We start from the raw sequence: 122,544 nt of genomic DNA on the forward strand, positions 1-122,544 counted from the left end.
AACAGACATTAACTCATCTGCTGAAAATTCCCAGCTGATTTTTTTTTATGTGATTTTTTAAGAGGCAGCTTTGAAAAGGTGAAAAGTTAATCTACAGGACATAAATAAATAATAATATAATCAAAATCATAATGTGTCAGATCTAGCCCTGATGGAAGCAGGTGCAACTCCAGTGACTTCAATGGTTATACCCGGGATAAATTTGACCCATCCTCAGAAACCATTTCTTAAAATACCCTGCGCTTTTTTTTTTCTCCAAGTATGAGATCCAGCTGAAGAGTTTAATTTAATTTGCATATTGGATAATTTCTCACCGCTATCTACACATTCTGGGAAAAAAATAACTCCCTGACGTCCTCAGCATTCCCTTTTTTTCCCCCCACTTACTTAAACATCAGTCTCTTACTGTTAACTGGCAGATGACATACGTAATGTAAGGTAAATTGCACGGAGATCCCCCAGAGCAAGATGCCACCCCTCCAAAGCCATATAAGCTCACCTGAAGTATATTTATAGCCATGATCTGCATCTCTGCTTTAGCATGCTAATGATTTGTCTTATTTGCCTCAATATACAAAAAAGAAGAAAAGGCACCATAAGTTTGTATTACTTTAAGTTATTAAAAGAAATACACAGCAACCTAAGATTTCATTTTTATAGATAAAACATCTGGCTCATTTAGTTATTTATTCTTCCAGCGCTTTAACGTGGCTGTGTAGTCGCGGCACCAGCACTGGGAGAGAGCTCTCCCAGCGCTATTAAAAAACCACCCCTACGGGAGTAGATACCAGTGCTGGTGCACTGTCTACATGGTCACTTTACAGCACTGAAACTTGCAGCGCTTGAGGGGGGTGTTTTTTCACACCCCTGAGCGAGAAAGTTGCAGCGCTGTAAAGTGGCCATGTAGACAAGGCCTCAGTCTCTACAGGCTTTTGGTCCCTATCTGTTAAAGGGGGATAACACCACCTGCCTAGGCTCAGGTGTGTTGTCAGAATACTTTCATTAGTGACTGAGAGGTGCTCAGACACTACAGAGATGAGGGCCTAAGTTGACAGAAATCGCAGGAGTGGATGCAAGGGGAAAGCAAATTCCAGAGCTGAGGAAGCAGCAACCACAGCCTTGTTCAAACTGACTTCAACACTTAACTTCCTTGTTTATTTTAAAACTCATTACCGATGCCAGACTGGCTGAGGTGGAGATTCATTTTCTGCTTATCCTCAACCATGTCAAGCGAGGGCAGCTGCAGTGTAAGCTTCTCCACGCTGCTGCACCAATGTGCCACAGCCCTTTTCTACAGGGATCATCTCCTTACCTAGGGTAATAGGGGCAGGCCACTTTTCCTTCTCATTCAATCTTTGGCCTCGCAACAAGGGTGACAATTGTGATAATCATTCTGTGATGTGGAAACCTATCCAAGAGGAACTAGACAGAGCAGCAATTCATTTCACATAAACCACTGTACGCCCATCACATGGTGATTTTTACTCATTACTGACCTGGGCTAGATACTGTCTGAACCAGTGGTCATGTAGTGAAGTGCTCTATGGCCTATTAACAGCCCCTTCAGCCATCCAGCTCCTTTATCTCTGATAATGATATAATGAATACTAAATGAAACTTAAACCTATGTTGCCAGAGGCTTTGATCTTATCAAGATCTCTCATAAGCTAAGCAGCATCAGACCAAGTCAGTTCTTGCATACTAGACCTCAGCCAATATGCCGTGGGTAATTCAATAGGTGAAACCGTTCTCCTTAATCAGTATTGAGCCCCTGACCCAGAGAAGTGGAGAGCCCTCTGTAGTATGTCCTAGCTGAATTTCAACTGTGAATTTACATTCAGGCTACCCAAAATTCCACAGTAGTTTCAACTGCATAAAATATCCTTCTCCTTCTGTCCTGAAATGTTGTTGTGCACTGTTTACACACATGCACATACACACACCCCCCCCTTAACAATAGGGAAAGTAATCATTTTACTGGAGCTTGTAAAATTACTAATTGCAAATAAACTATCAAAATAATATAGCCCTTTTAATCCCCCTCAATTCACAGACTCATCCTATTTTCTGAACAGGGATCCAGTGTTCTTAAGGACTTGCCGATTAGTTCATGCCAACAAATTTCAGCCTATGGGCTATTCGCAAACCATTCACTTCTACTATTTTCTATTCATGGTGTGCGATTGGTTACTTGAGTCACACGCTAGTGTTTCTGCTTCCTGATTAGATATTTGAAAATTTTTACACTCAGAGAAAAATGAACAGCAAATGACCTCTTGTTTGCATGCAAAAACCAGGTGTTTGTTCAAACAGCTACTCCCCAAACACAGGTATTAACATCTTATCCCTGTAGGTATTTGCAAAAATAACTGGAGCTGAGTCAGCCATTCAAAATTCAAATCAGTGTTCCCAAACACATTTATTTACAGTATTCAACCAGCTTTACCCTGTACAAAAAATATGCTGAATGAGTTTAGTCTTCATATGAAAGGTGAAAAATAAACAATAAGTCTACATTAGTAATAATATTTGTGATAAAATCATTATTCTAAGGGCTAGCTTGTAAGTTGGATACACACTCATGCAGGGGAGTAAAAACTCACCGTATAGTCTTAGATTTACGACGTAGAACTTGTATCTGACTATGCAAGAGTATGGTGAGATACACACCACTTATTCTGGCCCCAGAGCAGCTAAGCAAGATGTGGGCAGGAATGGGTGGGTAATCGATAGACTCCACCCCCCAACATTCATTGGCCTACACAGATGAACTACTGTGAGGTAGAAGAGGGTAGTAATTTATTGGTAATATAGGCTAGCAATAAGTTACTACTGCCAGAAGCAAGGGGGAAGCAGGGAAGAATTGTAACTCACTGAACTACAATTTCCTCCCTGGGAGGCTGCTGGAGTGTGACAGCTATATGCTGCCACTTACTATGGGCTCACTGGAATGAGTCCTTGTGTCAAAACTGAGCCCTAAAGCATTACCACATTTTTAAACTAAAGGATTTACAGTAGCTACATTGATATCAGGGTGGAAAGATTCTCTCTGAAGTCATTGCTGACATCTGACAAGCTTCTGCTTAAATATCAGCTCAAATGGTTCTAGAATTACACAGGTTTCCACAAGACATGAAACAATTACCAACTGCAGCAGAGCCATGAGCCACTTTCATATCATATGCAAGCTAAAAAAAGGAAATAGAATAATTTCCAGTGCATGCTGCAAAGTGGAAATTTGAAGCCTAATTCTCTGCCCATCTTTACTGATTATACAGATAACACTAAAATGATACGCAAAACAATCTTCTCTGGATGGAAAAATCATCAAACCTGCAGTGTACACAAGTACTTGCAGATAAATGCTGGTTTGGATAAACACTCAGTTGCCAGAATCCAGTGCTGCCATTAAACAATTACAGAATATGTTTTACATCAATTCAAATTTGATGTGAACCTCAGATTTTAGAATATTTTAAGTAACACACTGATTTGGTATTATGATTAAATTTCTCCCGGCTGTGACTCCACAGAACTCAATGGCATTACACCCCGGATGAATTTAGAACCAAAAACATATCCCATGCATCCTCCGCCAAACAAATCCTGAAAACCTCTAAGTGACAGATCAATGCAAAACCATTTAAATAAATACTGCCTGGCAGATTTGATACAACATTTGAAATGTGTTCATTAAAATAGAAAGAATAAATAGAACCTTTAAAAATCAGGGGGGGGTTAATTTAAGTGAAATGGTTTTTTACGTTGCATTGCACTAGTACCTAGGAGCCCAAGCAATGGACCAGGACCCCATCTTGCTAGGTGTTAAACAAACACCTCCTTGTGGGGTGTGCAACCCCAATTTTGCAACCCAGCATGTTGCAGGGGTGTGGGGGAGGTGAAACCAATTAATCTCTTTTAGTTGTGCAAAATGTCAAACCAAAAGCAAGAAAATTAGATTTGCAAAGTTTTCACTTTAATTTATCTAAAATTATTGGTAAGAAAATGTTTGCTTTCTTTTTAATGTGTCCCTTTAAGCAGATTGTATGGTCCATGAAATCCAAAGCAGATTGCTGTAAGAGCATTGGGAGTAGACTTGCATTAATAATTCCTTTAAGGGCATTATCCATAGCTACACAATTAGACAGAAGTGAGATAGTTCCTATAAGCTTCAAAAGTTGTGATGTTTATAGAAATCCTCCTTGTGGTCTGATACCTAAACTGAAAAGGAGTACTTGTGGCATCTTAGAGACTAACCAATTTATTTGAGCATAAGCTTTCGTGAGCTACAGCTCACTTCATAGGATGCATCAATTTATGCTCAAATAAATTGGTTAGTCTCTAAGATGCCACAAGTCCTCCTTTTCTTTTTGCGAATACAGACTAACACAGCTGTTACTCTGATACTTAAACTGTTAATTCTCAAATCAAATAAACATAAATGAACAAATTCTTCCCTCAGTTACACCATTGCAGTTCTAACTGAAGTCAGTGGGAGCTGAATACATATATCCAATGGTAGGATTTGGTCCACGTTTCACTTGATTAAAAAGTCTTCATTTGAAGGAGACGATTTGACATGTGTATATGTGACCGTTTTGACAGGTCATGTTTTTCTGCTACCATGAACAGAAACAATGAACCAATACATTAATATCAAACCATTTACTGAAGAAAACTGATATGCAACAAATAGACTCCTGCATTTTTTAAAGCTGTTTTTGTGCCTAAGGAAAAAGAAGGTATCTGATCTTTTAAATTACACTCTGCAGCATCATAACATTGACTCATTTAATCCCCCCCTAATTCTTGCTCTCTCTAAGCAGCCACTATATCCTAGCTTCCTCAAAACATTTATCCGCATCCCTGCTGCACTCTGAGTCTGAATACATGTGGGAGAGTCAAGCTGGAAAATATGATGCTTTTTTTATATAACTACCAGGCTGCACCAGCTCCTTCCCGAGACTACCCAGCCCTACAGATTCTGGTGATAAGTGAGATCACGTCCCCCCCTCATATCCACCTCATCCACATCACATGATGCAGACATTCAGGTTCATATTGCACTGGCCATTATCTGAACTTGCCCTTAGCTTAACTCAGATGTTTATATGGTGCAGGAAGAGCAGTACTGAAGGTGACTGCTATCTTACTCCAGGGCCACCACTCATTTAAACACACATCACCAGCCCCCCTCCAGATATGAAAGAGGCCAAAATAAATACTATAAATGGACCTGAACTGTACATTTGGATCTGAAGCTGAAGTTCAGGCATGTTTGGATGAAGAATCCCTTCTCCAAGTAATGTGATATGGTAGCCTCAACACAGGAGTGGAGTCAGGGGATCTGGGGTAAAACCCTGGCCCCAATGAAGTCAATGGTAAAATTCCCACTGAAATCAATGGGGCCAGGGATTCACCTGGTTTCTATTAATAGCTCTGTCTCTTAGCCTCTCTTTCTCTGTCAGTAAAATGGGGGTGACAATGCTGACCCACATTTGTAAGGCACTTTGAGATCTCCAGATGCACAGTGCTGTATAACACTGTGCTAAATATTATTAACATAGGGAAAGCCATTTAACAGACGACACTTAACACAGTGCTAACCAACTGCAGCCTCCGATAAGAACATAAAACAGCTCATTTTAAACTACCCTGTACTCAGCCTACAAATCTAGAGAGGAGCCCAGCTGCTGTAACACTGAATGTAGCATTCTCCCTTTCCTCTTACAGAATACAGTAGTACATCACTTCATCCGGGTGTGGCAGACAGGCTGTGTCACCGCAAGTCTCCTCAGTCTCCGTGGTCCTATGAATACTAGCGTCTGTCACACAAAGGGCATCTGGTCATGATTTCTGAGTCATCTTTTAAGACAGGGTTGATCCTAACCTTTTCTCTGCATAGGTCTGATCTCCATTTCCTCTATGCAGCTGAGCCTCTTGCTATTGCAGGTTTAAAATGCACATAAAAAAAAGCAAACAGTCTGTCAAAGATTCTGCTCACCGAGGATGGATCAACCCTTTCCATTGCCTTGAGTCAAGACTAAACATGTTGTCCAACATCCACCCCAGCTAGGGGCAAGTAGTTAAAAAATTAACAAAAAAAAAAAAACCCACAAGCCTGTAGCTGAGTAGTTTTTTGCTGCCAAATATAGCAGACAGATCTAATATCCCTGTGCATCACATAAAGCCACAGAACACAGCATCCAAGTGACCAGAGAGTCATAACAAAATTAATGGCAGAGTCAAAAGGAAGCAAAAACCATCTATGTATTTCATGTGTTTCCTATATCACTCTTTCTCTGATTCCTGGGAGTTGCCCCTTCCTCCATTGTTGGCCTTGACCCTGGCCGTCCCCAGAATGGGCCTTCGAGCCACACTCCCCCAGACATGCCCGTAATTAAGCTTCAAAGAATTAGATTCTTCTTGGTAAAAGTGGGTAAACATTGATTTCACTGCACACACACACACACACAAACTGTTGAAAATATTTTGATAATAATCAAAATTTACATACATGCGAAGAAAGAAAAATGTTGCTTGAAAATGCATTAGAGTTTGATTTAAGGATGTTTACCTTGTATATTTTGACATGTGATGTTGACAGTTTATGTTTTAATTAACATTTATGAAGCTTTAACTTTTTGAATCTCAACATCTGCTGTTATTCAATAATTATTGTCTGACCCCATGATAATTTTCCAAACCTGTGAAAATTCAAAATAGATAAAAAATAGGGAAAATGCTTAAAATGAATGTCATTATTATTCATCAAAATTATATTTTAAAAAAATCCAATTTTGCCAAGCCTGCCCATAACACAGCTACATACAGCATACAGCGAAAAGAAAAGGAGTACTTGTGGCACCTTAGAGACTAACAAATTTATTTGAGCATAAGCTTTCGTGAGCTACAGCTCACTTCATCGGATGCATTCAGTGGAAAAATACATTCAGTGGAAAATACAGTGAGGAGATTTATATACATAGAGAAGATGAAACAATGGGTGTTACCATACACACTGTAACAAGAGTGATCACTTAAGGTGAGCTATTACCAGCAGGAGAATGGGGGAGGGGAGGAGGAGGGAACTTTTTGTAGTGATAATCAAGGTGGGCCATTTCCAGCCGTTGACAAGAACATCTGAGGAACAGTGGGGGGTGGGGGAAATAAACATGGGGAAATAGTTTTACTTTGTGTAATGACCCATCCACTCCCAGTCTTTATTCAAGCCTAAGTTAACTGTATCCAGTTTGCAAATTAATTCCAATTCATTATACCAAAAGGACTGAAGGTAAAAAATCCATTACAATCTACATACCACACAGACTATGCTGACAGCTTGTGCCACACGCTCTCAAAGAAACTGCAGAACCACCTGATCAACATCCTCTACAGCACACGGAAAGATTAAGAATGAGCTCTCAAAACTGGATACTCTTCCAACGAGAGACTGCTATATTGGAATTAATTTGCAAACTGGATACAATTAACTTAGGCTTGAATAAAGACTGGGAGTGGATGGGTCATTACACGAAGTAAAACTATTTCCCCATGTTTATTTCCCCCACCCCGCACTGTTCCTCAGATGTTCTTGTCAACGGCTGGAAATGGCCCACCTTGATTATCATTACAAAAGGTCCCCACCCCCCGCTCTCCTGCTGGTAATAGCTCACCTTAAGTGATCCCTCTTGTTACAGTGTGTATGGTAACACCCATTGTTTCATGTTCTCTATGTATATAAATCTCCTCGCTGTATTTTCCACTTTATGCATCCGATGAAGTGAGCTGTAGCTCACGAAAGCTTATGCTCAAATAAATTTGTTAGTCTCGAAGGTGCCACAAGTACTCCTTTTCTTTTTGTTACTATGAAGGCAGCCATCTGGTCTCTATTCAAAGGCATAGCTATCTGGACTTTGCAACAGATGTCCAGAAGCTACTGCTATTCATTGAATTATCCTGCTGAGTAATTTTTGGGCCAAATTAGTGTAAGAACATTTGTCAAACTAGTGGCCTGACTCATCAAACATAAAGAATCAGTCACTGGCATTCTAATTGCTTCTGATCATTTCTTCACAGTGATTGCATAATAAATGATTTCTGCATAAACAGATCGGTGCTCATGGAGTGAATGCACTGCACTAATAGACAGTTCTCTCTAAAAATGTCAATCTTTCCTCAGAGCAAATCAACACTAGCCAAGTGTAAGCGGGGGAATAGTTCCGCTATTGTGGGGAACTTTCCTGGCTTCTGCACTACCCCGGTGAAGTGGGCTAGCGAAAGGATCTGAGTCCTCGCTCCCACTTCCTTTACCCAATGGCCTCCCTGCCCTTGAGGGCTCCCCTTCCACTCTCCTGTCTGGCAGAGTCCTTGTAGCGCCAACAAGGCTGGGCCCAGGATTCCTGGGCGGCTCGACCCCCAACCCTGCTGTGGTCACCTAGGACAGGGGCAAGGGTGTCCCCACTCCGGGGTACTCTCTCTGCACTCGGCACTTCTCTGACCCCCGGACCATTACATACAATTTAAAGCAAATGCAAGTTATTTAATCAACAATTAATTTTAAAAAGAATAAGGAAAAATGGGAAAGGTTAAAGGAAACACATCAACCCACTCTGTGGCAGGGAACATCACAAACAGTGTCTTCGGAATGTCAGGGCAGTTCCCAGTCTCTTCCTTGTAAGTCCCAGGCCTTCTTCTCAGGCCCTGGCTGTGCTGCAGGGATGCTGTGGGTTGGACACTCGCTCTGGTGGTGGCCACATGCTCTCAGGCTCTAAGTGGTAGGAGTCGGACCCTTCTTCTCAGTGTTGCCCCCCTATTGCTTGTGTAAGGGGACTGTTGCCCCTGAATATTAGTAAGGGGGCAACAGTCCCCTTACACAAGCAATAGGGGGCAGGTCCTGTATGTTTTAAATGAAATGCAAATTAAGAATGTGATTGAGTTTGTACTTTCAAACCTGCTTTTTCTAGTGGTAATTACTTGCAGGAAGCAAGTAGTGGATACTTGCAACGAGGTAGCGTGATAGATAGCAATTATAAATAATAAGGCATTAGCATCATTATTAACAAAAAGTCCATGGCTTTCTCATGTTTGTGGCCAAAGGAGCTCAGAGGTGAAATCCTGACCCCACTGAAGCCAATGGCAAAACTCCCATTGACTTCCAGGAGGGCAGGATGCCACCCCAGATGACTGGACACTACGTAATATGATCACATATATGCTATCTTGGGCTGCTGAAGTTTCTCCCTTAGCTCACTAAGAATAGACCCAATAGCATTGTAAGACAGCCGGTAACCTGGTATTCAGTCTCACTAATAACTCTTCCCATAATATTATTATTAGGTTTTATATTCAGTTTAATTGTAGACCCTTTCAAAGCACTTGAATAGATGAGAAAATATTTAAGATGCCTCTTCTGCTTTTCAGATAAATATCAACTGGCTTATTAAGGCTGGCAATAAAAAAGAAAATACCAGACCTGTACTATTCACCCATTTAGACAATAAAATGCCCAGAGCAATCTCCCTCAGATGCTGTTGACTTACATATTTATACTACTTTGCATTTATATGGCACTTTATCCATTCATAGCTTGGAACAGTCACTCTCTCACTAATCCTCATAAGATAATAAAGGAAGTATTATTATTCTTCCCATTTTACAGATGAGGAAATGAGGTGGAGAATGTAATGGCTTGTCTACACAGGGACATCTTGGAAAATTAATCCAAATTGACTAAAAGTTTGAATTTCAGAATTAAAGTGGCCTTAATTTGTTTTAGTTTAATTTATCTCATTACCACCAATCCACTTACATAGAAGGCCACTTTAATTCTGGATAAATGTGCTAACACTGGGTTTTAATACATTTTAACTAATCCACTTCAAATTCACACCTTCAGTTATTTTGGATTAATTTTCCTGGATGTCCCCATGTAGACAAGCCGTAAGAAACTTGCCCATGGTCATACAGAGATTCAGTGGCAGAGTCAGAACTTGCTAACTCCCAACCCTCTGCTCAGTCCTCCCAACCATGCTCCCTGAATCGTCTCCCAAAAAAAACACACGCATACACACACACCTGTAATGATCTGTTTACATTTCTGCCTGTTGTTTTGTCATCTTGCCTTCCTCAGTGCTGCAGTCCTGATCCCAAATCGCCCTTTCCCGCGCTATTTCTGCCTTGTCCTCTGCTGTATATTTGCACAGACGCTATTACATAGCATGGATGATTCCTTGTGGCTAAGTGTGCAGGCTTCATTCAAACAGAGTGGATAAATATTTACTATGGCAGCCCTGATATCATTTATATTGAGGACAAAAAGGTTGCAATCAAGTATGGAATAAGTGGCAACCTCTGCAGTGATGTTTTCACCACCCTATCAAAATCAGTGGGGTTAGATGGGGTGTAAATTGTCACAAGGCCTGGCCCCATGGTTGAACTATTTCTCTGTGCTCATTTAAAATGTCTCATGAGAGTATGTTCAAGCGGTGCAAATGTGTCTGTGCTGAAACAGATATTATGGGGGTGGGTGGCAGTATAAAAACCAACAGTCAGAGAGGGTTCTTCATGGAGCACCTTTCCCCAACCTACTTTCAAAGCACACGGGGTGATTGCAATTCTGTGGGAACAGAGCACTTAACTCATTTAGGCTTCTTTGAAACTCCCAGCCAAAATATGCTTTGAGATCTGGGAATGTAAAGAAATCTACATGTGCTGAATATTGGTATTTTAGAAGACACTGCCACCATGAGTGGGCACCCACAGGAGCAGGTCTCAAATCCCAATGCAAAACTCCCCCAACCTCCAGTTTATTTATAATAAGGTAGAAGAGCATTTCATTCAACCTGGAACTGGGAGTAGATCAGAGTTAATGTTATTAGGCCATTCCTTGCATCAGGCTTCGCCAGAAAGAAGCAGGAGGTGAGGCAGGCCAGGACAGTAGCAAAGGGATTATCAGGGCATCAAGTTCTGAGACTGGTCTGGATTATGAATGGTTGAAGAAAACAACTCTAAGGCACATGGAATTGAGAGGAGCTGTCACCAAAAGAGAAAAAATATCAGTGGAGTTCAACAGAGAGAGCTCAATGAACAGAGAGGTGAGCCAATATGGAGCGGCCGGTCAGCTTTGATGCTGACAGGTAAATCAAAGCAACCACTCCAAGGTAGAGAGAGCAGGATGAAGTAATCAGGGCTAGGCCTTGGATTGAGGAATTTCCTTCAGGGAAAGAGGCTCTGGGAAGCGAGGATATCGAAAGGCCTTGAGGAGGTAGAAGGTAAACATACTAAGATAATTTGTGTGGCCCTAAATTAATAAAACAAGTAAATAATCCAGAGAGTTGATGGTACTGAGAGATGTAAAAATATTAGAATTGTTCAATTATGGAGCAGATGAAAAGGGACATGATAGAGGTAAACAAAATAATGAATGAAGGAGAGAACATTAACTGGATGTTCAGGTTTATCCTTATTCAATGTCACAATATAAGAACAAGGGGGCCCCCACCCCCATGAAATTAAAAAGGCAATATGGTTAAACCTGATAAACAAAAAGAAAAAATGTGTGGTTAGCCTTTGGAACTCACTGCCACAAGGTGTTATTGAGGCCAAAGAGTTTAGTAGAATTCAAAACAAGAATTAGACATTTTCAGTGAATGGGAAAAATATTATCCACTGTTACAATAGGTATGATAAAAATGTATAAGAGAAATCATACTGCAGGACATAAACTGCTGACTACCTGGGGTTAAGAGTAAACTTCTGCCATAGGCATATTATTGCATAATTGGCCATTATGGGAATTCTTGTATCTTCCGCTGAAGGATCTTTTACTGACCACTCTCTGAGCCAGAAAGTTGGACTAGAGGGACCATTGGTCTGAGCTAGCATGGACATTCTTATCTGCCTGACGGAGCCAAATGTAGTTTATGGACCACTGCAGCCTTGAGAGGCAGCCAGAGAAATTCTAGCTTCCAAAGAAATTTGAAGTGAAAAAACTAGAGGAATTCAAAATTTGAATCAGGAAGATCTTAACTGGGCCTCAGATCTCAGACAAAGCCCTCACCCCTTCAACAGCATACGGTGGTGGTGTGGATAGCTAGTCACAGCTAGTGTGGGTTGAAACACTGGCAAAGATACAGGAAACAGACAAGGAACTGAGTGGCAATAGAGAGACTGGAGAACTGCTATGCAACAGAGTGAAAGCAATGGGAGAGAGCAGGCACAGAAGGACTAGGATTAAAAATGATCAGATATTGGACAATGATCCGTAACTCACATGTTATATGGTTTTGGCCCTAAAATGTATAGAATGGTCTCTCTTTTTAGACTTCAACCAAACTGTAACATACCAAGCTGAAATGTACCAAAGGTGAAAAAAGTATACTGTTACCAAGAGGCCTTCTGAGGCCATAATTCTGCTCTCTGTTACATGAGCCTAAATCTAGAGAAATTTAGTTAAACTCAGTGGAATTACTCTGGCTTTATACTCAGGGAAACTCAGAGCAGAATGTGGCCTGAATTGGTGACAATAACATAATCTTTGAAGAAATACATACCCTAGTAGCACTTAGTCACACACTGAGCAGCCACAAAGGAATCGGACATGAGCATAAAAGGCACACCATGAGCTATAATCCACAACACCACTAGAAGTGCTGCATATTGATACAGAGTACCAAGAGAAGGAGTAAAATTCATTCACTTGGATTTGCTCCTCTCCTGCTTTACCCTAGTCTGAGCAGAAGCAGCGAAGTGTAACTGACAAGATCAGGGATCAGCAATTGTATACAGTCTATTTTCTCTTTCTTGTCCACACACTGAGCAAAACAGCTGGGGCAGGAGGGATGCATTAAAAGGAGGTGTAAGTATGAACAATAAACAAACAGGAAGGGACGCAACATAGAATGGGAGAGCAAGGGAAACAACAGAGACGCAGAAAGAGCGGCAACTCCAGCTCTGAAGTTTGCTCTAGTGCAACCAAAGAATAAGGGAGAGAACAAAATCCACCAGTGTTTGCAAAATTGCCAGTTGTGAGTGGGCTAATTTGTGTTCCACACTTCTCTGCATCTTGATCTCACAGGTTTTGGTAGTGCTGCAGGAAAGGAATGATTCGTGTCACTCAGTGATGACGTCTCCAGCTGACCAAGTGGCCTGAAAGGGAATCCTGCCTAGTGTTCCGTAGTTGGGTGGCTGAAATATGAATCTTTGAGGGTTTGGGGAATGGGAGATAAAGCCAGGAAGAAGAGGGGGAATTTCAGGACTGATGAAGGGAGACATGAGCTGTGGGATTGGTGGGGGGTTGTGAAATAATGGCCTTCACTTGAACAGCCCAGGGAATACTGCTCAGTTGATGGTGTTACAACCTGTAAAACCACGAGAAAGCTGTATCTATAGCCAGTGGATCATGTAGCATAATTGCTGAGAGCCACTGGCACTAAGTCAGCCTCCAGCAGGTCTTATTCAGCCAGGGAAGGGCCTGGCTTCCCAAAGGGAGGTGAGGCAGAAAGGCCACATTCTTGGGTTTACTGATGAATTATTTTTCTTTCAGAGTTTGGAGGAAGAAGAGCAAGTCCTCTCCACTTCCTTATCTCTGGCACCACTCCAACATATGTGGCTGGGAATGGACGACATTACACTTCAGAGCATTTTGATGCAAACTGAAATTTGTAAACATTCCCAAAGTACAAAGGGGATTGAATAGAGTGTGAGATCTATAAAATTATGCAGGGTGTGGGGAAAGTGAATAAGGAATTGTTATTTACCCCTTCATATAACACAAGAACAAGGGGTCACCCAATGAATAGGCAGCAGGTTTAAAGCAAGCATAAGGACGTGCTTCTTCTCACTATGCACAATTAACTTGTGGAACTCATTGCCGGGGATGTTGTGAAGGCCAACACTATTACTGGGTTCAAAAAAGAATTAGATAAGTTCATGGAGGATAGGGTCCATCAGTGGCTCTTAGCCAAAATGGTCAGAGATACAACCCCAAGCTCTAGGTGTCCCTAAGCCTCTGACTGCCTGATGATGGGACCCGACAACAGGGGATGGATCACTTGATAATTGACCTGTTCTGTTCATTCCCTTTGAAGTCTCTGGCATTGGCCACTGTTGTAAGACAGGATACTGGGCTAGATGGACCATTGGGCTGACCCAGTATGGCCGTTCTTATGTTCTGCTCCTCTTCCCAGCATCAGCACTGATCCTCATCTTAGATTTTAGGTCAAAATGGCAAGGCTATGAATAATGGAAAGTAGAAGTTTATGGAGAGACCCGAGGAGAGTGGAGACAACTCAGTTCAAAAATTAGATCAAGAAAAGTGCAAAAGGAAATATTAGAGAGAAGCTTGAGCCATAACCCTAAATACCCCCATCATAAAAATAAAGGGAAGGGTAACTATCTTTCTGTATACAGTGCTATAAAATCCCTCCTGGCCAGAGGCAAAACCCTTTCACCTGTAAAGGGTTAAGAAGCCAAGATAACCTCGCTGGTACCAGACCAAAATGACCAATGAGGAGACAAGATACTTTCAAATCGAGGGGCGGGGGGGGGAGGGGGAACAAAGGGTCTGTCTGTCTGTGTGATGCTTTTGCTGGGAACAGATCAGGAATGCAGACTCAGAACTTCTGTAAAGTTAATAAGTAATCTAGCTAGAAATGCGTTAGATTTCCTTTTGTTTAATGGCTGGTAAAATAGTTGTGCAGAATGGAATGTATATTCCTGTTTTTGTGTCTTTTTGTAACTTAAGGTTTTGCCTGGAGGGATTCTCTGTGTTTTGAATCTGATTACCCTGTAAGGTATTTACCATCCTGATTTTACAGAGGTGATGCTCTTACCTTTTCTTTCATTAAAATTCTTCTTTTAAGAACCTGATTGATTTTTCATTGTTCTTAAGATCCAAAGGTTTGGGTCTGTGTTCAACTGTACAAATTGGTGAGGATTTTTATCAAGCCTTCTCCAGGAAAGGGGGTGTAGGGCTTGGGGGGATATTTGGGGGAAGACGTCTCCAAATGTGCTTGTTCCCTGTTCTTTGTTTAACACGCTTGGTGGTGGCAGCATACGGTTCAAGGACAAGGCAAAGTTTGTACCTTGGGGAAGTTTTTAAACTAAGCTGGTAAGAAAAAGCTTAGGGGGTCTTTCATGCAGGTCCCCACACCTGTACCCTAGAGTTCAGAGTGACGAAGGAATCTTGACACCTCCAAATGTGGAAGTGTTCAAAATATAATTTTGCATATGGCCCTTTCATCACCATACAGCTAAGGGTAGTCTAGAATTCCTCCTCACCTATAAGGGGTTAAGAAGCTCAAATAACCTGGTTGGCACCTGACCAAAAGGACCAATGGGGAAAGAAGATACTTTCAAACCTTGGGGGTGGGGGGAAGGTTTTGTTTTGGTGTGTTCTCTTGGGAAGCAGAGAAGCATCAGGCCAGAAAACTCCTTTTCCTATAAACCATCCTAAAAGTCGCTCATATTACAAATTGTAAGTAAAAGACAGGCAAAGCATGTTAGATTATCTTTTGTTCTGCTTGTGAATTTTTCCTTTGCTGGAGGGAGGTTTATTGCTGTTTTTTGTAACTTTGAAACTAAGCCGAGAGGAAGCTCTGCTGTGTTTTTGAATCTTTTGTTACCCTGTAAAGTTATTTTTCGTCCTCATTTTACAGAGGTGATTTTTACGTTTTTAAAAAATAAAATGCTTCTTTTAAGAACCTGACTGATTTCTCTATTGTCCTAAGACCCAGGGGTTTGGGTCTGTGATCACTTTGTAACAAATTGGTTAGGATGTTATTCTCAAGCCTCCCCAGGAAAGGGGGTGTAAGGGCTTGGGGGGATATTTTGGGGGAATAGGAACTCCACGTGGTCCTTTCCCTGATTCTTTGTTAAATCACTTGGTGGTGGCAGCGTACCGTCCAAGGGCAAAAAATTGTGCCTTGGGGAAGTTTTAACCTGGGCTGGTAGAAATAAGCTTACGGGGTCTTTCATGCAGGTCCCCACATCTGTACCCTAGAGTTCAGAGTGGGAAGGGAACCCTGACAGGCCCCTAACTTTAAAATAGATAGATAATAAAGTAGCAGCAGACTTGCTAAACCTCTTCATGTACTACAGGCACCAGAGGTGACAAAGACACATTTGGCCAGTTGCTACACAAACAGCAGAAGCAGGGAATGGGCGACAGGGGATGGATCACTTGATGATCATCTGTTCTTTTCAGTCCCTCTGAAGCACTTGGCATTGGCCACTGTGGGAAGACAGGATACTGCGCTCGATGGTCCTCTGGTCTAACCCAGTTTGGCCATACTTATGTTCTTATGTTCACCAAACACTTCCCCAGGTTTGAGGTGTTCAAAATCTTGATCTGAGTTGTCTACTTTTAGCCAATCTCTAGGAAGTACATTTTATAGCCCATTTTTCAATTGCAAGCTAATTTGGAAAAGGCTCTTTCTGCAGCAGGCTATGGGATTTCCTCTACCATAGTTGTCATGCCAGACCCATCACACCTTGGCAGCTATGGAAAACTGCAGTCCTTACCCAGGAGATCCTCCATTGATTTCAGTGGGAGTTTACACTACATACCTGCAGGATTTAGCCCTAAATATCTACGTGTGTGGGGAAATGTATCAGGCATTAGTTCTCACTGGCATTTTCAGCGGAATCGGATGCTGCCCAGACACTTGTGATTGGAGTGGGGGAAATGATGAATGGCCATTTTCGTGGGAAGAGATGATACAGGGCGTAGCGCTGGCTTGGTAGGGGCACTCTACAACCCTGAGTGATGACACGGCTCACTCCTGGGCTAGGAGGTTGGCCCACAAGAGGGGGTGAGCGGAGAAATCGGAGATCGGAGCGTGACTCAGAGACAAGTAAAACTCCTGGACCTGTTCCCTTCTGCCCTCCTCCCAGCCCTATCGCCAGGCTTCACCCAGGCGGATGGGGTGGGGACAGAGGCAGGAGTACGCCCCCTTGCAGACTCCCACTAGATGGGAATCAACTGGGATTCCCAGCCCCCACCGCGCGGGTGGCTCAGGCAGGGACTCCCACCCCCACGCCCCTGGAGATGGGGGGCTAAGCAGGGGGACCCCAGGGGAGGCTCCGGGCTGCGGGGCCGCCCACGAGGGCAGCAGGCTGGTCCCCCGGGCCCAGAGCCCCCAGGAACCCTTCACCCAGGGCTGCAGCTGCGGCTCCGCGGGGGCGCCGGCTGCATCACGCCTGGGGCGGCGGGCGGCTCCGCCGGCGCTCCCCGGATCACGTGGCGGCGGCGGCGGGGCGGGGCGGGGCAGGGCAGGGGCTGGGGAGCGCTGAATAATTGAGGCGCTGCAGCGCCCGGCCTCCCGCTCCCTGCTGGCCGGCGAGAGGCGGACTGGAGCTGCCGGTGCGGTAGGTGGCCCCCCGCCCGCGGGAGTGAGGAGCGGCTAACGCCCCTCTCCAGCCGCCTGCAGCCTCCTCCAGCCCGGGCGGCGCTGTGCAAGCCCGGCCCCCTCCCCGCCTCTCCCCTGGATCCCCCCCGCCCCGCCGGTTGCGAGGGCAGCAGGAGCTCGGAGCTGCAAACCTGCCGTTCCTAGCCGCCCCCCCGCGCCCCCTGCTCCAGCCGAGCTCATCCTCGGGCTCCTTGAGCTGCGGGTGCTGCAACCCCCCCCCCCCCCCGCAGCCCCAGCCGGGCTCAGCTCCCGCATCCTCCTCCGGAGACAGCCCGGAGCTGCCAGCCCGCCCCGCGCCAGCTGGGCTGAGTCGAGCTCCTGCGTCCTCCTCCAGTGGGTGAGTGCTGCTGAGCCCCCTGGGCACCCACCGCTCGGCTCCTGGCCTGCTCTCCTCGGGGTCCCACCTCGCCTCCCCTCGGCCCGGCTGCCCGTCAGCGTTGCCTGGGATTCGGATTATGCTGGCAGGGAGAGGTGGGGGGAACAGGGGATGGAAGGAGCCGGACTGACCTGCCCGTTCTCCTGGGTGGAGGGGGAAGTACGGGGGATGGGGCGTCACTCCTGATGCTTTGGTGGGTAGGGGTTGTCCCTTTCACCCTCCATAAGAGGCTCAGAGGTTGCCCATGTCCCTGGAGGGGAGGGGGCGCCCATTAGTGCTGTGGTGTTTGGGGGTCCCCTCTCTTTATGCTGGTTCCTCCCCGCCCATGGGAAGTTGAGGGACAGCCTGATCCTAGGAGGAGGAGCCATTCACAAATGGAGGTTTTTTGTGGGGGGGGGGTGTTTTTGTGTGTGTCTAGGTGTGTATGGGGGGTGCAGGGTGATGTCTGGGCTCTTTCCCCCTCCTCTTCTGCCCCCACCTGGGTGCTCATTGGCCTGGGAGGGAACAGGGTCAGTGTGTTTGGAAGTCAAGGTACCCCCCTCGCCTCTCCTGCCCCTGGTAAGCGCTGCCCTAGATACTGCCAATTACTAAAGGGATGCCGAGGCCTTGCACCCCTGGCTCAGAGCAGCATCACTGTTGGATAAGAAACAGACAGCCAGGGCTTTGGATATAGGCTTCCCTACTGCTGGGAAATGAGAATCCAGCACAAGCTGAGAAGTAATTCACCTGGGATAGTGTTTTCCTGGCCTCCCATTCACCGGCGTAGCTTTTCCTAGCCTTGGCCAGAACACTAAAGAAGGGAAGGTGCTGCCTTGGTACCTACTCCTGCTACAAGCTAGGAGGAAACAAAAATGATGAAAACCAAACTGACTTCTTAATGACCTAGCCAGACTGATTGATTAAAGAGGAGAAATGTGTATTTTTAAAAGTGCTAGTAGCCTGTACTGTAAAGGGGAGTAGAGGACATGATGGGTTTAAGGCTGATGAGCTCAGGATTAATAGGAAACAGAGAGTAAGAGAGCACAAAGTGAAAGGATAAACACAGACTGATCTGAATTAAATAATATGTACCCAGGAAAAAGCGCGCGCGCGCTCTCTCTCTCTCTCAGAACTTGTAAGAAGAGAGAGAGCGCACGCTCACAGGGGACTAGTGGGACCAAAGGGAGTGGGGGATATAAAAGATGCAAATCAGGTGAGCGGAAGAGAAAATGTAAGGAAGGAAATTAAGTGAGTGAGTAGCTGGTTGCAGATATCTGGCAGGATCAATGTGATCTCCTTTGCCATCAGACAGGTCTCTACTGGAGAAAGGAACTGGACGTCATCATCACATTAGGTGTTGTTGACGAAACACAGAACCTTAGCCAAAGGGGCTAATTTTTCTTGTTGTGAAAGTGATTCATCCATTTTTTAAGAGATGTTTTTTGTTGATGGATTTGACTCTATTCACATCCTAGCTGTGAGTTCTCTCTCTGTCTATTTATGGGTATGTAAAATGGGAATATAATATTTATTTACCTACATTGGAGCAGTGTTATGAAGATTAGTTGATGTCTGCACAGCACTTTGAAGAGGGAAAAGGGCTATCGAAGGGCTAAGTATTATTAACAAACGCCAATGACTGGAAAAACCCAGGAGTTCTATATAGTAATACAGGAGGCAGCATGGGTGCTGTTCAAGGTGCTGAAATCTCCATTCCTGGATCAGCAAAAGGATCAACTAGATAGCGACAATGCAAGTATTAAAAAACACCTTGCATTAAACAACATTATGACTGAAGCTGGAAAAAAAATCAAGGCATTAAACATTATGACTATCACATACTACCCTTGACCTATGATTGCAAAACCCATTGACATCACTCAGAGAAGGATATTTTCCCAAATTTAGGGCTTGACACCCTCCCATCAATTTTCATAACTCCCATTGACTTTAAGAGTTATAAGAGGGTCACATTCAAGCCTGGGGTAATTCCATGATTCCATATTATTTAGTACTTATTACCACTTTTCAGATGGAATTTTCAAAAGCACTTAAGCCACTGCTCATAAGTCACTTAGGGCTTGTCTGTATGGTGGAGTAATATGCTCTACGGGGGTGTCATTTCTAAAGCACACTAACATGTTGCACATTAATTGGTACATAAAGACCCTTGTTGCACTTTAAAGTAGTACTGCTTGAAACAGCACTATGGTAAAGTGCACTAGGGAACCTTTAGCACACCCTAGCAGGGTCTACATAGCCCAATTAATGTGCAACGCATTAGTGCCCTTTAGAAATCACACCCCTGTAGACCACATTACATCACTGTGTAGACAAGCGCTTAGGCACTTTTGAATATCCAACCATCTTTAGGCCGCTTTACAAGCAGTGGGCCACATTCCCCTGCGACTTACATTGCCTGCTAAATGTCAGTTTACATACCATGACTTAGTGCATCCCCATTGAGGCTGTGTCAGCAGGACTCCTGCAGTAAGAATTAAAGTTGCTCCCCCAGTAGGATTAAAAGTTGCTCCCCAAATCCTGCAGAAACTCTAAGAAGGGCAAATGGGAATAGCCCCAGCTGTCTTCCCTAGGGATGCATCCCTCCCTCTGACACATATTAACTGCATTAATCTGGCCCATTAATGAATTAATCCTCTCAATATCCCTCAACAGTACACAAGTACATTTTACCATGGCAGGATATTTGTTCAGTGGGCCAAAATTTGTCATTTGACACTATAAGTTGGGTTGATAAAGATGTGATAAATGCCTTACAAAAGTCTAAATATGACTTAGTACTGCAGGAATGCCTGATTAAAAAATTAGCATTATCAATATCAGCAAAGCATACCTTAAATGGACAAAGATCTGGCTGACAGGTTTCAAAAAGTAGATGTAAATTTGGAATCACTGAATGTTGGTGTTTCTAGTGTGATTCCACAGGGATCAATATTAGACCCAACACTACTCAACATTTCATCAATAATGTGGAAAACAATGTAAAAATCACACTTATAAAGTATGTGGATGACACAAAGATTGTCAGAGCAGTAAATAATAATGAGACTGATACAGGAATAGTGTATCCACCTCTGGTGCCCACATTTTCAAAAGGATGTTGAAAAATTGGAGAGGGTGCAGAAAAGAATTTTAAAAAATGATTCAAGGGCTGGAGAAAATGCCTTGCAGTGAGAGAGAAACTTAAAGAGCTCAATCTGTTTAGTTTATCAAAAAGAAGATGGAGAGGTGACTTTGTTACAATGTATAAATATCTTCACTGAGAGAAAATACTGTAGAAAATAATCTAGCAGAGAATGGCAGAACAAGAACCAATGGCTGGAAGCTGCAGCCAGACAAAGTCAAATTAGAAATAAGGCATAAATTTTTATCAGTGAGGGTGATTAACCAGTGGAACAAACTACAAAGGAAAGAGGTCGATTATCCATCTTTGATGTCGTCCTATCATGACGTCTTGATGTCTTTCTGGGAGTTATGCTTTAGTCAAACGTGTGTTATTGGGGTCAATACACAGGTAAGTGGGTGAAATGTAAAGGCCTATGATATACAGGCAGCCAGATGATCTAATGGTCCTTTCTGGGCTTAAACTTGATGAATCAGGCCCCAAGGTAAAAATCCCCACTGCACGCTCACACACCGTTCCTAGTGGGAGCTTCAGCACATACTCTGAGGGGAGAATGAATGAGAAGCCACCTCAACTTTGAATACCTTACTTTTCCCCTCAGACTGCCTCAAAACTTTAACTTTGCCTAAAAGGAACTTTTCTTTGTATGCATCAAAAACAAAAACTTGTATGCCTCTTGGGCGAACACACATTTTAAACTGATCTAAATAACTTTAGGCTCATCTGACCAATGTGCAAATTCATCCCTTGTGCAGCTTCATTGATTTCAGGGCAGCAGGGAAGAAGTTGTTGTAAAGGTATATACACAAGCTTGTCTTCCTTTTTTAGAAGCAGAGTTTATTTTGGACACTGTAGATCATAGTGGCTCATATTCTAGTGTGTAAATCCTGCTCACATTTCAGACTACTGACCCAAGAAACTTCTTCCTTCTTTGGATACAAAACAGTGCATTTTCTTAATCCAGAGGTTGCACATGCCAGATAAGGGCATGATCCTGCTCCCTTTGAGGACAATGGGAGTTTGGTAGTGATTTCAGTGAGAGCAGGACCAGGCCTCAATGGCCAAATTCATTGCTCCTTGTAAACTGGTGCAGCTCCTCGGAAGTTAGTGGGTTGGCAAAGGGTCACATAGCGTTGAATATAACCCTTGGGCTCCAGGCTAAAAATCCTTATGACATTTTAATGAAAATAGTTGAATGAACTAACTCGGACCCTCCCAGCTCCAGCCCTGAAATACCTGAACACATCTGTCCATTGTAAAACTAAAACTACCTGGAAATTTTCTGTTTAAATTATTAAATATTTTCTTTAGTAATAAGAATGCTAACAAGAATCAAGCATTTCTCATTTGGGCGAGGTGGTAGGATTCCTCCAGCTAAAAGAGTAATTTTTGTGTTTTTTCAGACTTGGTTAAAGAAATTAACTCCCACACTGGATCCATCACTGTAAAGTTTAAGGCTCTACGTAGGCCTGAACGTACAATCCTTTTGTGAGTAAAGCTCTCTTTATGGTAGCTAAGGACATGCAAAGGTGCAAAATCAAAATTATGGCAATTTTTTGGCTAATTTCTGAAAATAAGATTTATAATGGAAAGCCTCACAGAATCCAAATGGGTAGTAGACCAGATACTCATCTTAATTACCACAATGTAAACTCTGAGCAACTCCCATGAAATAATTGGAGCTACTCCTAGTATAAATGAGAGCAGATTCTGACCTAGTGACACAAACAGAAGAGATTCATAAAATATTATTCACTCAAGCCATGAGATACTGCGGAGTTATGAACGTTAATTGAGAACAATGTTGCTAGCATTCAGTAAATGTTTTCATGACGTGTGGTTCCTACATCTCACCATTAACCATATTGCCCAGAGTTGAGGTTATTGAGCGAGATCTCAACACAGGCTGTGGGCCCTACTAATGCTGACACTTCTTCTTTCTTCTGTATTGGCTAGACTGGAATGTTGTTATGAGACCATTGTTCTTCCCTGCAATAAAACCATCAAAGTGAAGCCCAGGCATTTGTAGAAAATAAAAACAGTGAGATGGAGCCATGTAGGAGACCTACATTCAGCCACGTGATTCTATTGTTTTATTGTCATTCTGCATTACTTTTATATCAATAATTTACTGAAAGACATAATACCATAAATTAACTCTACCTGGCAGGTGAACAAAAGAACAGCTTTTACAGTACTGTTTTTCAAACACTGCATTCTAATTCATGAGCCTTTCTAAAATTACAGGGCAAGTTAGTTTGTTCCTAGCAGGGAAGTAGCTTATTGCTGAATAAAATAGTTATTGGTATTATGTTACAGGCATGTAGGGGGGATTTAGTTGCTGAATCTTTTAGGCAGGTGTTTTTCAAAATGAGTAACTGACCCACAAATAAGCTCAGTAGAGCAGAGCAGGTATATGGAGCTCCAAGACTGAATCTTTAAGGAGACATCACTGATATTAAAATGCAAAGATAGCTCTGTGGCATTCTGAATTTGAATAAAATATTAAATTGAAAGCAAGGCTAAATCCTCCTGGCCTTAATGGAGGCAAAACTTCCACTAGATTCAAAAGGACTGTTGCCAGAGTAAAGACTGCAAAATGATCCCTATGTCTATGTCAGACTTCAATGGTACTTTTGCATATGTTTAAATTTAAGTATATGCTTAAGTGCTTTGTTGAACTGGACCATAATAGTATGGAGAACAGCCAGCCATCTCATGTCTAGAAGACGTCCCTCCAAATCAGAGATGGAGCTCGCTATTCTGGCAGGAAAGCAAGCCTGCACTGTTGCTGTCTGTCCTCAACCTCTTTACATGGATAAAGAGGGCTTTAGTGTTAGGCTGTCCACACTATTTAAACAGAGCAGTGAGGCTCTGTAATGGAAGCTGTGTGCTGTGTGTGTATCTGAATCCCAGAGTAGCTAGTTCAGAGTGCAACACTGGCCATGGAATTTGCAGAGCCAGTGACCCTAACACCCAGCACAAGTGCTGCAGAGAGGTTCCAGCTATGACTCCAACCCACTGGCTGTAGTAGCTGCTGTGTGAAGGTTGAGACTATGCTACAGTGCCAGGTTGGGGGGAGGGGATTTTACCTCCACCACCCCCAAACTCACATGCAAGGAGCTCAGCTATTCTTGCTTTATGCGAGTGAAGTGAATTCCACCCTGCATGAACGGCACAAACTCCCTAACAGGGCAACAGTTTCCTGGAAACTGAGCAAAGCTTTCAAAAAGCAGCCTCCGTTTGTGCAAAAGAATAACACAAGCAAAGAAAAACCCCAAACAATAATATTTGCAAAGTCCAAAAAGAGAAGCAATAAAGTCTCCTAGCAAGCCAGAGCCAAGTACACAAGTTCCCACAAGGACTGCGTCTTAGGGCTTGTCTACAAGGGGAAGTTATTCCAAAATAAGCTAGGGTGTGAATTTAAAGCACAATTCTGGAATGGCTCCCCATGTGGACACATCTACTGTTATTTTGTAATGACTGCGATAGCTATTATGGGCAACTTCCCCATGTGGACAAGCCCTTATATTTGACCCTCTGCCTCTGGTCCAGAGTCAGCTCATTACTATGTGATGGGATTGAGATACTGGAGATAATTCAGCTGTCATACGATACTATGGACTTCAGCTCCCTCAAAACTTCACTGAGATGCCAATACCCTTATGACAGATTAAAAGTACCTGCTGCACACAAGGCTGACGATGGTTCCAATAGGTGCAAATAAGCAATGTATACTTCCTATAAGAAGATCTGCGTGCCTCCAGAAGAAAACAACTACTCCTACAGTTCCTGCTGACTTGCCATGACTAGTGTTGTGACATCCTTTTGCAGTGGCCGTTCATATACTCATGTCCAGTGCTGCCAGCCCAGTGCCAATCTCAGATGAAAAATGGCATATCAGGGCCAACAGCCATGACCTTACAGAATGGCAGAAATAGAGACAGGGATAGAGACAGGCTTGCTTTTTCTTGTATGAAATGCATAACCATCGGCAATATAGCATGTATTATATGATTGCATTGGAGAAATGAATAGGCTATACATGAAAAAGTGCATTTTCATATTATGTTTTCAGGAATTTCCTTTTTTCAGCCATCTCTTGCATTAATTAGTTGATTGGCAAAAGCATGGAAATAGGGCAGCAAGGCATAATCAATTACAGTGGTATAACCCATGATAGAACACGATAACCAATGAATCAGCCCCCACCCCTGCATAAAAAAAGACTAATGCATTTGAAAACTGAAAGAACAGAATCAATGATAAAGAGTCAGAGGGAAGCAAAAGGCCCACTCAGGACACTGACAGTTTGTGTGGCAGACAGGCCTTCTGAAGCACAAAAGTTGCCCTAGGTAAACGCTGCTAAGATAAAGGAAAATGGCATTTTCCCCTTTCACTAATTGCAGATAACTCCTGAATACAGGGAGCAGGTTTGCATGTGCTTTTTCCATATATCACCATTGTGGGGTTATTCAGGATTGAATAATGCACAACAGATCAGCCTTTCCTTTGAATAATTCTGCCCGTCTCCAGCATTCTTGATCTTCTAGAGCTTGTATTCCCCAGAAGGCCACAGATACACAATATTGCCAACCCCAGTTGTTCAAAAATTATGAGTCAGGACCCCCAAATCATGAGATTGGCTTTAAAATAAAGGAGCTTTTTAAAGATAATATATATGGGGTTCTTTTTATTTGCCTTCTGGGTTGAGCCTTTTGGATGCAGGTGAGTCACATTTTCAAGCTTCTCCTCACAACCACAAGAACTAAACATTCACTTTTTAAAAAACAGAAAGCTGAGATTTTTCACATACTCACATGACTCCAGGAGCTGGGGCTTTAAGAAATAGACCAAATATTTCAAGGCTCCAATCACAAGAGTTGGCAACACTGGGTATTTTGTATTAATATCAGGCCATAACTGCGGGCTTTAATTTCAATAAAGCTACTCAAAGAGTGAGGTCAGCATGAGAAAGGGGTGGGAGGAGAAATAAGACTGGTCGTATTGATCAGATTCTAAGAGGTGCTGTGCACTTGCAAATCTCATTCATTTCAATGGGAATTGTAGGTATTTGATCCCTCTTGATATCGGGCCTGTGTTTTAAATGCTGATGGTTACTTTTCTTGTTTGGAAGGTGGAATGTCAGTGTCATGCCAGTTCGTTCCCGAACAAGATAAACTGTGTTGTTGCCACTGAAATTCACGACATCCAGGAAAGAAATAAGCTGTCATTATGATGTATCAGCCAGCACTGCCAATACAGACTTTGTAAAAGTAAAAATCCATCCCGTTTAATTAGAATGCTTCACACATTAATAAATAAACTTTTGTGAATTATGTCAAATGAAACAGCTCTCATGATTAGCCTCAAGTAAATTTTAATGGTTTTCATTTGAAGATGAGGAGAAAAAATGGATCTGCAAAGAAAAAGAGCAGCAAAGTAATTATAAAGCCTTCATGCTGCATATTGAAGGAAATGCAATTATTTAAAAAATGAACATTTATAAGTAATTATTTCTTACTATTAAAATGATTGGATCCGTGCTACTAAATGGCAGCCTGACCACCATGGTATAGTGAGATGTGTTATATAAAATTGGCTCTCACCAAGACAATAATTACTAAAAGTATAACCTGACAAATAGCTAAAGGCCCACAGTTCCAAACACACAAATCTCTAGCTACTCATCTCTAAGTAATACTAATGGCAATTGTGCCACTAAAATCACACACACGTTTAATTGAAAACAGACTGCTTACTATGAAGATACTTCAAATGAGAAAATATTACACATTGATTTTTTTCAGATGTCTCTGCATTACCGGGTACAGAATCTCTAATACCCCAAATAGAGCTGGTGGGTTCAAAGTGTAAACCTGTCATTTGAATCTAGTGCCTCAGAATTTGGGTGACCCATATGTGATAATTTAGAGAGATGGGATTTTCGGAGTTTAGCTGTTAGAGCCAGATTTTTAAAGGAAATCAATGGGAATTAGGTGTCTAAATACCTTTAAAAATCTTACCCTTAACACTTTCTGGAAATCTCACATTTAAGGATCTCACATTAGACACCAAACTTGAGGTACTCAGAATCACTCGTTCTTTTGAAAATCTTGACCCGTTTGTTTAAATATCATTCTCTTTATAACCCCTAACCACAGAGAAGTATAGGGCTGCAGTATTTGACAGTTGTAAATTATAATAGTGTTTACATGTGGAATACAAATTCGCTCAAGTGCAGCAAATGAAAATTGGAAAGTATAAAGTTAATTATTTCCTAAATAGAATGTAGTATAAGTGGTAAAGCCTTACTGTCTTTGATACAGTATTCAGAGGTGCTTCAACCTCCTCTGCAAACACTAGCTAATTAATCTTAACTGCACCCCTGCAAGATAACAATTGTCTCCACTGTACAGACGGCAAAAGTGAGACTGAAAGGTTAAAAGTGAAAGTGACTTGCCTATGATCAAAGAGGGAGTCTGTATCCGAAGTAGCACTGAGAAGTTTCTTGTTCCCAATCCTAAACTCAAACCACTATTCTAGTGCTATTTATGTACGTTCATTAGCAGTACTATTATTCTTTTAAGATTTTTATTTTGCAATCTCAGACAGCAATGACATATTAGACCTTTTTAACAAATGTGTAAATTGACTATATCACTTTTTCTGCCATTCTGATTCCTTTTTTGTCACTAAATATGCCATTGCAAATTCAAATGGAATGTTTTAAGCATAGTGCATTTCTTAGAACATATTCAGTCTTAAGACAATCTTTTAAGTCTATCTTAAGTATACTATATGTGGTTCTTCATGGCTCTACACTTTGTTTAATCATTTATACCTGTGCAAAGTGGGTGTGAACCCTGGTGTAAAATGCAATCAAATCAGAATTTTAAACAAGCTTTCCACAGGTGTAAATGACTATACTATGTGCAGGGTAATAGAGAATCTGGTGCCTAGAGTTATATGGGATGTGGTTTACTGGGAGGTAAAGATACTGTCTGAGTGAGCATCAAAGAAATGCCTCTAAATAAATGTCAATTTATATTATTGGGCAGGTGTTGTAAGAGTTATTAGTTACTGATACTTCAGAACACATCAAGCATGTTAGGATAGAATAAAGTAGCAAATTGTCAAAGAGCCAATGGCACATTCTCCAGCTCATATATGTTAACCACAGCTGACACTTAAGAGAAAGCAGCTCAAAGAATTGGGCTTGCAGACAGAGTTGTCTGTGCAGATACCACTTTATACTAATATTCATGCCTATGATGTTCTACTCAGGACATCCAGAACTGTGAGCCACTGTGCTGCTACTCTGCCAAACTCTCCTATTGAGGCAGGAGATTTGACTGTCAGTCAGCTCTCTGCCACCCCAGTCTGACTACCTCACCCACAAACTCCTTGAGATTCTGACAGTCTTTACCTTGCCTTCAAGGCAACAGTTAGTGAACCCTAGTTCCCGAGTTCCCCAGAGATATCTCTCTGTAGTGTCCCTCACAGAAATTGTTACATTTGCTGCCTCCAAAGAGACAATGTACATGTTAGGTTAGCTGCAGATTCATAGTTCACTTCAACAAAGCAGCACTCACACCGTTTATAATAAAACTAAGAATAAGTTTATTTATTAAGAACAGAGATTTAAGTGATACTAAGCAAGAGCGGGAAAAAGACAGGTATGGTTACAAACAAATACAAAATAAAACGTCTTTTCTGGTGTCTAAAGTTTAACAGATTACAATCCTGGCCTCAAGCAATTTCTCACCTATAATCAGTTCCCAGAGACTTCAGCCCACATGGTTGAATGATCCAGCTTTCACTGACTCCAACAGCTCTGGCCTCTTCTGTCAGAATGTCACAATGCCTACACTCTTTCTCACATGGTATTTTTGTTACAGCAATAATGCAGACTATTGTAAGGGACCAGTGTAGTCTGGACAAATTGCTTGTGATGTGGGCAGCATCTAATTGCATGGAAGCTTAAACCAGCAATCGATGTAGGTACCTAATGACCTTCACCACTGAGCTCTTTAAGGAGAATGCCATTTTTAACCTCGGACATTGTAATTAGTTGCCCAAATTCCCCATCCTAGTGCTCATTTTAGTACTGAGGTATCAAACTGCTTTCTTATTTAAATCTGCCTTAGTTAACCCAGCTTCCTTCAAACAGAGTGATGATTAGCCCAAGCAACTCATTGGTGGGGTGTGGAGAGAAAAGTCAGTGACAGAGACAGAGCGAGAAAAGAATCTGCTAAAGTTAGCAATTCATGCATGTTATTTTGATTACTCATGAAATACAGAACAGGTTCTGGTTCTATTTCTGGTTCTGTTGCTGACTTGCCTTGTGACTCTGGTCATGTCACTGAAATCTTCAGTGCCTCAGTTTCACCATCTGTAAATGGGGATAATACTCATCCTCTTACAGCAGCATTAACATTGGTAAATCACATAAAGGTACTGAAATGAAAGGTGCTATAGAAGCACAAAGTGTTGTTAAATCCCCCAAAATTTCATTTTACTATAAACAAAAATAAAAAGGTTTAGTTGATGGAGGAGAAAACTTGACTAAGCTTAAAATAAATCACTAGCTCGATTTCAACCAAAATTTGTATTTTAAAACAAACAACTCCACTCAGGCTGAGAGTTTATATGTCAAAATTCAGCCCCACATCAATGTTAAGCATTCAGGGTCAGATCCTGAAACAGGAACTATATGGGTGAAACCCCACACCTGCATGGAGCCCTGTTGATTTCAAGGATGTGTCTTTGGGTTATAAATCCCTAATTCAGTGGTTTTCAACCTTTTTTCATTTGTGGACCCCTAAAATATTTCAAATGGAGGTGTGGGCCCCTTTGGAAATCTTTGACATAGTCTGCAGACCCCCAAGGGACCGTGGACCACAGGTTGAAAACCTTAATTTAACAGAGGTTTATAATGGAAACAATGACACAACTTTTATTGTGGTATCACAGCGAGGCACTGACATGGTAAAAAACAAACCAGAGTACACTGAAAAGGTACGTAAGAAGGGAAAATACTAACTTGACGAGATCCTTCAACAGGAGCATTCCACCTTATCTACAGTGGCTCATAACTGCTGTCTGACTCACTTAATTCTATTGTAGGCAAACTGAATTGCATTACTGACGTCATTACTTTCCCTGCTTTAGGAGATGTATTAAAATCAATAGCTTCTATTCATTCAAACCAGCCTGCATCACAATCACCAGGCTAATAATTAATAAAGAGAGGAGAGCAGCCAAGCTGGTGCATTTCTTCATGTCTGTTTCTCTTGTCTTTCATCTCAGGTCCTAGCTGTGCTAACTCAGCAAGCAGTGTGTAGTCCATTTGTAGTCTGGTTTAACATGTCAAGCTCGCATTCCTTGTGAAGTCAATGGTTCAAACAAACAAAAAAAACCCCACCAGATAAGGCTATAAGGGACATCCATGAGAGCAAATCATTCTTCTCAAGGGAAAAATAAAGCCCTTATTAATATTTATATTCTAGTAGCACCCAAAATGTGCTAGGCACCTAGACAAGCAGACAGGCACTACAATGCTAAAGGAGAGGTCTAGTCCCAAAGAGCTTACAATCTAAAGAGACAAAGGGTGGTGTAGTGTTGCAACATACGAGCAAAGTGATCAGGGTAATACTACCCCTCAGCAGTTTCATTTTTGCAATCCTGTCAGATGCTAAGGGGCTGTCCATAAATTACGTAATGCATTAGGGGTGAGGGGCTTCCTCCATTTCTTACATTTGACAAGGGGGTGGGTCTTGAAAATCCCCAAAAAATGTGTTCTGTAATTTATGGATAGTCCGTAGCTAGTGTCAACTCCCAGCTAAGCCCAGGGAGAAGGTTTGAGGTGAACTTTGTTATTTTAGTGTTAATCTCTGTTAATAAAACTAGGATCCAGGAAAAGGGCAAGGTTGAATTCAACAGACTGTGTAGGCTGTGTCTGAGAGCAGGCTGGGAAAAGCATCTGCCTTCCTCCTGTAGTCCTAAGGCAGGCAAAACGCCCATTGGCAGGAGGGAGAGTTTTTCCTATGTCAGGGGCACGCCCAGAGTCTATGATTATCGACTCCGGCTAATTCCATTTCCTGTGTTCTGATGCGCCTCATGTCAGGGCTAGTGCTTTCGTAGCAACTGGGGTCCATTGTGTCTTAATGCTGGACCATCTGTTTCATCCAAATGCGGTCAGCTGCTGCTAGCACCAGAGGTCAAAATAGCCCTAAGATACGGACATGGTGTTTTGTGCAAATTCTTCAGAGCTGTCTTTCTGAGTTTTTAGATGAGTTTTGCAAACCCCCGCACATGACAAAATGGCAACATACCATGGTGCAGAGCACATCTCTCTCTGATACTAGGTAGTCTGAAGACTACAGGTAATATTTGTGGCATAGCTGTCTCTCTTTAAAAAGCACTCAGTGTTTGTGGTGGTGATCTCGCTACAGTGTAGTGCAATTGGGATTTTTATAATTACTTTTGTAATAACACGATTGATTGTGCAAACCCAGGGGAAATCCAACCCATTTTATCTTAAAGCGAGCCCCTGGTTGGCTCTCTGCTAGGATTAGTGGGGAAATTGCAGTGAGAGTTGTCATGTTTAGTTTACCGTCAGTGGGTTTCTTTTTGGTGCTTTGTTTTTGCATCCCTGATACTTTTCACTTAAAAAACAACAAAAAACGTCCTCTTAAAGCCCCTCTACTTCAGTGCCTGTTGTGACAGGAACTAACAACCTTGTCTGCACTATTCTTTCCCCCCTTAAAATCTCCCATTGCTGCAGCTCCACTGATGTTAATAACGAAGGAAGCGCTCGGATGGACGGGCTGCTAGTAGTTTAACCGTTGTGGCGTTTAAACCTGCTGTGGGGAGGCCTAGATGACCTGGTGCTAAAAATGCCAGTGCCTGGTCTATACTAGTGCTCCCACCAATGCTACCACTGGTGGTGTGGCACTAATTCTAGTGCAACAGTGGGAGAGTTCAAGTAAAATACCAGCAGAGACCCAGCCTTAAAGAGCTCTCATCGGGCTATTGCTATTAGCCAGCCGCAAGGCACTGAAGACTCTCACTTGCCTCATATTTACATGTCGTCTTGAGGCTCAAAGTCACACAAGAACTTCCTTTTTTTTTGGCACTTCTCCCTGAGAAGCCACTGTTCGAGCCACTACTGTAATGGCAGCCGATGTGGCAGGGTTAATAGGGCCAGAGATAGACTAGCAGGTAGTTTTGCAAAACCAGAACCAGGCAGTTTGGATCCACGTTCTACTTTCCTTGAATCACCAGCATTAAGGGAGAGGTGGGGAATTTAGATTTGAAAAACAATATAAATACGGTCCGCCTCTTGTCTTAGTAATTTAAAGACCCTGGTCCTGCAATGAGTAAGGTCCCTGCCCCATGTGGAACCAATGGCAGTCTGCCTGTCTGGAGCTCATTGTAGGATTGGGGCCTGAATAGTGATCCAACCCCTGCCCCAGCCACGCTGGGGGAACATATTTATTGCCCTGCTATGGTCTAAGTCCCTACGTTGCTGTTTCCCTACCTCTTGAATCACAAACAACTGGAGGATACTAATAATGAAGCTGCGCACTTACAATATATCGAGCTTTACATTAGCAGACATTCCCCCAGCAAGGGAAGCAAGTTGATTTTATTGTGACTATTCACAGATGGAGTAGCTGACATAAAGCATGGCAGAAAGCAAGGGCTTTTCCTGGCTGAGCAGCTTGGCCTGCTCTTGCGCAGGGAAGTGGACAGGTTTTCTTTTCCGGAACAGTGTCTGTCTGCACCAGCTAGCTCAGGGCTGGAAGCCCAAGCCTCCTTCAGTGCCGGAGACAACGGTTTCCTAATTCGCTCCACGGTCCGCAGGCCAGCGCTCAGCACTGGGCGGGGCTATGGAAGCCAGCTCTCACAAGTGCGGAGTATAGTCGGTTTTTTGACAGCCCCACTGGGACGAGGGAAACATAGGAAGCGTGGCATTGAAACCCCAGTCATTCCCAACTGAGAGCAGGAGACAGAGAATCAAAGGTAAAAGGGGCTAGAATTCATTAGTGAACTATATCCTTCTAGTCAACTACTGAACCATCCTAAAGAATTCTATAGCAGGGATTAGAAAAAAGTCTTATTAAATGCAGTAGGTGATTCAAAAAATTCTACAGGACGGTTATCATTTTCTACTACATTCTATAGAACTCCACCAGAAGAGTTATTTGAGGGTCCATTTGAACTCTCTGGGGGATATTAACACTCAGCGTTCTCCCAGAATCCGTGGGATGCCAGGGCTAACATAGCACTTGGCCTCATCTATCCGCACTGGCTGTAGCCCCTTGTGGTTCCCCTTCTGGCCCCGCACAATGGGATTCAAATGGAGCCAGGCTACCATGTGCTCTCCCTGGCCACTACTGTTTATAAGGCCACTTGAGCCTTGTCTTCACTAGGAAGAAGGCTGGATTTTTACCACATATTAGCTGACACATGGTAACTCCTAGTATGAACAAGGCAGTTGTAGTTTTCACATGTGTTAGCTGGTTGAGGCAAACTCCAGGCTCCCCTTGCCCTGCCCCAGTCTTTACATCAACCTATTAATACATGTTAAAACTGCAAGCTGTCTAGGATTTTACCTCGTGTTAGTTATCAGGGTGGTAAAAACCACCCTTTTTCCTAGTGTGGACATACCTTGGGAAGAAGCCCAGAAGAAAAGAAATAGAGCCCCAGGCTTTGTTATCTTTCCTGGCAATCTCCACAGGGCCAGATGGAGAATATGCATCCCTGCCCCCAACCCTTTCATCTCTGCCTCCAACCCATCCCCTCCTCATCCCACAGGGCAGATCCCAGAGCACCCTCTATGGAGTTTGCAGGGGGAGAGAGTGGTAGAGGGGAAGGTGTCTTGGAGGTAACTGAGCCCCACTTCTGCACAGGATGGGGAGGAGAGATGTGCAGAGGGTCCCTTCCATTCATGGAAGCGACAGGGAGGAAAATAAACCCACCTTCCAACATTACTCAGGCAAACTCAAAATTGGCTTCAGTGTAAAAAAAATTTGAGTAAGGCCCCGATGATTTTGCCTTTTGATGCTTTTATTGCTGTTGAGTTTCTCTTTTTTAGATTCATTCTGTACCAGTTCCTTTGAACCTGTTTGTCACACGCGCTCAGACTGCCTCTCCTCCCGCCAAGCAAAATACATGGGGCCGGGAACATGGGAAGACTCCAAGTTTCAGCTCCTGGCATGGTCCTTAAAGCATCCTCTCTGGTGGGAGAGGTTTGAGGCTGCAGGTTTTGGTGGCTTCTCCACATCCCAACCCCGTGAATGTAGGGGATTTATGAGGAAGGGGTTTCCCTTCCATGTTGTAACAAGAGGCCCTCATCAGAGGTGGCTGCTGCCTCCTCTGCTCTTTGGCATTACAGTCCCTTTCAGCGGACTGCTACCATGGGGTGGGTCCCCTTGATGCTGAGCAATACAGCTCCAGAAGGAACCCAGGGGGAGATTCTACACTACCACCCGATTTTCATGCACAAATACTGGGGCCCTCAAAAAGAGCAGCTTCCCCTGAAATACCCCATCCCCTGAACTGTGAACTCAGTCTGCACAGAGCTCCCATAGAGGGGTGTTGGCATGGGGCAAAGGTAAGGGTGGTGCTGTGAAACCAGCAACCCCTTTCTGCCAGAGAGGGGCAGACCCATATGTAGAAGGGGCCCATAGGGGCACAATCCACCCCTTTTGATAAGATCAAAAGCGTTTAAAGGACAGACAAGACAGTTAATGAGGGTGTCAATGAGGTTTGCATTATGAATAATTCAGCAAATGTATCCATAAGGTAAAGAAGATTTGTGCCTGTAAATACCTAGACCGATAGTGCTGATTTGATTGCTGTTTTAGTCAATTTACCCTAATGAAGAAGAGTGTTGCAGTACAAACACCACTTGCTAATAAGCATGTGGTTGCAGCAGTAAATGTTAGCTCATAAGAATGCAGGCTGGAAGAATTGACTCAGACTGGTTGGCAATGCAGACATTCTGCTTAATGGCGTATGGCTTGGCAATCCAGTTAGAACTCACTGAATGAGAGTTTGCTTTCTGCTGCAAGTTATTGGTGTTGACACTGAAAGAGGCTCTCCTGAGCTTTCAGGTTTTATAATGAAAAGATGCTCAGATGGCAGGATTTTACTCCTGGCTGTTATCTTTCCTATTGGCTCTGGATGAAGAGAAGTCTCTTAAGGCCTACAGCTTTATATACCCAATATATACAGTATGCTGATCTGCCTTATTTGGAGGTAGGGGATTCTGCCAGTCAGAAATGATCAAAGCACAACACAGAGCAAAGCAAACCTTCCCAGACTGTTACTTTAACGTGTAATAGCAGGCTATAAGAAATTAGCAGAGCAGACCAGAAATGAGCTATTTGTCGCTGCTTCGTATAGTGTTTTACGTCCAAGAGATTTTTTTTCCCTAGGCTTTCAAGTAGGACAAAAGGGAAGCTTTTAAATCTGCAAAGAAACAGTGTACTGATATAGTTTAATTCAAGTGCTTATCTGAAACGCTTCCAGATATTTCAATATCGTAACTGCAGTTATCAAAAGTTAGTGCATTTCAGTACTTTGAGACTTCCTTCCTTAATGATTCTTAAAAGGATTATAAAAAATCTGATGCTGTGTAGAACTTCATGGCTGAGACTTAGTTTCTCCTAAATTCTATCATTGCTATTACTATTAGCTGAAATCACTATGGGGCCTATGAAACACAGTGGAGAAGTTCTGATTCCATCCAGGAAAAGCCAGGTGTAGACCTACAAACACAACATAGATATACTAGACAGCTAATTAGTGTCTGTATATATATCACTTGAATATAATTTCATCGGGACTTTCATTATAGTAACAACATAAAACACTTTGTGGACAAGGCCACTGTCTCCACCTAGGAGATCATTGCAACATTAGTATGTAACAAATTTGTATGTAATTCTCTTGAGTATGAAAGGGACTACATAAAGCCATATTCAGTCATAGCCCCCTTAAAATTCTCAGCCACAGAAGGACCTGCTCCTAACATTAGGAGCATGCTCACTGTGTCCCCATGGACATTCCCAAAAACCCATTTGCAATATACTGTGTTTGGGCTGGACAGAATCACAGACCCCATCCCAGACAAGGAGGTAGATCCAGGCGGCCAGGAGATACCAAAGCCGGCATTTTGTTTTGGTTAGAAAGGGGATACTTGCACCTTGGAATGAAGAGCAGCCTATGCAGCTACAACTCACAGCTTAGGGGCTTTGGCCAGCCCAAAACAAATACACTCTAACATTCAGAAATGTTAAGGCCAGAAGGGAACATTAGATCTGACCTCCTGTATAACACAGGCCACACAATTTCACCCAGTTATCTCTGTATAAACCCTATAACTTGACTAAAGTATTTCTTCCAGAAAAGACATCCAGTCTTTGTCTGAAAACATGAAGGGATGAAGAAACCACCACTTCGCTTGGTACTTTGTTCCAATGGTTAATCACCCTCACGGTTAAAAATGTGCTCCTTGTTTCCAGTCTGAATTTGTCTGGCTTTAACTTCCAGCCACTGGTTCTTGTTTATGCCTTTCTCTGCTGATATCAGAAAAAACAATAAGGAGTCCTTGTGGCACTCTTCTCCTGGTGAAGGTGCTTTATACTGTGGTCAAGTCACCCCTCCATCCTCTTTTTGATGAGCTCCCCAGATTGAACTCTCACTGGGCGGCATTTTTTCCAGCCCTCAGATCTTTTTTGTGGCTCTTCTCTTCACCCTCTCCAACTTCTGTTCAAGTCATTGTGCAATCCTTTGCTCATAGGGTATCCCAGTAAGTTCTGTGACCTTGAATCAGTCTCGTGTATTTTACCTTCAGGTAATGATGGGCCTGTCTGCAAGTTGGGATCAAGATCCAAACATTGCTACAAATTGAAGATATTGTCTCAGGGGTTTCATTCAGCCCGAGAGAGAAAGTCAGCCAGTGAGGGCAAGATTCTGCCATCCTTACTCATGCTGAATAGCACCTTCCTCTGTAGTCAATAGGACTCTTCCTGGAGCAAGGTGCCACTCATGAATAAGAGTTGCACAGTCTGACTCTCAGGTTGAATCCAAACTTCCTCAGAGTCTTACAGGGTGGCTCAGATCCAAACTTTAGGCCCAACTGTACTTTCCCAGTCTATAACTGAATATCCCTATAGCCTCTTTGGCTTCAGCATAGGCTATAGCATGAAAGCAGCAAGGCATTCGGAAAAGAGAAAACAAAACTTAACTAGAGCTGGAGGCAGTGCTTGTTGACTTTAAAAATTACTTAGCTAATTATTCCTCCCCCCCCAGAAGTCTGCCAAAGCATATGGTTTGGAAATCCAAACTGTGCATGGGGCGGGGGGGGGGGAGAAAAAAAAATCAATATTTATCCAGCAGAAAGTTAACTAATAGGGCACAGAAAAAGTTGCTCCTTCATGGAGAACCAAATTTTTGTCCTGTAAAGGAACTAAGCTCTCTTGGGCAACAGGAAGTCAAAATTAGTCTCTGTGAAGATTTATAAACCATTGAAAAGGAAGACTTTTGCAGAAATATTAAACACAGCCACTTCGGCAACTAAATCCAACTATAGTGTTATAAAAAGGAAATGAAATCAGTTACTATTATTCACCGATTTTCTTACTAAACCTTTGTGTTTCCAAAAAACCAACCCAATCCTTTGAAAGATAGTCTTAAAACGATTCACATGCAGAATCTATGTATTTTGAGCAATTAATTGTTTTTCTACTGTTAACAGCACTTTTGATTATTAAGGCAGGGGAAAATTGAAGCCTACCTCCTGGATTCTACTCCCTCCTCTGCCACTGGTATGAAGTACAATCTTGAGCCAAGTCACTTTGGCCAAGCAGTTCAAAAGTGGCCTTTGATTTTGAATGGCTTCATTTTCGAGTACCCAACTTGGGAACCTTCTAGTTTGATGCCCAAAACTGAGGAACAGAGCATGAGTGGTCACTTTTGAAAATATAACCATTCTGTGTTTCAATCTGCCTCTCTGTAAAATGGGCATAGCAGTATTTACTTACCCAGAGGGGATTTTTTGAGGCTGAGGGCTTGTTTACATGAGAACTGCATCTGGTTTAAATCTGTCCTTTAGATTAAACTATCTAAAACCCTGTGTGGACACCCTTATTTCAGTTTAAGAGTCTCTTTTTCAGTATAGGTTAAGTTAATTAGGAACAAGCATAAACTAAACCAAAATAAGCCACTCTTAAGCTAAAATACAGTTGTCCACAGGAGAGATTGCACCAGTTTGAAAACCGATTCAGTTAAAACGGTGCAACTTACCTGTGCAGAGCAGGCTTTAGTTACTATTTCAATATGAATAAAAGGCGTGGAGAGCTGTGGACTGAGTGAGTTGTACAAAGACCACCAGAAGATTCATTTGAAGAGCGAGAGAGACAAACACCCAGTTCAGATTTTAAAAGTTATCTGAAGACTAGGAGCCCACTTCAGCACTCACAGCAGTGCAAATAAACAAAGAGACTATGCTTCACAGCGCAGAGGGCACGGACTCTCCCAACTGCAATACAGGCAACCCTGGCATTGTGGATTACAAAATAGGACCTCATCAAGTGAAGTGATGAGCTCCTGTGAGGTGCTGAGTCACCTCAACCCCTCTTGCTTCAATAGATACCAAGGGTGCTCAGCACTCTGCATGGCTGGGCCTCAAGTCAGGCAGGAGGTGGCGGTGGCTGGGGATATAAAACAGCCTCTATTTATACAAAAATAGTTTGATAAACAGCAACAATGGGCGAAGAGAAGTGCAGAAAAAAATACCTGAAGGTATAACTGGATTTAAGAGCCAGCTGTGTATACATTTATAATAGCAATACTTTTCCACCCTGGGGATACCAAAGCACTTCAACTAGGCATCACCTCCCCCACACCATACAAGTGTGGCAATTTCTGGGGTGGAACATGGCATCTATTCTGAGCCAAGAACAGCGTTCAAAAGTCTGTGACAAGGAAAAATTACATAAACAACATAACTTAGATGTACACAGTGTTCTTACACAAATTACTGGGCTCAGTACAGGGGTAACTGGATGAAATTCTATGGCCTGTGTTATACAGGAAGTCAGACTAAATGAGCTAATGGTCTCTTCTGGCCTTAAAACCAAGGAGTCTATAAGCCCAAAGGAGCCCAGATGGCTCTAAAGACGGGGCTAACAACAGGGTGGGACATTACAGGACATTGTTCCTGAGCCTGATGGGAAAACTTGGAGGCAATGGCCTCTATGGTGGGTCTGAGTTGCAGCATGCCTGGGCTGTGTTTGCCTATGTGCAGAAGCAACAATCACTACGTGTACCAGCTTCAGCAGCAGGTCCAGCTAATGTCTCAGAGAGAAACCAGTGAGTGGAAGTACTATGTAAGGCAGTGCAAGGAGCCCTGAGCAGCCTCCATGCTCCTGAGAAACAATGACCTGGTAAGGGAGCAGCGGGGAGAAGAAAGCAGGATATGGGACAAAGTGAATGGAGGGCAGCCAAAAAATGGAGGGTCCACTGTGGTTGAATACAAATGGGAAGTAGACAGCAAAACCACGGCATAGGGAGGCAGTGGGAGACAGAGAACCATAGGAAGAAGGAGCATGAGAAAAATTGGCTCTGGGCAGAGGGCATGGGGACAAGAAGGACACACAGGGCAGGCCTACAGGACTTGCTTCTGCAGCTTGTGCCAGGCAGACATGGTAAATCCTGGCAGAAGCACCGTACAAGCTACAGACCGTAGCTGTAATAAGTCAGTGTGTTTCCTACCACGTTAGTATCCGAGAGGGTGCTATATATTGCTGAACTTATAGGCCATTATGGCTGTCTCTCTGAGAAAGCAGAGTGGTGATTTTTGGTAAATGACTTTCTAACAGCAGTTACTATATTTACAGGAATAATTTCACCCATCACCGAAATGCAGGCCTGGTGGAACACAGTAGCTGTTCCATGTCACACAGCAACATTTTAGTTCAGGAGCCCATTCCTGAGAGAAGACCTGGAGGTTCTCAGCAGTTTGAGGATCAAACCCTGGGACAACAAGGAAAGAAGAAGATTATGTCTGATCCTCAGCTGGTGGATTCAGTCTAGCTTCAGTGAAGTCAATGGAGCCATGCTGACTTACACCAGTTGAGGCACTGTCCCGTCATTTCCAACAGAAACTGAAGGGGGAATTCAGATAGAATGTAATTACCTAGCCTGGAATCTGGCCCACACAGAGTAGCGACAACTTCTTTAATGACCAGGGCCAGAACCTCAATTTTAACTCCCATCCCAAAAGACAAAATTTCTTCAAGTGTGGGAGGGGTGATTTTTTAAATCTAATTTACTTAGATTGTGTAGAGAGTTCTTTTCAGGTCACTATTGCTAGAGGGAAAATTTGAGGAAATTCTGAATTTAGATCAACCAAAAAATAAAATGAATGCTGGGTTATGTTTATTAAATAAGCCATGTGGTGTTATTAAATAGGCTGTCTAAAGAAAAAGTTTATTTTGGATATGTAGAAGAAAACACAATTGCCTTGTCTCCTGAGCACATTTAAGGACACTATCATGTTAAAATTCATATTTATAAAAAGATTTCCAACAACACCTTAGATCACTAAACCTAGTTGCCAACACTCACAATTTTATCATAAGCCTCGTGACTTGTGGTGTTTTTCTGGAAGTCTGAGCTTTTAGAATTGAGATTGCATGAGAATCTCAGCTTTTACACACACAGTTGTGGGAAAGAGCTTTAAATTACAACCTGAGGCTCAGAAACTAGAAGCCTGACTCATGAGTTTTGAGCACCTGGGGTTGGCAACACTGCGCAGTTTTAAAAATGTCATTAGCCATCATTGGTGCTCTTTGCTTACTCTCAGGCTGGACATCAGAACTAGTATAGTTAATTTCACTTTTGTTTATACTCAGTTTCATTTGCAGAGTCCCATATGCAGGATGCTGCAATCTTTGGGTTTGCAAGAGAACACTATCCCTTTTAAAAAATAAACTGTTTCAGGAAGAGGTTTTTAAGTGACGGGTTTTGTAAAAACTTGTTTTTACAAAACTTAAATTTTGGGCCTAAGCTGATCCAGCAGTGTCCACTTAAAATATTTTCTTCTTAGGCTCAGTAAGGATGCCGCAGCAGGCAAATCTGAGTGAAGCTGACCAAGCAAGAATGCTCATGCCTGGATAGCGGTCCAATTTCTAGGAGCAGTTCTTTATTTTATGGAAAACAAACTCATGTTCTGTCCATTTAAGGCTCAGACACATTACTAAGCTTCAGCCAGTCACATATATCAGTATAAAATATGGCATACGTGGAGCAAAGACACCTCCTGGCCATCTCCAGTCTTACAGGGTCATGAGCACACGATATTGAATCGCACCCCATGAGATGATCAAAGACACAACATCATAATGTTCAGATGCAGCATTTATTAATCCTCTTCACCACCTGGTGCATGGTGTACCAAATCCATAGCCAGCTACATATGCTCGGTTATCACTTAGCTCCATTCTGTGGCTGCTAGGAATTTTCACAGTGACTACATGGATGAAAACACCTGCTGCAAAAGCACAGGCCTCTACCTCTTGAGCTAAGAGAGAGAGAGACTCTCTATTAGCAGAACTGGATCTAGGAAACATAGCTGAGCAGTTCTTTTTCCATCCACTGGAAGGCAGCGGTCCACAAAATATATTCTCAGGCACTGACTAGTGTGTATTGCAGTTGTAGTTAGAGGTCCCAAATGAGATCAGTGCCCCATTGCATTAGGTGCTTTGCAAATACACAGTAAGAGTGTACAATCTAAATAGACAGGGCAGATAAAGGGAGTAGTATTGTTCCCATTTTACAATTAGGGAAACCAACACAGAGGCATTAAGGGTGGGATTTGTAGAAATGCTCAGTGTTGGTTTAACTCTGCTCTCATGAAAGTGAATTGTAAAACTCCCAGTGAGTTCCATGGGAGCAGTTAGGCCAACACTGAGCACTTCTGAAATTCCCCCTCTAAATGACTTTCCCCAGGTCACAGAGGAAATCTATAGCACAGCTTCCAGTTGAACTACAATTTCTTGAATCCCAATCTGACTCCTAGAGAAGGCTGATCCTATCGTTTTAATAGGAGCTCCCCTAAACTTTAGTGCGAGTACATGTTTCTTCTCTTTTGCAGACCCAAAAAGCAAACTAAGCTTTGTATGCAAGAATGTGGTTTCAAGTTGTGCTACACCTTCTCTGAAAAGGGCTGGTATTAGCCGAAGTTGATGCTGTTGAAGTTTGTTGTTGAACCCTGCTGAAGTCTATCTTGTCTCAATACCACACCATTACAATGAGCTTCTTCTCCTATTTGGACCCCAGGAGGATCCAGTGGGGTGCCACATGGAATGCCATGCACTCCAGGATCCTGCGCACCAAACCTGTGGAGTCAATGCTGGAGGGGACGGGCACCACCACCTCTCATGGGACCAAGCTGGCCCAGGTGCTCACTACAATGGACCTGGTTTCCCTCGGAGTTGGAAGCTGCGTTGGCACTGGAATGTACGTAGTGTCTGGGCTGGTTGCTAAGGAGATGGCTGGGCCTGGGGTCATTGTTTCCTTCATCATTGCAGCAGTTGCCTCCATTTTGTCAGGTGAGTCATTCAGATCAGTTGTAAGAGATAAAAATAAATGGTGGCTTCTACTTAGGACCTTATCCTGTAACCCTTACTCCTGTGTGTAGTCCCATTGAAGTCAGTCAGGGAGAGCTGATCCCCTAATTTAATGGTGCATGTTTTGCCTTCCGCATTAAGGATGCAATTATTTTTAACAGAGGGTCTAAGCTTGCAAGGTGCTGAGCATAGATAACTCTCACTGAAACCACTGGCAAATGAGGGCATTCATCTCACTTTGTAGGATCAGGTCACCAAGAGATAAAGATCCAGATTGTCAGAATTCATGTGGGGGGAGAACCCTTTCCATGCATTTGTCGTACAGTTGCTAGGAGCGTGGGCCCATCTCGGCAACTGCACAAGCCTATGGGTTGTTTGGTATGTGTCTGCATGCCCATTTATCTCAGGTATGCATGCAAATTAGGCATACACCTCTGAAAATCTGACCAAAAACATCCATTGTCTCCCCATGTGTGGGACAAGAACCACATGAAAATAAATACTAACCCTTATGTTTAGGCTTTTTCTGTAACAAAAGCAGACTTTCAAGCTGAAAGTATTTTAGAGTGGCTGAAGAGCTAGGGGAATTGCTAGGAAGAGATCGTCTCATCTAATCTCTAGGTTGCTGGGGTACATTCTGAATAAGATGGTAGTGACCAACCTTAATTCCCTTTAGATACGTGGCTGGTGGCCTGTATGTACAGTAGACTTGAAGTCCTCAGCCATTACATTTAAAAGACCAGCTGGAATTTTACATGTCATAATTCATAAACCAAGCACCGACTAATGACAAAGCAGAAACAAACCCATAATAAGTCATTTAAACACTTCCAAAGAAGGCTGGATACTTCCAAGGAGGAAGAGAACGAAGTGAATGAATCCAGCCAAGTATATGGATTGATCTGTGCTTTCCACATGATCTCATTATTTTTGGCATTTGTCCTTGTCTGTTCAGTACCACTGAACTGTAAAGATGTTTTAACACTTGCTGTTAAGAGAAGTCTCTGCATTAAATAGCAGAATCGGATATTGATGGGTTTGTTTTTATATGGGTGTTGCGTTAAAAATGGCAAGAAGGGGCAAAGGCTTATTGTATTTACAGTTACTGTCATATTAAAGTGATCTCACTGAGCTTTTAAAACTAAAGCCTTAGAAAATATAGTAATAGCTTTATTCTCTTCCATTACAACTACACATTGAGTTAAGTTTTCCTCTTCCTTATAAGACTGCAGCTCCCACTGGAGGCCATGGGTATTACACCAATGTTAGAGAAAGAACTTCACCCTATGTTGTCAGGCATTCCTGGAACCATTATAGAGGAATAGCAGATTTGAGTTCTGGTTTCTTAACATTACAGCAAAGTTTTACTCTCTGTCACCCTGGTTAAAATCCACAATAACAGATTTACTGCTGATTTACACCAGGGTATGTAAATTACACTTGAACTCACAGGCCTCTACAGCCTTACTTCCATGTCTAGCTCTAGATGAGGACTCACAGCTGTGAACCCTGACTAGAGATAGCATCTAAATTTGGGCCAGATGGAGGGGACTAAATCCTTTTCAGGAGTGGGGCTTTGGCTGCACCTCTCTCAGTATTTCTTTGGGGAGCTGCCCAAGCTAACCATACTCAGCATGCCAGCTTTGGAGAGTCTCTTTTTTAGACACACAGAGCATATGGAGAGCCTGGGTGCCTAACTTGGGGTGATGAATGCCAACAAGCATTGGGTACCTAAAAGCTAGGCATTGCAATACTTAAGTCCCCCTTGGGAGTCTAACTCAAGCAGGCAACAATTATGCACACTTAGCAGATACAATTCCATCTTGCAGGGGGGAGTGTTGTGGACACATGCACATACCCCAGCCCCCCAAAATAAGAACCACAAATTGAACTCTTATTGGTCATGGAAATGTAACAACAATATCAGTATTAAATTGTGTGTGTGGATTTACTGTTCGTGAAGGGTGTCAGCTTGGCAGGCCTGAACACGGAAGGACAGCCACATGGGTACTTCCTGCAATATCCCCCATCACTGTGTCTGCCAATGTATATCAGTCCTCACCAGCACTACCCCTGTAAGTGCCCTTTTTCCTTAGTTTTCATACTTCATCCATTCCTTGGCCTTAATACGGAGACTAACAAGCAGGCCCTGTAGGGAACAGATTTTCAAATGCCTTATATCAGGGGTGGGCAAACTTTTTGGTTCGAGGGCCACATCAGGGTTGTGAAACTGTATGGAGGGCCGGGTAGGGAAGGCTGTGCCTCCCCAAACAGTCTGGCCCCCACCCCCTCCCATTTCCTACCCCCTGACTGCCCCCCTTGGAGCCCCTGACCCATCCAACCCCACCCTGATCCTTGTCCCCTGAACGTCACCTCCTGGGACCCTCCACCCCAATCGCTGATTGTCCCGACACCTATCTACACCCCTGCCAGGCCCCCTGGGACTCCCACATCTATCCAACCACCCTGTTCCCAGTCCCCTGACCACCACCACCCAGAACCTCTGCCCCATCCAACCGTCCCCTGCTCCCTGACTGCCCCCTGGAACCCTCTGCCCATTATCCAATCCCCCCACTCCCTTACCATGTCACTCAGAGCAGCAAGACTGGCAGCCGCACTGCCTGGCCAGAGCCAGTCACGCTGCCCGCACCATGGCGCAGCTGTGGGGAAGGGGGGACAGCAGAGGAGGGGCCAGGGGCTAGCCTCCCCAGCCAGGAGGCCAAGGGCCAGGCAAGACGGTCCCATGGGCCAGATGTGGCCTGCAGCCCATAGTTTGCCCACCGCTGCCTTATATCCATAGTTGAAGCTAGATTTTTCAAGAGCTCAGCACCCACCCTGCTGACCTCTTTTGAAAGTCTAGCCTTAAGGCCCTTTGCTGTGAAGATATTTGTGACTCTGTCCCACTAGAAACTGCACTGAAGTCAGCCATTTCATTTCACATATACCATCAATGCAGATTTCATTTCTATTATCTCCCTGTCTGCTGACAAAAAGTTACAAGATACTAACGTGAATAAAAACTTTCCATTCAAGTGCAGTGCTTTCTGGAAGTTAGCATTTCTCCTTCCCTTAAAAATGGAAGGCGGAGACCAAATAAATAAATAAATAAATAAATGGTGGGATTCCAGAACAAATATAAAACTAGACATGATTAAATGCAGGCTTTTTGCTTGGAAGATCTGAATGTTTATCGGAGATCAAACAAGACTCCAATTCCCCCAACCACAACAAAACAACAAGCTTACTACCTATTTTTCTCAGAGATAGCAGCTAGAATTTGACATTTTTATTATTTCCTGACGTCCACATTTTCTTCGGACTTGTTCAATTATGCTGCCTCAGCCACAGTAAACTTAAAAGCCTGGAGAGCTTGAAATAAGTCTGTTTGGAGAGTGAAAGTAATGCTTGCTTCAAAGTGGGTTTTCTCCCCTAGGTACAAGAGTGCAGCATCTTGCAACTTTCTGGGGGATTATGTCTTAACCTTAATATTACTTGCATGTAGTCTGCCATATTTGCTGTTCTTCTTGAGTTGCTTTTGTAGCCCTGGGAAAACATTTTCTTAATATGAATATATTTTGATAGTCTCTTCAGCCATTTCCTTGTTTGATTGTTGACAGTTCTGTTATTTATAACAGCAACACAAACTTGGAAAGTAAAACTGCATCAGGGCAAAGAAGCTAGAAAGGGCTGTACATGTAGCTGGTTATTTTGGTTCAGTTTTCACTTAACATTTAGCAGTGCTCTAAATGTACAAGGTACTGCACTCAGACATTTGTGTTTAATTTTCAGTGAACTATTTATATTCCTATCCTTTATTAACTGAATCCAATATCAGTTGTTCCATTATTTTATCTAGAATTGATGTCAGGTTAAATGGGCTATAGTTACCTCGGTGATCTTGCTTGCCCTTTTTGAATATTACCACTCCTCCAGTCTTCTGGAACTCTGAATAAATCTTGGAATATTGGGAAAGTTATCAGTAGGTCAGAACTCTTGGCTAACTCTTTTAGGACTCTTTGGCACAAGTTGTCTGGACATGTTGATTTTAAAATGTTTAATGTAGGTGTCTAACACCCTCCTTGGTTACCAGTTGACTGGCATGTACTTAATCATCCTCATATGATACAAATACAACATTCCTGCTTCTTTCCAAATGCAGAACAGAAACATTAAACACTGCTGTCTTTTCTGCATCATTAATTGTCATTTCAATCCAATACAAGGCCTATACCATTGCTAGGATTTTTATTACCAATATACATAAGCTTTCTTCTTGTCCTTAGCCATACTAACCATAGATTCCTCCCCCCCCCGATGTCTTTAGCTTCCCTTAACAACTTTCTATGCTTAACTTGAAATTTATATCAACTGCTATATAACAAAGGGGGAAAATAGAGATTACTTTTTTCTAATTGCTGCCTTCACTTCACTACTGAATCAAGATAGGGTTTAAGCCAAAGTTGTCCTTTGTGATTTAGAAATTGTGGCTTTTTGACCATCTACAACTCTTTAAAGAGCTGCCAATTTTTGTTCATTTTCTGTTGAAATTTTTCCTCTGCTTTGAGAGGTTAACCCTTTTTGATGCACCAAATATATTACTGTTGGAACTGACTGTTCTTTGCCCTTATTGAATGTCATGAGGTCATGATCACTGGTCCTTAAGCAGCCACTATCTTTATTCATCATAAGGTCTAAAATAGTTACCTCATGTTGGGTGTAAAACCTTTTATGCTAGAAAATTATACTTTTAAAAACCTGATATTTTACTATGGGCTGTATGAGGGCCCCAGCATATGTCTCCTAAACTGAAGCCCCCCCCAATAACAGTATCTTTCCACACCTTATGGACAGATGTCTAAGTAGTAACTTATCCTGTTCTCCAGCTTGATTAGATGATCTGTAGCAAACTGCCATCAGTACTCCTCCTGGGCTTTGTTAGTCAGTACATTGATCCATATGCATTCAAGATCCTGCACTTTTGAGTTATCAGAAACTCTAGAAGAGGTACTCTAATGCAGAGTGCCCCCACCACACACACCCCGTATGCACTCTATCCTTCCTGGACTGGTTATAACCAATGATTTTAACATTTCAATCATGCAAATTGTCCCACCAGGTTTAAGTAATGCCAGTCATCTCAGATTTCTTCTCAGTGAAATGGTCCACTCTTCTTGCTTGTTACCAAGTCTCCTAGCAGTGGTGAATAAGCAACTGAAACATTTCACATTCTGTCACATTGAATCAGTTTGTCTGGAACATGCTGAGTTTGAACTGCATTTGTCTTCTTCACACCCTCCATGGGTATTGTTAGTTTAATACCCTTCTGGCTGCCCCTGCTACTCTCCCTCTGAGAAGATTACCCACCCCCTACTTACAAGGTGCAGGTTAAAAAAAAAAAAAAAAAAGCCTTCTCTCCCATTGGAAAAGGGCCTAATGCACCACAAAACCAAAACCTTCTGCTTTACGCCAGTCATACAGCCAATGGTTCATCTCCAGTATTTTCTGCTTTCCTCTCTTGTTCATGGGACTGGAAGGATCTCTGAAAATATCTCATGGAACTTTCCTCTTCTTTGGCGCCCTTCTAAAGTCCCTGAATTCTTCCATAATCAGTGTAGTTCCACTTGATACAAAGTCATTGGTTCAGCTTCAAAGTGGTAGAATCTGAACTTTTCCAAAGGCGGAGGCTGGTCAGATCAGATACAAGGGATTTGGTTGAGGTCTCTCTAGATAGAGGACTGATTTGGTTTTGAACCCAGTCCCATCTAGCAGAATTCCTAATGTTCATGGGTGACAGATAAATAATAGTAATATTTTGCCCATATAGAGCAGTATTATCCAGGGACCTCAAGGCACTTCCCAAATATGGTATGTGCTAGTGAAGTGGATCAGCTGGCTCAGCAATGAAATTCTATGATTCTAGTATTTCATCCTCTAGTCAGCAGGCTGCTCCCTGCTGGGTTTTGAGTGTATTTGTTTCCAACAGATGCTAAATGGCTTCCTATAACCAACAGTAACTCAAGTTACAAGCCAGTCCTGCGACAAAAGGTGCAGGTTCTCCCTCACTAAAATAAATCGCACCCCTGCAAGGCCTATTTTTCATCAATGCAGCGCACCTACACTAGGCATCTATATTAGCGCAGCGGCACTTGTGCAACAATCCCTAGTGTAGACAACCCCTTAGTTTGCAAAGCCTGCTAGAGCAAATGGTTCAGCCTTTTGCTTATACAAAAGACGACCCCACAAAAGACGACCCCACACTGACTGGAGTGTACATTAGAAGTAAATGTATCACCACCTGTGTTACTGTGGATTTAAACCAGAGGGACAGAGTAGAACTTGGTTCTAATGATGCTAAGAAGCCGGAACCCAGGTCTGTTATTCCTCTCTGGTGGTTCTAGGAACACCTTACAATGTAGGGTGAAACTTCTCTCTGTTACACTGGTGTAACTCCTGTGAACTTGAGTGGAGAATATAAGGGAGAGTAGAATTTAGCTCAGAGTTCAGTTGCACTTGGAGAATAATTGGGGTATTTTTGTTTCGTTTTTTAAGGCCTTAGTTTTTAAAAAACTGAGTGAGATTTAATTGTATCTGCAGTCACTGTGCCATATTAAAGTCTTTCCTCCACTATGCAGGTTCCTACCCAATACCCCCATAAAAGCAAACCCATCATAAAGTTGCATCATGCAAAGACTTCTAACAGCCAGTGTTGGCTCAACACAGCTGGGTACTCTGCTGCATTCAGAAGTAAGGAAGAGTTTCATACTTCCAAGTGCCACTTAGGCTGTATCATGCTTTACCTGCAGCTGTTAGAGCCAGTTATCTGACGGATCTGCATTGGTATTAATATGCCTAGCAACACTTGTCCTGTCTTTGCAGGATGGAGATCTCTTTGATGCATTTCTTATTTATAGAGTTCCCTCTTGGGAATCAGAGTGCAGTGACCATTTGGATAGGAGTAAGTTAGGAGTTGCTCGAATGGATCCTTACAGCAGGATTTAAGTGTTTAGCCAGCCATATGTACCAGGATTGCACTTGCTTGCTAAAAGACATACCAATTACAAAACAAATATGGTAGCATAAATACTTCAGTGCTTTCTCCATCGCTGCTGGCAATAAATTCATACTGAACCATGAGTGTCTGTGGCTGGTCTTCCCATTTGTCAAGAGGAGTAACTGTCAGGTGAGCAAAAGCAGAAGTTCTAAAAGCGTTCACATGTCCAGCACTGTCCAAAACATCGCTTTCTTCATATCAAAAGTAGTCAGCGCCTGGCCTCAGAGCTAACGAGTTTGTCTTAGGCTTTCTGTACACTGGAAAAATTAGTGCTCACATCACAGCCATCAGCAGCAATAGTGCAGTTGCACTGAGGTCAGCAACCAGATAAATACTGGTGTATACACAGGGTGTAGATTTTTTGCCACTGTCTCATGGAAGCCAGGAACCTCTTCTACTCCTAGGGCTCTCACCAATGTTAACATGGGATCTGCTGAACCAGTAATAGGTTCCACGGGATTCATGTGTATATAAAATCCGCTAGTATGGACACCACCAGAAAGTGTGTGCACACACCCCTTAACTAGCGCCAACAGAGGCTACCACCTTCTAATAAGCAAGGTTCTGAACTTTAAATAGAAATTAGGAGCCTAATTCCTTTTGAGCATTCAGCTCTCAGCATCCATACCACTTAAAATCAGGTAAGTCTCAGTTATGATGCATCTTTTGTCATGCAGAGTGGTGGGATAGCTGATCATAGAATATTAGGGTTGGAAGAGACCTCAGGAGGTCATCTAGTCCAACCGCCTGCTCAAAGTGGGACCGACACCAACTAAATCATCCCAGCCAAGGCTTTGTCAAGCTGGGCCTTAAAAACCGCTAAGGATGGAGATTCCACCACCTTCCTAGGTAACCCATTCCAGTGCTTCACCATGCTCCTAGTGAAATAGTGTTTCTTAATATCCAACCTAGACCTCCCCCACTGCAACTTGAGACCATTGCTCCTTGTTCTGTCATCTGCCACCACGGAGAACAGCCGAGCTCCATCCTCTTTGGAACCTCCTTCAGGTAGTTGAAGGCTGCTATCAAATCCTCCCTCACTCTTCTCTTCTGCAGACTAAATAACCCCAGTTCCCTCAGCCTCCCCTTGTAAATCATGTGCCTTGTAAGTCATGATGAGTGGCTATCCCTATGTCCTCACTTATAGCTTATAAACATATCCCAACCACCCAGGAAGCTGTACAGTAAATCCCCTGACATTCTTCAGGTTGAGGATGCTATCTGGTGACTTCTTCAGAGTGCTTAGATCTGAATGACTGTTTGACTCAGGCCATCCCCCATATCAAAGCAAGGAAGGCGGACACATTTCAAAGGCAGCAGGATCCATGAGCATCATCTACTTGTCTAGCCCACAAGCCAGCTAAACACGTGTTTGTTTCCAGCAGCCACATGGAATTGCTAGCAACAGAAGCAGTGTGTCAAACAGCTCCAACTCAGAAGCAGGATAGCATCTTAGCTGAGTCCTGAGACAGCCCATCCCTGAGCCATTCTGTGCTGAAAAGCAGGAAGTCACCTGTGCCAGACACATCCTGTCCTCAACATCTCAAAGCAGGATGCTATCTCTTACTCAAGGCACTCAGATCCATCCTGAGCCACTGTTTACTGCAAGGCCAGGTACCTCTGATGCTCAATGTGAAGCTGATGGCTGCCTCATGTAAGGTTTAGCCCAAACAAGAAGTCAAAGAATGGAGGTTTAAAATAAAGCTATACAATTTATTTAAATAGCCTGTCTGCTGAAAACCAGAACCACTCAGCTGTATTTATTTGCTCCTGAATAATATTAGTAACCATATAATTATACCAGTGTAATGATTGTTATACTAATTACAAGCTGCAGCTGAGATTCAAGGGGAAAAGAAAAAATGTCTGGAAGAAAAATGGTCTTCTGTGAAAAAGATTGTTCTCCCAACCAGTTGTTTTGTGAGTTGGTTTTCTGTAGAAAGCCAGCAATCACTCCCCATTGGAAAAAAATGTAATTCAGAATTCAAAGAAATATTGCAGGGAGATGTACTGTGTCTTCTGTTTGCAAACATTTGGAGCATTTACAAATTTGGAGTAAGGCTTTGTCTGCATGAATGTTTCCTATGTCACTAAACAAAGTACTGTATTCCTGCCACGTACACAAAATGGCTTAGGAGCAAAATAATTGGATTTGTGGAAAGTCTTTAATCCACCAGTACTGGGAACCCTCAGAACCTTGTTTAGCAATGAGAAGGGAAACAGCATCTAATGGAGATACTAGGTTGATTTCAGGGAGGTGTTTTGCAAAGAGCAGTTTTTATTTTAGTAACAGAGTAATTTTGTTTTGATTTACAAAAAGCCAAACAACAAGGCTCCAATCCTGCCAATGCTTACACTTGGGAATCAGTTTTAAGAGTCCTATTGAATTCAGTGGGGCTATTAATGCAAGTAAAGTTAACCATATGGCAACTGTCTGGAAGACTGGGGCATAAGTGATCCTCTCGTTGAGTATATTTATGGAACACATGATCTAAAAGGATTTTTGTTTCTAGTCAGTTTCACTTTCTGGCTCTCCTGCATTAGAAAGATGTTGCAATGTCTAGGTTAAGTACAATAAAAAAACAAACTGAAAAAATCATTAATGTATTTGTAGAAATTAGGTTATGAGACCCGGATTTTACAAAACTGAAGTGTTCGGCTTAAGTTGTCCTGATAGAATGCTTCTAAACACAACTTTCATGACCTCCTGTGCAATGAGAGAACACTACTAGGGGAAGTTGGGGAACCAATCTTCTTATACACCATTTTTGCACCAGTGTAATTCAACTAGCTTCAGAAGTGTTACTCTTGATTTACATTGGGGGAAGAACAACACTGCACAATGTTTAACTGGCAGACCCAGCTCCTATGTAAAACACTTCTGCCTGCAATAGATTTTGCAAAGCTGAAGTAGCATGTTTGGGTCACTTGACTTCTCAGCTCTTTACAGTCACTGGGAGATTTAGCAGGGAGGGAGACTTAGAGGGATAAGAACCCCAATAATTCCTAACAAACCTGATGACATCCCCCGATTTCACTTCCTCATCCGTTTCTTCCCCTCCTGATCTTCTCGCCAAGCCCCAGAGACTTTCGCTTACCTGTTGCTGTCTTCTGGGTTGCCTATGGCTTGAATCCTTTCCTGCCAAGATCTTCTGGAGTTGGCCAACCCACCCACTCCATCTGCTGAGGGAGCCAGCAGGAAAGCCTACCGACACATCGTCTCCCATGGCATCAGTGGAAGGGGGGCAGGACAACCTGTAGAGGAGCACGTTTTTTATAGTTGCTCTTTCCTAGTGGAAAGAACAGATGTGGGTGTTAAGGACTTTTGCACAGCACTTCTCTTAAGAAGCTTATTAGAAACCATTTTATTAGATGGTCCCCAGTCAGGCCACTCCTTAAACATCAGCCATTGCAGGCAGCCTCTTCTGGAGCACAGCAGATTTTAATTGGTTCCCCCCACTCCAAAGGTTCCCCTGGGCACTAGTTCCACTTCCTCTGGAACTGCCAGTGCTCACACCCTACATTCAAGTGGCAAGAAGAGTGTGTTTGGAGTCATGCACATATTGGGGTCCCCATCATTTTTCATATATTTCAGATATGGTCAAACATATGAGCCACTTGGCTACCGACGCCCATCTGTGCGTCGGGTGACACACAGTATTACCAACTGTTGTGATTTTTTCCATGAGTAACAGGGTTTCAGAGATTGCTGGAGCTCTTCTGGCGATGACTGCGATGGGCATGGAGCATCTCATAAGTTCAGCCTTGCTGGAAGCCAGCAGACAGCTCCCCTTCGCTCACCATTCTCACAGGGGGAAGGAGCAGAGAGCCCAGTGCAGCTCTGCTCCTGCCCCTCCTCTGAGGAGCAGGACAGCTCAGCTGCTCCTCCCCACTCCCACATCTACCTGGGATGGGGCAGAGGGGGATGAAGAGCCCCTAGAACTGCCACACCCAGCCTACAAAGGGAGAGGGGACCATGCTGCAATACTAATTGTCACACAGATGCTGAGGATGGGGGGGGGGGTTAAAAAAATCTAATCAAATGACCAAAAGTATGATCTTTACAAAAATTCTTGATTCTTTGGGCTAAATCATGACTTTAGGGGGCCTGACTCATGTTTTTTGATCTCTTGCGGTTGGCAATAGCCAACAGATCACACTAATGCTGCCTCATCCACCTACTAGAGCTGACATTCTGTATGAACCCAATCAGGACTTTGACATTTCCAGTCTGCTGCACACCAGAGTTAGATCTCAGACCCTTCTGCTTCAATGCACAGGATTCTACCTCTCAAGCCAGAGGGCAGCCTCGGGCTTTTGATACATGCTTGATCAGTTCCAATTCTATCCAGTAGAAGGTAGAGGCACAAAATCAGAATAGAAAGTTAATTCTTTTCCTCCACTGGTTTCAGAGCCCCATATAAAGGTGGTAAATATATCATGTGCCTCATTTTATGCAGAGAAACTGAAGCACAGAGCGGTGAAGTAATTTCCTAAGATCACCGAGAAAGCCAGTGGCAAAGCCAGATCTTGTATCCCACTCCAGTACCTTATCCGCTAGATCATATACTATAAATATAGGTCCAGTCCTGCTCCCACTGAAATCAATGAGTTGTGTGTGTGTGGGGGGGTATTTATGAATGGCAGTATATCTATGATGCCTACAACTAATGCATAGAAGAATCTCTCATCATTCCATATGGCAACTCTAGTGGAATAATTGAAACCTCAAATCTAGTCATCTTAAGAAGTCATCACTCCTATTGATACATACTCATACTGGCACAATCTTCCTTGAATGTTGTCTTTTCATTGGCTTACCTCAAAGAAGGATTATGATTTTTAAAGCCATCAAAGAGCAAAACAGAATACCTGCCCCATTAACTCATCTGTTTCATAAACCTTTCAGGCATGTAGTAATCTGTTAATGTCTTACATTTGCAGATTGCATGCATTTTTAATCAGCTTTGAATAATGACTTTTTATATGTGGATGGATGATTAGGGTTTCTCGTTCTTGCAACTTGGCCTGCATTTCAGAAAAACCAAGTGTCATTTTCAAAAGCACTATTATCTATTCAAGTTAAAAAGCATATGAAACATACAAGAACGCCAATAGCAAGAACAAGTGCCTTGCATTTAACTTAAAGATTCAAGAGTTTTCTGTTCACACTGAATGTTTAAAAGCTGCACATATTATAAGAGCTTTGGCTTTATAAAATTACAAATTCATTTCAGATCCCAAACTGATTAAAAACAAAACACTGTTTTGAATTTGCAAAGAAAAGTAATTTCTGGTAAAACATTAAATACCTTTTCCTACACAATGCTCAATAATGGCTATACATCATGTTTTACTTGTTAAACTGCTCAAGTAAAACATGGTACTACAATTATTATGAAAGCACAGGTGGCAGTTACACAATTAAGGGGGGGTGAATTTTACACTTAAAGCAACAACTTGGTTTGTTAAATATGAAGAATACAGCATATCCCTCCTAAAATTACAACACTTACTCTAAGTACAGAATGAATGTTCTAAGAATTTAAAAGTAAATCTGTTAATTAGAGTTACAAATTTTAAATGAGTTCTTTACAAAGTTCAGCACCATGTTTCAGGTCTCTCTCTTTTTGGTCCTCAGTTATCTTAATGTAACAATAATATGGGAAGCTTGAAGAATATGTGAAAGCTCACTGAAGTCTCCTACATTGGCTACATTTGAAGATTTTTTGCTTTTTGTGATTAATGGCCATTTGTCAGTTATTTTTCATAACTGAAAGCTTATTGTTCCTCAGCCTCTGTTAACAGATAATGTTCTTCTGTGGAAAACAAAACTGTCCTCTTTCACAATGGCCACTGGCTCCTAATGCTCACAGTGGGAGTGAAGCCAAGCTGCCCTCAGGGAAGACAGTGTTCCCATCTGTACTAGCTTTTGGGCTATGGACACAAAGGGTAACTTCCTTCCTGTGAAAGGTGTTGACCTCTGGTTTTAGCAGTGGTTCTCCCATGCCAGCAAAGGCATTCCAGCCGTCTCAGCACCAGGTCAGACAAAATGCCCCCAGGCCCTACCACTCTTGTGTAACCTTCCAGAGCCAGCAGTATCATTTCACAGCTGTGACATTAAAGAGATACGGGAAAGCTCTAAAATGATTCTGTGTAATTTGGATGGGCACTGGGGCCTGACCATATAAGCTCTCAGAACGCCAATTCTAGTCAACAAGAAGTGTTTGAACTGAGGGCTTGCAGGATTGGGCTGTCATTGGATATGCAGAATGTGGGGAGCTGTTTTAGTGGGGCGGACTTGGAAATTCATCCCTTATGAAGATCAGACTACTTGTACTTGATTGGCCAACAATTCCACATGCCCCTTTACGCAACTGGCCTTCGCCAAAACCTGTTCAGCTCCCTGGCACTGTAGAGGCCTCAGGCGGTGACGCAGTTTCGTCCCTCCTGTTCTCTGCCTGTGGCACACAATAGTTTAATCTCCTGACAGCTGTAATGTTTTGCTCTAAAATTCTGGTTGAGAGGCTGCGTGCAGGGGTAGTACTGTATTTAATGGCCTGTGATATATCAGAGGCCCAGCTAGATCCAGTTGTCCTTTCTGCTGTGGTGCTGTAACAATTTGTATAGTGGGAGTGCTGAAAGCCATTGAACCAAACTGCAAGTCTTGTAGATGATGGAAACCACTCCAAGCCAGGGGGTGCAGGAGCACTCCCAGAACCCCTCGTTCCAGCAGCTGTGCCTTTCTGGATTTTAAATGCTATGACCCTATATGGAGGTAGCCCTGTTTCCATTCATGGAGGTGATGGATGAAAGTGATAAAGCATTCCTTCCAAGAGATTTCTTTCAAATGAATCACTGCTGTAAGCAGCTGCACACCTGGCAAGGTCTATGCAGGAAAGTTCATGCTAAACAGAAATAAAGTCATGCTCAAATGTTAAGTTGGTACAAATTACTTTGGGGGAAGTTGTAAAGTGCAGGAAAATCCCTTCTGATCACTGGAAAAGGTCCCCACTGCACTGGAGTCTGACCCTGGCCCTTGACACAACCATGGCACTCCCATTAAACAGAGGGCAGAACAGTAGTACAAATAAAAAAATAAATAAGTTGTGTCCTTGGGTCTAGACACTTTGGGAAGATGCTGAAGAGAGTTCCCACCAATCATCATCCAGCCACTTTAGGCATTCTCAGGACTACAGAGGTCAATCCTTCAGACAGGCAATCCACCAGATTCTGGTCTGTGGATTTTTTTTTCCAGTGGGTGTAACTTTGGTGCACTTTGGAGACCTTTGTTCACTGATCTTAACTGCAGTTTTGTCAGACCTGAAGAACACTCATGCAAATACCCTATTCAGGGTCTAGTTATTACTATTAGTTGTAGTAGAGCATTAGAAGGCCCAGGTGAGATTGGGACCCATTTGTGTTAGGCACTGTATAAACACAGACAGTCCCTACCCAGAAGGGCTGACAGTCAAATTAGATATAACAGATGGGGGTGGGTGGGAAACAAAGGCAGACAGGGTAAAATGATAATATTAGTAAGGGGGAAGGAACAAGCGAAAGCAGGGAAAGAACAGGTTAAAGAATATTATTAGAGACGTTAGATGTATTCAACTCAGGAGGGCCTGACAAAATTCACCTTGGGATACTTAAGCAATCTCAGAACCATTAGCAACTATCTTTCATTCTAGCATGAAGCACAATAGAACACAACCCTGCAAAAGCAGCATTATTGTACACTCCTCTCACACTCAGCTCCAGCCTGGGCAGATTCTTGCTCAATAGGAATAATTGCCTGCCTGGGTGTGCAGCACACAGTGGTTATTGCCAGGTCCTGGGCATACGCAAGGTCATACACCATGCCCCCTAATCTCAGCCTCTCCCCCTGGCTCCCACTACAGAGTGCTCTTTGGCCTGGCCTTTCTGCAGGCTTGGAGAAAACTCAGACAGGAAGCAGAAACTGCTGGGTGGTATTCTCAAGAGAGCCTGCATGTCAATGAAATAAGACTTGTGCTCCTAACTCTCTTATGCATATTTGAAAATCCCAGCCTCTGTCTCCCTGCTGACTTTCCAGTGGCTGGGGTCTTTAGCAGGTGCCCAAATACAACACTATCTCATCAGCTATCCACTGAGCAGCCCTGCCTAGCCTGTCACAAGCACACTGTATCTTTTCAACTATAGGTACCTTTAATCCTTAGTTTCCCAGCAGGACTTAGCACAGAGTACAGCACAAGAGGGACCCACCACATGACTTTCTTTCCTCGGAATATCCCCCTTTACTGCCTGTTCCTCCCCGTTATATATTCTCCCAATTACTGAGTCACTTGTCTCATTAGCCCAGCAACTACCACCCAGGTGTCAGCAATGCCAAGAGAAACTGGTCAATTAATTTCACTCAAGCTTACAGTCTTCCCAGTACTGCAACCTCTTCAGTGCCCCCGGTGCTACCAAGAGTACCCTGTGACAGACAGCCTGGCCAGTGTTTGGCCAAGGGCATGTAACTACTTATGAAATAGTAAACGGTGGAATAAAACAGTTGAGTTGGAAGTATGTTCTGCAGCAGTAAGGTTCTGGCAGCAAGAGTTAATAACAGCTTGCCCATCGTAACAGAGAGAGAATAGCACTGAATCGGTGATAGCCCCAGTAATCTGCTGCCATAGAGGACACACATGCACCCTCTGTGTCTGCCTGTACATGTATTTGAGGGGGATGTCTGTGCTCAGAGTTCCATTGGTGGCTGACAGTTAAACCCCTCCATCGATATTCAAGGTTCTGGTCACCGTCTACAAAGCCCTAAATGTCAGAGACCGCCACTCAACCTGTGTTTGTTCGGATGGGCCTAGGGCATCCTCAGCAGCAAGCCCTCTTCTCTGGAATTTGCTCCCTTCAGAAACTGATCTGAGCCCAAACCTGGCCACTTGCAGACAGAACCATAAAGTACACTGCTTTGTCCAGGCTTTTTCATAATTTCTGAATCTGCCTCCCCTCTCACCTAGCCTGCTGGCAATGGCATTCCTCTTCCTCCTTCTGAAGGGGATGCTGGTTCTCATGGAATATTGATCTGTCTAAGGCCTTGGTCTCTGTTTAACCGTACACAGGGCACCTCCAGTACCATGGTGGTAAAGGCCTGTAAGAAATACAAATAAACCATTTCTGCCCTCGTGCACAAACAGGACACCGGTTAGCTTGACTAGTATTTGTGTACACATTTAAGGCCCACAGGTACTGGTAGCATTGCAGTATATTGCTAAGGTTAGTAATATACAGAAAAGAACTTAGGAAATAGAGTCTAGGAATAAGACTTTTGGGGGGAAGGTAGAATCCACATGGTTTGGGGCTGGATGAGGAAGAAGGGAGAATTCTATCTCCACCAAAACGACTACACTGTCATACGGTTCATGCAAAGACACCACTGAGCCGCTTTAGATATATATAAAGCTGCCTTGTAACCCAGGAATGGGAAGTGCTTTTATATAGCACTTCCCATTCCTGGGTTACAAGGCAGCTGGTCTTTAAACCTCTGTTTTCTTTGGCATGGTACATGGCTCATCTGAGATAGCCCACAATTAACAGCCGGGCTGCTGCACATAAAGTGCAGCATGTCAGTAATATCTTACCCACATTAGAGGAACTGAAGAACAACCCTCCACAAGCCTCAGAGCATCATAGTCTTTGGTAGAATACCATGTGACCAAGGTCTGGCAGCATGTGTAATGTGCTTGTGGAGGAGTTATGGGTTTGCTGATGGTGTTTTGAACTGTTTATTAGGGCTGGCTGAAAATTTTCCATTGAATTTCCCTCCCCCTCCCCTTTTTTTAAAAAAAAATGGAAAATGGATTTTTAACTAAAAATGCTTACACCCCTTGGAGACAAAGACTTTCCTTGCCTCTGTTACACCATCCTGACTGAATAGAGATAGTTGCGGCAAGAGCAAGGACTCTCTTAAAGAGCCTGCCCCTGCAGTTCCAGATCCATCACCACATGAGCTGCATGGAAAGTGAGTAAAATGGTTCCTTGTTCTCACTCATTGTCTTTTACTGATGCTCATAAACAAGCACAAAGGGAGTCACAGCTGCTTAGAAGGGAGCCCAGCTCTATTGACGTCATCAGGTCTGAGGTGCTCAGCACTTCTGAGTATCAGGCCCTTAGACTGGAAGCTCCTGGCAGGGACCATGTCCTCTGCCAGTTTTTTACAGGGCTAGCACTCCGTCATCACGCAATAAATAACGGGAATACACAGTCATGCAGTTCTAGCATGACTTGCTCAGTCGCTCCCACTGCCCTCTTCCCCGCCTCATCTCTCCCTTATTCACAACATAATTATTAGTCCTCTTGAGACACAGCAAGAAATGGTTGACTGACTGATCCCTGTTATATCCAAAGCTGCATGAGAAGCATCTGATTTAAAAAGCCTAAGGCTATTATTACTCTAACAGCAGCAGCCAAGACCTGGGCTTGGCAAACGTCTGACTTTCCATATCCTCTTTCAGCTCCTCGCAGATGGTAGGGGTTGACGACTGTTCCTCGGACCTTTATCCCAGATACTCATTCTCAATACAAGCAATAGACAGCATAGTAAATTACTACCCAGCTCTCAGAGCTATTGTAGCCCACAGTTAAAGGGAGAAGCAGATGGTTACCACTGGATTTCTTCGCTTTTTTTTTAAATCTAATTTTGCCTGGTTGAATAACATGCGTGGAAATATTTATCTGTCTCGGGAGCCAGCCTAAGACCCTGACCCTCCATGCTGTGTGTTTACCAGCAGCACTTATGGATGGACTCAGTTCTGAGCTCCCAGGAGTTGCCACACTCTCTCAGATAGGACACGTTTGGCATGCACACATATGCGGGATATGTACGCACAGATTGCATTTGCAGGTGTTCAGCTGCTAGCCAGCCTCCTGCTTTGCCCACCCCAATCCAAATTCATGTGCCCCTGAGATCATGAGGAGCTGGGTGGAGATCTCTGGCCTGTGTTCGGAGCAGGTCAGACTGGCTGGTCCCTTCTGGCCTTAAAGCCTGCTGAGAGTATGCACACAAAATTGCACCTAACCCTTTCAGAGGCCAGACTGAGCTGCCTAGGAGGATTATTTCTGTTATATTAGTAGCGTGTGAGAGTGCCCAGAACATGCTAAGCATGTTCCTGCTCTGCAGGCCAGAAGCTGTGGCCCAACCTCCTTCCTACTCCTTTCTGCACCAGAGGGGATTAGGGAAGGAGTAGTCCCTGCACTCCGCAGAACAGAGGGACGATAACTGCGCCCACGGTCTTTACGCAGGCTATGCTCATTTCCCTCCCCACCCTACACTGAATACCCATGTAAGGGCTGGGCACAGCCCAGCCCATAGTTAACTTCTTTCTTCTTGTCCAGCACTCTGTATTTTCTCATGGCCATTTGTGCTTTCTGAACAGGTGTTTGTTATGCTGAGTTCGGAGTGCGTGTCCCGAAAACCACAGGCTCTGCCTACACCTACAGCTATGTGACCGTTGGGGAGTTTGTGGCCTTCTTCATTGGCTGGAACCTGATCCTGGAGTACCTGATTGGCACAGCAGCTGGCGCAAGTGCCCTGAGCAGCATGTTTGACTCCCTGGCAAATCACACCATCAGCCGCTGGATGGTTGACAGCGTTGGAACATTAAATGGACTGGGTAAGAATTAGACTAATACTCTTGTCATGTAATGTGTAGTTACGTGTGTTAATCGGGACCTAAAAGGCAACTGGAACCTCCTTGGAAATCAGACAAGGATCGCATGCTCTGTTCACTATTACCTCTGTCAATGGCAGTCTTGCTATTGTAGTTACTTGCGGGCATCCCAATAGAGTTGGAGTGAGGTGGCAGCTTACCTTTCTGACATCAGGTGTGCTGCCATGCCCAAGGTCCCCTCCTTCTGTGGTTCTGGTTCTCTCCTCTAGAGGGAGCCGTCCTCTGGCTATTTTTTGGGCTTTTGGCACCATAGCTAAAGCACAAGTCTTTCAAAAGAAAGCCCAGTTAATAGCTGCCCAAAACAAGTCCCTCCCCCTCCTTGGGCAGCAGCCCTCTGCCTAGGGTCTGTGCGACCTGCAAGTCCTGTTCCTTGATTACAGGCATCACTTTCTCCTCTTGTACCAGGGGCTGACCCATCCTTTATTCTCACAAGGCCATGACTTCTCTCTGAATCCTTTCCCTTCATTTCAGGGGCTTCCCATCACCCCAAGGGCACTGTAAGGGAGCCCAGGCTCTCTACTACTCCAGACTCAGGCCCTGTGACCCTGTGCCATGCAAACTGCCTGTCCGCTCCAAACTGCCCTGCTCACAATTCCCAGTGCTTCCTCCATCCAACTTTCCCTACCTCACCCTGGACCTTCTTAGCATCTTTCCTGGACTCCCTTCCCAGTTCTTCTCAGCAGGGAATGACACCAGCACTGGCCAGGTCACCAGCCTTGGAGAGCTTCCTTACCCCACTGCTGTCCTTCCCTTGACTCTCCTCACCTTCCTATTAGCAGGGGACCACCAGGCCCTAAGTACGGGGGAGCCACCCAAGTCCCATTCCCTCTTTACACCAGGAAGGAGGGCTTGTCTTTTATTCTGTCTCACCCTTCCCATCAGGCCTTGCTGTAGCATAGAGTCACCTAGGAGAAAAACCAGGCACAGATGGAACCTGGGCCTGGGCCTGACCCTGACATTGTCCCATGCCTCATCCTGGCCTGGTTTTGAGATTGTCTTGTGACAGGTGGGTTTTCAGGAGGGAATGTCTGAAACGGCCAACCAATCCTGGTGAGTGTTCCCTCCTCACCTAAGGCCTAATCCTACAAGGTGCTGAGCTCCCTCAACTTCCACTGAAATCTGCACTTTGCAAGATCAGACCCTTACTGATTAATGCAGATAAACAGGTGGAAGTGGGAGCCTGTTGTTTCTTCACTGGCTCATGATGGAGGAACCTTAATCCAGGAGTTAAAGACCTTTGTAAGTGACTATGTCAAAATACTGCTGCTAATCCCTTCATTCACACAGTGACTCTCTCCTGCTGATATACATGGGATGCTGCTCAGACACAGGGCAGTTTAAAAAGTCACAAAACACAGTGTAAAAGTGGAGACAGTATTTAAAAAGCCAAACAGTCCGGGATCCTCTCAAAAGAGTCTGGTGTTTGCAAATGCCCTGGGGTCGCTAGTGATTCCAGCTCCAAAACTCCCTGAATGCTAAAGATTACAAGAAGAGTTGGATAAACTGAGGAAGGTGCCTCCAGGGAACATGATCCACAGGCTCAGGCTGACTATAGCAAAGGTCCTCTTGACCCACAAGCAGGCACAGTGCTGCACTCTCATGATCACACCCACTGAAATACACAACACGTGATCCAAGTGCCACTCATCCTGGATCCTTCTCACTGCCCCGTTTGATCAACAGCTGATGTTTGCAGTGCTCACCGTTCCACTCTTTCCACAGCATTTTGTAGGCTGCTTTGCCCTGCGCTAGTGATGGAATTCGTAGCCTGGCTCACTCACCCCTGAGGAGTTCTCCATCTGGTGACACAATTGGAAAACATTCGTTGGCAGGAGGGAGCATTCTTTGATGCAGTCAGGGGGCCAGAATAAATCATTTTATTGGTACTAGCAATGGGTTTGAAGCAGCATGTTTTGCTCTAAATGCAAACAGTCTCAAAGCTTGGCTTGTTCCAATCCAGGGTTCTAGTTCAGCTTGTCTTAGAGACAGGCTCAAGAGGTGAAGCTGGGAACTGCATCTGGAGTGGAACTTCCCTGCAATTTGGGCGGGAAACAGGTTTGGGGCTTCTATCTAAGCCCATCTCTAATTTATACCCATCAGATGGAAAACAACCTGTGTTTTATTCTCTGCATTTGCTAAAGTTCTCTCTGATTACTGTGGTATAAGAACACTACATGGTTTCAGGGGGGTGCCTATCACACGTACACACACGTTGATGAAGATAACTGCTAACTGAAGCAGTGTACTTCCAATCTAGTACAGCAGCAGGTGAGAAAGTGCATACACAGATGCAGTGTTAGTAGACTGGCAATCAAAGCAACTGCTCCAAACCCCAATTCCTGGTTAATCAGATGGGCTGCATCTGTAAGGTAATGAAAACAAACACTTCTGAGCACCCAGCCAATGGCAGTCTTAAAGCTAAATCATAATATATACATTATGCTATTTAATTTTACATTCCCCTGTTATCATCAATGCCGAGTGACTCACCAGACGCAGATGGCAGTCTGTGAAGCCAGTGGAGGGCTTTCAGGGTTCAGGGATTCAGCAACCTGGCTTCCGCAGACAGGAACCATGCTGCAGAGCCATTTTTAATCATCACCTTCTAGATTTCCTTCTACAGGGACCGACCAGCTGCCTGGAGCACAAAAATCTAGTAACTGCTTGTTAATTTCAGTGATTTCGCTATTTGTCTAGCAGACCCAGTACTACTCTGTGGCAGATGCTAATGAGTAGCAATAGATCACAGTTCTGATAAATGTTTCATACAAAATTAATGTTTGATTCATTTTTAATTGGAGGCTCGCAGAGTGGATGACTAGGTGATTTTGGAAAATGGAGGCATGGTCATACAGTTTAGGATCTGAACTTTCGTTCTTTGCTCACCCACAATTCCCTTTGACTCCAGGGCAAGGAATGGAGGTGTGTCCTTTATCCTGAATGAAAAATGGTAATCCATTCACAGTAAACAATTTGACACATGACTGAAAGCACTGGGAAATGCTGTACTTAGAAGAAACCAATAGGCCAGTATCCTGGTTCTTACAAAATGCTTCCCAGGAAGGTTCTAAAACACGGCAAGACACCTGGTTGTTGTGCCATTCTATGAAATGGTGTAAATGTCTTCCTGACCCTAGCTAGTAATCATTTTATAAGCTTGGGGGTGAACGCCTTTGAAACGTATCGTAGCTAATGTAAGCCGAGGTGCTGCTGCACATTAATTACTGATAACCGTTAATCCTTTGCATTAGGATCAGAGCAGCTCTACACATTTTTATATTGCTCCAGAATCCAGAAGGCAGGGGAGGGGATTTTCCTGAGGTCCTCGCTGTCTCTCTCTCTCTCTCTCACTGTGCGTGAAAAGTTACACATGTATTTTGTTTTGTTTGTCCAGGGAATGGAGAGGAATCATATCCAGATCTTCTTGCTCTGGTTATTGCTGTCATTGTAACCATCATTGTGGCCATGGGGGTGAAGAACTCTGTGGGATTTAACAACATGCTCAATGCAATTAATCTGGTAGTGTGGATCTTTATCATGATCGCTGGGCTTTTCTTTGTCAATGGCGACAACTGGTCTGAAGGGCAGTTCTTGCCATTTGGATGGTCTGGGGTAAGTGTCTTACACACAATCTGGTATGCTATGGTCATCAGTGGCCTTCAACTGAAGCATCCTAGCTGGTCATATAGTGCCCGCACCATATAAGCCACACCACTCCAATTCCCATCTGCTGTGCTAGCAGGTCATCATTATTTATTTGTATTACATAGCACATTGAGGCCCCAACTGAGATCAGAGCCCCAGTGTAGTCTAGATCAGAGCCCCAGGGTAGACTATCAGCTCTTCTGAGCTGGCACTAACAAAATATAACAGACAAAAGCTGGGAGAGGAAACTGAGGTGAAACAACTTGCCCAACGTCACACACATCAGGTCAGTGGCAGAACTGGGAACAGAACCCAGGTGTTCTGACAACTAGTCCAGGGCTCTAGTCACTGGCCCATATTGCTCCTCAGACTATGTAACAACAGAAGTCTTTAGCCACCCTCCCCTCCCCTGCTTCCTTCTTAGAAAGCACCACTTTGGTTTCATCTCCTAGCTCCTTGGGCCATGGAGAGAGGTCACAAGGCCTGATAAACTGGGGAGTCTGGGGAGGGCCACCACAGTCAGAGGGGGTAGAGCACAGGTAAATAGGAGCAGCTGAGGTAGTTTCTGTGCACTGTGGGTACATCTGAGAAAGAGGGGAAGTCTGGTCAGTGGTGGGGAGGGAGCTGTCTGAGCTCTCTAAAGGGAGGGCCAGCACTGCTGTATACTGAACTCCCAGAGACAGATTTACAGGGCAATAACTGAAGGACTTTCAAAAAGATTAAAAAGATGAGCCAAAACGGGGACCATTCTTCCAAACCCCCTCAAACCGTGGGAGTCCAAACCATACAGAATCCAGGTCCCAGCTCTGATCCAGAGACCAAACCCTGACCCACCTCAAACTGCTAGACTGACAGCAATAAACTGAAGAGTAAGAGTTTCCAAAGTGCCTAAGTGGTTTAGGAACCAAAATCCCATTGATTTTTTTTCCAATGGAAATCAGGATCCAAGTGACTTAAGTGCTTTTGAACCTTTTACCCAAGGTGTTTTACTGAAGCCCTGCTCTCTCCCAGCTGAATGTGGTGAGTTGGTCTATATTGGGATCTAGATCCAAACCCTCTTTGTATCTGCATAACCAAATCCCAAATGACAACCTTTGCCTGTCTTTGAAAAAGTCACTTGTGGTCCAGTCTTCCCCCACTCCATCAGAATCAGCTTAGAACTTTTTCATAACTCTAAGCTCGAGAGCCAGCCATTTGAAGTGATATGTTGTTATAATGTTATTCCAAAATACAGTAGCCATGGATAGAAAAGGAGTTAAGGGAGGGCTAGTGCAGTTTCTATAAAGAGGGGGAAACATACTGATATTTGTTTTGGTTGGTCTTTAGTAAAAATGTTCTAAGCTGTTTGTTTTGTGCACTTCATAATGCCACCTGCCAGTTCTTATTTTATGGATGTTAGCTCACAGCTTACTGAGAATTTGGACAGATTTGGCTTTTTCAGCCTACTTGAACTGTTTTTTATCCAAGGATGAGCAGAGACTGAAAATATCTCAGCTGGACTAAGGCCAAGATAATTTCTCAGATTTACACTGCTCAACTCCATAAGGTTTTGTACAGAAAAATAAGCAAGAAAGTAAAGTAAACCAAGATTCTTGGTTATCAGAGAGGATCCTGGGCTGTCTGATGTTTTTCCTCCCTCTTCTCTTAAATAAATCAATATTTTCTGCTAGATAAAACCTAAAGAGAAGAAAGAAGTCCCCTTGAGAGCATATATTACATTTATCTTTTGAAGCTGCTTGGCCTTTTTACACCACATATTAGGAACAATAAACAAAGAGAAACAGAAAAAACAGCCATTTCTCTTGTATTCAAACCTATGAAAGACTCAAGGCAAAAGTACAGAATTTAAAGGGATAAGGGGCTTCATCTAAGCCCATTGAAGTCAATGGGAACCTTCCCATTAAATGGGTTTTGGATCAGCTTAAATTTGAGCCCCCAATTTAGATTTTGTAAAAATAATCATGCAGTCTCTGTGTTTAGGGTGAAATTCACTCTTGTGCAGAGGGCCACAATGAGGCCTCAATGAGGCCAGTTAAGTCCTTTAAAATAGGATTTAAATGAGGCTTAAGTGGTGCAGAGGCCCTCTGCAGAGAGGTGAATTTTACCCTCTAGTGCACTGCTAGATAGATAGATAGATAAATAGACATTGCAAACTAACCCGCTTCTTGTGTCTATCTGAGATACCAACACTTTAAAATCATTACCTTTTTTGTCAGTCTTGCATAAAATACCTTACAGAAAGCCAAGGCAAATTCTTTCCATGTCTGTATTTAAATAAAGAGTTGCTCTCCATTTGAATCACAACTCGCCATTTATTTGTAATTTTCAGCCATTGCACAAGCTTGCAATGTTTCAACAAGCTTCAGTGTTTGTTTCCTTGATTTGATAATATTGTATATTTAAAGAAAATAAACACAAAATATTTTAACAGTAAAAATAATTCTTCATCCAAGGGTTCCCAGTGGGTGCTGCTAGCCCAGCTGCAGTTTCCATACAAAACAGAAGTTATTTTGAAAGCTCCACACATCTGATTACATCTATTCTGGTCCATCAGCACATTTTGCTGTCACATTAAAAAGTTTGCTAATATGTACTGTGTGAGAATGTTACAAATCCCTATTAATTTAATCAGATTTGGATTCTAATAGCATGAAAGCAAGTGACTATATAAAACTGGTTAATTGTCTCATCTGTCACTGTCAGGATCTGTCAATAGATTCAGGGGCTGCATAACTACAGATCTGTGTCAAGCGTTAGTCAGTTGCAGATGACTCTCTTTTAGTGAAAACCCAAACCCCACCAGCCTGCAAACAGCACAGGGCCTCCTGCCTCAAAGGGTGGAGAACAATCTGAGTACTCTCAAATCCAGTAGCTCTCCTAGCCTTGGTTTAACTTTTTTGTTTTAATTTTATTGAATGCTCTTTTATTTCTAGATATTTCATTGTATGGCATGATGTTCAAGCTGCATGTTGAAAGAGAAGCACTAGATTAAATTATTGGATTCTTGGTTCTCCCAGGTGCAGGCCCCAAATTAGAAGGCTCAGTTTGGGCACTCAGATCAGCCTTTAAGTGTCCAAAAGTCCAGTTGAAATGGAACCGGGTTCCTTAGCTTAAGCATCCGTGTTTGAAAACTTAGATACGCTCTGAGCCACATCTGCCTTGCTTTACATAGGCTTATTGACTTCCACTCACGTTAAAGGGGGGTAGGATTTGGTCCAATAGGCACTAATTTCAATGTTCTCACAGAAGCCAAAATCCACTCCCCAGCAGGAATAATTCGGCTCGGCGCTGGGAAACTCTGTAGGAGGAAGTATTAAGGGAAAGCCTCCCTTTAGGCCACTGGGTTGGTAATGGAACTTCTCCATGGCTGCTACTGGAGGCCTCCATGGCCCTGGTGACCCTTCTGTCCTCACCCCTATGTAAAAGTACAGTGGATCCTCCAGCCCTTGATGGGGGCGGGGAGGGGAATACAAGGAGGCATCTCTCATTCTACCAGTTTTCCTTCATGTGTCTGATTAAATCAATTATTTGTGCAGGTGCTAAAAGGCGCAGCTACTTGTTTCTATGCCTTCATTGGCTTTGACATAATCGCCACCACCGGAGAAGAAGCTAAGAGTCCCAACACCTCCATTCCCTATGCTATCACGGCTTCATTGGTCACGTGCCTGACAGCATATGTATCTGTAAGTACCAAATACATACAACGTTTCTCTACTGTGGCTTCTGTGCTGCTTTCTTTAGTGAGATAACGTGCCAGTGAGATCATGTAACAAATGTTTCCTTCTCTGGTGGATGTGCATGACTACATCAGCTGTGGATGTGTCTGACTATATCAATGTCTTTCTGTGGCTGCCCTTTGACCTCCCAAGCTGTTGTTTCCAGGCGGAGGATTCAGATAGTTTCATTCTGATGGGGATCCCATTTCCTGTGCCAGCTACATGGAGCATGTGACAGCATGTGACAGCCTGTCTTTTCCCCATGCATAATCTACATCATCCGATACAAAGGGGAGCTCAGTGTGTAAGACTGCAGCAAAACAAAGAAGAGCACCAGAGATGCAGGACACATTTCCCAAGCTGCATCTTTGGAAGAGGAACCACTTCCACTGCTACAAATTTGGGACACTGCCCAAGGCAGCATAGACCATAGATCATAGGCAGTAACGGGTGTGGGTGGCAAGCATAGAAATGGCAGAAGCATTGTTCTGCTTCTCGGCATCCAAATAAACACACATCTGTCTTCAGGGTAATGGAACAAAACTGAGTGAGTCATAGGGGGAAAATATTGTTCTAACTGGTTTACCTAAAACCTATCCAAAGGCCACCAGGCTATCCTCTTTCCTTAATCATGGCAGTTACCAGCCAAGTCCCTTCATTTATTTTTCATTTGGATAATTGTTCTGCAGTGAAGGCCATATTTTGTCCTTTGCAAATAATGGTTTAAGTATGCTATATAAGAAACATAGGATGTGTGGCCATTTCTGAAACCACATTTTAAATATTTCTGACTTTCATCACTGAGAAACTGATCTCGTTCATTGTGGGTCCTCGGCAGAAATATAAGCTGCAGTCAAGAACAACCCTCTATACTCCTCCACTCCTACCTCGGTGTCTTCTTTTGTCTTTGATAGGTGAGTGTAATCTTAACTCTGATGGTGCCGTACTCTGCCATTGATTCTGAATCCCCCTTGATGGAAATGTTTGTAGCCCACGGATTCTATGCCGCTAAATTCATCGTTGCCATTGGCTCTGTAGCAGGATTGACAGTGAGCTTGCTGGGCTCCCTTTTCCCAATGCCTAGAGTCATTTATGCCATGGCTGGTGATGGGCTGCTCTTCAGGTGAGTCATGCTTTTGCTGTTATTTATTTTTGCCCCCTGATGCTTTGTGACTTGAGTTCAAGTTAAAGGCTCTGCTCTCATTGAAGTCAATGGGAATTTCACCCTAAATTATTTGATGTGCACTTCAGATTATACTGAGATTGCCTGGAGTTACAAGCTACCCAAAATTCAGGGTAGTTCCCTTGTCATTATAGCCACTTCTTTGGGAGGGTCAGGCACTGGAATTTTACCCAGAGAAGCAATTATACTAGAGCTTAGTCTAGCTCCAAACCCCAGTACCGCGGCTTTGCATCCAGGTAAGCGTTACTGTCACAGGGAGCCTCCACTGTGTGCAGTTTTAACGTTCTGTGACTGTTTCACACTCTAGATTCTTGTCCCATGTGAGTTCTTACACGGAGACTCCAGTGGTGGCTTGTATTGTCTCAGGATTTCTAGCAGCACTGCTCTCCTTGCTGGTCAGCCTAAGGGACCTGATAGAAATGATGTCCATCGGCACACTCCTAGCCTACACTTTGGTCTCTGTTTGTGTCTTGCTGCTCCGATACCAGCCAGAGAGCGACATTGACGGCTTTGTCAAATTCCTCTCTGAGGAACACACCAAGAAGAAGGAAGGGATTCTAGCTGACTGTGAGAAGGAGGCTTGCTCTCCAGTGAGCGAAGGGGAGGAGTTTACTGGCCCACTCACCAACACGTGCGGTGCAAAAAATCTGCCGTCGTTGGGTGACAATGAGATGCTAATTGGGAAAGCAGATAAACCCACCTACAACATCAACCACCCCAACTATGGCACAGTTGACATGACTTCAGGAATCGAGGCAGATGAGTCTGAAAACATTTATCTCATCAAGCTGAAGAAATTAATAGGGCCACGTTATTACACAATGAGGATTCACCTGGGACTGCCAGGGAAAATGGATCGCCCGACTGCAGCTACTGGCCGCACTGTCACCACCTGTGTGCTCCTACTTTTCATCCTGATGTTCATCTTCTGCTCTTTCATAATTTTCGGTGCAGACTATATCTATGACGAGAGCTGGTGGGCTATTCTCCTGGTGGTTTTGATGGTCCTGCTCATCATTGCATTGGTATTTGTGATCTTGCAACAGCCAGAAAACCCCAAAAAGCTGCCATATATGGCACCTTGTCTCCCTTTCGTCCCTGCATTTGCCATGTTGGTGAATATTTATCTCATGCTGAAGCTCTCCACAATCACATGGCTCCGATTTGCTGTCTGGTGTTTTGTGGGTAAGTCTTGGATCTTTTAAGTGACTCTGTTTTAAAAGAGCTGTAAAAGTAACTTCTCTGGCAGACGGAAACCTAGATGTCACTCTCCTTTTTCCTCCCTCCCACTCTTCCTGCCTCTCCCCTCCTTTTCTTTACTATCTGTTCTTCTGTCCCCATTTTTTCTTTTTTCCATGTTCTCCCCTTATTTGGGGGAGATTTTTTTAATACAATATAAATTCCCCCCAAAAAAACCCAAAAAGGGAACTTTACTAATTAGAAAAATTGGGCCACGCTGTCATTCTAACCAGTCTGAGCTGCGGCTAGGGTATAGTACAATTCTCTGCAGCATCTTCAGCTGTGATCCCAAAACACTTTCAAAACTCAAATTAATTCAGCACCCCCGGGAAGTGGCCTAGCATCATTATCCTCATATTGCAAACAGAGACACTGAAGCACAGAGGGGTGAAGTGCCTTGCCCATGGTCACCCTACAGGGCAGAGGCACAATCCGGAATAGAATCCAGGTCTTACTTGCCGTCCGACCATCTATGCAGCCAACCACACTGCAACTCCAGCTATGCAGGCTGTAGGGTGAGCCAGTGTCAGGCTGGAGGCTAGAAGGCAGGAAACCTGGTTCACAGTCTCCCACTTTAACCATCGTACAACACCTTCTCTTAAAGCCAGCGCTTAAAGGTTAGCATTCATGTTTATGTTTGTATTTATTTATTTATGGTTGCTTTTTTCCACCTCCCACTCTGTGTCCGGGCACATCTACAAACATTCAGACATTCAGTATCAACATTAAAATGATCATCTCTGCAATAAACTCCTCTCCCACCACTGAAATATTTACATTTGTCCCCCCTATAAGTACCCCCGACTATCATCATAATCAAAAGAACAGTCCCACATCCACCAGCCCACCCTCTCCAAATGTCCAGGGGAAAAAAACAGGCCATATAGCATGTCCAGAAGATTAACAAATCTGGGCCATAGAGAACCGAAGCAGGATAAGAATACCAGAGTCAAGGTCCCCTCATGGGGAATATTATTATTTGTACTGTGGTAGGGCCTATGAGGCCCAGTCATGGACCCCATAGTGCTAGGGTGCTGTACAGACTCAGAACAAAAAGACTGTTCCTGCCCCAAATGTCCTGCCAACAGCCCCTTCCCAATCCAATCAGAGCTCAGGATCCTACTTTGATTGCAACTGTGGCCATATGGCACAGGGCGAGAGTTGGGAAGTTGTATGCTAAGTGTTATTCTGCTTACAAGACTAAGCCTTTTTTAAAGAGGAACAATGATTGACATCCGAGCCAATGGCTTGTCCGCCATGTGTCAGCCCAATCCAAATTCAAGTAGTCTTCTTCTCATCATCATCATCCCTACCAAGGGTTGTGATGGGAAAGAAGAGCAGCTCAGCATTTACCACAGTGATGCCGCTGGGTGCCACTTGAACATTTCCATTCCAGCTGGCAGCTGCAAAACCTGGCCTCATCAACGGCTCTTATTGGTAGAAATTTACTCCATTTGACTAAAAGTGAAAAACAATCAACAATGAAAACCCCCTCCACATATGTTATCAGCAGCAGGCAGGTTTTCCTGTTTATAAAAGAATCCAGAGGGACCGGTTGTCCCACCCACCATGAAAGCTGTGTGGGTCTCACTCCCTTATCTGTCATCACAGAACTGCAGGGCCAGGGCAGATTTCAGCAGTTGATCTTTCACCTGCACTGCATAGTTTGGAGGCTGCTTTCCCAAGCCTGTTTTAGGAGTTAGACCTTGCACTAAATCCAGTTTTTAATAGTTTTTTCCAAAAATAATTTGGGTACCTGTTCAAATTTTGGTTTCTCATAAATGAACCCCTGAAGTTGTTTGATGGAATGTCCTGCAGGAGAAGAGCACCTGAGAGATGGCTAGAGATAAATTGGTTTATTCAGTGAAATGAATTATTCTCCCTTGTATAGCTGCTGAAGGGCACAGCCAAATTAAACTGGCTCTACGCACTGTCCTGATCTCTTCATTGCAGAATAGCTGGGTAACTCACATAGCAGAATTGATAAGCTTGTGTTACTTAGTGTAACAGCTCATTTCCAACATTTCTAGTCATAGCCCCCGATCCACGTGGATGGGCCCCTTGTGCCTGCAAAGTCCTGTTGATTTCAGTGGGACTCTCCATAGGCGCAAGGGATCATGTGGGTCAAATTGCAGGATCAGGACCATAGTCAGCACAAGAGTTACTGAACCCAGATTTGGGTTCAATTTTTCCAAAAGGCCTAAGTAACAAGCCAAAGAATTAGCTTCACCAATAGTATATTCTGCCCACTCCCAAGCTATCAGGAGTTGATTGAACATTCCTTATCTCAGGCCAGACTTCTGCACCATTTAGGGTACATCTTCACTGCAGAGTTAACGGGAGCTAGCTACGCTCAAGTCTCTCCTCTTGAGTTAGCCTGGCTCATGGGAGTGCAGCCACAGTGCAAAACAACGCTCATGCTGCTGTGTTTCCACTGATGCTGCAATCACTTGTGCATGGCTCTAAGACTCCTGGGGGTACATCCCATGGTTCTGCAGGACCCTGAGCCTTTCCTGATGAATCGGGGAAGAACTTGTTGGAAGGCATTGGAGGACTAGCAGCACTCAAGTGGAGCTAAGCTGCATCCGTGCTATAAAGGAGTCAAGTTAGCACTAAGACATTTTAGCCTATACCCACTGACTGGCCAGGCAGTTAGAGCTGAAAGCACCACCATGCTTGATCTAAGGGGTTTTGTGTGTGGACAGGACTCAAGTGAGGAGTAATATTCCGTTCAACTTACAACTCAAGTTACCTCTGCAGTGAAGACAAGCCCTTCTGCTCTTGATATAGGAAAATGCTGTATTCTGATCTGGTCACTCATTTCTAAACGGTTGTAACAGAAACAGGAGGGGTACAGAGAAGGACAGCAGAAATGGCTAGAGGAACAGAAAGACCGCCATGTGCAGCGTTATAGTTTAGAAAGCAGACAAATAAAAGGTAACGTTATAGAAGCATTTAACGAGAGGTGCAGAGAAGGGCATTAGATGCTTCCTATTTGCTCCCGCATAACACTCAAACAAAGAACACCAATGAAATAATTGAAAACACATTTAAAACTGGGAAAGGAAATACTTGTTTTGCTTTACACAGTGCATAACCAAAGCCAAGAACTTAACAGTATCTAAAAAGAATGAGACATTGGTATGAATAACAAGAACAGCCACATTTACCTTACATTAAGATAAAATAAGCATAAGGGATATAACTCTTTATGCTTTAGGGCATAACACAGCCACTAACTGCCTGGGGCTTGCAAAGTACTTCTCCTATGTGCAGGTTATTCCATGATTTCTCTGAGACGGGGTATCTTGCACCTTCCTCTGAAGCATCTCTAATGGGATACAAGGACCACTCGTCTTATCCAATACGGCAGTGCCTGTGTCTTCTATGTTCCTAATTACAATGTGAGACTTTATTCAGTTTCACTGGATGAAGTTGATTCTCTCTGGCATCAGATGAGGATGTGTCATCCTCTTCAGGCCCAGCAGAGCCAATGGAGCATTGACCTGCGCTCTCAGCTTCTGGATGGGAATTCCAGCTGAGCTCTGGTTTAAAAAAAAGAAAAGAAAAAGACCTCAGCTTTAAAGCCAAGATGAGGGCAGGTGACAATCCTAAAACCTCAACTTCTTCCTAAGGATCTGGAGTGTATTGTGCAGAGAGAGCGCCCTCTTGCTCTGTACTCTTCAGAAAGGGGGAACTGTACAGAATCTTTGGAAAGGAGGTCAATTACGTAAATTCCAGAGGTTCCCCTGAGTCCTGAGAGCCCTGGGAACTGAGCAGTCCTGTCCCAAAGGTGCTCTTTCTCTCCCTACTTCCCAATCAGGCACACTTGAGTAATTGTTGCACTCCAGAAATAGTGCAGTACATTCTGTAGCTCCACAGCACTCACCCAGAATCTAAATAGTGATAAACAATTTAATTTGTTTGGCTTTTTTATTTCAAAGCAGCCCTGTGCAGCTGAGCAGTAAAGTAAGCAGAGGGCTTCACAAAAGAGCTTCACAAGATGTATTTTTAGGATTTAATTGGACTGAGTGCAGACTAGCACTTCCCAGGGCTCAGACCTGCAGCTTCATTAAATTTCTATGAACAAACAGACCATCTGGTGGTGCAGGATCCATAATTTTAAACCATATCAGGAGATTTCCAGGACCCTGGCTCATCTATTTTTTAATACTCCAGACTGACTGGGGATGAGGAACTCAGTGGCAGGAACAGAAAGCCTTTTTGCTTCATGTGAGCATTTTAGTAAAAACAGCCAAATTCTGAGCTTATGCAAGCAGGAGTCAGTGGAATTTTCAGTATTTTAAGTATTACCTACCCCAAGCATGAGTCAGGCCCCCTAAAACTATGAGATTGGCTTAAAAACCATGAGATTTAAGAAAAATAATATATTCTGGGGTCTTTTGGGTTGCCTTGTAGTGCTGGAGCCTTTAGGGTTCACATTTTCAAGCTTCTCTCCACAGTCATGATGGATAGAAACTTTCTTTTTTTTTTCAAATGAAAGCTGAGCTTTTCACATAATCACCTGACTCCAGGAGCTGGGGCTTTAAGAAAAAACACCAAATATCACAAGATTTATGATTCTAGCCTCAGAGTTGCAGAGAAAAGCTTGAAAATATGACACCTAAAGATTCAAAAATTATAAGATTAAAAGGCAAATAAAAAGAACTCCCAAATTATTAAGTTTTAAGTCTAGTGTATGATTGTCAATTGTATGATTTCTTTTCTTTTTTCATGGACTTGACTCCTTGTTTTTGAACACTTATGATTGGCAATCCTCTCTACTCTACTGTACTTTACTTCTGGCAGTGGCCAACACCCAGTTGCTTCAGAAATTCTGTGATCATATTCAGTTGTTCATGGGAGATAATTTATTCCTGACCTCTGCAGGCAGTTCACACCCTGGAACATGAGACATCTATCTCAGAGGAGCCTGTTTTACAAAATATAGCTCTTTTGCAGTAGCTGCTACACATGATTTTGAGGCTGGAGGTCACACACACAAATGTTTGTTGACTCTCAGGAGAAATAGCCATACACTGTACCCTGTCACTTAAGAAGCTGTGGAATATAATGACTTCCTTCTGCAGCTTTAAATCAAGGGTGACTTCAAAACAGCAACAAAGTCTGCTAGATTTAATTAACTTTCCCCTGTGGCTTACATGGCATCAGTTCAGTTACCAGCCACAGGCAATTACTAAAGAAAGGCAGCTTCTCTTAAATTTAATTATTTCCCCTGCAGTTTCCATGGTAAAGAGCTGAAGTGGGTAGAGTTTGTTTTACTTCTGCTGTTGTGTGAGACTTGCAGTAGTGGTGTGTGAACTCTGTTATCTCACATGGTGATGTCAACCACTGCCAGAGCTGAGACAGACCTGAGCCGATGAAATTCTTGCAGGAACACATCTGCAGTAGATAGATTCTTGAATCCATTACCAATTAAGGATCTTAAATCTCCATATACCTTGGCTTCTGGAAAAAACATTCATGGTAGGTGGGATGCAGAGATTGTGTACTGTCACATGAGAAGAGAGTGAGAAAGAAAAGCTTGAAAAGAAACTCCTATCAGCAACAGGAGGGCAGGATTTCTGTATCATTTTAGCATCAAACATATTTAACCTTATGACTGTGAAGCATACTGGCTCTGTGCAATGAACGGTATGAGAGAGACAGTGGGAATGCAGGGAACACTGAACAGACTGAAGAGAAAGGGTAGCTGGGGTGGATAAAGGTATGAAAATGCAGTTTGGGGATTTTATCATGAGTCTGATGATATTTGATGTTTTTCTTCAAGTCCCAGATCCTGGAGTCGAGTGTTTATGTGAGAATTTCACCTTGCATTTAAAACAATAAATATAGTTCTAGCCCTTGTGTTTGCAGAGAGAAGCTTGAAAACATGAACCCCAAAGGTTCAAAAACCAGAAGGCAAATGAAAAGAATCCAAATTGTATTATTTTAAAATCTCATGATTTATAAACCCATCTCATGGTTTTGGAGGTCTGATATTGCATAGACCAGATCATCAGCTGGTGCAAATCAGTGTAATTCCATTGACTTCAATGTTGTCCCTTGACCTAGACTGATTTACACCAGCTGGAGATCTGGCCCAAATATGTGACCTACATATCCCAGGGGGAAGCAATGGTGCCTAACTCTAGTGACTGTGTCTTTACAACTATACAGGATTTCTTATTCTTCTCTTCCCGCCACTCTAAAATATATTGCCTTGCATAATGACAGGTTTCAGAGTAACAGCCGTGTTAGTCTGTATTCGCAAAAAGAAAAGGAGGACTTGTGGCACCTTAGAGACGAACCAATTTATTTGAGCATAAGCTTTCGTGAGCTACAGCTCACTTCATCGGATGCATACTGTGGAAAGTGTAGAAGATCTTTTTATACACACAAAGCATGAAAAAATGGGTGTTTACCACTACAAAAGGTTTTCTCTCCCCCCACCCCACTCTCCTGCTGGTAGTAGTTTATCTAAAGTGATCACTCTCCTTACAATAAGAAAAGGAGTACTTGTGGCACCTTAGAGACTAACCAATTTATTTAGTCTCTAAGGTGCCACAAGTACTCCTTTTCTTTTTGCGAATACAGACTAACACGGCTGCTACTCTGAAACCTCTCCTTACAATGTGTATGATAATCAAGGTGGGCCATTTCAAGCACAAATCCAGGTTTTCTCTCCCCCCCACCCCCCCGCACTTTCCTGTTAGTAATATCTTATCTAAAGTGATCACTCTCCTTGCAATGTGTATGATGATCAAGATGGGCCATTTCCAGCACAAATCCAGGGTTTAACAAGTGATCACTTTAGATAAGCTATTACCAACAGGAGAGTGGGGTTGTGGGGGGGAGGGGAGAAAACCTGGATTTGTGCTGGAAATGGCCCAACTTGATTATCATACACATTGTAAGGAGAGTGATCACTTTAGATAAGCTATTACCAGCAGGCGAGTGGGGTGGGGGGAGAGAAAACCTTTTGTAGTGGTAAACACCCATTTTTTCATGCTTTGTGTGTATAAAAAGATCTTCTATACTTTCCACAGTATGCATCCGATGAAGTGAGCTGTAGCTCACGAAAGCTTATGCTCAAATAAATTGGTTAGTCTTTAAGGTGCCACAAGTACTCCTCTTCTTTTTCCTAAAATATATGTATTCCATATTGCTAATAGAGAGACAAAGAGCTGTGCAGTAACATCACAGTATCAATTTTATAAGATCATTGTGTTTAACTGTTTAATCTTTGACTAGCTAGAACACACCATTTATTTATTCCACAGTGTTTCCTTTCTCAGATGGTTAACAGTTGTACCCCTCTGTGTCTCCCCCCACCTCCCTCAGGCTTGCTCATTTACTTTGGCTACGGTATGTGGAACAGCACACTGGAGATCAGCGCCCGGGAAGAGGTCCTTCATCAGAGCACATACCAGCGCTATGATGTGGATGTTGACCCATTCTCGGTCGAAGAAGGCTTTTCCTATGCTAATGAGAGTGACAACTACCAGGACTGGCAGCCTTCAGAAGACAAAGGCTTCTCTTACCAGCAGATGTCGGAGGCAAAGGAAAGCAGTCGGACGAGTAGCAAATCGAAAAGCAAAGGCAAACACAAACAGAACTTCGAGGCCCTGATTGCAAATGATGAGCTCGACTACTCACCAGAATAGGCGTAACACAAACAAAACCACAATGCTATTTCTCACTAACCTAACCCTTGGGCTAGAATGTGAAGGCTTCTTTGGCTCTCATTTTAAATTCCATCCTTCCTAAAATTTCAGTGCCCAGAATCACATCACTTACTCACTCACTCACTTTTTTACTCTTCAGGATAGTTCTATAAAAAAGTTTATCCTGAATTCTGAGATTGTCACATTGATCAAAACAAGCAAGTGACCCATTCCGAGTCCACCAGCACGGCCTATCTTGGTGAATGTTACCAAGAGGGCCAGCACGTGGATGGATTGGCTGACTGGCAGATTCTTTCTAAGTCTATTAAGCATCCTATTGACCTCTTTTGGCAGCACTGACAATGTGATTTAAATGAGAGATGTGCCAAATAGGGTGGGTTTCATGTGAGCAGTTACATGACCAGCTGATTGGTGGGGGCATGAGACATATTCTCTGTGCTTTCCATAGAGAATATTTATCCCATGACTATGCTGGCATGAAGCAACATATTTGGCATTTTCTTAGCAAGTATATTTTTTCCTTGAACCTATAGAAAGAAAACCTTTGCTAGAGAGGTGTAAGCACACTGAAGCAGTAAAACATTTCCCAAGGGAATCTCAGGAGTAGATTGAAAGTGGATCCAGGGATCTTAGTCTCACAGAGCAACATTTTCATCCTCCATTTCAGTACCATGGCAGTCACTGCACACATCATGACTAGGGATGAGCCTGAACCAAACCTCCTGAATCCAAACACCACAAGCTTTGGGATTAAAATGCAATCTTCATTGCTTGCACCACACTCTAGGACAGACCAAATCAAAACTTCAGATCCCAGTACACCTGAATTTCTCAGATCTGGATCTAAGCTTTATGGTTTGGGCCCATCCTTAATCACTCCTCATCTAGACTTAATTCATTCCTCTATAAATACTCATAAATATCAAACTCCATTTCTCTTGGCACCATAGGTACCAAGGCTTGGACTCCATTTCCATCATTGTGTGTCTTCTACTGATTCACTGATCCATAATAGTTCCCACTGGGCACAGTCCAGATTGTCATTCAGATTTCAGTTCTTCAGATAAAGTTTCTATTACTTCATGTCACCTCAGTCATTAACTTTAGGTCATCACTGGACAATATTTGTGGCAACTGTAGATAACGGGGCCATTGAAATCTCATTCCTTGCCGTAAACTATACTTTGTATTAAGGATCCTTACCTTGTATATGTTTTTGAGATTTTTAACCAATGGACTCTTGGGTGCTACTATGAAAAATACTGAAGTGCAGCTAGTGACTGTAGTTAATGAAATTCCATAGGATCACGCCTCACTTTGAAACCAGATGGAATAGGCAAAGGGAGATGGGAGTTCATGTAACACAAGGCAGGGATTCTTAGGAGATGAATGTTTATTGAGAGTTAATCCACTGGCTACTAGTAGAGAACTAGCCCAATCCTCTCACTCTCACCTGAGCAAAACTCCCAGCAATGTGAATGGGAGTTTTGCCTGAGTGAGGACTGAAGGATCAGACCCAATAGGAATAACACAGCCTCCTCATATCTAATCACAAGCATACTGGGCCAAACTCACCTGTGGTGTAACTCCACTGAAGCCAGGGATGACTTTGGCCTGCTATGTCTTTTCCTTTTAATATATAAAAGAAACATAGTTAACTAAACTCTGGTAGGAATTGTTCTGACAAAGAAATTGGACATTTCTGAGTCACTTTCTCCCATCCATGTTTTTGTTTATTTAGTAATTTAATTGCAATATGCTCAATGCACCTATCAGTACTACTAGGCACATGTACACAATATTCAATCACATTAAACCCTAAAGCAATACAGAGTCATAGTGGAACACCACCCACCCAAACTGGCACTCACCTCACCAGAACAAAGCCGGAGATAGAGATTTTCCAAGCAGCCTTGGGGATTTAGATGCACAATTCAAATTGAAATTAATGAGTTGTGTCTCTCAATCCCTTAGGCAGGTTTGAAACTCTCAGGGACCAGCAGAGCAGTACATTCCAGGGTTGAGAGCCCCCTTTCTGAGAACAGTCTGCCACCAGCCCCCTGAATTACAAAACTATCAACTGGAGCATCCTGGATGACTTTGAGGTGTGGAATGCAGAAGCAGAGAGTCTGGTTGAAAATCCTGGCCCCATTGAACTCAATGGGAGCATTGCCATTGACTTCAATGGAGCTAGGATTTCACCCATTTGTCTCTGATGTAGCTCACACCCATACCATATAGGACTAATGTCTTCTTCTTAACATATTTGGATTCTAACAACTTTCAGAGCCAAGGAGAAACGTTTTATTGTCTCTTCCCTTTAAAAAACTCCTGTTATGGTTCTTATCACACTGTGTATTTACATAAGAACGGCCCTACCGGATCAGACCAATGGTCCATCTAGCCCAGAGTCCTGTCTTCTGACAGTGGCCAATGCCAGGTGCTTCATAGGGAATGAACAGCACAGTCAATCACACAGTCACCCATCCCCTGTCCAGTGCCAGGTTTACAATGGCACCAGTGGCTCCATGGAGCCGGGCCCATGCTCAGAAGGGACCCCGGCTTACTCCACTTGCACTGCACCCTGAGACCCCGCTCCTCCCACACCCACCACTTGCTCTTCTTGGCCGGCCTGCTGTCTGGCCGAGGACTCCTCCATGACCCCTGACTCCACCTCTCTGTTCCCTTCTGCCCCCTGGCAGGACCCCAGTGCACCTCTGGCTCCAGGCCTGTGGGGCCCAGCCTGTCTCCCCAGAGCTGAGCCGCCTGGCCAGTCTCAGCCTGGGGGGGAGGGGCAGACAGTGTCGGGGGCTTGGCTGGGCCCCTCCAGGCAAGTGCATCTGGGGCAGGCCTTGGCCTGGCTGATCGCACCACTCCTGAAGGGACAGAGCAATTCCCGGCCCCGGGACCAGCCCTGGCTGCGCTGCCAGCTCAGCCCAGCAGACACAGTCCGCTCCCAGCAGGGCCGGTGAGTGCAGCCAGGAGGCAGGGCATGGGGGAGTGGGTCTCTGGGGAGTCCGGGGGATTGAGGTGCTGGGCTGTAAGGGGGCAGGGAACAAGTGTGTATTGGGGCAATAGAGAGTCGGAGGGGGAGTGCTGGGCAGTTGTGATGGGGCTGTGGGCAGGGGAGTGCTAGGCAGGGGTGGTGTTGTGCAGGGTGCTGTGCATTTCTGGGGGAGGTCGGGGGGCACTGGGCATAGTGGGTCTGGGGGGGTTCTGGTCATAGGGGGAGTCGGGGGGGGGTGTTGGGCAGAGGGCTCTGTGGCGTGGCATGGGCCGACCCCCTTTCCCCCCCCCCGAGAGGAAGGGGCATGCTGGCATCACAGGGCCACTGTGTGTGTGGCAACTGCTGGTTTGTAAATAGTGCCCTCACACTGAGCTGGGCGGAGCATGCTATGCCATGCCCCTGGCTGGCCCCTTGGTCTGGGGACTGATCTCCCCACGCCATGCTCCATTGCCTCAATGGGGGCCCACAACTATGTTTGGCACCAGGCCCACAAAAGGTTAATCTAGCCCTGCTCCTGTTGTCCACTCCCAGCTTCTGGCAAACAGGCTAGAAACACTCAGAGCGTGGGGTGGCATCTCTAGTGTAAATTATTGATCAGCAACTTCCTTACAGATGATCCATTCCTAGCTCAATGGCCCATATAGCAGATCTGGTTTTAAATTATTGCAATACATGAAAAAAGATTTTTATCCAAAACCTATTTTTAATTAACAGAGCTCATATCAAATACATGAGAATGACTAGTCTCTTAGCTGCTGAAAGCTACAGGGCTAATTTCTGCCCCCTCAATTGCACCAGGGTAATCCAGCGAACTCCACTGACCTCATTAGCATTGCTCCAGATGTACACTGGTGTAATCAGGAAGAGAATCAGGACCACAATTCCCCTTGCTATTTCCTACCAATGCTTAGCAAAGTCACGACATGGTGCATAGTCAGGTGAATTTTACTCCTGTCACTTTACCATTCGAATAGGAAGACGTTCGCACCACATTAGCATGAACGTAGTGCATTTAGCAAATTTTCGCTCAGATGGAATCAGAGTAAATGATGCTGGGGCTTGAGAGATACAGTAATTCAGACAAGTAAGGGCTTGACACTACAACACGTGTGTAAACAGTCTTTACTTACATAGGTAGTTCCATGGAAATCAGGGAGGTTCCTGGGGTGAGTTTAGGAGCAGGCCCTCTAGTAGGGGTGATTTTATGCCCAGCAGATACACTGCACCAGATCCTGATTGTGTGAAGCTTGGCCTGAGAACTGCACCCAGAGCACCCTCCGGATCAAGATAAAGCTGTGCCCAGATCCACCCTCTCCTTCTGGGGGCAAGGCCTGTGACTCCACCGCCCTCCTGCCATGTAAGGCAGTAAGGGTGCTAGGAAGAGGCCATGTCCTTGCATAAAGGGCAGGTCTTGCTTGCAGACCAACAGTTGAGGAGCTCAGCCAGAGGGCACTAAGCACCCCCCTACCTCCACCCACATACAGGAGATGGCTGACGTCTCCAAAACAGAAGGGTGCCCATCAGCAAAAGAAAAAAACATACCCCCAGGTGGTCATGGGTGGGGGCCAGGAGGCAGCACAGAGCCCTTCATCCCATCCCCAGTAGCTCAAGGGTTCTGACTGAGCCCTTCTCTCTTTCACTGATACAGACCATTTTGCAGACCCAGATCTGCAGCAGGTTCTGCAGACCATGTGCAGGGGAGATAGAAGATCCACAAGTGACCAGTGGGGGATAATGGGTAGAACTCATTTGTGGGGGTTGGTGGCTCCAGGGCTCCAAAACATGTATCAGCTGCTTCTCATGCCTGATCTCCCAGACCTAAGCCAGGGCTGATCTCCTTTGAAGGCGAGAGAAATACCTAGGATCTGGGCCAGTATTAGTAGCCTTTGCATTATTATTTATTTGTTAGTATTGCCATAGCATCTAGGCACCCCAATCATGGAGCAGGACTCTACCATGCTAGGCACTGTACAAACACAGAACAAAATCCATACCTTAAATAGCTTACTAAGTACATATGCAGCTGTGAAGGTTCTTTCTACTTATTATAGGACTTTAAATAATCTTCCTTACCATTTTCATGCTGGTTAGTATAATTGATTTGTTAAGGACCAGCTGTGCTCAGCACTGTAGGAGACATAGTCCCTGCCCCAGAGAGTGTGCAGCTGGAAAAGGTGGATAACACAGAATGCTTGGAAAAAGCCAGAGGAAGGGTCTAATTAGAGTATTTTTCTCCCCTCCCCCTTTGAAAAATTACACATGCAGGATAAAAAGGAACATTGTAAAATCTGGGCACTAAAACCAGCCCCTTTTCCTGTCAAGGAAGATGGAGTTCTAGACAGAGGCAGAGGAATTGCTATGATCACTCAGCAAATCCTGCAGCTAGCTTTACACCACTTGTCTCAGCTACCAACACAAGAGTAGATGACAGGTTCCATGCAATGCAATAAGGCGGCACAGCCTCAATGCAGCACAGATCACAAAAGTTCTTGTTCCGCAACTGTGTGGCACAAGCTCTAACCCCATTCCTGGTAGACCTTAGTCAGCTAACTAGTCACACTTTTCTCTTGTGGAGCATGTGGTTTGCTTCCACTCCTCCAGGTTAAACTGCAGTAATTATCTCTCTTTTCCCTCTGAGATGAAAGCCCAGCTGGACACAGACTGTAGTCACCATTATGACTTTCTAACATCAGCACACAGCTAAGCTGAAATTTAAATGGGACACCTTGGAATGCCACCGGCCGTCACATTTAAAAATTTAAGACACATTGCAAGAAACTGCAAAGAGGAATAGATCCTTTCTTGATGGCGACAGAAGAAATTAAATAACACTAGTATTCTCCATAAACAGGAACACATTTATTTATAATGTGACTCCCGGCCAATTTGCTCAGGGTGCTATACAAACAATTTATACACAGTAATAATAAACTCTGTGGTGCTGGAACCCTGCAGAACACCCACTGGCTTCCACAAGGTCAGGGAGAAAGGAAGGGAGGTTGTGTCCCTTAGTTTACACACAGAAAAAACACTGATGTCAGAGGGAGTTTTCTTGGCATAAGGACTTAATGAGAACTTAGGAAGGTCTTCAGGGTTTGGTCCATTAGTTATAAGTGGCTGATCAAACAGTAGGGAGTAGAACTAGGTAAAAATTTTCAAGCAAATAGTTTATTCACTGAAAAATGCAGGTTCGGGTCAACCAAATGGATTCACAAATTTGGGTTGAACTAGGTGAATAGTTTTGGCCCCCCAAAATAGGAATTTTGTTTCAACATTTTCAAAATGATGTTTGGATTTTCCATTTCATTTAGAAATTTAGCTAGTTATTTAAAAAACAAAAACACCCCAAAAAATAATTAAGAAAAACCCTGAAAACTAAATGAACTAAACTGAGCTACACTGAACACCGGTCACCAAACTGAAAAAAATCAATTATGGACTCAGCTGTAATTAGTAAGCAAAAAGATGTCACTGAAAAAGGTAACTAGGACAAGGAACTTATTAGAAAGGCCAAATTCTAACTTTAGAAGCCCAAATATGCCTCCAATGTTACCTTTACAATTGCACAGCTGAGCTCACTAGCACCATGAAAGGTTCTGTCAGAGACGGACTTCAACCAAATTCCTTCAGTGTCCAAATATCTTCAAATTTGGGTGGAATTTGAATGTTACAGCTTCTGTGTTAATCCCCTATTTCAACAACTGGTCATAAAAATGTCTCTGGGTGGTATCTCTGGGACACAACAGCTTTTCTTTTCTTTCTTTTAGTTACTTTGCTACTTTTTAGCAAAATAAATAAATAAAAATAAAACTCTGGGGGCAAAACTGACTAACTGATCTTGCCAAAACTTTTACTCACCCTCTAAAACTTTTCACTTGTCGGTTCAGAGAGGCCTTTAAAAATTAACGAAGTATGAGATTTTCCAATATAACAGGCTCTTACCCTCAACTGGTCAATTTCAACTACCTAGTGAGTGACAAAGCCTTGGTGGAATAGCTGAATTCCAGATACAGATTTTGATGCTCCTGCCATAATGTGGGTAAGTGCCTTTGAGTAACCACACTGCAGTGGTGATGATGTTGTTTAAATCATAGTTAGTGGGGGAGAGAGGGTGTGTATGTCAGAAAGGTTGAAATGGTGCAGTGCATTAATGCACTAGCCTTCACACAATGCCCTGTCAGCCTAGGAAACTCATTGCCATGGGATGTTGTGAAAGCCAGAACTATAACTGAGTTCAAAAAAGAATTAGATAAGTTTATGGAGGATAGGTCCTCAATGGCTATTAGGCAAGATAGCCAGGGATGCAACCCCCATGTTCTGAGTGTCCCTGAGCCACTGACTGCCGGATGCTGGGAATGGACGACAGGGGATGGATCACTTGACAATTGCCCCGTTCTGTTCATTCTCTTTAAAGCATTTGGTACCGGCCACTGTCAGAGACAGGATATTGGGACCATTGGTCTGACCCAATATGGACAATCTTATGTTCTAGCCTTTATCCTCCTGAGACCTAGGTTAAAATCCTGGGATAGGTAACAAAGGAAAGTGAATGTGGTGGTCTCATCCAAGTCCCTGTTCAGCATCTGTCCACAGCCCAACTGACAAACTGCTGGAGACAGAGTCCCAGAGCTAGAATGCCAGGAGAGGGGGTTGTAGAGCAGGATTGAGGTTCAAAGGCAGATGTGTGTGAAGGCTGCACAGCACTTGCCCATGCTATGCCAGGCTCAGTTCAGTGCTGTATCCTGTACCAAATTCACCTAGGCAATTGAAAGTTGCTGTATTTGCACCGTAAACAAATTTCATATAAAAACCCTAAAGGATTTTGGATACATGCACTCAAAGTGCATGGGAGCCATGTTTTAATACACACATACACATTCATTCACAACAACTTCCTCAATGAAACCAATGGGACCAATTCTGCAACCCTTACATCCCTGGTACAGGGGATGGATCACTTGATGATTACCTGTTCTGTTCATTCCCAATGGGTACCTGGCATTGGCCACTGTCGGAAGACAGGGTACTGAGCTAGATGGACCTTTGGTCTGACCCAGTATGGCCGCTCTTATGTTCTTACTCATATGAGTAGTCCCTGGGGGCCAGATTCTGCTTTCAGTTACACCAGTAAATATCCAGAATAACTTCAATGATCTCAGTAGAGTTCCTGTCAGTTCAGTTATATACTGGTATAGCTGCAATCAGAGTCTAGCCTTTCAGTGTCAATAGAACTGCTTATGTGAGTAAGAATCACTCATGTGACTAATTATTAGCGGATTGGGTCCAATAGAATATATTTAATTTTAATTGATTTTACAAACACCTGCGTTCATACAGAAAATCTAAAAGAACCTTCCATTTATGAGAAATAAATAATTAAATCAAGGAAATTAAGGATGGAATGTCCTGTATATAATTTCATCTGTTTGAGGCAAGACAAAGTGGTCCCACTTTTACCCACAGATACCTATTGACTTTAACAGGAGTTAAGTCAAAGCTGTATCAGACAGCGGATCTAGCCCCAATGTAACCTCAGCTAGATTCAAGCATGTTTATATTTAGATTTGAGAGGAAGGATGTAGACTCTGAATCTCCTAGCTTTTACTTGTTTTTACAATGCTTTTAAAATTCTGTGTAAGTTACTGTGTGCATCTGTACACACATATACATAGTATAGTCTATTAGAGAGAGAGAGTGTGTGAGACTATATATTCTTCTTAAATGATATACGGCTGTGTCTTCATCCAGGGTTTCTGATTTGAACAGAAGCAAGAGCAAAGCTTGCATGATTTGTACATGTCACCAGAGTCCTGTGATAAAAACAGCCTCAGAACATATACTGGTTGGGTGTATTTTTTTAAAAACTGAAGTATCAACAAAATCACATCCTTAATATAAACTCAAATTGTTATTCAACTATTTACCTCATTAACTTAATGTATTTATGTTTCTTCCACAAATGTTCTTCCCTGTCCAAAAGAAAATCTGAGTACATTTCCAAAGGGCCTTCGTATAGAGCACCCACAAAGTGCAGCCCTTACATAGGCAAACATCCCAATGGGAGTTTTGCCCTTAATAAAGATCACAGGATCTGAGACATGCATGCAATGTGAATGTGCCATTGTTGATGCCTGTGGCATGAGGACCTAATCAGTGTTTGTATTTGCAGGTGCGGCTCAGATGCATGGTGAGGTGGGTGGTACATTTTGCAGGTGTAGTTTGAGGGGCTTTGAAAATACAACCACATAAATCTACATCAGGTACCCACTTTATATATATATATATATATTACAAGAAGGAATCCTGGACTCCCACCCACTGAGAATCTGTAGTTTCAGTGTGTTTGTTTATTTAATCAACAGTGATATCCTCTGTGTGGGTCTGATCCTGAACCGTGCTGAGCAGCTCCTGAAAAGATAATATCTCACTTAAATCTGATGCTTAGATATCATGGTGAAAAATGTGTTCGAAATACCTAAGACAGATAGATGGCACCTAAGCAGGTTTGTCCCAACATTTTCAGGGAGAAAGAATATGCCTTATTTTCCTACCAGCTCCTGTACTAGATAATATTTTAAAATAGTCATTGCAGCCCCAGTTCTGCAAGGTACTTAAGCATGTGCCTAACCATAAACACATGCCAAAGTTCCTTGCTGAATGAAGGCCTATATTCCCATGCAGTCTAAATAGCTTGTACCAGAGTAGTCACCAGTAACAGTACCTGTTATCATGCAATCACTAATAATACTTGTGTAACTAATCCAGGGCCCATTGGATACAGCCCTGTGGCTATTAATATCCCTATACTTGATTCTAGCATTTCTGTATCCATCCACCCCTTCTTTTTCCAGGCAGATTTGTGAATTTCTGTAAATTCTGAACATTTTGTTCACAATCACCTCTTATGTCATGGGCCATTAGAGGGAATCATCCACTCCACTCTCATCTAAAAACAAAGAAAGAAAAGAGCTTATGCAGGAGGAAAGTTTATGCTGCAGTACTGATTTTGGTAGCATTAGGGATAATGAAGTAGTATTTATGAGTATGGAAAGCATAAGACACATATAAAACTGTAATGAAAGAACTAGAAGGCTGTGTTCCATAAGAATAGGCTCTTTCTAAATATATTGCACAGATTAATATAATTTGTAATCCCCTTTATAACTCCTAGGAGTAGATTAAGAAACAATTAGCATAGTCCAATGTCAAGCCGTATGGTTTAAAATATTTTCCCTTATTCAAACAATTAAAACTACCAATGGACAGGTGTATAAGCACATGTGGAAATTACTAATTTGTGGCAGAGATGGGCCTCAATGCAAACCCTAGATCCAACTACCACGAATTTGGAGAAAGTTCAGAACCCCTGAAAGTTGGGGTCCAGGTCCATCTCTGGTTGCAGGTCATCCATGTTTCCCCTAGTAGCAGAATCTTGGGGCTCTTTGATGTTCAGGGAAAAAAATCAAGGCCAAAATTTTCTGAAGTCTCCACTAATTCTGGGTGCTTCCATTTTTGGGTGGCCAATTTAAGGTACTTAAAGGTCCTCACTTTCAGGGGTTCTGAGCACACCAACCAAGTGAAGTCAAATGGGAGATGTGGGTGTAATTCCATGTTCAGTGTCTCAGATTGGGTCCTCAGAAATGGGGGCATCCAAACTTAATGGGCACTTTTAAAAAATGCAAGCCTATACGTACCCTATAATTCCAATTAACATTAATGGAAGCTACACACTTCATTCCCTCTGTTCAAGTGGTGACTACATCCTGATGATCATAATACCTCCCTTTCAAAGGAACCAGAATATTATACTGGTGAAGCATAAACACTTCAACTCTTTTTGGCCAACTTCAGATTTTAGTCCCTCTACAACTTTTTCACAGCACGTGGTTACAACAATTTGATTACAGGACCCAGCATTCTAGCATCCTCACTGCAGAAAATAAATCACACACTGACATCAGGTGTTATAAATTCAGCTTGTAAATGATCTTTACGTTTTTTCATTTTGTTTGGTCTTATGATGTATAACTTGCTTTTATGCAGATGGTATTTTCTGGTGTAACAATTCTCTGCAGTTCTGGTATGAATTGATGTATTTGTTAACAAGTTTGTGATATTATTATTATTTTATTTTATTTGTGGTTTCCAAAACCCCATTGGTGCACTGTACAATGGGAACTTGTGGTGTGTCATGAAGAAAGAAAAAAATATGCAGATGTGTTATGGAGTGATTTTTATTTTCAAATGAGTGTTGTTGATACTATATATATATTATATATATATAAACTTATCAAGATACCAAGAAAAGAAATCTAAATTTACCAAAATGTGTATATTTTAATAAATGCATAAAGCTTTATTGTGTGCCTTTACATTTAAAAAATGAATTTATAAAGGAAGCCAGAGAAACCTGTGTCTTAGTATAAATTTCCATAATAATGTAAAGCTTTCAAATGAAAGACTACACCAAAAAAGGAAAGAAAAAAATCCCATATAAATTTTGTTAAACTGATGAGTATCTGAAGGTATGATATTTTTTCAATGCTAAATTGAAGTTAAATATAGACAAACTTTGCCTTAAGTGCTCCAAAATTTCCTTTGTAGAAGAAACATTTAAATGGGCTGATTTTGGAATTTACTTGCATTGTTGTGAAAAATGGTTATTAGTTTACACAATAAAAACCTAAGAAAGTGACAGCAGGTTGACTATTAAAGTTTTAAGTATCAAACAGTCAGTGTTATATTCTGCCTCTTAGACTAGTTCTTTTACCCTCCCCTCGCAACCAAGACCAATTGCATCAACCCGTAAATTCAAAGTGGCAGTTGCAGGTCCCACCCCTTCCTCTTCACAGCTGGGAGCATGCAGGATGAGAGGATACACAAAAAGCCTTGTCGGGATTGCAAGAGAAACACACTACTCACTCCCTGACTGTTTTGCCCTTTGCTCACTGAGTCTATAGTGTCTGTCTTTTTCCATTCTGCCACCCTTTCAAACCATATGCTATCAGCAGATTCACAGTGACAAGCTCAGATAAAGGCCTTGTCAAGGTACTTGGGGCATGGGCTGTTGTATTAATAAGAGGTGGGGGTAAAAGGCCCAAATGGCCGCTGGTTCTCAGTCTTTTCCATTCTGTGACCCCCATGTTACAACAGAGAAAAAGTTTCATCCTCTCCTCTAGCCATGAGGGTGGTTGCAACTGCTGAAATCTGCTCATGATGCCCCCTGGTGGTCACGACCCACAGGTTCAGAACTTGTGGGTTTAGGTGCTCCTGCAGGCCAAGGGGCCAGGCTCTACTTTTGAATTGTTCTACCCAGAATCAGTTCATTTTAACAAAAATAAAGGCAAAACCCTGAACGTTCCTATAATCAAGCAGTTTTTGTTTTGAAGCAGCTCTAGAGCTGGCTGGAATTTGTTGAAATGGAAAAATTCATCAACATCTTAAAACCTAAATTCATAAAATGTTCCTGAAACATTTGGTTTGCCAACCTGCCTGAGCTCTGCTATGTATTAATGCATTAACCTGAGCCTTCTGTTGCTGTTTCATTTTAGCTGGAGCCTCAGCTGAGAGTTAGAAAGATTTCCCTCCACTCGTCTTTGCATCCACTTTGTAGACTGGTAACTGCATGTCTGTTCTTTTTAGTACATGCTCCCCTACTTGGGTTGTCATCTCTACCGTTTATTACACAGCACCTCCCAGCCTGCTCTGACATAGTCACACTAGCTGGGTTCAAGCTAGCACACTCAAAATAGCAGTGTGGACACTGTAGCTCAGGCTGTCAATCCCACCATGCCCTAGGCTTGAAAGCCTGAGCTCCAGCCTGAGCCACAATATCCACACTGCTATTTTTAGCATGCTAACTCAAGCCCTGCTAGCGTCAGTCACGCTACTCAGGCTGGGATGGTGTCAAGGTTCCTCCCCCACTCTGAACTCTAGGGTACAGATGTGGGGACCTGCATGAAAAAACCTCCTAAGCTTATCTTTACCAGCTTAGGTCAAAACTTCCCCAAGGTACAAAATATCCCCCCCGTTGTCCTTGGACTGGCCGCTACCACCACCAAACTAATACTGGTTACTGGGGAAGAGCTGTTTGGACGCATCTTTCCCCCCAAAATACTTCCCAAAACACTGCACCCCACTTCCTGGACAAGGTTTGGTAAAAAGCCTCACCAATTTGCCTAGGTGACTACAGACCCAGACCCTTGGATCTTAAGAACAATGAACAATCCTCCCAACACTTGCACCCCCCCTTTCCTGGGAAATGTTGGATAAAAAGCCTCACCAATTTGCATAGGTGACCACAGACCCAAACCCTTGGATCTGAGAACAATGAAAAAGCATTCAGTGTTTTACAAGAAGACTTTTAATAAAAAATAGAAGTAAATAGAAATAAAGAAATCCCCCCTGTAAAATCAGGATGGTAGATATCTTACAGGGTAATTAGATTCAAAAACATAGAGAACCCCTCTAGGCAAAACCTTAAGTTACAAAAAAGATACACAGACAGAAATAGTTATGCTATTCAGCACAATTCTTTTCTCAGCCATTTAAAGAAATCATAATCTAATACATACCTAGCTAGATTACTTACTAAGAGTTCTAAGACTCCATTCCTGTTCTGTCCCTGGCAAGAGCAGCATACAGACAGACACAGACCCTTTGTTTCTCTCCCTCCTCCCAGCTTTTGAAAGTATCTTGTCTCCTCATTGGTCATTTTGGTCAGGTGCCAGCGAGGTTACCTTTAGCTTCTTAACCCTTTACAGGTGAGAGGAGCTTTCCCCTGGCCAGGAGGGATTTCAAAGGGGTTTACCCTTCCCTTTATATTTATGACACGCCCCCCAAATCTCAGCTAGGGTGAAACACTGGCTGGGATTTCTTCCTGGAGCTCTAGGAAAAACAGAGTTAATAAGACACATGCATCTCTAAATATACTACCAAGTACATAAAGACTAACAATATTTTCCACATCTCAAGGACGATTTTAACCAGTTGATTCTGGGAAACTTTCACGGGAGAGTGCATCAGCCACTTTGTTAGAAGCTCCTGAGATGTGTTGGATGTCGAAATCAAAATCTTGGAGAGCTAAACTCCACCGAAGAAGTTTTTTGTTAGTTTCCTTGACGGTGTGAAGCCACTTCAGTGCAGCATGGTCGGTTTGCAGGTGGAAACGCCGTCCCCAAACATATGGGCATAGCTTTTCCAGAGCATAGACAATGGCGTAACATTCTTTTTCAGTGACTGACCAGTTGCTTTCCCTCTCAGACAGTTTTTTGCTGAGAAACACTACAGGGTGGAATTCTTGATCAGGTCCTTTCTGCATTAAAACTGCTCCCACACCACGCTCGGACGCATCTGTGGTTACTAGGAACGGTTTGTCAAAGTCTGGGGCCCTTAGTACAGGGTCAGACATGAGTGTCGCTTTAAGCTTGTTAAAGGCCTTCTGACACTTTTTGGTCCACTGAACAGCATTTGGCTGTTTCTTTTTGGTTAGGTCTGCCAGTGGGGCAGCGATTTGGCTGTAGTGCGGTACAAATCGTCTGTAATAACCGGCCAAGCCTAAGAAGGATTGAACCTGTGTCTTTGACTTTGGGACAGGCCACTTTTGGATAGCATCCACTTTGGCCTGTAGGGGGCTGATAGTTCCTTGACCCACCTGGTGTCCAAGGTAAGTTACTCTGTTTAGGCCTATTTGACACTTCTTAGCCTTAACAGTTAGTCCTGCCTCCCTTATGCGCTCAAGGACTTTTTGTAGATGTTCCAGGTGGTCTGCCCAGGAATCCGAAAATATGGCCACATCGTCAAGGTAGGCGACTGCATATTCTCCTAATCCCGCTAGGAGACCATCTACAAGTCTTTGGAAAGTGGCGGGTGCATTTCGCAGCCCGAAAGGGAGTACATTAAATTCATACAGCCCGAGATGCGTGATGAAGGCTGACCTTTCCTTGGCAGATTCATCTAGTGGTACCTGCCAGTACCCCTTGGTTAAGTCCAAGGTAGAGATGAACTGGGCCCGTCCCAGTTTCTCTAATAGTTCATCTGTGCGTGGCATTGGATAGTTGTCTGGGCGAGTTACAGCATTTAGCTTACGGCAGTCCACGCAAAAACGTATTTCCCCATCTGGTTTGGGAACTAGAACCACTGGAGATGCCCATGCACTTTCAGAGGGGCGGATTACACCCATCTGTAACATATCCTGGATCTTCCGTTCTATAGCAGTTTTAGCTTGAGGAGACACCCGGTAAGGTTGAACCCTAATTGGGTGAGCATTACCTGTGTCAATGGAGTGGTATGCCCATTCAGTCAGTCCTGGGGTGGCTGAGAACGTTGGCGCGTAGCTAGTGCACAGCTCCTGGATCTGCTGTCGCTGCATATGCCCAAGGGTCATGGAGAGGTTCACCTCTTCCACGCCACCACCACATTTCCCTTCGTAGTAGACACCTTTGGGCCACTCAGCGTCGTCTCCTCCCTGGGCTGTAAACTGACAAACCTTTAATTCTCTGGAATAAAAGGGCTTTAGAGAATTAATATGGTACACCTTAGGCTTCCGGTTGGAGGTGGGGAATGCTATGAGATAATTAACAGCTCCCAGGCGCTCCTGGACCGTGAATGGCCCTTCCCATGATGCTTCCATTTTATGGGCCTGGAGCGCCTTTAAGACCATGACCTGGTCCCCTACTTTGAAGGAAAGCTCTCTGGCATGTTTATCATACCAGGCTTTTTGCTCTTTTTGAGCATCCTGTAAGTTTTCTTTAGCAAGGGCTAAAGAGGTTCGGAGGGTGTTTTGTAGGTTGGTTACAAAGTCCAGAATATTAGTTCCTGGAGAAGGTGTAAATCCCTCCCATTGCTGCTTCACCAACTGCAATGGCCCCTTAACCTCACGGCCATATACAAGTTCAAATGGGGAAAACCCTAAACTGGGATGTGGTACAGCTCTGTAGGCAAAGAGCAACTGCTGCAACACTAGGTCCCAATCATTGGAGTGCTCATTTACGAATTTACGTATCATGGCCCCCAAAGTTCCATTAAACTTCTCCACCATGCCATTTGTTTGATGATGGTAAGGAGTGGCAACCAAGTGATTTACCCCATGAGCTTCCCAAAGGTTTTTCATAGTTCCTGCCAGGAAATTAGTCCCTGCATCTGTGAGGATGTCGGAGGGCCAACCTACCCTGGCAAAAATGTCTGCTAGTGCCTGGCACACACTTTTAGCCCTGGTGTTGCTTAGAGCTACTGCTTCCGGCCATCGGGTAGCAAAATCCATGAAAGTCAGTATGTACTGCTTTCCTCTGGGTGTCTTTTTCGGAAAAGGACCCAGAATATCCACAGCTACTCGCTGAAATGGAACTTCAATGATGGGGAGTGGCTGGAGAGGGGCTTTGACCTGGTCTTGGGGTTTTCCCACTCTTTGGCACACCTCACAAGACTGGACATAGGTAGAAACATCCTTGCCCATTCCCTCCCAGTGGAATGACCCCCCCAAACGGTCTTTGGTCCTGTTCACCCCAGCATGGCCACTAGGGTGATCGTGGGCTAAGCTCAAGAGCTTGGCCCGGTATTTAGTTGGAACTACCAACTGTCTCTGAGGATGCCAGTCTTCCTGGTGTCCCCCAGAAAGAGTTTCCTTGTATAAAAGTCCTCTTTCTACAACAAACCTGGATCGATTAGAAGAGCTGAGAGGCGGTGGGTTGCTCCGTGCCGCCGTCCAAGCTCTCTGGAGGCTTTCATCTGCTTCCTGTTTGGTCTGGAACTGTTCTCTTGATGCTGGAGACATCAGTTCCTCATTGGATTGTGGACCTAGGCTTGGTCCCTCTGGAAGCGATATAGAGGATGGAGCTGTTTCTGTTGACTGTGAACCGCTCTCCGCTGGTGCACTATGTTGGGATTCAGGCTCCGGCTGAGCCTCTTGGGTAGGGTTATCGGCTGCTGCCAGTTCAGGTTCGGTGGGGCCCTCTGGTGTTGAGGTTGCAAGTACTGGATTCAGTGCTGACACGGGGTCTGGTGTTGGTTGTTTGGCTGGTTCCGGTTCTGGGACTGGTTCCGTCTGGGTCTCTGGGACTGGATCCACTACTGCTGTTGCAGACATTGGCCTGGGGTCCGGGTCCATCACCTCTGACCGGGTTCTGATAGAAGTTTCCGGAACAGAGCTAGGCCTCACAGCTTGTTTAGCCTGGCTGCGGGTGACTGTTCCCACCCTCTTTGCCTGCTTCACATGATTGGCCAAGTCTTCCCCCAACAGCATGGGGATGGGATAATCATCATAGACTGCAAAAGTCCACATTCCTGACCAGCCCTTGTACTGGACAGGCAACTTGGCTGTAGGCAAATTGAAAGAGTTGGACTTGAAGGGTTGAATTGTCACTTGGATCTCTGGGTTGATTAAATTGAGGTCCACTAAGGAAGCATGGATAGCTGACACTTGTGCTCCGGTGTCCCTCCACGCGGTGACCTTCTTCCCGCCCACACTCACAGTTTCCCTCCGCTCCAAGGGTATCTGGGAGGTATCTGGGCCTGTGGACCTCTGGTGTGATTCCGGTGCAATGAACTGTAATCTGTTGGGGTTCTTGGGGCAGTTGGCCTTTACATGCCCCAGCTCGTTACACTTAAAACATCGTCCAGCTGACGGGTCACTGGGGCGAGGTGGGTTGCTGGAGAACGGGGTGGTGGGACGATAAGGGGTCTGGAGGGTTCTTTGGGAGGTAGGTGGGGCTTTGGGCGGCCCCCGGTAATAGGGTGTGGTCTGGGGTGGTCCCTTCTGGTCTCCGCTCCAACTGCGACCAGTTTTCTTCTTCTCTGCCACCTCCACCCATCTGGCTCCAATCTCTCCTGCCTCGATTACAGTTTTGGGCTTCCCGTCTAGGATGTATCTTTCTATTTCCTCAGGAACACCCTCTAAGAATTGTTCCATTTGCATTAGGAAGGGCAAATTTACTGGAGATTCAACACTTGCTCCTGATATCCAGGCATTCCAATGTTTCACAATGTGGTAGGCATGTTGGGTAAATGACATGTCTGGTTTCCACCTTAGGGCTCTGAACCTCTGACGAGACTGCTCGGGTGTTATCCCCATTCTGACTCTCGCCTTGGATTTAAACAGTTCATACTTGTTCATGTGTTCTTTAGGCATTTCAGCTGCCACCTCAGCTAAGGGTCCACTGAGCTGCGGCCTCAGCTCTACCATGTATTGGTCAGTAGAGATGTTGTACCCAAGGCAGGCCCTTTCGAAGTTTTCTAGGAAGGCCTCAGTATCATCGCCTGCCTTATAGGTGGGGAACTTTCTGGGATGGGAAGTGGTACTTGGAGAAGGATTACTAGGGTTTGTTGGGATATTCTGCTGAGCCTTTATCTTCTCCATCTCCTCCACATACTTTCTCTCTTTTTCCTTCTCCTCCAGTTCTTTGTCCCTCGCTTCCATAGCTCTCCTGTGAGCAGCCGCTTGGTGTTGTTCTGCTTCTCTCGCTGCCTCCCTTTCTTGTTCCTTCTTCAGCCGCATGAGTTCTATCTGTCTTTCATGTTCCCTTTGTCTTTCCTCAGCCTGAAATTTGGCTAATTCGAGCTGTAGTCGAGCCGCGGATTTTGCCATTCTAACCTCTCTGTTTTTAACTAACTTTACACCCGAGGTTTAGAAATAAACAAACAAAACTTGGCTGTAAAATTTTGCTGTGCTGGAATAGAATACCTATTCTCTGATAGTGACTGTCAGCCTACAGAAAAAGACAATTCCCTTGTCTCTGCTCTGGGCCCAAATTAAAGCAAAAAACCTCCAACTACTTGGAAACCTGCTTACCCAGCCCAAAGAAAAAGCAAATGGGTAGAACACATACCCCCTATTTACTTTTAGGAAGAAAAGAAAAAAAAAAAACTCTGGGTTGGAAGACTGTGAATTTCACTGCAGGAGTTAAGTACCCTGCCTCCAGGCAAAGAAAACCTGCAATTCACAAAGATAATCCCCTTTTGTCTCTGCTTGGCCACAGTTTCAGCTTTCAGTTTCAACTGCTTTCTGGACTTCCTTTCCAAAGGAAAAAAAATTTCCTTTTTAAAATCTGTATTTCTAGTTCAAAAAATCTCAACTGGATCTCAAAATGATTTCAGGTTAATCCCACCACTGTGCCACCATGTCAAGGTTCCTCCCCCACTCTGAACTCTAGGGTACAGATGTGGGGACCTGCATGAAAAAACCTCCTAAGCTTATCTTTACCAGCTTAGGTCAAAACTTCCCCAAGGTACAAAATATTCCCCCCGTTGTCCTTGGACTGGCTGCTACCACCACCAAACTAATACTGATTACTGGGGAAGAGCTGTTTGGACGCATCTTTCCCCCCAAAATACTTCCCAAAACACTGCACCCCACTTCCTGGACAAGGTTTGGTAAAAAGCCTCACCAATTTGCCTAGGTGACTACAGACCCAGACCCTTGGATCTTAAGAACAATGAACAATCCTCCCAACACTTGCACCCCCCCTTTCCTGGGAAATGTTGGATAAAAAGCCTCACCAATTTGCATAGGTGACCACAGACCCAAACCCTTGGATCTGAGAACAATGAAAAAGCATTCAGTTTTTTACAAGAAGACTTTTAATAAAAAATAGAAGTAAATAGAAATAAAGAAATCCCCCCTGTAAAATCAGGATGGTAGATACCTTACAGGGTAATTAGATTCAAAAACATAGAGAACCCCTCTAGGCAAAACCTTAAGTTACAAAAAAGATACACAGACAGAAATAGTTATTCTATTCAGCACAATTCTTTTCTCAGCCATTTAAAGAAATCATAATCTAACACATACCTAGCTAGATTACTTACTAAAAGTTCTAAGACTCCATTCCTGTTCTGTCCCTAGCAAGAGCAGCATACAGACAGACACAGACCCTTTGTTTCTCTCCCTCCTCCCAGCTTTTGAAAGTATCTTGTCTCCTCATTGGTCATTTTGGTCAGGTGCCAGCGAGGTTACCTTTAGCTTCTTAACCCTTTACAGGTGAGAGGAGCTTTCCCCTGGCCAGGAGTGATTTCAAAGGGGTTTACCCTTCCCTTTATATTTATGACAGATGGTGATCAAGAACAGGTGATGATCATCAACAACAGGTGATGGTTTGCATCTGGCACAGTCTCAGAGAAACCCTCACGTGGGAGTTTTGTGTTCAGCAGAGAGAGATTCTTGCTGTGTAGGTCATACTGCCTCTCTGACCTCCCAGCTGCACTGAGAATCATTAATTGTGTGATGAGGGCAGCCGCGACCAAGTGAATAACTCAACTGCCTAGCTCTTAGAGCCGGTATTACACCCAGTATGGAGCTCTTCTTCCACCCAGGAAAACTATATTTTGAGGTTTTAGGTCAGTAAATAAGAGCCAAGAGCTGAGAATGTTTCTTAAAGGCAATCTTTGGCCCAGGCAGCCCAGAGGTATGCAGGAGCTGGAGATTCTGGCAGGACAGAGGGAGGCTTTGGAAGTGTGAAAAACAGGTATTTGTCATCTGATCCTTTGTGGTTCCTCCAGTAGCTGTCCCTTCATCTCAGCCAACACTAATATCCTGGCAACCACTTGGCAGGACACTGGAGTTTACAGAAAATCACATTTTTTGCTTTGACTATGTCTGTTTCTTCCCTGTAGTAAACTTTATTCCTGCATCAGAATGGTCTCCCTGGGGCTTCTGTGGATTTGATTTGGGATCAAACACCATCAACCTGTAAACCAAGAAAATGCAAACACCGCCCTTTGCAATGGCTGAAGTGTGCCTCTCAGAGAGCTGGAAAGAGGACAGTGGTTCTGTTTTGCATGACCTTCTCTTTCCATTCTGGTGCCTGTTGATTCACTAGCTAGGGTACATCTACTGTATGCCACCACCACCAACAGAGGAACTGACTCCAAGTTTTACTGTGAGTTTGTGTTTGAATTAACCCAATTCTCAATGTCAAACTCAGATGAAGCAACAGAGTGTTCCATGGTTTCCACCCCAAACCATAAATAGGCCTTCAACACTTGAAACTGGGCCCAACTCATCTCCAAACTCATCCCTTTCTACCTCTCCGTTCACTCTAACACTCAGTGAAGGCTCTCCCTGAAACTCACCCTAGAAAGGTTTGTGCAGCTGGTGAATATGGCCTGACATTTGTGTTTGTAATAAAACCTGAAACCAAACCAGATGGTCTGTGCTTTGAGTATGAAAGTTTTACACAGCCCTAATTGAAACAGCCACACCCAAAAATCTGGATCCAGACAGCTCCAAACTCTGCAGGTGGGGGATTCAGAATCCAAATCCAGATCTAGGTTTTGCTCCAGCTCTACAATCGGTCAAATCAAAAATTCTGGATTTAAAATCCTGATGTTCCAAAACAAACTTAAGCATCCATCAACCAAGAAGCATCTTTTAATTGAAATCATCCCTTTAACAGCTCCTAACTGCAAGAGAAGTTAAAAGCCTGAGCTGCTCCCTCTCACTGCACATGATGAACACAAGGTAAAAAGAAAGAAAGGTAAAGATCTGTGAGGCAGGATCTGTGAAAATAAATACTGACCCACTTTTATGCTGGGACCAGTAACATTTTTGCACCTGACAGTCTGGGACTATCATGGAATAGCTACCTTTGAATAGTTCAGGCAGATGAGAGATTGAAGCCCAAAACAAAAATGACACTTGCATTACTGCGAAGCAGAGACTTACAGGGTATGCAGATCACACCAGTGAGAGCAAGGAGGGTCCAGGGGAGCCATTTGACTGCATGGGTCTGCTGTATATTTACGAAGAGCACTAAGAAGATGTTACTAATTGATTTATAATCTAATATAAGCAAAGAAATCTGGACAACATTCAACAGCCATTAAATTAAATCAGTGCTGGCTATGGGCCATATGCCTTTGCATGCAGGGTATTTCTGATTCTGAGATTTGCAAGGAACAATTCTCATTTTCTACTGCTGGTTTGGCTCTATCTTGCGAAAAATTAGAGTAGATGAAATGCACAGGCTCTTTTCAAAGCAAGCTGTTGTTATACTAATGACATGCATTTAGGTTTACTAAAAACAAAGGCCATAAAACAAAACTGAGCTGAAGAGGGGCCCTGTACTCTAATGGAATAAAGATATCTAGCACTTTATATTTTTCATCCACACCTTACATTCTCTCCAAATTACAGATGAGGCAAGGAATTCTGCCCAAACAACAAGCCAGTAGCAAGGCCAGGAATAGAACCTGGATCTCTTGACTGTCAGACAGCTGCGCCCACTATTCTGGACCATAGTTGGCTGCAGAGTAAAACTATTGCCAGTGTGTGCCTTAAGCAGGTCCCTATAAAAAAGGAGCAGTGAGGGTATGGCAGGGGGTTAATGGGGAAGATGAAGCAAAGTGAGGTCACTGACTGAGCTCCAATCCAAACAAAGAGACATGTCAGGCCAGACTATGACCAGCCCCTGTGTCAGTGAGCAATGAGACACATGCATCCTCCCCACGCCCTTGTGCCACCCACGTGGAAGTTGCAGACCCCAAGCAGAAGAACTGTTGTAATCTAACTTTGGTAGCTGGCTGTGGAGGAACACTGGGAGGTCCTTGCTGTGAGGAACCATGCTTCTCAGAGCTCCCCCTGGAATGATGAGCCCTACCCTCAATGGGAAGCTCTTGCTGAATGCCACTATTTAGTTTTTACATTTCACTATTCATATTTGTACTGCAATTTGTGTCACCTAATAGAGACACACTCCTCCTGCACCAGGACGTAGCTGCATAACCCTTTGTTCTAATCCTCAGTTTACTTTTAAACAACTCGAGACACATTTTTATTCACAGAAAATATACAAATTGAATGGGAGTTTGGTTAAAGCTTTGGGAATCAACAGGTCTCTGGCTTTTCCTGGTTTGTAGGCTGGTGTTCCAACAGCCTTTGCTGTGGGAATTCTCCAAGAGGCAATCACCTCCTTTGGCTCTCTGAGGAGGAGCTATTCAGCATAAAGCAGCATTCCCCAATGCACAGTCCACAATCACAGGCCGGTCTCCACAACGCTGCACATCTGTGTGTTAGACAGTCTTTCATGGTGCCCACATATCAAAGACCGCACTTATTGCTCCTCTTGAGTGTATACAACAACTAACTGTACCAGGCCTGTGATGTAATGAGCACAAGTGTTCTGCCAAAGAACTGGGGAGTTACAGTTCACATTGTGTACATTATATAGAACAATACAACACAACAAAATGCAGTGTGAGAAAACCACATTTGGATCTGTTTGGCCCCAAAGGCAGCTCAGTACCAACACTATTTGTGTTGAGTCAGCCCTGGAGAGGAGGCTAAAATAGAGCTCTGGGTCTGAACCCCCTCCCCCAAAGTTTGGGGGAATTCCACTCCAGCCTGTGTGTCATTGCTTCGGCCTCCTTCTAATCAATGCATTTAAAAAAAACATTTAAAGTCTGAGAGTGGTAACAGTACATTCACCTGTTAGTGCCATGCCCCATTTTCAGTCCCTTTAAGCCTTCCAGCATGGCTTTCTGCAGGAAAGGAGAAGAGGGGGAGAGAGCTGAAGTGTCGCATCCTCGTGAGCCGTGTTGTTCTAAGTACCTTGGAAGAGAAGGATTATGGCACAACAAGGCCCAGATCCACCAAAACTTTCATGGCACCTGAACAACCTTTCCTCCTAATCATCCCCACTTCCAACCCTACCTCCTCTGAACATTCTCCCCCCATTCTGTCATATAACCTCCTCCCCAGGTGGACATGCCAATTTCCCCCATTCTTGAGTCTTCAACTGAGACACACTCAGCCATTTTGACCCCCACCTGTGCAGACAACTGGTCAAAATTAGCCACTGCTTTCTGCTCTGCTTTCTCTAACTGCAGGGCCTGGATCTTAAGGATTGTGCCTTTGTTCATCCACACGCCATCCCCAGGACCATCCAGTGTTTGGGTATCAGGAGATGTCATAGAATCATAGAATATCAGGGTTGGAAGGGACCTCAGGAGGTCATCTAGTCCAACCCCCTGCTCAAAGCAGGACCAATCCCCAATTAAATCATCCCAGCCAGGGCTTTGTCAAGCCTGACCTTAAAAAATCTAAGGAAGGAGATTCCACCACCTCCCTAGGTAACACTTTATTCCAGTGTTTCACCACCCTCCTAGTGAAAAAAATTTTCCTAATATCCAACCTAAACCTCCCCCACTGCAACTTGAGACCATTACTCCTTGTTCTGTCATCAGCTACCACTGAGAACAGTCTAGATCCATCCTCTTTGGAACCCCTTTTCAGGTAGTTGAAAGCAGCTATCAAATCCCCCCTCATTCTTCTCTTCCGCAGACTAAACAATCCCAGTTCCCTCAGCCTCTCCTCATAAGTCATGTGTTCCAGTGCCCTAGTCATTTTTCATGTCTAGTCCCCATTCACTACCTTTGCCAATAGCTACCATTTGTTTTCATTACTATATAGACCACGCATGATTTCGTTAGTGCTCTTCCCTATTGACAGATCTGTTCCTGAGGTCAGTCAGGAAACACCAGTTGCCTTTCCATCTCCACTACCAACACTAGTGAATAATAAATAAATTATTGTAATAATATGCACTTCTACAGAGTATCATAAACCTGAATTAAGCCTCACCGCAACTCTATGAGGAAGGATTATTATTCCCATTTCATAGACAGGGAAACTGAGGCACAGAGTGATTAAGTGACACACCCAAAGCCATGAAGAAAACAAGTGTCTGAGCAGGGATTGGAATTCAGGAGTTCCTGGCTCCCAGATCTGTGCTCAGATCAACCCCCTCCCTTCTATCTTTAATGTCTTTCCAAGCAAGCCAAATGCCAGCATAGACCAGACACTGCACTTGTCCTTCCTCATCATTCTTCAGAGGTAAATTGCTAGCTGCGTGTAGTCAGTCAACCTAGGCTGGAGTCAGGAATGCAGATCTGTAATAGCAGAGCAGTAAGTGAAATCGCCTGCTGTCAAAGATTACCCAATAATGATCAAAACAGAAATCAGCAGTGTGCTCTAAAAGGAAGGCACCTCACATTGTTAACATTCCAACCAATGTTTGGTCGTGTGAAATAAATGGCTTAGAAAAGTGTTGCCTCTTATTATCTTAAAGTTATTGGTAAAAATATTAGAGTAAATTGGTGCTCAAGAAAATTCTTACGGTTCACACCTATGTGCTTGAAATAGTTAGGATTCCTTCTCCCCCAGTAAAATAATTCCATTTAATTCTCCATGTTTTGTTTAATGTATACCAGCCATAAGAGAAAAAAACCCAAAACTATTTGATTTCCTTGAGTACTTCAAAAAGGCATTTCCTTTGTACTGGAGTCTCAGGAACATGAAGAAACGTGTTGCTACCAATGGGTACATTAATAAAACATGAAGGGCCAACACGCTCTAATCTTCCCTCAGTAAAAACTTCCATTGATTTCAATCCGGATTTTGCCTTAGCACACTAAGAACTGCAGCATTAGGCCCTCAGGGAATTTTTAGACACACACAGGGGGAGAGATTCTTCTGTTACTGACACAGGGACGAACTGGAAATGACTTTGCTGAAATCAGCGGAGTTATTTTGGGGTGAAAGAAAACAACCCAGCTCAAGGTCTTTATCTCCAGCACCATCCAAAGTTCATTTCAGTCAGTGGGAGCCATTAACTGAAGTTTCAGAGTAACAGCCGTGTTAGTCTGTATTCGCAAAAAGAAAAGGAGTACTTGTGGCACCTTAGAGACTAACCAATTTATTTGAGCATGAGCTTTCGAGCTGTAGCTCATGAAAGCTCATGCTCAAATAAATTGGTTAGTCTCTAAGGTGCCACAAGTACTCCTTTTCTTTTTATTAACTGAAGTTAACTTCAAATTAACTTTGGATCAGACGCTCAGTCACTAAGGGTATGTCTACATTGCAGAAAAGGTGTGTTCTTAATTCTGGTTAAAACAGGTGTGAAGACACAGCAACTTGGCTTTTAACTCAGGTTAGCAGCTCAAGTTCAAGACAATAATGGAGCTGGGATTGAACTCGAGCTGCTAACCTAAATTAAAAGCAGAGTTGCCATGTCTTCACTACCATTTTAACGCAAGGTAGGTAATTTGAGTGAAGTACACACTACTGCATTTGCTAACATCAGAGCTATTCCCTTTTCTCGTTCCAAGATCTACACAGTTTTTGAATTGATTCAACTATTTCAGATAACGATGTGATTTAACAATATAGTTAAATCAGTTCAGCCTCCAGCGAGGATGCAATTAGAGCTTAATCCTGCACCATTTAAATCAATGAGAGCTATAACATTGACTTCTACGGGCCCAAGTTCATGCCCTTACTCTGTTCTAAATGTGCTTCTACTGGTATAGCTTTTAAACGATACCCGTATAAGCACTTTTATAATGGTATAACTATGTCCACATTAGTGTGTTGTATCACCTTAACAATACTGATTTCTACGTTTTCCAGACATACAAAAGATTATTGATAATTATGCTGACTCAAGCTATCATTTGGAATGTTAATGCAAGGAATGAATGGTACTATAAATAAATACCCCCTGCACAGGGAGTCTGACACTTTGATCATTATAACACAGCATCAGAACGATACTGAGCAGTACAGACCAACTACAGAGTAGAATTACTCTCCCTGAATCACGAAGAAAATCCTTCAGAATCACTGGGAAAACTGAATAAAAACATAACAGGGAATAGATATTTGCAGACACACAGGGAGGAAGAAAAAGCCAGTGTTTGCACATACTTTTTTGTTTATTGTACAATATTTCATTTAAAGTACAAAGGCATCATCAGTATTCACTGGAATTTACTGTATTTGTAATGGGTACATTATACTGCGTGTTAAAAAAACTTCCATTTTAAGGATGCAAGTCAGAACACAAATTAATTGGAATAAAGAAAAGAATGTTTTTTTTAAAAAATCAATGTAAAAATACATTTTTTTAGTCACCGATCTGTACAAAAAAAACATGGATAGTGGGGATTAGAGCCCCCTCATGTCATTTAAAGCTATATACAAATGCACCATTTACCTTGTAATTCGAACCTTTGGGCTTCATTTCCTTCATACTGATGAATTTAGAAAAACATTGTTACTAAAATGATCAAATTCCAAAAGAAGTATTTACAGAGAAAGGCAAACAACCTTCCCTCCACCCCCAATCTTACAAAAGAGAAACATCTGTGTGCCTGGAATGCACAGAGTCTCTCCCTGTCCCTGCCGTTTCCATCCTAACTTTGCCAAAGGAGTGACCTTGAGTGGGGGAGAAGTCTATGGTAATGCATTCAGAGAAGCTATCAGAGTCACTTTAACAGTGGGAAAGTGTCTCTTCCACACTCCCATAATCATGGGAGCTGGAAAAAAAGAATAACTAAACAACCACCAGCTAACGTGGAACTACCAAGAGCATCATGAATGCAAGAGGTTAGGGTGGATAATCAGCAAGAAATAAATGGGGCATGGCCTGGTCTGATTTGCTAGAAGTGTCTTTTAAGGCAAAAGTGGGGGTTTCATACTTTAAAATATCAGGCACTCATGATGTGTTTTTTTTTAAATCCTCCACTGTGGAGCTTGGCAATGGTGTGTAACAGTACAAACAAACCCAAAGCACCCAAGTCCACCAGTAAAAGCATAAAGAAAAGGAGTACTTGTGGCACCTTAGAGACTAACCAATTTATTTGAGCATAAGCTTTCGTGAGCTACAGCTTATGCTCAAATAAATTGGTTAGTCTCTAAGGTGCCACAAGTCCTCCTTTTCTTTTTGCGAATACAGACTAACATGGCTGTTACTCTGAAACCAGTAAAAGCATGTGATGATGAAGGCTCTGGGGAGTCTCATGGTTGCTTATACATGAGCACTCTTAGCATGGGTAGGAGAGCTGGATCCCGATGCGTAGTAGAAACGGTTTTCACCAAACGACTGAGCATCTCCTGAGCAACAGACGATGACGCAGCCACCAAAGAGGCAAAGGGCAGATCCAATCCAGCCTGTGTAAAGGGAGTATCCAAAACTCACAATTGTGGTCTCACGGTGAGCAGACACAGGGAACCAGATAGTAGCAACGATACCACACAATGCTGGGGAGACATTAAAAACAACAGTAACTGCAGCACATCAATCCAATCCAATCATAGATGTAGTCATGTGAGCTACGTTAAATAAATGTGAGGCACAGGCTTCTGCTGCTAGCCTGATCACAAGACAGACTGAGCAAATGCAATTCCCACCAAAGTCAATAAAAATTGCAAGCTACTTAGCACCTCAAGAACTGGGTCTTGATCCTGCATGGCACCTCCTGGGAGACAGCAAGTGCCCTTAAGCTCCCACTGACATGACTGCCCTTCCAGGAGGGCAATGGGCACCTCACCGCAAATTTGGAAGGATTCTGTTTTCAATCCTTTAGGAACCTGGCAGATCACAGTAGCTTTTATTGCTGGAGACCTTGAACCATTGGCACATTTTTACAGGACACTTAAGACCTCAGGGTCACTCACCATTGTTTAACAATCAACATTCAGTGAATGTCAAGATGTGCAACAGATTCAGGAATAAACTTACAGATCACAATATTTCACAATATTCACTTCTTAATATTTCGGTTTTAGGCAGGATGGGATAGCAAATTCCTTTTCAGGTCCTCACTCTCTCTTCCTCTCAGTTCATGCTGCTTCTATTTTCATGGTTAACAATGAAATTCATGTTTCAGAGTAGCAGCCGTGTTAGTCTGTATCCGCAAAAAGAACAGGAGTACTTGTGGCACCTTAGAGAATAAATTTCTTGGTCTGTAAGGTGCCACAAGTACTAATGAAATTCAGGTTATGATGCAGTTTTGAGGGGGTGGGGAGGAGGAGAAAAATTACCAATATTTATCAGTTCAAATTTAACCCTTTCAAGCCTATCTACAAACCATTCAGTGTTACTAATGAAAGTCACTTGCCAGTAAGTTTAAAAGCACAATAACAGAGGAAGAAACAGTGGGTATGAAATCCTGACCCCACAGAAGTCAATGACTTCTGACTTCAATGACTTCTTGCAATTGACTCCAATAACCCTAAAGATAAGCAGTGAACTACCCATTCTTCCAAGTTAACTTTTGGGTTGGCGAGGGCAGGGGAGAGTGGGTATACTTTGAATGGCTTTGAGGCCTTACTTTGTTGCTTTTAGTGCCGAAGAAAACAAATAAAGGCACTGGCATCTGACTGGTAAAATGGCTTCAAAATTCATAATATCAACAGACAATCCAACCAGAACTCAATATAGCAAAACACTTGCAGCCGGACTCTCATTGCCCAGCAGCTCATGTAGTCATTTACACCAGAGCAAAGTGCTACCAGATCAGAACACCACCCACTTTACACGGATGTAAATGAATACACAACATGCAGGGCTACAGACAATCCCAACCCTAGTGTCTCCACAGATTTGACAACACTACTGACATAAAAACCATCCTCCCAAAATACAGCCAGTTGGGTGAGGCACATGAAGCTATGAATTATGCAGGGAGTTTCCAATTGGTGAGGATCATCGCTAGTAAATAAGTATCATTTTCTAAACTATTATCCATATTAACAAATAAAGAATAACTACCCTGAATATTTTACAGTTAGTGCACATAGAATACATTTGTGCGTAGACTCCGTGGGCTATTGACAAAGTAGGCAAATTAATTCTCCCTCTGCTTCCCTCCATTTATATACCCCACGCTAAGGCTATATTTAAGATTTTAAAGATCACCCTCAATAGTTCAGTTACTTTCCAAGGTCTAGCTTCCAATGAAGTCCATGGAAAAACTCCCATTGACTTCAGTGAGAGCAGGATCACATAGAATGCAAAATGACACGATTGTGATATAAACAGATGTTAAAAATCATTCCTACCGATTCGAAAAGAAGCTAAATGTGCCCTTTTCATAAACACATCACAGAAGTTAGAGTATGCGGATACTTCATAGTCCTTTTATATTGCACAGTAGAAGGAATATTTTGCACTTGCATAACAGAGACCAGAGTCTTGCCCTGTCTGTGTATTAAATGTGTGGAGTTTAGATATGACAGGCGTAACCTATTTTCCCTTGAGAAAACAGTAGCATGCCCTCTCTCCCCCCCGACTTTGTCCTTCACGCCCACTGTGGGTTCTCATGAACCTTATCTTCAGTATTTGAACTGAGTAACCTGCAGAAGGGGTGGGAACCTGAACGTGGGAGGATAAAAGCCTTACAGGAGAGATCTGAGCAGAGTGGAAGAGAGAAAGTAGGAATATCCTCACAGGCATTTAAAGGACACCAAAAAGACACTTGCCATTTGGTGCAATCTGATGCATTCCAAAGGCAACATAATTAGAACTGGAAGGATTAGGTATTTATCAATAAATGTCAATTTCACCATAAATACACAAATTGAGGAAAAGTAAGAAAAACACTGCTTGAGAACATATTAGAGTTTGATTTAAGGATATTTACTTTGTATATTTCGATCTGATGTTGACAGTTTGTGTTTTAACAGTTATAAAGCTTTAACTTTTTGAATCTCAAGTTCTATTGCTATTAAATAATTATTGGTTTCAGAGTAGCAGCCGTGTTAGTCTGTATTCGCAAAAAGAAAAGGAGTACTTGTGGCACCTTAGAGACTAACAAATTTATTTGAGCATAAGCTTTTGTGAGCTACTGCTCACTTCATATTGTCTGACCACACATTGTCTGAGCCTCCCATAATTTCCTGCAACTGTGAACATTTAAATAAATAAAAATTGAAAAATGCTTAAAACACATCATTTTTCAGCTACTGGGAAAATTTAAATAGAAAAGAATGTTTAAAAATAAACATTGATATATCCATTAAAATGATTTAAAATAAAAATTAAATTCTGCAAAGCCTAAGTATAGTTATGGCCCAAGGATAAAAGTCATCCCTGGAATGGATGATTTGAAGGTATTCAGAAATAAGGAAAATTCCATAGGAGGGCAGAGAAAACACATCTCCAGTTCAAACATAAAAGCAATATCTATTGGCAAGCAAGTAAAATGTATGTGTCAGATCTTCAGCTGAAATAAATCAACATAGCTCCACTGATTTATGAGCCAAATTCTCAGCTGGTGTAAATCCATATAACTTAACTGACTTCAGTTCACATGAAAACTATATGCCTCCGACCCATAAGAAAATAACCCTAACAAAACTCTCGCCTTTTATTCCTATTCCTTAATTATAAGCTATGTAGGTTAGGCCTGATTCTTTTCTTGTTTGTATCAGGAGCAATTTCAGGGAAGTCAATCGAGTCACCCCAGAGTAAGTGAGCAGAGACTCAGGCCCCTTTCTCATTATAATACTCCTCCTTGAAAGGTCCCACATGGACAGGAATATATGCATTTCGGAAGTGCCTCACCAATCAGGGCACCATATAACATAACATAATATAATATAGGCAAATTAAGAACACTCTCAGAAAAATTAGAATCAGCAACAAGAAGGAATCAGCTGCAAGGGAAAAAGTCCAAAAAAGGAATGGAGATGGGAAAGGTAGAAGGAGAGATGGACAACAATATTCAGGTTAAAAAATAGCATAAGGGGGAAAAAGCTCAGACTTTTTTTTTTAAGGGGTCAGAGAAAGGGGAGACAGATTTTAACTGTGGAGCAAATTCCACTTCCCTGTGGGAGAAGAGCTATAGAATTTAGTAGGGACAGAACCAACAGGGGTCTACAGAAGTTACTCTAAAAACCTATAGAATTAAACAGAAAATTAGATCCTTTTTCTGGGCTTTTGAACTATCCAGTAGGATTCTATAACAAGGATTGAAATCTATTACATTCTACTGCATGGTCAAAAAAATCTACTCCAAAGGGGTTTTTTAAAATTAAATTCTATAGAACTTCTTCATAAAGTTGCAGGAATGGTACAATGGCTTTCCAGTCTACAGCGTGATTGTGATGCTATGAAGCAGTTGGCGTGTGAACACAGATGTCCCTAGGTTATAGAGGAAGTTTCACATACAGCCAGAAGCCACACCCTTAAGGGCATTAAAAGCCAGAAGTGACCAACTGAAAAACAACGCAGCACTTTATAGGCAACCAGGGTCAAAAAATACCATTTGGCATAATATGATCATGGCTGCTGAAAGCAGTGAGAAAACATGCCCCTGTATTCTGAACATGCTCATTGCTATATGAGTTCATAATAATCACCCTCACTAAGGGTCTATCATTGATCCTGCAAACACTGAGTGCTCTTAACACCCATTGAAGGCAATAGGAGTTGATGATACTAGGCACTCTCAGGATTGGGCCCTAAAACAACAATTCTTTATGGCTCATACATCTGAGAAGAATCAATCTGCCCATGTTTTATTTCCTGCAAGAGCAAGCTGTGCTGGACTCCGTCCTTGTGGCTATCAGGGAATCAGAGCGAAACAATAACAAGACTATGGCAGAGTTACAGATTTCCACCAACCGTGTTAAAAGATATCTTGAGGTTGTGTCAAAAATTAAAGTTGCAAGGGGAAAGATGTGGGGAAAGAAAAAGGAAAACTGTTTGGTTAAAGCAGAGAACTAGTGAGAGACTCTGTCCAGGAAAGCAGAGATTGCAACCCCAATGGCTGCCGTTATTATTAGAGAAAATATTTGTTTATGGAAAAGAGAGGAACATTTGAAGAATGCTAATAAAGCCAATAATAATTTTGAGCCTCCCGAAAGAGAAAGACCAAGGGGATTTTAAAGGATATTTGGGGGGGTGGGGAGGATTTGAATTTGTCCTGCATGTAGGTCAGCTTTATCTGATTCTTACAAACAAGAAAATCCATGAGCTTCTAATGTTTTCAAACATGAATGTATCAACTGAGAATCTGCAAAGCCATCTGATGGCTCATGTAAAAAGCTTCTTTGTTGCCCACAAAGGGTACAATCATCTTTTCTTTTCTGTCGGCACTGGGTAAAAAAAATATATTTATGTCCATAGACTGTAAGAGCCTTATCCTTCCAGACCTCTCCCCCACAACACAGGACAGAAGAAAACACTTGCTCTGATATGAGAAGAGCTCTCAGGGTCATTGAAACAATAACATCTCTTGTATATGTGGATAAACTATGTGTAAACCACCTTATTTTGATGTTGACAATGTTGGGAAACTCTGCGCAACACAAGCCAATCAAAGACACTCTATGGGTCAGTTTCACCTCCCCACATTTGGTTGTCACCAGCTGCCACCAGTTCTAAATGAGTCTGTTGATCCTGATGAGGGATGTGTTCAAACTCTGCTGGATTCCCAATACTTTGCATGGGTAACATTTCAATGTAAATCCCCCCAAAAATATTGGGAAAGAACATGCCACAATTTCAATATTTCTACAAGTCAGCGGGTTCTGATTTTACTCTGGAAGTGACAGAGTAGGATTCAAGAAAACTTGCTTTGTATAGCAATGGAAGGAAAAAGCAGGAGTTTTTGTAGGTAATTTTTAGGCAGGATTAAGGGTTTAGTGAAATAGGTTTCCCTACAAGCTGTCTGAATATAAACTGCCCCTACTTCTCTTTTTCTGCTAATACTGCCTAGGATTTTTACTAAGCCAGCCCATGACCTCTCACAAATGAGACTGGGCATTGACATGCCATACATTTATACTTGCTCCATCATACTACTATAAATTCATATTGTCATGTCCTCCACACTAAATCCCAACCATGCCATTAATGTGTCGATTGGCCATGTGCTTGCAGGGGTTCAGACCACTGCACTGAAACTCTTAATCTTCTGCATTATAAACTTAGTTTAATTGGGTGGTACATTCACCTAAATAGGGAGCATAAAAGGGGATTGGGGGCTGGTGTGGAGGATAGAGTAGTGTGAATCTAGCTTGACATACTGTCAAGGGGAGTGAGTCCCCACTATCTGCTTTACTATAAAAGCATTGGAAAGTATCCGCAGAAGAAGTAAGTAAAGACAGTGTATATTAAGACAGTGTTACACTTAGGGAGAGAGAATGTCACTGCACATGGAAATTTCCCTGAAATCTGCCTCAATGTCTCCTGTTCTCTCCTATTCAGTGTTATCCAGAGCGAGTTTCTATGATCCTCATTCTACCCAAATAGCAGCTTCCCAATTCTTTAATAGAATGTTGGGGTTTCTTTTTATATTAAACATTTCTTTTAAAACAAAATGAAATGATTCTGGATTCCCAAAGGGGAAACAATCTGGAGTTTTCCTTTAGAGTGTGTGAGGATTAGCAGAAATTTGAGATTAAAAAATAAAAGGCAATCTTTCCTTCTTGACTGCCATAATTTTATTTTAAATGTGACTTTATAACATTCAAAACTATCGGACTTCCAAGAATGGGGCTATTATGAGAGAACTGGCTGACCCCAATTTAATCTTTTACAGACTTTCCATTATTCAATGTATAAAATAACCAATGCGGTTTCCAGTTATCTTAATTTTCAAAATCAGAATAGTAGGTATTTGGTTTTTTTTCACCATCCTTTATTTCAGACCCCACCCAATCTACACTAGGAAATTGACCTTTTGTTATCAGCAATGGATCCCCATAAAACAAGTACCAACAGTTTGGCTGCTAATCTGTTTTTTCTTCCATCAACACTAGCAGTTGAACTGTTTTCAGCACTGAATCAGAGGGAACCACTTCTGACAGCTGTTTGCAGCAACAGATCGATTCCCTAGTACAGACGGGATTAAAGCAGACATAAAAATATACATCAGCACAAAAGATAGAGTGGTGTGCACATGTACAATTGTTCTTACTTCAGCCTTGCTATTTTCAGTGGACATTAAATCAATGGAATATCTGAGCCCACTATTTTCCTGGCAAGTTTTCAGTCGTTATTTTAAATTCCATAATGTGTAACACGACCTCTGTTTTTCTTTTTAACGATTTCAGTGCTAAACGCACATCAATTTCTTAAATTAATAGGGATATTTACAGTGTTGGCAACTCTTGTGATTTCTGCTCAAATTTCACCAAATTTGGTATTATTCTTAAAGCCTTTCTTCCAGGAGTCATGTGACTAAGTGAGATATTTTCAGCCTTCATTTAAGAAAAAAGCAAGTTTTTAGTCCTCATGGTTGTTCAAAAAAGCTTGAATCCTAGAATCTCAGGGTTGGACGGGACCTCAGGAGGTCATCTAGTCCAACCCCCTGCTCAAAGCAGGACCAATCCGCAAATTTTGCCCCAGATCCCTAAATGGCCCCCTCAAGGATTGAATTCACAACCCTGGGTTTAGCAGGCCCATGCTCAAACCACCAAGCTATCCCTGCCCCCGTACTGAAAACGAACCACAAAATCCGACAGCAAATAAAAACAACCATTTTAACTCAATCTCATGATTTTTGGAGCCTGACTCATGACTGTTGAATGCTATGGGCTGGCAACACAATATTTGTTTTCCAGAGGACAAATCATTAAGCTGCAGTGGTACTAAAGTCATGTACTTGTGTCCAGTATTCACATTCCAAGGACACCACACCTGGCCAAATTTGACCGAGAAAATGTAGGTGGTGTAAAAATTTATTTTAAAAAGCTTATGATGCATTTGTGATTTTTGTAATCTAACTGAAACAGTTTTATTTTAAACATTTCCCTGCAATGCCCACACAATTTAAACACTGCAGCACTGGGCTACTGCAGGAGAGCCTGAAAGTGATTTGAAACTGATTAGAATAAAAAGCAAAACTGACTACAGTAATATATTTTCATTGATGGAACTGAGTGAAATGCACAGAGTAAGCAACGTTGTAGTGGAAGGTGCTACACTAGGGCCAAAGGGGTTAGAGCAGACAACATGAGAAAGCAAATATGTTCGGTTTTAATCCGCCATAGTATTATTGGTAACATGGGTTAGGAAATTTGTTTATTTTTATTTATACAGCACCAAACATCTGCTAGGCACTTCAGGGCTTGATCCTCCTGAACACACTCCACTCCCATTGACATGGGTAGTCAACACCTTGCAGGACTGAGCCCTTACAGACAGTGGGACTGATTCTGATCTCATGTACACGAGTGTGTATAAGGAGTTATTCCATTGGTCGCAATGGAGAAAAATCAGTGAGCAATCAGAATCATGCCTAAGGAGTATTAACTGGTCCATGTCATTTTAACATTAACACTTTCTTTTCTCAAAGGAGTTGCCAGGTTGGAAACGTACAGTATGTCTACACTGCAGCTGGGAGTGTACGTCCCAGACAGGGTAGATAACACATGCGAGTTCAGCTCAAGCTAGCATGCTTAAAAATGGCAGTGTGGACAATGCAGCACAGGAGCTAGTCCGTGCTATTGCCCATGCTGCAAAATCCACACTGTTATTGTAGGTGCGCTAGCTCAAGCAGAATTAGTCTGTGTCTGTCTACCCTGGCTGGCAGCACCCAATGAGAAAGTAACTGAAATCTCGAGAAGAAAAGAATTATGAGCCAGACCCTTTTTCATCATCTGCAGCTCCAGAGGGTCCTGATGCAGGCACAGGATTTCTGGAACCTCCTAATTCACATCCAGCTCTGCTTGGTCTCCTGTGTCCCAATGAGAGTGAGGCTAAATTTTTCAACCTAAACTTTTTTAGGTGAAAAATGCAGACTGGTGACACTGAAATATTTCACAAATTTGTGTCAATTTGGCCAAATTGTTTTGGTCAAAAAAAAAATCTATAAAAATGGAAATGTTTTGGTTTTAGCATTTTCAAAATGAACTGTTTTGATTTTTCAATACAAAATGACTTTTTGTTTTGAGATTTTCCTTGAATTTATTTTTTTAAATCTAAAAACATTAGAAAATGTTCAAAAGCTAAACAAAACATTTTGTTTCAGGTCAAGGAACCATCTGCTTGACCCCAAACAAATTTTTGTGCTGACTATTTGGAATTGGTGGTGAACTGAAAGATCCATTATTCAGACCTCTTTTGTCCCAATTTTATGGTGGGGCTAGCGGATCCATCTCTACTCAGATCCGCCAACCACTGCACCCCACAGAGCTGGGACACACAAGCCAGGACTATTTCCCCCCTCTTATTTCTCCCCTCCACCAGGATCCCCCTCTGCCAAGGTTGGCTATTTTGGTGCTCAAGGTTTTAGACTGTGGTCAGTGATGAGTTCACACATTACATTAGCCCTCTATTTTGACTGCCTATAATAGGGATGGTCTGGCAAACCTGCAAACCCACACAGGGCCTATATATCTGATTTTAGGGACATCATTTGTGACAATATCCTTTTAAAATCCAGATGCACTGCTACAGGCCCCAGCATCACAGGCATGGAATCAGTCTCAGGATTTGTGCTGGAAATGGCCCACCTTTATTATCATACACATTGTAAGGAGAGTGATCACTTTAGATAAGCTATTACCAGCAGGAGAGTGGGGTGGGAGGAGGTATTGTTTCATGGTTTCTGTGTATATAATGTCTTCTGCAGTTTCCACAGTATGTATCCGATGAAGTGAGCTGTAGCTCATGAAAGTTTATGCTCAAATAAATTGGTTAGTCTCTAAGGTGCCACAAGTACTCCTTTTCTGTTTGCGAATACAGACTAACACGGCTGTTACTCTGAAACCAGTATACATTACAGTATTATCCTCTGACCAGTGAGCCTGTTAAATGAGTCTGGGGACTCAGCCCAGTTCCCAGTGCACCACACAGGGGCAAAACCTACCATCATACTCTTGTTGGAATGGTCAGGAGAGAGCCCAAGGACTGAGCAGGCATGGAGACTCAGTCTAGTTATGGAAGGGATTCCCTTCAGCTCAGAGATGAGAGGAGCTGCCCCTCTTCCAAGGACTTCAAAAGGACTTCAAAAGGATGTTCTTCAAAAACATTAAGTCACATGGTGTTTTTATAGGTGTTTAGTGCTTAGTTGCTGGAACTATTTGCAGAATGAACAGCAAATTAAAGGCTAAACTCATAACTGGGGGTGAGGGGAGGGGACGGGGGAGACTGGAGCTGTTCTGCTGTGCTCACTCCTCTTTAACTGACTAACCCTTGTGCTCCAATCCCCAGCCCTGGCATGTGCTGCAGCCGCTCATCCGTTCCCAAGCCCCAGCACTGACTACCTCTGCACCCAGTGTTCACTTTAACAAAATAAAAAAACCAACAACTGCATGATGTCAGTGCTGGCTGCCACGCTGAGAAAGCCAAGGACGAGGCAGAGCTTGCACAAAGAGGCCACTTTCCCTCGCCCCTCCTCCCCTGCTAAACAAACTGATAAAAACAAGACACCAAGGCTGTTGTCGAGATGACGAGGCCTCAAGAATACACAGGTGTTACACTTGGGACAATGAGCTTCACAGTCTGATTCTGGTCAAAACAATCTCCCACTCAGTTACGGAGAAAGGGAAGAAATTGTGAGAGTAACTCAGAGTCAAGGGGGAAAGGGCAAGACTGACGGGCCACATAGGGAAGAACTGCTGACGGTATGCGGGCATATGTCCTTGCCCTCAACTTTATACCCTGTCCTGTTATTGAAGCCAGTATGCCTGCAAGACTTGTACCTTCTTAATCCTGCTTTCCTCACCCTTACACTCAACTTATTTTTATGTGATTCCACCTGTGACACTTCACAGGCACAGAGCTAAGACGAGAATTTGGGGGCTAATCTTTTTCTCTAGGCAACTTTGGGGCAATGGGCAGGGGCGCTGTAACAATTTTTTATGGTGGGGGTACTGATGATGTAAACCATGCGTTTGTTATTACTACTTGAAGCCGGGGATGCAGCAGCACCGCCAGTTCCAGCACCCTTGGCAATGGGAATCTAATTCATGTTCCCGCTCTCCCCTGCCTTACCCCGCAAACATAGTAACACTACTGCAGGCTAGCTAGCCAAATCAATCACCCATGGGCAGCTGTGTGTCTGTCACTACTGATCACCCTACTGCAGACTCGTGCTGGGTGCTTTACTTGGAGCAAGATGCCAAAGGACTCCCTAAGACAATACACAGTAGGGTTTAGAAACCCTTCTCCTCCCCCCGCCATCATTCATTGCTTCTTTTATTTGTTCTCCTCCTCATGTTTATGCATTTGTTTTCTCCAACAGACTACGTAGTTAGTCCACTTGTCCAGGCTGTGGTTAGGCCAAGCCCAGACAGCCATGTCTTCTGAGCGATGGATCAGGTAATCTCCTGCCTACTCAGTTTGTACAGCATGTTATCCTTAAATCAAAAGACGGGAAGTATGTCCAGTGGCCAGATGTGCACCTTACCCAAGAGAATGAGCAGGACTCCTCCCAGCTGGGAACGCCGGTACTTGGCAGCTCCAGGTTCATGACCCATCCGAATACAGGGTAGAACAGTCAGCAGCAAGAAAACAGCAGGGAGGCCCAGCACTGTGGCAGCAATCATCAGTGCTCGGCATGCCTGGACATAGCCTGTTGACAAGGAAAGGAAGCAGAGTCTTGATTAATAAACAAAAACAACAGGAGGAGATATTCAGCCAAACACTCCTATATTACTAACTACCTAAGCACCAAGAAGCTATGGAGCTGGGGAGCAGAGGAGAGGACAGCAAGGGAAGAATTTGGCTTGGGAGGAATTTTCCTAGGTTCCCAATCCTTAACACAGAAATGAACCTGGTTAACAGCGGAAATTTAAAATGGAAGTTCTCAGACAGTGGTCCATGGTCCACACCACAAAGCCCATCCTGGTGGTCTGCAAAATGAGAGCAATCTGGGTCATTTACATTCTTATAACTCAGGGATATAAAACCACCCCGACACAGCTGAGATATGGGACAAAACCCAATCGATCCTGAAGGGAGCATAAAGTAAGGAAATGATCAACTCTGTAACATCAATCTTCTTTCTCATAACCCTATGGTAGCCTCTCCTAGGAGGTATCTAGGGGGATTAGACTTCCAGCAGTGAGGACGGGCAATACCCAGCTGACCCATGGCACTGACCCCCCACCAAATCAATGGAACTTCAGTAGATAGCTCCACTCTGTACTTCATTGTGTAATATTCCAGTGCTGTTGAAGCCCCACACACAGTGGAGGCAAATTTCCAGAGGCTTTGGTCAGCCAGGCTAGATGGGGGATTGAGAGATGGGCACCAGTTCTAACAAATAGGAAATTCCACGAATCCCTCAGGCCAATATGGACATCACAGGATTCAGGGGTTTAATAGGCTGAACTCCCTGCCACTTCAGCAGGCAGGTAAACCATGTCCTCTACTGAGCTTCTGTTAACCTATGCAACAACAGCTCAACACAAGACAGCAGGAGATCATAGAGCTGGTGACTGTCAGTGTCCCAGGACAAGGCACGTGTCATTTATATTTGTCTGTGAAATGCCATACACTCCTATTATAACTAACAAAGTAATTACATACATAATAATAATGCTAAAATTTGCTTTTGTTAAAAGGGTCACATGTTTGGCTTTGGTACAAAGTTTGTTCCTATTGTTTGGAAGTCTCCTATCTGCTCCGGACACAGTCTTAATAGGATAGGGAGGTTCTAGGGGAAATGCACACATACTCCCAGCTCCCATTCCCATCCTGTCCAACAGAAGGAAATGACAGCACTGCCATAGGAGAGAGGATTCATGAGTTCAGGAACTCTGATGATACCACACAGTATTTCTGCAAACAGTGCCTTGAATCAAGAGTCACAGAATTAATTATCATGCAGATGAGAAACCAGGGTTCAAGCATTTTCCTCTTCTTGGACATGTAGACTCTGTGTACATTTGAACATCTGCTTGAAAACAAACTCTTTAAAAGGTGTATGGTAAACAAGACTGAAAAGCCCGGTGTGGTTTCAGTAGAATCGGTCCCAGTTAAACATACATACGCATTTATTTTAAATCCTTCTAACTCATTCAGTAAGAGGTACTGTGTGGATTTCAGCTATTAGACAAATCAGGATACATTAGTCCCTGATGTATACCCACTGGTATTAAAGAAGTTACTGCAAGAAGTATTTTGGCCTGTGAGATGTTATTTTTGTTGAAGAGGGGCATTGTTTTCTGCTGCTAAAAGATTTATTTACCTATTAATGAAAGTTTAATAGCACAATCTTTCTTTCTTCCAGGCAGGGGTTTTCTCAGTGACTTCTACAGCAGCAAGTATATTGTGGGCAGTGTGGCACTATACTAAAAATAAACAAGAAGGAAAATTTACCAAAAACTAAGGCACAGGAAAAAAAACAGAAATATGAGCGGAGTCTAATTAGTTACTATGGTAGTGGACACTGCAAGAAACCCTGTGATCAGCCAAATTTAGTGCTCTGCAACACTGACTGACAATATCTGAAACAAATCCAGGGCTTTTCCACCTTCACTGAAACTCACTTCAGAGCACCTTGTAAAAATGTGAATAAAGAAAAACAATTCACTGAAAAGTGGCTGGCAGACCTCCTCCTACCCCTCCTGAATTGCAGGGAGGAGGCCAAAGGCACAGAACAATAAAAAAGTGTTACAAAACTGACGGTCATGGAAATGGATAATGCTACCAGCTAGCTAAACTATTTACAGGTGCCAAGATTGCACAAAGAATCCATATGCTAAGGTCCAGAAGTTTGGTTAGTTAGCACAAAAGGACATATTCAAACTTAGTGACGCATCATGTTTAACTTGGACTTTAGTGTGAAACTAGTTTAGCAAATTACACAATTAGCAAATATCAACAATAATTCAATATAGCAAATAGGAATAACTCTATAATTAAAAGTTCTATATTGTATAGTCTTAATAGGAGCAGAAAGCATTTGAATATCAAGACTAAGTCTTCTAAATTAAAATAAACTGTTAATAATCTAGCATTAAAAATTAATTATACTCATCAATATTTTAATACAGTAGATCTATAATATTTGTAAGAGCAGCTTAGTTATTTATTTAAAGAACTTTATTATTATCTGAAGTCAAAGCCTAAAGTTAATAGAAATAATTGTATAATTCAAAACTCTAGGCCATATCCTATTATTATAATGTATTCTTTGTATGGCAGTAGCACCCAGAAGACTCAGTTGTAGACCACAAGAGAGAGAGAGAAAGAATTAGTGTATCAAGAATGATAGCAAATAAGAATAAAAAATAAAATGGATCGACAGTGTAATAAAATAGAATCATACTTAAGACATAATTAAAATATTAGCCATAATCTATCTTTAATATTAGCTGTAAATATAGGATAGTATCAATCTAGTAGAATTTTGAATTCTATGTGTATTATAATTAGTGGGTGAGATACTGCGCTGTTGAAATCAGTTGGAGTTTTGCCATGGTCTCACTCTGGAGCAGGACTTGTCACAAGAGGAGCAGCACTTCTCCCTTCATCTCTGTACCAAAAGGGAGACAGTGAGGAGCCCATACCTGGCAAAATGAGGATGTCCACTAGTGGCTTGCAGTGATAGAGCCCTGTTGCCATGACACAATCTGCCCACAGCCCTTTGGATCCCAGCTCGTCCATCTTCCTGCAAGTGGTGATGGTGTAGCCACAAGTCACGACCCACTCATTGGTGGCTGTTGCCACGATCACACCAATCCAGCCAACAAAACTAGAGACAAATCCAACTAGGTGCAAGCAGGTGGCAACCATGTTAAGCTGTCAAGCCAGGCAGCTGAAAGGAAAAGCACAAAAAGTAAAGAGTAAAGGAGATGACTGGGCTTTGTAAGCTGGAGCAGCCTTGGTGCTGAACAAAACAAGTGCTGGGACCTGCCCTAAACTGTCAGCAGATAGGACTGGAGTTTGGTGTAAGCAGATTCTGAGTGGTGCTCTAGTGGCAGGGATGCCTCTGATCAGTTCAGCCTCTGGGAGTGGTCAGAACTCCTGCCAGCCCCACTGACAGAGATGGGAGGAGTAACACAGGGAGCCCTATTTCTTCCAGCTAATCAAGAAGGAGCTGAAAGACAAATTAGCCAATCAGAGAGCAGGGAGAAAAGAAGGCTTCAGAAGTGTAGACTTACCCCATTTCTATTACCTTGCCTTGGGGTCCTATGTTACTGTCAGAGAACTAAACCCATCAGAATGTAACAGAGTTGAGTGTGGCTTTGTATTTTTATAAATACATTCTCTCTCTGGCTAACTGAACTAATAAAAGGAAAGGCCAGAGCTTTAATTAAAAAAAAAAATCAAATAGTTGGACTATTGGAAATGCAGAAGAAAGTGGAGGTTAAGCAACATTGTGGGGCTGACTACAGGTCATCACACTAAGACACTCCCGTTGGAATGGGCTGGAGAGGGAGGGAGGGAATAGAGCTGGCAGATAAAGTTACTGGAAAGAAGAAATTGATCCTTTTACCAAAACAGAAGCTGTCTGTAGTAAGCAGCCTAGTGAAGATCAGTCATGTTTCCTTGGGCTCTTTTCTGATGCCTTCTCTGTCGATGGAAAGAAAAGACAGACAAGTTCCTGCACTACCTCTACTGTGCCCCAGTTCTCAAAGTACTTTGTAATTCAGACTCAAAATGTCTCACTGATCTACTTTCCAGCATCTTATTATTTCCACTTCTGAATTGTGAGACCCAGAGTAACTGATTTTTCACTCATAATTACTTAGGTTTGTAGATTTCAGGTTATTTATTCTGTAAAGAGAGGAGTAATACATTTTTTTAAATGTCAAAGAAGAAAAAATTCACTTTTCCTTCTTAGTCTGAACCAGGTCAAGAAAGGTTGAGAGAGACAGGAGATCTTCCTATTCTTATACTTATTTGCAAAAAAGCATAAAGTATTTCCAATGCCAGCAGAGTTCTAGCAGAACTGCATAGTGCTCCAGTAGCCAATGTTTGGAATTTGTCAAAGAGAAGATTTGAGTGTAATTGTGAAGCTTTGGGTCTGTACAAATAAAATGTGCCTGTGGAGACCACTAGTGGAATTTTT

The 122,544-nt window shown here is 43.2% G+C and overlaps 2 protein-coding genes across 4 annotated transcripts; one reads left to right on the forward strand and one right to left on the reverse strand.

Annotated features, from left to right (window-relative positions):
• The first annotated feature begins 17,316 nt into the window (after window positions 1-17,316).
• Window positions 17,317-80,357, forward strand: SLC7A14 (solute carrier family 7 member 14). 2 transcript variants are annotated; one of them, XM_084638892.1, is made up of 8 exons: window positions 17,317-17,370; window positions 42,272-42,543; window positions 61,024-61,260; window positions 64,712-64,929; window positions 68,499-68,645; window positions 69,593-69,801; window positions 70,169-71,046; window positions 78,445-80,357. In XM_084638892.1, the coding sequence occupies exons 2-8, from the start codon at window positions 42,303-42,305 to the stop codon at window positions 78,765-78,767; spliced, it is 2,253 nt and encodes a 750-aa protein (XP_084495018.1). In that variant the 5' UTR covers window positions 17,317-17,370; window positions 42,272-42,302; the 3' UTR covers window positions 78,768-80,357. The 2 variants fall into 2 exon arrangements, with proteins under 2 accessions (XP_084495018.1, XP_084495017.1); XM_084638891.1 differs by lacking the exon at window positions 17,317-17,370 and adding an exon at window positions 17,658-17,748 and having other exon boundaries at window positions 42,087-42,543.
• Window positions 74,150-121,490, reverse strand: CLDN11 (claudin 11). Of its 2 annotated transcripts, none has more exons than XM_084638894.1 (3): window positions 121,040-121,490; window positions 117,931-118,095; window positions 74,150-74,645 (listed from the first exon to the last, which is right to left on the reverse strand). In XM_084638894.1, exons 1-3 carry the CDS (start codon window positions 121,263-121,265, stop codon window positions 74,494-74,496), a joined length of 543 nt encoding a protein of 180 aa, XP_084495020.1. In that variant the 5' UTR covers window positions 121,266-121,490; the 3' UTR covers window positions 74,150-74,493. The 2 variants fall into 2 exon arrangements, with proteins under 2 accessions (XP_084495020.1, XP_084495019.1); XM_084638893.1 differs by lacking the exon at window positions 74,150-74,645 and adding an exon at window positions 105,557-106,825 and having other exon boundaries at window positions 121,040-121,485.
• Between the last annotated feature and the right edge of the window lie 1,054 nt (window positions 121,491-122,544).

This window comes from Lepidochelys olivacea, assembly GCF_965140295.1.
Source record: "Lepidochelys olivacea isolate rLepOli2 genome assembly, chromosome: 9".
In the NCBI taxonomy this organism is placed as follows: domain Eukaryota; kingdom Metazoa; phylum Chordata; order Testudines; family Cheloniidae; genus Lepidochelys; species Lepidochelys olivacea.

Excerpts from the sequence above, each read along its gene's own strand:
- SLC7A14 (XM_084638891.1), top strand. The coding sequence starts at position 42,243 with ATGAGCTTCTTCTCCTATTTGGACCCCAGGAGGATCCAGTGGGGTGCC. Across the intron at positions 42,544-61,023 it reads AGTTGCCTCCATTTTGTCAG|GTGTTTGTTATGCTGAGTTC; the intron begins GTGAGTCATTCA and ends CTTTCTGAACAG. Across the intron at positions 61,261-64,711 it reads TGGAACATTAAATGGACTGG|GGAATGGAGAGGAATCATAT; the intron begins GTAAGAATTAGA and ends TTGTTTGTCCAG.
- CLDN11 (XM_084638893.1), bottom strand. The coding sequence starts at position 121,265 with ATGGTTGCCACCTGCTTGCACCTAGTTGGATTTGTCTCTAGTTTTGTT. Across the intron at positions 118,096-121,039 it reads GGACATCCTCATTTTGCCAG|GCTATGTCCAGGCATGCCGA; the intron begins GTATGGGCTCCT and ends CCTTGTCAACAG. Across the intron at positions 106,826-117,930 it reads AGTCCTGCTCATTCTCTTGG|CATTGTGTGGTATCGTTGCT; the intron begins GTAAGGTGCACA and ends ATGTCTCCCCAG.